A 138329-nucleotide genomic window follows, 5' to 3' on the forward strand; every position below is an offset into this window, starting at 1 on the left:
GTGTTTTATTGATGTTTTAAAGTGTTTTTAGTGCTTTTGTTTGCCGCCCTGGGCTTCTGCTGGGAGGAAGGGCAGGATATAAATCAAATAATAAATAAATAAATAAATAGTCTTCCCCAGGTGAACACTGGGACTCTAAGGCACAGGACATTACACATTCACCCATATTGGAAAGATCCTTTTGGAATTCCTTGGAATTCTTTTTGTTTTTACAATCCTGAACAATTGTGTGTAATCAGCAAACCTGACCACCTTAATGCTCACTTTAACCCTGTCACTTAAGAACAAGTTAACAACAACAACCCAATACAGATCCTTGGGGGAACTTCCTTTTACATCCCTCTTTCATGAGAACAATCCATTTATTTTTACTCTTTGCTTCCTGTTTTTTAACTAGTTACTGATCCATAAGAGGACCTGTCCTCTTACCAAGAACTGCTTAAGTTACACAGGAGACTTTGGAAAGAGATTTTATTGAAAGCTTTTTGAAAGTCCAAGTGCACAGTGTCAACTGGATCACTCCTATGCTTGTTGACCTCAAAAAACTCTAAAAGGTTAGTGAGACAGGATTTACCCCTGCAGAAGCCATGCTGGTATGCACAAAGCTCTCCTCCAGCACCACATTTCAAATGAGGTTATTTTTCTCTTATCCGTCTTTTTCACTGTCCAACTTTCACATCCATGTATAGAGATCGGGAATACCATGGTCTGAATGATCCTGCCTTTGGTGTTGAGTGATACATCTTTGCATTTGAGGAACTTTTCTAGTTCTCTCACAGCTGCCCTCCCCAGTCCTAGCCTTCTTCTGATTTCTTGACTGTTGTCTCCATTTTGGTTAATGACTATGCCAAGGTATTGATAATCCTTGACAAGTTCAGTGTCCTCGTTGTCAACTGTAAAGTTACATAAATCTTCTGTTGTCATTACTTTAGTCTTTTTGACGTTCAGCTGTAGTCCTGCTTTTGTGCTTTCCTCTTTAACTTTCATCAGCATTCATTTCAAATCATTACTGGTTTCTGCTAAGAGTATGGTATCGTCTGCATATCTTAAATTATTGATGTTTCTCCCTCCAGTTTTCACACCTCCTTCATCTTCGTCCAATCCTGCTTTCCGTATGATATGTTCTGTGTACAGATTAAACAAATAGGTAGATAAACTATACCCCTGTCTGACACCCTTTCTGATGGGGAACCAATCAGTTTCTCCATATTCTGTCCTTACAGTAGCCTCTTGTCCAGAGTACAGAGTATCAGGACAATCAGATGCTGTGGCAACCCCATTTCTTTTAAAGCATTCCATAGTTTTTCATGATCTACACAGTCAAAGGCTTTGCTGTAGTCTATAAAGCACAGGGTGATTTTCTTCTGAAATTCCTTGTTCCATTCCATTATCCACCATATGTTTGCAATATGATCTCTGGTGCCTCTTCCCTTTCTAAATCCAGCTTGGACGTCTGGCATTTCTCGGTCCATATAGCATTACTTTACTTGCAGGGAATATTAAGGCAATAGTTTGGTAATTACTGCATTCTCTGGGATCCCCTTTCTTTGGAAGTGGGATATATATTGAACGCTTCCAGTCTGTGGGCCATTGTTTAGTTTTCCATATTTCTTGACAAATTTTTGTCAAAATTTGGACAGATTCAGTCTCAGTAGCTTGTACCAACTCTATTGATATGCCGTCTATTTCTGGTGATTTGTTTCTTCCAAGAATTTTAAGAGCAGCTTTCACCTCACATTCTAAAATTTCTGGTTCTTCATCATATGGTTCCTCCGTGATTGAATCTGTCATCCTGTCATCTCTTTTATATAGTTCTTCAGTGTATTGCTTCCATCTTCCTTTTATTTCATTTCGGTCAGTCAGTGTGTTTCCCTGTTGATTATTCAACATCCCTACTCGTGGTTTAAATTTCCCTTTCATTTCTCTAATCTTTTGGAATAGGGCTCTTGTTCTTCCCTTTTTGTTGTCCTCTTCTATTTCTATACAATACGATTGTAATAGTTTTCTTTGTCCCTACATACTAGTTGTTGTATAGTTGCATTTAGGGTTCTGACCGTGTTTCTATCTCCTTTTGCTTTTGCTTTCCTTCTCTCTTTAACCATTTTAAGAGTCTCTTCAGTCATCCATTGAGGTCTTTCTCTCTTTTTAACAAGAGGTATTGTCTTTTTGCATTCTTCCCTGGTAATGTCCCTGACTTCAGTCCATAGTTCTTCTGGTTCTTTGTCAACTAAGTTTAAAGCCTCAAACCTGTTCCTTATTTGATCTTTATATTCTTCTGGGATGTTATTTAAATTGTATTTTGGCATTATTATTGCTTTGTTGTTCTTCTTTAGCTTTACTCTGATTTTCGATACGATCAGTTCATGATCTGTACCGCAGTCTGCTCCTCATCTTGTTTTGCAGAAAGTATGGAACTTCTCCATCTTCTGTTTCCAATTATATAATCAATTTGATTCCTATATTGACCATCTGGTGATGTCCACATGTACAGTCATCTTTTTGGTTGCTCAATAACTGTGTTGGCAGGAAACAAATCATTGGCTTCACAGAATTCAATAAGTCTTTCTCCTGCTTCATTTCTGTCACCTAAGCCCCATTTCCCCACAATTCCTAGTTCTTCTATGTTCCCTACTTTTGCATTCCAGTCCCCCATGATTATCATCATATCTTGTTTTGGTGTGTGATCAATTTCCTCCCGTACTTCTGCATAAAATCTCTCAAATTCTTCTTCTTCTGTGTTTGATGTTGGAGCGTAGACTTGGATGATGGTTATGTTAATAGGTTTCCCGTTTAATCTCATTGATATCACTTGCTCAGACCTTGTGTTGTAGCTCCTAATTGCTTTTGCTACATCACTTCTCACTATTAAAGCAACCCTGTTTCTTCCTGATTTCTCATTTCCTGCATAAAATATTTTGTAGTTGCCTAATTGAAAATGTCCCATTCCAGTCCATTTTAATTCACTCACGCCAAATATTGTAATGTTGATACGCTCCATTTCTTGCTTGACAATTTCTAACTTTCCCTGGTTCATGCTTCTCACATTCCATGTTCCTACTGTGTGCGTCGTACAACTCCGGACTCTCCTTTCGCATCTGTGTGCATCAGCCTCTGGGCTTCCTTTCAGCTTTGACCCAGCTGCGTCATTAGCCACAGCACTACTCGTACTTGTCCTTTGTTCTTCCCCAGTAGCTCGGTGAGTGCCTTCTGACCTGGGGGGTCTCATCTTCCAGCACTATCTCATATTGCATTTTGGATACTCTGTTCATAGGGTTTTCGTGGTAAGAGGTATTCAGAGGTGGTTTACCATTGCCTTCCTCTGAGTTTGGATGCATCTTAGTCTGGTGTCTCAGATTTGGCCATTCCGCCATGGGTGCCCCTGCTAGGAATCTAGCCTCTTGGTCTAGACTCCTGACGGCATTGCTCTCAGCTTCTTCAACACTCTCAACCCCCCCCCCCACCACGTTAAGGTGTGCATCCTAAAGGGGAAACCCTATGTACTAGTCACTGTATTATTGCATTTAGGGTTCTGATCATGTTTGTATCTAGGGCACAGTAATGTAAGGCATCTAGAAATTTGACCTCTTTGGAACATATACTTACCCAGCCTATATGAAGGTGTATAAAGGCTGACATTTTCTAGTTTACTAATGTAGTCCCATACTTAAGAGTTAGGTCTGGTTCAAAGCCGTCTCTTCGATTGGGTTGTCTCTAACATGTCACTATCTTTCAGCTTATCTGTTCCTTCAAATGAGAATTAAGGGTGGAATATAAACAGCATAAATAAATAATTAACAATGATCTACTTTATTAATTTGTTTGGAAGAGAAACATTTTTTAAAATTGCAAAGCATATTGTGAAGTTTAATAATGCTATATAATTTATTAATAGTTACCAGGATTGCTTCAAAATGAGTATTTTGGGATTACAGTCTGACACTGGCAAGGGGGAAATTATTTTCAGCATATACAATGCATTATCATATCCAAATAGGTAAGAACTACCAAGATGAGCAGATGTCCCCCTGTAAAGAACTCGCTGTTAGAGCTCCAGCCTAAGCTCTTTCATGGATCTCTAGGCATATTATTTGATGAAGGAAACAAGGCTCAGGACTGGTTCTTGGCTTATAGTTTCATACATGATGTGAGAATGGCCATACAAATGTCTTTCTCCACACATTTTCATACACGAGTATGGATCTCTATAATATGAGAAACCATCCTTAGTTGAAAGTGTGATTATCGGTACAGTTCTGTGTATATGCCTATTCAGAAATAAAACCCATTGAGTTCAGTGGAGCTGACTCCCTGTGAAGTGGGTATAGAATTGCAGTTTTAATTCTGTTGAGCCAATCTATTGCACAAATGAGAAAATGAAAAAAATATCAGATTCTAATGTATAATTTACTACCTAAACAACTGCAAGAGATTTGTTTTCAGAGGCCTCATTCTCATAATTCTCTTACAAAAAGATGATACATTCACACTGAAAATGAATAAATGTTGGCCTAACTTGATTTGCAAATATACCGTTTATTTATTTAATAATATTTTGAGATATTGTCTTGCCAAGCAGCTCAATCAAAAAATGATACAGACCTTGCTCTCAGGCTTTCAAACTAAAAACAAAAACAGAAGTGTGAGTGTGCATGCATCACACAGGAAAAGTGAAAATGTACAGGAGGGAGATCAGTTTTACACTGGCAGAAAGAAGCTGTAAACAGGCTATGATGTTCTTCCTGGGAAAGCGGTAAAAGCTTCCAATATGGCTTTTACCCTTGTTCCGTGGTCTCAAAACAGTCTATGTCATTTGCCTTGCTACTGCAGTCCCAGGCCAATATCACATATATAATAGCAGTTTTTGTTTTGTGTTACTTGTTTTATGTCTTTCATACTATCTAACAAGCATTGGAGAAAGGAGCAATGTCTAGTTCATGCAGTAAAAGATAGTGAACCTAAATGGGCTCTTCAATTCATCAGGATTTATGAATGAAGAAACATGTTTATGAGTCAAGCCTGTGTGAAAATCACATCTTTAGTTCATAATTACTAGAAGTTATGAGGAGTTAAAAGTGTGATTGTGAGGCTCTCAAACAAGAACAATTTAAAGCACGCAATTATATATTTTAATAGTGGTCATATTTGCATATTTATGTAGGGTTTGCTTGCCACGGGTATGAAGCTGAGTCGGTTCAAATCTTCTGTTAACCCTCACAAATCTGTATTTTCATGTTATAGATGGGGAAATAGAGGCTGAGAGAGAGCAGTTTTCTGAATTGAGCCTATAGGTAATACACCAATTCTAAAATAAGAGATACTAGGCAAACTCTTTCTTCCCAACTCCAGATGTATGAGGGCTGACTGGGGTTACTGTGGGAAACAAGACACTCAGCATATACTCAAAGATAGTCTTTCATGAGTGAAAGCCGGATGCTGGGGAACGCTGGCTCATCAGCTTTTCTGCCAGCGGCTGACATGGAATCCCACTTCAGCCACGCACACCCAAATTCCAAGCCCAGCTCTCTTATCCTGTTGTTTACACGGAAAGGCTATTTGTCTCCTCCAACTGTGGGAAACATTCATTTTGTCTCCCACCTGCTTTAATTAATAAGAGACCAAGAATCAGATGTTTTTCAGTTGGGCTATTAATTTATTGCAGCAAGAGCAAATAACAGAGATTTGTTTTCCCAAAGGAACAGTGCTGAGAAATAAATTTTACCAGCAATAGTAAAGCTGTCGTGAGAACGTTCGTCTACAGCTCGCACGCGTCCCCCGTGCGCAAAATAAAAGCTGAGCAGGCTGCCGTAGTCAAGAGACCTCCCACTTATGTGCATATTCACTGTTGTTTTGTTTTGTATCCAGACTGGCACCATTTAGGACTCCACCCCTAACTCTAGATCCTGGAGGAATGCAAGCCTCGAATCCGTCTAGCAGCTAAAATGCATCTGGAATTCCTCTGATGAAAAGGATCGGCGGGTAAAAAAGAAAAGGAGGGAGGCCTGCCCTCCCTCCCGCTCTCCCGCGCCCATGTCTTTTGCATGGAATTTTTTTGCAGCAATTCCATGCTAGAGGTCTCTACCGAGCTTCACAAATAGGAACTGGCTGCATGGGAAGGTTGCTCTTTCTTTTGTGCATCATTCAGCTAAGTCGGTACAAGTAAGAGCCGGTAGTCTACACGTTCTGATTTTCATCCATAACAAAGACTAATTTCTCCGCCCCATCCGGAAAGCAAGATTTTGGCGTGGAGAACAAGAAAGGCCGGGGGAATTCCTACGCCACATCTCTAGCCCTTCGGCTCTCTCCCTCGCCAATGGCAGATGGAGAGAAAGGGAAGGCGATACAAAGATAAGAGGGAGAGAGCTCGGAGCCTGGTACCACTGCAGCAGCACTGCTCACAATAGAACAGCTGCAAAGCCATTGTCCCAATCTCAGGTCTGCACAGGATCAGCCCCACTGGTCCATACTGGCCAGTCCCAACCTTGAAGTCTGGCGACTGGTTCCTGCCTTCATCAGCTCTGGTCTTTCGGAGGGCATCCCTTCTGCTCCCCTCCCCCATCGCCGTTCTTTTCTCACCCCTGATTCTATCTCCCTCTGCAGTATTCTCTTTGAGAGCTCAGCCTCTCTTTCCTTACTGCTGTGTTGGATGTTTCCGGTGTAGGAGATCTAATGCTGAGCGCGGACAGGATGGAAGAGTTTCAGAGTGAGGAAGAGGAACCGTGGTATGACCAACAGGACTTGGAACAAGGTAAGGAAACGTATAAAAAACACTAGCACCATAGCCATGACTATCTTAACTTAGAGGAAGGAATGACCTAGGAAAACTGGATAGAAACACAGACGCAAATTGGCTGCCCAGTGGGGTAAAAAAGATTTCTGATCCAACTTCTGAAACCCCATGCTCTCACTGCCTTAAATACCTGAGAGACTGCACCATCTCTCAGGGGATCTAAAATCACCAAATTGTATGTTTAATCATTCATCATACGTCATGGGGCACTTTCAAATTAAAATGCATCTGTAGACCCAGGGAAAGATACATGTATTTTGCCCCTGGTTATCCTAATGAGAAAAAGCTGTCATAATGTCGTTAGTGTTCATGGTGTTAGACTTCTGCAAAAAGTGTCATGACACTTGGCTGATTTGGGTACAACCATTTAACTGTTGATTCTTCAAATTTAGATTATGTTGTTACAGACAATTGTAAAACAGTCAGAAATGACTTGTGCAGAAATGGTAGAGACATCGTTTTGAGAGTGAAATAGGTTTTTAGTTGCAAACAACCCCAAAGTAAATGAACCATAAAAAATTTTAGAAGATAGAAGTTGTATATTACATTTTTAAAAATACACAGCCACAAATTTATGTTGCATGCTTTCAACATAAGCAATATTTGTTCTACAAACTGCAATGTATGCTGTTGTCTTTTTTAAATCAAAACATTATTTTGGTCAAAATCTTACTGACCACTAGGAATTCTCTCCTTTTCTCACATGACTTCTGCATACATGAATCTTTCTATGCTCAATAAGATAAATGAAGTGAAGATAAACATACAAATGCAATATTGAATTAAATGCAGACATAACAGCTGGTGAGAATCTTTTCAACTAATAGCCTCACATCAATGCCCGTAGCCTTAGGAGATTTAATGGAACATAAAAGTTTTTGCAACTTAAGGGACAGAAGAGTGAATGAGAAAAAACTAAACATTCCATTTACAACATTACGCACATAAATTGATGAAAAATATTAGAGCTGCAAAATATTGAGTCACAAATTAACTGTAGATGGAACTGAAGATCAATACCTTTATGTTGTGGAGAGAGAGCCATAGCTAAGCACTTTTAGGTCCCACTGAATTAAGCGTGTCCTTCCCTTTTCAGTTAAAACCAGTGGGGCTTAAATGTACTTTGGCAATATTGTGGCCTTGTGTGTTTGAGAGTTACAGCTTGCTCCATTCCATCCACAGGAAGTCAAGGTTCTAAGATGGAATGCAAAAGTGAGAATTGCATTTAGGGAATTTAGGTTAAGATGGAATTGACTTGATCCTCAACAGCATATAACTTGGCTCCATATGAGCCTCCTGGGGTCATGGAGGAAAAGCAATGTTTGGAAGCAGGGTCAGTGATCTTTTCTTCAAGTTAAATGCTGAAACAGCTGAAGGGAAAGTAATATGGGAACAATATTGTTCTTGATGACCCTGGTTTATAATGGATGTTTTACTGTGATTTTAAAAGTCATCAGAGGTGTTCTGTATGTAGGATTTATACATGCTGCCTGCTAAACAACCAACACTTTTAAGCAGGAATTCAGCAAAGTGTTGTGCTCACTAACCACTTGACTACTGTTTAATCATACCCACATCCTAAGCATATAATCTCTACCAGCTAATTTTCTCCAGCTGTTTAGATAGTCGTGTCTGCAGGCCAAGAAGTTATCTTTCATCGCCTGTAGGCTTCTATCTTGAGATAACTGATAAATATAGCAAGCAAATAAATAAATAAATAATGCAGTTTTGTTTTAATTAATTTTGTCTTTTATGTAAACTTACTTTTTGAAAGATACACCTTGGTCCTTCTGGCTTTCTGCTTGTAGCACAGGTGATTAGAATTCGACATGGTCAAAGTTAACTCTATGTAGCATTTTGTAATCTCAGCTTCTCTGTTTGTAATTTAGATGAAGAATATCTTTTAAAGTCTGGAAGTGGTTGGCATGGAGTTTCCAGTTGTGAGAGAGTACACATGACCTTGCTCTTCCCCTGCTGCTCCTCACCTTGACCTTAAATTTATTTATTTATTTATTACATTTATATCCCGCCCTTCCTCCCAGTAGGAGTCCAGGGTGGCAAATACATAGTGGTCAAGAATATTTCTCTCCAATGCACAGGGTTTTTATTTAACAAGTCCAGATCCTTCGAAGATTTTGAAACTGGAATAAATTAGGATAGTAGGTGCAAATTTGAGAAATACACACTGATTGCAGAGTTCATGTTATGTAAAATCTGGTAGTTTATAACAGAAACCAAGACCCTTTAATCTGGATGGTCATTTAGGCTGTAGGTTTATTAATTGCATATGCTATTGTGTGAGAAATACTAGATCCCAAGAAAGAGGGGTCAGACAAGATGACTTTCAGGCTTATTCCAGCTCTGTCCTTTTACAAGTTTTCCCCATACACAAACTACTCAGTACATTGGTTGATTTTAGATTTTAGATTTAGTATTATGACTGAGCCTTCTTCAGGTAAGATCAGCTTCTGTTTATAATTTCAGATTTAATTCAGCCATTGAGCTTGGAGAATATTGACAAATGAGTTTATTTAGTTTCCAGCAATAAGATTTGGTAGTTCTTTTTTCATTTTCTACATGTTTTTATTATTAACAAACAGCTGGTGATAGTACCGTAATAGTATACTTAAAACAATGCCACTAAATTGTGGCTTGTGTTAATGCTTTCAAATAACAGTTTAATGGAGCAAGCTTCTAAACTTGTATTTGCTTAATCAGAACCCCTTTCCCATTTGCTGATGCATTCTGTGGCCGTGTTCCTTTAAGGAAGGCCTACATTTTGAATGCACAAATGAAGGTAGAGCTATGGAGAGAAGTGGAAACAATGAGCCTTGTTTCTGGCAGCTGGAATGTGATGATGTGGCTATGCTGACATAATGCAGTAACTTCCCAAGGAATGTTTGCCATGAGACCTCAAGGGAGTGAATTAGGAAACCTAAGCTATAAAAAATCAGGGAAGTTTTTCTGCTGCTTCACATTATTTACTTCAGAATAAATACTTCAAAAGTGGATTGCAGTCAGATGCCAAATAGTCTATGTAGCTGCTGTGGCACAACTAAGCTTTATGGCTGAGTAGGGAATTTAATTACTTGCATTTATTTACATATGCATGCTTCCATCCTAGACCATTGGTGGTAAACAAGGATAAAGTATAAAGTTAAGAGCCACTAAACTATGGGGGCATTTGCACTTACTTTCAGAAATAACAATCATTTGCTCCAGCAGTAAAGTACTTCATATTTGTGTTGTTTTCACTGACATTTTAGCAGGGAGTAAGCTACTGTTGTTATGCTTCCCTTTTCCTACACTCTCTTCCCAAGTTGAGAAGAAACATGCGGTAGTTACTATATATAATATCTATGACTTTGTTCTGCCTTGCAATATGTGATATGTAAGTTAAGATGAAGGATTTTCTTTTTCAAAACAGCCATTTACCCAACTATTTCTCCCCCAACCTGGGAAGACAGAACTAGCTACACACTTCCCCCAAACTGTTCACACTATAGCCTTTCACCCCCATATGTTAGTTTGGGGACAAATGAACATATGGAGGGGTAGGTTGAAGATTGGATCATGCCTGCCAGCCCTGCTCCTAACCTCCACCCATTTAAGGGCCTGCTGTGTCTGTTTGTGTAGGCTGTTGTATTCATGACTGGGAAACCTCCATTTTCCGGATTCTGGATTACATATATGGGAGTCTATGCACTTTCAGGTATATTTCATAGGTTCCATTCATTTGGGACCCATGAATGCATGGAGGTCAAGGGAAGGGCCAGCAGGAATGACCCTGATTACCACTTCCTTGTGTTCACTGAACACCTCTATAATGCTCATCTCTTTCAAGTATCTAAAAAGAGACAGTAATAAATGATTGGTAGCCAAATATAAACAGTAGGAGTTTACGCAATGGTCATTCTCACAGTAAACCAGTCATAAGCTGCTAATGCAAATACATTTTATGTGAACACCAGTCAAGCACTCATATAATGAACATGGCCATGCTAGAGCACGGATCTAAGCCTTCTCAGTCAAACTCTCGCCTGTTTAGTAGCTTTTTGCAGTTCATAATTTATTTCTTTTGCATACATATAACTCACAAAATGATACCCTGTTGCTGTTCCTTTCACTGAATACTTGGGCATTCAATATGTTTTACCCTTGTTGTACCAAGATGTAATTGCTACACTTACCACAAGGTGACTATAAATCTTTCAGTCGAGAAGAGCAGAAGTAGCTTGCAAAAGTGTTTTAAAGTATTTATTTAAATCTACAAAGGGCTAATTGCAGTGTAATATGTTACCTGACCTATGACCATACTACTCTGAACACGCCCAATCTCATCTGATCTCGGAAGCTAAGCTGGGTCAGGCCTGGTTAGTACTTGAATGGGAGACCGCCTGGGAATACCAGGTGCTGTAGGCTTAGAGGAAGGCAGTGGTAAACTACTTTTGAATACCTCTTACCTTTAAAACCCTGAATATATTTGAAAAGATTCATTAATGTAAATCTACTGCCTTGAAGTTGATCCTGACTTATGGCGACCCTATGAATAGGGTTTTCATGGTAAGCAGTATTCAGAGGTGGTTTTACCATTGCCTTCCTCTGAGGCTGAGAGGCAGTGACTGGCCCAAGGTCACCCAGTGAGCTCCATGGCTGTGTGGGGATTCGAACCCTGGTCTCCCAGTTTGTAGTCCAACACTCTAACCACTATGCCACACTGGCTCTCTAAAGGATTCATAGGGTCGCCATAAGTCGTAATCGAGTTGAAGGGGTATAACAACATTACCTAATGGTAACATTTTTAGAGTATGCTACAAAAATGGAGAATGTGCACAGTCATCCTGTGTCTTTAGCACTGCTAGTGCTCCAGATGTTTTTATAGAATTTGACAGTTTTTATGGAAATGCCAGGCAAATATTCTTAGTATACCAAGCAGCAGATTTGCTACCTTGAGATAGGAAATTTCTTATCTGAAATGTGAATTTATTTTAAAATTTGAACATTTTTTTTTAAAAAACCCATTGCTAGATGAGGTTGATAAAAATGAGCCAGCTAGCAAGACAAAAATGTTGAATTAATTAAAATCATCCTAATGACAACTTTAGTTCACCAGATCATTCCAAGGTTTATCTCTCATTACCTTTGTTGCCCCAAGGCTTAGTCTACATTGTCCAAAAATGCCTTAGACAAATTGTTCAGTTAGAAATACAAAATTTAATTACATTTGCATGGTATCATTCCTTTTGCATTTTGGAACAATCAAGTAGGCCAGCCTTGTTGCTGAAGCTGGGATGTCTCTGTGTTTTGTTTACTTGATGGGGAGATTTGGGGTGTGGAATTGATAGGGGCCTAAAATGTTTTGCAGAGTCTGCCTTCACTCAGTAACAACTCTGAAATTCAAATCTGTACATTGCCATGAATTCAGAAATGCATGGGTTAGTTTATTTTCTACATTTTATCAATGCAAGTACAATAATTCTCACCTCTGACATGGCCAGAAGCACTTATTGTCCAGTTTATTCAAACATACCAGATTGAAACCTTGTAGTTAAAGCTGTTTAATCCGGGGGGGGGGAATCACTCCGTGGAGTGGCACAAAGCATGCCAAGTTGTGTCACAAATCTGACTGCACTGCTCTGAGGAAGTGTGATGCAGATCATCTGACACTGTAGGCTATACCGCTGTGATTGGCTGGATGTTGTTGACCCAAAATCTGCACAATCGGAAGGGTGCTGCTGGCTATCTCTGCAGTATCTGAGGCTCTTATTTATTTATGAGTTTGAAACTGCAGGTGTGCTCAGCTAATGGAAATGTTTTCACTGACTAATTGCTGAGCCACCATACTGTTAAACCAGTGGCCTGTGTAAGATATGGAGGAAGGGATTATAGTTAGTTCTTTATTTTAGAGCAGAGATAGGGAACCTTTTTCAGCCAAGGGCCACCTTCCCTTCTGGGCAACTGTCCAGGGCCACATGCCAGTGGTGAATGGGTTCATAGGCAAATGTGGGCAGAGCAACAAGTGTGAATTTTACCTTTGTACAGTAGGGTAGTTTCTATACACACACTCACACATACTTCTCTATCCTCCATCCAGGGAAGCAAGAAGCTTATCGGAGTTCAAGGACATATTCCAGCCAGGCAAAATCACTCAAGGAGGGTGCGAAGCAGAACTGGTGAGAGGTGTGGCTTAGGAGAGTGTATGGCCTGGAGAGAGTCCTGAGGGCCAGATAAAGAGTCCTGGAGGGCCACATGTGGTCCAAGGGGCTGAGGTTCCACTTCCTTGCCTTAGAGCCCCTTCAGGCAGTAAAAATTTGTAGGCACCAGGGTGCTTCATAAATAATTTCCACTATTAAATTGTATTATAGAAATATTATCGTATCTAATAAATCAGTCCCAAGTATGTTAAACAGCTCCACAAAAGCTTCTAGCTCCATGCCTCATCAGTAGATGTACGTACATCATGTCTATTCATGAGTAGATTATGGTCAGGATTCAAGCAATCATACAAAAATACTTTGGTTCACCCAAGGGAGCTTTGAATTTAACATTTCTGAAACAGCAGTCCTCCATAATGAATGGCAACCCTCTTTTGAAACTGGGAAGTGTTTCAAAAACCATTTGTGATAATGGCATGGTACCTGCCGTAGAAAGAAAGGAAAATAAATCTTACCAGATACAGGCAAGATCTTGCATTTAAATCACCTACAGTAGCACCTTGTGTCGTTTGTAATGGGAACAACTAGTAGCAGGATTCCCATGAATTAAAAATGTAATGTGGAAAACAATTCCTTCCATGGACTAGTGATTAGGACATGTTTGGGAGATTCTGAAATTGTTATTCTGAAAGGGGGGGAAATTCCCCAAATTTGATGGAGAAAGGGATTATATATACAACTCGCTTTATAACCACCTGTGAGAACCTCCTGTAGAAGATCTTTGTAGCACACACGGTTCCACATGCAAGAGAGACTAGAATTAGAAAGAAATTGCAGTTTGGAAAGTCAAGCTGGGGAGGGGGGAGCAGATGCATCTTCTAGACCTTGGAATGGCCACCTGGCTATAGACATTTTTCCTTGTCTAGCCTGTACATAGAAAAATTTGCCTCATGAATCCTAAATGTCATTCCAGCTCTAGCAATATATATCTGTGTTAATCATTTGTGGCAAGTCAGCAGCCCCAGAGAAAAAAGAACAATTTCTTTTCCAACTTATGAAAACTGCCACAAAGGTAACATAAGAAGGGGGTTCTATATTCCAGTAACCTGGAGTGTGTTCACAGTAGAAATTTATGCCCCTTGATTATTCGACCTTAGTGTATCCCAAGTAGGTAGCTGCAAACACAGGGTCTTCCTAATTCAATAGAAGTAAGCAATAATCCACAAGGTAGTAAACAAGTATCGGGACATATGATAACTACCCCAAGGCAAAAGTTATTTATCCTGGGCAAAATGCTGAAAAAATAAAATGCACTGCGGTAATACCATTTGAGACCTCTTAAATGCCATATATCATAAAAACAACAGTAAGCATTTATGGCTGCTGTTTTCATACTAATTAAATGCTTTATGTTAGATTACTCTCAAGAAAACCAGCCTAGAATATCATGGGGCAGTAAAAACATTTCAGAAACAACTCAGATGATGCCATCTGCACCTCTTGCAGAAGAGTTTTTCCCAGTGTGTATGGGCACATAAATTGGATTAAAGTACCATGGTGCTGACCTGTGGAAAGCAGAAGTGACTACTGGCAAAACAGACTGAGCCACTCTCAGTTTGGGTTCTTGTGCAACTAGTCTGATCTCCATTTCAAATTTTGTGCACCAGACCTTGAACAGAGTGTAGATCAACATGATTCACCTATGATTGCAATCTTACAACTATCAACTCTGTCCCCTTTCTGCCCTTCGGTTTTCTGTGTGCTTGATGAATTGCTGCCAGATGGAGCTTATTCTGATGTTTTGTTGTTGTAATGTGCCTTCAAGTCGATTACGACTTATGGCGACCCTACCTCCAGTAGCATCTGTCATGAACCACCCTATTCAGATCTTGTAAGTTCAGGTCTGTGGCTTCCTTTATGGAATCAATCCATCTCTTCTTTGGCCTTCCCCTTTTTCTACTCCCTTCTATTTTTTTACTGACCACGGATGGATGGAAGGCTGAGTGGACCTCGACCCCTTTTACCGGAGATTCGACTTTCTCCTTTCGTTGGAATCGAACTCCGACCATGAGCAGAGCTTCGGCTGCGTTACCGCCGCTTACCACTCTGTGCCATGGAGGATCTCCACTGAAACATACCTGTGCAAAATTATTTTACTTTATATTTTAATTTTTAGCCAACTTGACTTGAAGTTTATAGAGTTCAGCTTTCCAGACTTAGCTTTCTTTTTTTAATGAAATGTATATTGAAACACTTTGTACCTCTTTTTTACCTGGCTTTTTGAAATCCTAGAGAGCCAGTATGGTGAAGTGGTTAAGGTGTTGGACCACGCCCTTGGAGACCAGGGTTCGAATCCCCACACAGCCATGAAGCTCACTGGGTGACCTTGGGCCAGTCACTGCCTTTCAGCCTCAGAGGAAGGCAATGGTAAACCCCCTCTGAATACTGCTTACCATGAAAACCCTATTCATAGGGTCGCCATAAGTTGGAATCGACTTGAAGGCAGTGCATTTGAAGTACTATCTGCCTTCTAGATGGTCATTTGAATCCATAATTACAGTGACATCAGCTAGTTTTGCTCTAATCATGCCATTTCCTTTCCTTGACTCAGCCTCAGTGATTAACCTACTGCAAATTGCCCTTTGCTAATTGTGACTTCTGCTGTTATTACAAAAAGGTCCTTACCCCTGTGCTTTGTGATGTCATTCTGCAGCAAAGAACTTTTCTTACTAATAATGAAGTAGGTTTTGCTATCAGGTTTTGCATACTAGATGGACCAGCTTCTTGCATACATGGCTATATCTCTGCCAGCTGGGAAGAGAATCTTGTTTTGGTTTCTAACATGGTCTAGACAGTCAGTGTGTTTCTGCAACTGACATACTAAGCACTAATATATTAGCTAGAAAGATCTTTTCTGTCTCCTTTCAATCACTTGTGACTTATTCAGTCAGTTTAACCCTTAAAAGCAAAATATGTGCAACCAGCTGTTTTTAAACACACACACATATTCTGATGCTCTGAGTCAGCACCACCACCAATGCTCCAGCATGAATTGTGAAAAGGATTCATAGGGTTTATCTTTATCCTATGGAGGAGCACAGTGCTGAAAGCCTGTGGGGCTGATAGAAACAAGCAGGTTCTTAGGATACTAATGAGGCTGCTGATTGGACAGCATCTGCCTTTTCCTGCACGGAACTATTTTGCTATATGTGTTCTTTAAGTAGCCGCATTTGCTAGGGAGGAAATAAACAAAACTGGATTTTTAAAAAAAATGGAAAGCAAAGGGGAGATGAGTGATTTGGGGAAAAGTTGTTAGGTAATGAATTTGGGATAAATTAATTGAGGGGCAATATATCTGTAGACAAACTAAGTGATAAACTGACTGGTATGCCTTCTGTGAAATGGGTGTATGTTGCAGAAGAAAATTTGACGTCAAAAAATGTCTTGGTGTTTGGGGGATCAGGCTTTGAAGTCTGCCTAGCCTCATTGGTTTGCCTTCTGCAAAATGCACATTGTGTTACAGTAGCAAATGTTTGCTTAATGTTTGGGGGCTCTGGGAGAGAGAAAAGTTTGTGTATTATAACTTCTAAGGCTTCCATATCTACAAACGTTTTATAGAAAGCCTTCTTCCTCTTTAATTCCTTGATCATACCATGTGTGACTTCACGCAAGTCTGTAGCTTGGCTCATTTTTTTGAGGTATCTGCTGTGCATGTAGATTAGTTCCAGCTTACTCTTATAGTACAGTTGTAGACTGGATTGTGAATAGATTGATCTTTGATGGCCTGATATTGTATGGATAGTGTAGCCTGGTAGTAGTGTACTTGAAATCGCATACAATAGTATGCATCTTAGATAAGCATAGTATTTTTAGAGAGAGGGGCTCTGCCTTCTGATTCACCAAGCTCTGCCTCTTAACTCTTGACCTGCCAGGCTTCGTGGTTGTATTTGGAACAATCCCACTTTGGGGAGGCACCACTTGCTATTGCTTTCTGTATGCCTGAACTGGTGTTCTGTTTTCTAAAACAAATGTTAGGGCCGGTATAAATATTCAGCAGAATCGAGTGGTAAAACTTTCCCTTTATTGCCCCACTCTAGGCTCAGATGAGGGGAGGGAGCTCTATGTTTGAGTGTTCTTACAATACACAGCTTCCTTGCATGCAGAAAACAAAAATGTAAGGCAGAAGGATAAAAGCTAACCTTCGCCCTGAGGTGCTGTATGTTTTATGTACAAACAGTGTTTGGCGTGGAATATCATTCAAACTGGCAAAGCCCCATCTTCACCATTGAAATGACCATCAAGAACAAATTTCACTCCTTCATTTTGCTGAATGTATTAGCTGGCCTTTTTATTTAAAAAATCATTTGGCTTCTTTATTTGCCATTCAGTTGTTTAAAGCTCTTGCCAAATGCTTGAAAAATAATATTTTACACAGCAGTGGGCTAAATGGCAAGCTGGAATTTAAGTATACTAGATAGACCTTCATCATTTTACGCTGAGAGTTATATATTCCACAGTTTGTTCAGTTGTAAAAAAGAGTAGCAACTTCAACTCTGGTTAGTCTAGTCTGGAATTATGGGAACCATATGTAAATCGCCTTGGGTTTCAATCATGAACAGAAAGGCAGGGTATAAATGTAATAAATAAATGAATAAATAATAAATGAATGTTACATTTCTAGAGGGATAGCCTAGCTGAAAACGAGTCTTGTGGCACCTTTAATACTAGTGTGTTATCCACTTCAAGTTACCATCAGGAAAGATCAAGAGGTTCCTAAAAGCATGCCATGAAAAGCTTCCTAATGCTATGTATTTGAAAAAGCTTAAAAACTTTTGGAGGTTGAATTAGAGGATAAATCTCTAAAACTGCCTACTTTGGCTTGAAAGACCTGCAAACAGAGGGTGACCTTGGAGACCAGGATTTCCCTGAGACACCAAAAATGTCCAGAGTAAGAACTCTAATGTCAGAGCTGAAATCTGCAAGACTCCAGAGCTTCTATCACATCAGCTATTATCACCTTGTTAAGGACACTTAAGAAAGCTTGAAAAATGGAGATCTGAACATCAAAAGACTTGGAAATACTTACTAATCACATACTTGACTGAGATATAGGAGAGAACATAGACTCAAAAGGCTTAGAAACAGCACAACAAACATTAGTAGATAAGGTGGGTGATATTTAGCATGGAGGATGCAGGTACTGTCTTCACTTCGGAGGCTTCACAGGAGCTGAAAATAAAAATATAGAGGCTTTTCTTACCATCTGCATTAAAGGAGTGTTAGCAGTAGAACCAGAGAAGGGGAACAGAGCAGTCTCTATAAACTTCTTCTGAAATTTTCATGACAAGAAAACTATATCGACCGGGGGGACTTTCGGGGGCCCCAATCAACGTAGTGATGGGTAATGGGAGGTATGGTGTTGTGAGAAGAACATGCCAGATAAGGGGAACTCGTCCCAGACAAGTCGTGTCTGTACCTTGTTCCGGTCCTTCTCACATCCGCAGGACTGTTGGTTGTCCCATCAGCCAGCTCTCGGATCTCCAAGTGCTGCTTTTAAACGCCAGGTCGGTACATAATAAGATCTCCCTCGTCCACGACTTAATTGTTGATGAGGGTGCCAACCTGGCATGCATAACCGAGACCTGGGTGGGTGATCAGGGAGGAGTCTCTCTTTCCCAGCTTTGCCCACCTGGGTATACGGTTCAGCACTGTGGTAGATCCGAGGACCGGGGAGGTGGGGTGGCTGTGGCCTATAGGAGCTCTCTCTTGCTCATCAAGCACCCTGTCCAGGTGGCGACTGGCTTAGAATGCCTCCACCTTGTGCTGGGTCAAGGAGACAGATTGGAAATTCTGTTGGTGTACCGTCCACCCTGCTGCCCAACAGCTTCCCTAACTGAGCTGTCAGAGGTAGTCTCGGAGGTACTGTTGAAGTCCCCCAGACTATTAGTACTGGGAGACTTCAACATCCATGCCGAGGCTGCTTTATCTGGGGCGGCTCAGGACTTCATGGCCATGGCAACCATGGGGCTGTCTCAATTTGCCACTGGCCCAACGCATGTGTCGGGGCACACTCTTGATCTGATCTTTGCTACTGGACATGGAGATGGTGATCTGGAGGTGGGGAGTTTTTTATCGACCCCATTGTCATGGACAGATCACCGCTTGTTGAAGTTTAGGCTTACAGCCACCCTCTCCCTCCACAAGGGTGGAGGACCTATTAAGCTGGTCCGACCTCGGAGACTAATGGATCCTCTGGGTTTCCAAAGGGCTCTGGGGGATTTTCTGGCTGATAAGACAGGCGCTCCTGTCGAAGCCCTGGTCGAACTGTGGAATACGGAAATGACCCGGGCCGTGGACACGATCGCTCCTGCGCGCCCTATCCCTTGCAGAGCTCATGCAGCCCCGTGGTATACCCCGGAGCTGAGAGCGATGAAGCAAGAGAGGAGAAGGCTTGAGTGCAGATGGAGGCGTACTCCTGACGGATGCAGTTATGCCTTGGTAAGTGCCTCCACTAAGTTCTATACAGAAGCGGTGAGGGCAGCGAAAAAGCGATACTTCGCTGCCACCATTAAATCATATCTCAACCGCCCAGCTGAGCTCTTTAAAATTGTCCGAGGGCTTTTACATTCTAGTCCTCAGGATATTATAGAACCTTCAGAAACCCGCTGTAACGAGTTCGCTGGTCACTTCCAAGATAAAATCTCATGCATCCGCCGGGACTTAGACTCCAGTATTATGGCAGTTAAACCTAATGAGGTATCCGGAGCACGGTCTTGTCCTCATTTATTGGATGAGTTTCAGTTGGTACAGCTTGAGGACGTTGACAAGGTGCTTGGACTGGTGCGTGCAACCACCTCTGTACTGGATCCTTGCCCCTCTTGGCTAGTGAAAGCTGGCAGGGTTGGAACAGCCGGCTGGGCCAGGGAAGTGATAAATGCCTCCTTGAGAGATGGAGTGGTCCATAGTTGCTTAAAAGAGGCAGTAGTGAGACCACTCCTGAAGAAACCTTCCCTGGACCCAGATAATTTGAACAACTATAGACCGGTAGCGAATGTTCCATTCCTGGGCAAGGTCTTAGAACGGGTGCTCGCCAGCCAGCTCCAGGTGCTCTTGGATGAAACCGATTATCTAGATCCGTTTCAATCCGGTTTTAGGCCCGGTTTTGGCACTGAAACAGCCTTGGTCGCCCTGTACGATGACCTATGTCGGGAGAGGGACAGAGGGAGTGTTACTCTGTTGATTCTCCTTGATCTCTCAGCTGCTTTTGATACCATCGACCATGGTATCCTTCTGGGGAGACTCACGGAGTTGGGAGTTGGAGGTACTGCTTGGCAGTGGCTCCGCTCCTACTTGGTGGACCGTCCCCAGAGGGTAGGGCTTGGGGAGCATTGCTCGACACCCTGGACTCTCCATTGTGGAGTCCCGCAGGGATCGGTCCTGTCCCCTATGCTTTTTAACATCTACATGAAGCCGCTGGGTGCGGTCATCAGGAGCTTTGGAGTGCGTTGTCACCAGTATGCTGATGACATGCAACTCTATTTCTCCTTTTCATCTTCTTCAGGTGAGGCTGTTGATGTGCTGAACCGTTGCCTGGCCGCGATAATGGACTGGATGAGAGCTAATAAACTGAGGCTCAATCCTGACAAGACTGAGACGCTGTTGGTGAGCGCCTTCTCTGACCAGATGGTGGATGTTCAACCTGTTCTAGATGGGGTTACACTCCCCCTGAAAGAACAGGTTCGTAGCTTGGGGGTTCTTTTCGATCCATTCCTGTCTCTCGAGGTGCAAGTGGCCTCGGTGGCACGGAATGCGTTCTACCACCTTCGGTTGGTAGCCCAGCTACGTCCCTATCTGGAAAGCGACGACCTCGCTTCAGTTGTGCATGCTCTGGTAACCTCTAGATTGGATTACTGCAATGCGCTCTACGTGGGGCTGCCTTTGAAGACAGTTTGGAAACTACAGCTAGTGCAAAACGCAGCAGCTAGACTGTTGACGAGGACTAGGCGGTCCGCACATATAACACCTGTTCTGGCTCGTTTGCACTGGCTACCTATCTGTTTCCGGGCCAAATTCAAAGTGCTAGTTTTGACTTATAAAGCCTTACACGGCGCGGGACCACAATACCTAGCGGAACGCCTCTCCCGATATGAACCTACCCGTTCACTACGTTCAACATCTAAGGCCCTCCTCCGAGTTCCGACTCACAGAGAAGCTCGGAGGGTCGTAACAAGATCTAGGGCCTTTTCGGTGGTTGCCCCCGAATTATGGAACAGTCTCTCTGATGAGGTGCGCCTGGCGCCTACACTTCTATCTTTTCGGCGCCAGGTTAAAACCTTTTTATTCTCCCAGGCATTTTAAATTCTATCTTTTAGTTTTTAATGTATATCAGGTGGTTTAATTGTTTTATATGTATGCTTTTACTGTTTTTGTGATTTTATTGTATTTCATCTATGTTGTGCACCGCCCTGAGAGCCTTCGGGCTGTGGGCGGTATAGAAATCGAATAAAATAAGAAGAACAAGAAGAACAAGAAGAAGAAGAGCAATGACTGTTAAGAGCAGAGACTGATAAAGCATGAAGGACACTGTATTTCAATATTTCAAGATCTCTCTGTGGAAATGATGTATAAGTCCCACATTATGAACCTATAACAGGCATTGCAGTTGAAAGATTATAGTAACAAAGGGGACAGGAGGCTCTTTTAAGTGTGTAATACCTAAAGAGAATCAAATATCCCAGAGTATGAGAGAAGGCATTTCATAGAATGATGGAGGAACCGCAAAAGTCATCTAGTCCAATCCCTTGCCAATGCAGGAACCCTCTATTGCACCATTCCTGATAGCTGATCTGCTACCCAAACTGATATTTGATATTCATCAGTCTGAAGCTTTGTTATAAAAAACATAAGATAAGCCTGGTGGATCAGGCCTGTGGCCCATCTAGTCCAGCATCCTGTTCTCACAGTGGCCAACCAGGTGCCTTGGGGAAGCCCGCAAGCAGGACCCAAGTGCAAGAACACTCTCCCCTCCTGAGGCTTCCGGCAACTGGTTTTCAGAAGCATGCTGCCTCTGACTAGGGTGGTGGCAGAGCACAGCCATCACAGCTAGTAGCCATTGATAGCCCTGTCCTCCATGAATTTGTCTAATCTTCTTTTAAAGCCATCCAAGCTGGTGGCCATTACTGCATCTTGTGGGAGCAAATTCCATAGTTTAACTATGCGCTGAGTAAAGAAGTACTTCCTTTTGTCTGTCCTGAATCTTCCAACATTCAGCTTCTTTGAATGTCCACGAGTTCTAGCATTATGAGAGAGGGAGAAAACCTTTTCTCTATCCACTTTCTCAATGCCATGTGTAATTTTATACACTTCTATCATGTCACCTCTGACCCGCCTTTTCTCTCTAAACTAAAAAGCCCCAAATGCTGCAACCTTTCCTCATAGGGGAGTTGTTCATCCCCTTGATCATTTGGTTGCCCTTTTGTAAACCCTTTTTTGCTCTACAATATCCTTTTTGAGGTGAGGTGACCATAACTGTACACAGTATTTCCAAATGCGGCCACACGATAGATTTATATAATGGCATTATGATATTGGCATGGAATTTGCCTTTTCCACAGCTGCCACACATTGGGTTGACATCTTCATTGAGCTATCCACTATGACCCCAAGGTCACATTCCTGGTCAGTCACCACCAGTTCAGACCCTAATTAGTGTATATGTGAAATTAAGATATTTTGCTCCAATATGCATAAGTTTACGTTTGCCATTTTGCTGCCCATTCACTCAGTTTAGAAAAGTCCTTTGAGCCCTTCACAATCCCTTTTGTTTTAACAACCCTGAACAATTTAGTATCATCAGCAAACATGGCCACCTCACTTGACTGGAAATGCAGAAACATAACAATAAAGAAGAACGGGTACAGGAAGAATTGACAAAGAATGGCAGTTACCTGGTTTTAAAGAACAAAATGAAAAAAGAAAGGTAAAATGCAAACCACAAGGATTGGCTTTCAGATGTGAAGAAGATAATGACCCATCATCAGATCTTAAGATAGAGGCAGTAGATCTAGGAGAGTAACGTGAATATTTAGGCAACTAAATAAGCAATTTTAACAACCTAAATTATTGTACTTTTTCATAGTCAGGTGGTATACTGCTTATCAAAGTATTTTGAGAATCAGAATGAAAACAGCAGTGGATTATGCCGAATAAGGGGAAAGGAATGGAAAGAGTAGAGAAGATATATAAAGGAAAAGCCCTGCTGAATTGGACCACAGGTCCATTTAGAGTCCCACACAGTGACCAACCAGCTGTCTTTGAGAAGCCCACAAGCAGGGCATGAAGGTAATAGCCTTCTCTAATGGTTGCTCTCCCCCAGCAGCTGGTATTCCATGGCATACTGTCTCTGGGGTTCGAGGTTTCATATAGCTACCATGGCTAGTAGCCTTATCCTCCAAGAGGTCTAATCCCATTTTAAAGCCATCTAAGCTAGTGGCCATCACCACATTCCATAAATTGTGCATTAGGTGAAGAAGCCTGTTTTAACTATCCCAACTCTCCTGTTAAGAACATAAGAAGAGTCCTGCTGGATCAGGCCAGTGGCCCATCTAGTTCAGGGTCCTGCTCTCACGGTGGCCAATATGCCTGTTGGAAGCCCGACAGCAGGACTTGGGTGCAACAGCACTCTCCCCACTTGTGATTCCCAGCAACTGGCATTCAAAGGCATACAGTGAAGGTATTGGGGATCAATTTCATTAGATGACCCCAAATCCTAGTATTATATGAGAGAGAGAGAGAGAGAGAGAAGAATTATCTATATCAATTTCCATCATGCCAAGTATAGTTTTATAACCCTGTATCATACACCTACCCAGTTGCCTTTTTTTTTTCTAAACTAAAGAGTCCCAAACATTGTAGCTGTCCTGTCTAGTATTGACGTGGAGATCACAGGGCATGATATAGCAAGGCAGGGCAACAATTCCAGCACTAAGGATAGCTCTAGGTGAGCAACTTGCTCAAATAAAGGCTGGAAGTGAACTGAGGCCGTATGAGACCCTGAATCCAGCCCCAGTTCTATCCCTTTGTCTGAACTAGAAGGATTGTTGTTGTTGTTGTATTTATATAATTTATATATTGTATAAACCACTCTGTTCAGATCTTGTACGTTCAGGACTGTGGCTTCCTTTATGGAATCAATCCATCGCTTGTTTGGCCTTCCTCTGTTTCTACTCCCTTCTGTTTTTCCCAGCATTATTGTCTTTTCTAGTGAATCATGTCGTCTCATGATGTGTCCAAAGTATGATAACCTCAGTTTCATCATTTTAGCTTCTAGTGATAGTTCTGCTTTAATTTGTGCTAACACCCAATTATTTGTCTTTTTCACGGCCCATGGTATGCGCAACACCACATTTCAAATGAGTTCATTTTTCTCTTATCCACCTTTTTCATTGTTCAACTTTCACATACATGTCAACTTTAAAGTTACATATATCTTCTGTTGTCATTACTTTAGTCTTTTCGTTCAGCTGTAGTCCTGCTTTTGTGCGTTCCTCTTTAACTTTTAACAGCATTCATTGCAGATCGTTACTGGTTTCTGCTAGTAGTACGGTATTGTCTGCATATTTTAAATTATTGATGTGTCTCCCTCCAATTTTCACACCTCTTTCATCTTGGTCCAATCCCTCTTTCCATATGAAGTATTTATATACCACCTTTCATTTCAAGAAGAAATACCAGGTAAATTCCATTACCTGCATTCCTTTGTTGACATGGAGTCATGGATCTATTAGTACTTACATGGAGGCAACTATGTTTTATCTGTACAATTCTCCCTGAAAGCAATGGAACAATTAAGTCCCATCACTCCCAGGGGGACTTGCTCTATTATGTTAAAAACATGTGGTGGCAAGAAGCCTCATGCCCTAGCTGCTCCAGACTGTGGACAGCTAGATTAACCATTTTTACACGTTTAAAGGACAGAAGTATCTTCCAGAAGTACAGAGGTACCACTGCAGCCCTCAGATGGCATTGTAAAGGTATTCGCAGCACTGCAGATTCTGAAGCAGACCCATGATCCAATCCAGGTCATGATTTGCACAGATAAAATCAGGTGAGTCTGCTTTGGATTTGAGTTATGTGAATTCCTCCCTCATCCCTAATCACAATAGGAAAGCTCTGAATATAACTTGTTGTTTGAATATCTCCAGTCCTATGTGGAAAAAAACGAGAATTTGAAACAGGTAACCCCTAAACAGTGAAATGGAAAGACTTTCAGTATCACGAGGTACGAGACCTATTGAAAGATGATACTACCATCATTTAACATCTTAGTAATCTTCAAGAACTGATACTCAGTATATTTTAAAAAATGGAAATTCCTTCTGAAACAAGATATATGGACAATCCTACATTGTTTAGCATTAGTTCAAACGAGAACTGTTTCAAAGTTGTGGCCTTTTGCTACTTCACCTGAGCGGTTTAAACAGAGACAGTCTGTGTCTGTGTTGAAATTGCTTTTTAAAATGTTTTAAAAGTTTTTCTTTTTAAAAAAAGATGTTTTGAGTTGTTTTAATATGTTTTTAGAGATGTTTTGTTTTAATATATTTTAAAGTGTGTTTAAGATGTTTTAGAGTGTTTTTAGTGTTTTTATTTGCCTCCCTGGGCTCCCGCTGGGAGGAAGGATGGGATGTAAATTTAATAAATAATAATTTATAAAGATGGAGAAGGAAAATGTTGGGAATGCTCTGATTTTCTTGGTATTCATTTGCATATATGGTGGTCTTAGCTAGCAATTTGACAAGCTTTTCCAAGAGGATGAAGAAGTCTCTGCCTTAGGTGTTCATTTTGAATTGTTTTTAAATGGATCTTCAGTTGTTTTTGTACTTTTTTAAAAACCATTTCAGCTGATTTTATGGCATGTTTGTAAATCGCCTTGAGACACATGTAAAAGGTGATTCATAAATTAATAAATAATAACAATAATTATGAACATGCATACTTTAAAAAAAAGAACAGTGGTTGAAATTACAACCACTAGCCATGATGTTGGGTTACGTGTGGTGTAGTCAGGGCCAGTGCTATCATTAGGCCAACTAGGCAGCCCCCTAGGGCACAGACCTCAGAGGGGCGCAGTACTGACCTTTGAGGGGCACAGTTTTATACAGATTAGTTTTTTTAACCCTTGTAAAAATGCAACTGACAATTTATATTTTTTATTTTAAGATAAATACCACAGCAGTGCTATGGAATATAATTAATTATAAACTCTTATGAAAAATTTCTATATTCTGTTTTTTATTTATCCTTTTTATATTCGAGTAAGTAACAGCGTGTTTGTGCAATTTTAGGAATACTGACCATTTAGAAAACTATCAGACCTGGAGAGAACTTGAATTGCGCTTATCTAAAGGAAAAACAATTGATGATATTATCCAGCAGAAAATTAGGCAAGAAGAACAATATTGGCGACAAATCTTGGAACGCTTGATTGCTTTGGTCAGAGTTGTTGGCATACAAAACTTGGCATTCCGTGGTACAACTGAAAAGTTGTACAGTGCTAGCAATGGAATTTTTTTGAAGTTTGTAGTATATCTAGCCCTTTTTGATCCTATCATGAATGAACATTTGTGCAGAGTTAAAGATCAAGAAACAATGATTCACTGCCTAAGAAAAGATATCCAAAATGAGCTTATACAGCTTCTAGCAGGTGCTATAAAGCAGAAAATTTTAGCACATGCAAACTCAGCCAAATACTACTCAATTATTATGGACTGCACACCTGATGTTAGTCATATTGAACAAATGACAATGATTGTATGTTATGTTGATGTAATCAAACCATCAGTTAATGAGATGTCTGAGTCTGAGGTTATCATAAGAGAACATTTCTTGGGATTTGTTCCACTGAAGGAGACTACAGTAGGACCTCACTCATACGGCAGGTTCCGTTCCAGACCTCCGCCGTAAAACGAAATCCGCCGTAAAGCGGAACACATTGACTAACATTGTCTAAAATGGCTCCCGACACCCAAAAAATGCCGTAAAAATGGAACAAGTGCCGTAGGAGCAGGGCTTTTCTGCAATTGACAACCTCTGTATTGGTGGAACGCTGCAAAGCGGAGTGCCGCAAAGTAGAGCCCTACTATACAGGTGCCTTTATGATAAACTCTTCTTGGACAGTTTGAGCAAATGGGATTACCAATTGAGAATCTGCGTGGTCAAGGTTATGATAATGGGAGTAACATGAATGGCAAAGAAAATGGCGTACAAAAGAGAGTCCTGGACGTAAACCCACGTGCCTTTTTTGTGCCCTGCAATGCACACTCTTTAAACTTGGTAGTCAGTGATGCCTCCAAGTGTTGTCTGGAAGCAACTAGTTTCTTCAGTTTGGTTCAACAGATCTATGATTATTTCTCTGCATCGACTCGGCGTTGGCAAATTCTAGCTAGCCATGTATCAGACTTAGGCATAGCTGTTAAGCCATTGAGCGAAACAAGATGGGAGAGTTGGATCGATGCTTTGACACCACTGAGATATCATCTTGGTAGTATATATGGTGCTTTAATAGAGATCTTTGATGACACAAGCCTAAAAGGTTTATCTGGAAATACTTCCCGAATTGAAGCTAAGGCCCTTGCTGATGCAATTTGTAAGTTCAAGTTTGTGGTATCCCTTGTTACATGGTACAACATCCTTTTTGAAGTCAATTTTACAAGCAAGCGACTACAAAATAAGGAAGCTGATTTAATTCAGCTACAAGCCAATTGCAAGTGACCAAGAATTACCTTGTGGGCTGCAGGTGTGATGAGGGTTTTCAACATGTTTTGATAGATGCTACTGAGATTGCAAAGGAGCTAGAAATACCACTAAACTTTGAGACAGAACAGGTTAGAAAAAGGAGAAAAACTGCAGTTTGAGTATGAGGCCGAAGAAGAGGCACCGCAAGATCCAAAGCAAAAATTTAAAGTAGGTTTCTACTATGCTGTCTTAGACATGGCCATACAATCTGTTGAAGAGAGATTCCAACAGCTACAACAATATAATTCCCTGTTTGGCTTCCTGTATGAATATACGAGAGCCTGTGTGGTATAGTGGTTAAGGTGTTAGGCTACGACCTGGGAGACCAGGGTTCAAATCCCCACATAGCCATGAAGCTCACTGGGTGACCTTGGACCAGTCACTGCCTCTCAGCCGCAGAGGAAGGCAATGGTAAACCCCCTCTGAATACCACTTACCCTGAAAGTTGGAATCGACTTGAAGGCAGTCCATTTCCATTTTTCATGATATATACAGTATCAACAAAAAATCTACTGAAGATGTACTTAAGGCCTGCAAGAATTTGGAAAAATAATTGATGCACAATGGAAACAAAGATTTTGATGCTGAAGATCTGTGCTGTGAACTTATAGCAATAGTTCGAAGACTTCCAAAGTCTATGCCACCAAAAGGAGTACTTCTCTTCATACTACAACTAAAACTCCTGGATAGTGTGCCTAATGTTTCTGTTGCTCTAAGAATCCTTCTCACACTTCCAGTGTCAGTGGTGAACGCAGTTTCTCAAAGCTCAAACTTACAAACTTACATACACTCAACAATGTTGCAAAAGAGACTAGTTGGCTTGGCTACTATATCAATTGAACATGCTCAAGCATCAGCACTTGACCTGAAGGAATTGGTGACAAAATTTGCAAAGGAAAAGGCACGCAAAGTGATATTTTGATGTGCCTGAAATTGAAACTTTTAAGAGACTTAAATTTTAACATCACAATTCACAAGATTATTCAAAATGATTTGTGTGCTAAAACATTTTCTCTTGTATTTGAGAAAGATTGTTGTATTACTTATTCTTGCAATTTAAAATAAATTTAGCAGTTTCAAGTTTTGTGCTTTTCATTTTTTCTACAAGACATCTGTTTTTGAAAATTGAAGTCAGCAATTTTTTGGGGGGGTGCAGGTAGTTAGCCTTGCCTAGGGTGCAAAATAGCCTGGCACTGGCACTGGGTGTAGTGGTTAAGGTGTTGGACTATGACCTGGGAGACCAGGGTTCAAATCCCCAAATAGCCATGAAGCTCACTGGGTGACCTTGGGCCAGTCACTGCATCTCAGCCTCATGAAAACCCTATTCATAGGGTTGCCATAAGTTGGGATCGACTTGAAGGCAGTACATTTACATTTTTACCTGTATTTATAAAAATAAATAGCTACACAGATGGTCCCAGTTTAACAGTGAAAATCAACAAAGCAATTAAAAGAGATAGACTGAATTTGTAGATTATATGAGATGTTCTGAAGATGGACTAACTAAATCTGGGTGAAAAACATTTTTATGGCAAAACTATGGCCTATGATTACAAAAATGGAGAATGATTGAACCAACACTGATATATAACTAGTCCTGAGATATATAAATCCTGGTTCTAATATAAAAGGATGTATTTATATTGAAACTTACTTCACTATAGAGCTATAGATTAATAGATAATTAAACAAGAATCCAGTTAGCCTTAAACAGGGAAACCAGTATGGTGACAGAAGGAAGAGTATAGAAAGTAATATAATGGGACTGATTATTTCTCTTCTGTTGCACTTTTTGTGAACAATTAATATGTATTTTTAGTTGCCCTTGAGCTGATCTGAGTGTGATAAATGTGTTGGGTCACCCAGAGCAATCTCTGTAACCATGACAACATGGTTCCCAAGCTGTTGCCATTTCATTCCACTGTGACTTTCCTTCTTGCTTCTGACTTCATGTTTTCTTACTGTATAGCTATCTGCCCTCCTTCCTGTTCTTGACATAATTTGTCTAACTGCTCTGACAAAAGGCAGCTGCTAAAAATCCTTCTGCAAAACGTAATGAATAATAAATCATCTATTTATTCTGAAACTGCCATTATGATGTCTGCATGGAAGTGGTAATACTTTTGTTTTACAGAAAAGGTGCAGTGACTTTCCCAAGGTCATCCAGTCAGTTTGTGATTAGGGTGGCTTAGTATGTGGATTTAGGATTGCAGCCTCCTAAGTCCCATTGAACATAGTGGGACAGTGCATAGTATTGCACTGTTAATAAAGCACATTCCCTACTTGGTGGATGAAGTAGTGGCCCCCATGACTCATTCGCATGGCTCATAGGAACATCAGAAGCTGCCTTATACTGGGTCAGACCATTGGTCCGTCTAGCTCTATATTGTCAACACTGACTAGCAGCAGCTCTCCAGGGTTTCAGGCAGGAGTCTCTCCCAGCCTCACTTGGAGATGCCAGGGATTGAACATGGGACCTTCTACATGCAAAGCAGATGTGCTGCCACTGAGCTACAACCCTCCCCTCATATCCATCAGAAGCTGTGCATTCAGTATTGTAGGCTCCATTCCGTGGAATTCCCTTCCAACTGAGATCAGACAGGCCCCCTCCCTACTGACCTTCTGGCACTTAGTGAAGAGCTTTTATTTTTCAGCGGGCATTATAAGTACGTTTTCAGATTTTAGGGTTAGTTCTAACAAATGTTACCTTTATTGTATCTTTTTCACCTTTCTGTACATTGGTTAGAGACTAAGGTGTTAAGTGACATATAAATTGTTGACATAAAATAAAGAAAAACAATTCTTATGTAGAGCTGACTGGCCCAGTTTGGACAGCCAAGATGCATGCACACCAGGAAAAATGTTGTGAGAAATTAAAAGGGATTATATGCTTAAAGCAGGAGTATCTGGGGAGCTCCCGACTGTGGAGCTGCCCTCTGACACTGACATTGCTGTTGCTTACCTGGACAGGGCAGGGCTACTCCTGCTGGTGCACCCACCGACTCTGACCTGGTCACTGCCCTGCCCCCACACTGTCCAGGTAAGTGGCAGCAATGCCCATGTTGGGAGGGTTCCTCCAAGGCACTGCCCCAGCTATTCCTGCTTTAAAGTGTATAACACACTTTTAATTTCTCACAACACTTTTCCCGGTGTGTGCATATTCATATAGTGTTCCTAGTTGTATAAGAACAAATACAGTGGTTTAAACTAGCAGTGTTTTAAGAAGTTACTTTAAAATGAAAAACCTATTTGCCTTCCTATGCAGACTTAGTCACAAAAAAGAATAAGCTTTCCATGCATTTTCTTTATTTATACCTCTCCTAGCTCCTATACAATTACTACTGAAGGAGTTTTTAAACTCTAGCAAATTAAACTGGATGCCATATGGTGGGACCAGGCTGGTGTAATCCTCAGAGACACAGGGAGAGCTCTTCTCTTTGTGAGGCAGCATTAATGTTTCTAGGTTGATGCCTGCAATGTCAGCCAGATCATCAACTTGTGCAGGATAAAACGTATAGGGTCTATTGGCTGCAAAGAATGTATGGTGCAGAGGAAGAGAAGAGGCTATCAGTCACAACCAAAGTAGCTAACGAATATGAAGTTTCCCTTTTGACATAAGCTAGAGCATACCGTTTTCATCTTCTAGTACTAACCCCCTTTTGCCACACTTTCAGTCTTCTGGGGGCATCTTGAAAACTGGAGACAGCTCTATAAAAGTCTCTCTACCAGTAAATGCTCTTCTCTTAATCAGACCTATTCAGGGAGTGCAGCTGCCAGACAGGTGATTTTATATCATTATAATTATTAAAATTAAGAGCTTGTCAGTTCCCAGAGTCCACCCTAGGGTATAGTATTCAGAACTGGAGATCAGTTTTCTGAGGAATAATCAACATATAACAAGGAGTTTAGGAATAGATCCAGATCCCTTAGCCAGCCTCTGGATGTAATTTAGTGCCTCCCATATTCTTCCTGATAGGTTTTAAGCAGTAAAGGAAAATTAGGCAAAAGCAGCCAAATCTGATTACTAGTCAACAATTTTTGCCTACCATTGCAACTTTTCTCTGCAACATGCGAAATATTCACCTTGATAAATCATTTCCCACAATTCTAGCATACCTAAGCCATTTGTCAATAAGCTCTTGTACAAATAGAATAGCCATGTGTCCTACTTTACAGAGAATAGTCCTCTTTTTGAAGGGCTGTCCAGACCAGGTTTGGTGTCAAGATAAAGAACCATAAGAAGAGAGAGCAGCAGAGGCCTCAGAGTTGCCCATCAACAGTGAACACCTGTGCAGCAGGCACACAGGTCATCTGGTCACAGTCTTCTCCAATATGAGATGTGTTGTGTTCATTCTGAATTTGCATCTGTATGCAACTAATTAACATATGTAACTTTTGAGCATATCGGTTTAATCTTTTGTTTGTTTATTTATTTGGCTGATGCATTTCCTCTTTTGTTTTGCTGTATGTAAGTGGCCACCCTCTGTGCAACCGAGGTGCTTATCCAATTCCCCAAAGTGGAATAAGCCAAGGTGGTTATTCAATTCCAAAAAGTGCTAACTACAGAAAAGGCATTTGGATTACAAACCTGTCAATTCTGTTCTGAAGTGTGAGGTCTACAAGTGTGGGGAATGGGGAGGACAGAAGGAGAAGGTGGGGGGTAGGGGTTGTTCCTGGCCTCCTGCTTCTGCTATAGCAACCAATTCTGAACAATAGCAACCCAGAAGCATTGCTCATTAAAGTCCAGGGAAAACAGGACGAAAGGCAGGGATTCAATTAGCACCTCAGTGGCAGCATTGCCCCCTTTTGCTTCCCACCAGGGTGGGATAATTAGGACAATTTATCCTGCAGCTGTGCTGCCCCAGAGAGGTCTCCTACTTATAGGAGCAGGTGCAGTTGAATCTCCTTGACACACACAGAGGAGTGTATGGCAGCTTGGCCCTCAGGTAGCAGCCGCCAACACTCTACAGTCTTCTCACATGTTCATAGACAAATAGGTGATCAGACACACCGTGACAAAGACAGCTGCGAAGACTCTGGTGGGAAAAAGATGGCTTCATATCCCTAGGCTGAGGGGGACTCTGGTTGGGGGCAAGAGACAGATAAAATGCAAATGGTTAGTCAGTCCTTAAAAATTGCTATAAACCCAACCTCCCCTAGTACTTTGTAAGCTACCAGGGTGGTGTTCTAAGGCACTGAACATCATTCCTATTGACTAGACCTGGATAAATTTATTCAATATCAGCTTTGAAAAGCTGTGAAAGAATAGAATATTGTCAGTCTGAGAGAACCTAAGGAGAGCCCTGCTGGATCATACCAAAGGCCCGTCAATTGCACTAGCTGCCGGCAGAGCTTGGAAAAGTTACTTTTCTGAACTACAACTCCCATCAACCCCAGCCAGCATGGCCACTGGATTGGGCTGATGGGAGTTGTAGTTCAAAAAAGTAACTTTTCCAAGCTCTGGTATGCTCCCAGGCTGAATCAAAGGCACTAGTGCTTTTAAAGCCCTTTGCAGCCTGGGGTGCTCATACCTTCCAGACCACCTCTTTATATGCAGCAGTGGCATTCTGTGTATTCCCAAAGTGCCTTTATTTCGGAGAGTATGAACATCAGCTGCAAGTAGTGGGACCTATATTTCACTTGCGCAAAGGAATTGGAATGCCTATACTGATCAAGTATGAATGCTGCTCCCTCGTGGCCTTCTATAGAGGCTTTGCAACCAGAGGGATTATTTGTGCCTTGGTTGTTTGAATACTTCTGTTGAGGCTGTCTGCTGATTCTGCTGCTGTTGTCATCAGTAATAATAATAATAGAAACATAGAAGAGTAGAGTTGGAAGGAACCTATAAAGTCACCGAGTCCAATCCCCTGCTCAATGCAGAAATCCAGCTTAAAGCATACTTGACAGGTGGCTGTCCAGCTGCCTCTTGAATGCCTCCAGTGTTGGAGAGCCCACCACCTTCTTAGGTAATTGGTTCTATTGTCGTACCACTCTAACAGTTAGGATGCTTTTCCTGATGTTCATCTGAAATCTGGCTTCCTGTAACTTGAGCCTATTATTCTGTGTCCTGCACTCCGGGATGACTGAGAAGATATAATCCTTATTGTTATTGAATTTATATGCTACTCTTCAGCACAGGCTCTCAGAGCAACTAACAAATCATAAAATATAACATTAAAAATACAGTTACCACCTTAGCAGCAGCACTACCTCCTGCTTCCCAAGATGGGATAATTAGGACAACTTGCCCTACAGCAGAACTGCTAAAAAATGTTAGAGTCATAAATAAATAAATGCAGCAAAGCAATAAAATATTGTTGTTATGTGCCTTCAAGTCAATTTTGATTTATGGCAACCCTATGAACCAGCGACCTTCAGTAGCATCTGTTATAAACCACCCTGTTCAGATCTTGTAAGTTCAGGTCTATGGCTTCCTTTATGGAATCAATCCATCTCATGTTTGGCCTTCCTCTTTTTCCTCCCTTCTGTTTTTCCCAGCATTATTGTCTTTGCCAGTGAATCATGTCTTCTCGTTATGTTCCAAAGTATGATAACCTCAGTTTCATCATTTTAGCTTCTAAGGATAAAGGTAAAGGTGTCCCCGCACTTGTAATGCAAGTCGTTTCCGACTCTTAGGGTGACATCTTGCGATGTTTACTAGGCAGACCGTATATATGGGGTGGGATTGCCAGCTCCTTCCCCGGCCTTTCTTTACCCCCCAGCATATGCCGGGTACTCATTTTACCGACCACAAATGGATGGAAGGCTGAAAAGACCCCTTTTACCAGAGATTAGACTTTCTCCTTCCGTTGGAATCGAACTCCAGCCATGAGCAGAGCTCTGGCTGCGTTACCACCGCTTACCACTCTGCGCCACGGATAGTTCTGGTTTAATTTGTTCTAACACCCAATTATTTGTCTTGTTCATGGTCCATGGTATGCGCAAAGCTCTCCTCCAACACCACATTTCGAATGAGTTGATTTTTGGGCATCAGGAGGACTGGATCTTAATTAGAGGAGCCATCATCCAAGGGCTGGCATGGCCCACACCTCTATCATATCTCCCCATTACTTTCACCTTTTTTATATACTAAAAAGTCACAAATGCAACCTTTGCTCATAGGTGAGTTGCTCCAGTTCCTTGGATAATTTTGGTTGGCCTTTCTGAACCTTTTCCATCTCTACAATATCCTTGTTGAGGTGCAGCAACCAGAGCAGTACACAGTATTCCTAGATGGATTGCACCACAGATTTATATAATGGCAGTATGATAGTGGCAGTTTTATTTTCAGTCCTTTCCCTAATAATCCTTAACTTGGAATTCAGTTTTTTACAGCAGCTGCTCACAGTATTGACATCTTCATGGAGCTAGCCATATAGCCCTAAGGTCTTATTCCTGAGCTGTCTCCACCAGTTCAGACCCCTTTAGAGTACATGTGAAATTAGGATTTTTTGCCCCAATGTATGTCACTTTACATTTATTACATTGAATTTATTTGCCATTTTCCTGATCATTCACCCAACTTGGAGAAATCTTTTTGGAGCTCCTCACAATTCCTCTTTGTTCTTACCACCCTGAACAACTGGGTATCATTAGCAAACTTGGCCACCTCAGCTACTCACGCCTGACTCCAGATAATTTATGAACAAGTTTAGAAGTATAGGTCCCAAATCCCTGGAGACTTCACTTCTTACATTCATCCATTGGCAGAACTGACCAATTATTACTCTCTGTTTCCCATTCTTTAACCAGTTATTGACCCATAAGAGAACCTGTCTTCTTATCCTTTGACTTCTAAGCTTACTTTGGAGTCTTTAGTGGGGGATTTTTAGTTAGACAGCAATAACCTTTGCGGAAGCCATGCTGTTTCTTCTACAGCATGACTTGTTCTTATATATGCTAGGTAACTTTTAAACCATTAATGCTTACCACCAGTTTTCCCAGAGTACATGTGAAACTAACCAACCTGTAAGTTCCTGGACGCTGACACTCTGGCTCCATCTTTCCTCCCTCCTTTCCAAAGCATCGGGAATGAGGAAAGTGTGGCTTTTACAATCAGATACTACAACAAAAATCTGTGTAGTTAAAAGATATAATTCACCACAGCTGAGCTGTTATAATAGCTTCTGTTGTATTATTAATTTTGAATGTTTACAGATTTATTTGTTGAATTATGTGTGCTGTTGTTTTTGTGAACTGTCTTGAGCGTTGGGAAGATGGGTTAAAAATATTTTAAAAGAATGCATTAGGCCTGCCAATTCACACACAGTGTCCCAAAGAGCTTGGAGAAATGACCCTCGGTGCATTCTGTTTCTTTTATTCTTCAGACTTGCACTTAGCAGCTGAACTAGGGAAGACCTTGTTGGAGCGCAACAAAGAACTGGAGGATTCTCTGCAACAGATGTACGCAACCAATGAGGAGCAAGTACAAGAGATAGAGGTACTGATGGCAAACTGATGAAGCACAGCCATAATCTAAATAACCCTATTTTATGCTCGAGGGACAGCATAGCTGTGAAAAAGTGTATGGTTGTTTATTTGGTATTTTTACTGCCTCAGTGTAGTCAGTACGGGCTGTAGCCGCAGAGATGTGTGATGAGGGGTGGGGTGACAAGCACATACAGGCATACCCCGCTTAACGTCGCTTCACTTAACGTCGCCTCGCTATAACGTACATGCTCCATACGCCACCATACCCCGCTTAACGTACGCGTGCTTCGCAATAACGGACACTTAATGGCATGACGCCGCTGCCATCTAGTGGCGATTGCAGTGCAGTACATGCATAGATAATTGCTCCACTTTAAGTACATTTTCACTTTACATACACGCTCCGGTCCCATTGCGTATGTTAAAGCGGGGTATGCCTGTATAGAAGGGGCTGGAATAGAAGTAGATTAAGTCCTGCAGCTCAACAAGGCAGTGTTGGACATTCCTGGGATACCCTCCCAACCCTTACCCATATGTTTACATTCTGAGCAGCAGCTTTAGTAAGGGCCACTTTGAGTTTTGTTAAGCCCCCAGCTTAGTTTCAGACAAAGCCCCTGAAATGAGGTTAACAGTGCAACCCTAACCCTGTCTACTCAGACGTCAAATTGAATTAAATGGGGCTTACTTACTCCCAAGTAAGTGGGGTTAGCATTTCAGCCTAAATTGCTCTGTGCCCTCTTGACATAAATGCATCTCTTTCTACCCTAAAGTTTGCCTTGTCTTTAAAATAGTAAAGGGCGGAAAAGAGGGGAGAAAAGAAAAGGGGATTTTAAAAGGTCTGCTATTTCTAGGCTTTTTAGAAAAAGGCAGAGGCAGAAATGTTTGGTCGGGGGTGTGTGTGTATGCAGATAGATTGTTCTGTACTTGAAATGTTTTAGTAAACAAACAGGAAATGAGTAAATAAATGAAAAGGGTTCTTTTTTCCTCCATCCCAAAGTCCTATTTCTGGAGTTTTTAAAACTGGATTAGCAATTCCAGAAGCAAATGCTTCACTTTCAGGTCCCTATGTCTTCCCTCACAACTTACATAATCAGTATCACTACTGTGATACTGTGAAAGATATGACAGGAGAGGCTACCTGAAAACATATTAGTTCTAATGGCATGCTAGGAAGGTACACTCGTGTTGGAGATGACACTATAGCCATGTCTGCATGCCATGGTAAGCCACAGGTCAAGGATAGGGAACCTATGGCCCTCCAGATGTTGCTAGACTAGGAACATGGGAAGGTGCCTTATACCAAGTCACACCATTGGTCCATCTAGCTCAATAATGTTGACACTGACTGGCAGTGACTATCCAGGGGTTCAGGCAGGAATCTCTCCCAGCTCTACCGGAAGATGCTGGGGATTGAACTTGGAACCTTCTGCCTGTAAGGCAGAAGCTCTACCACTGAGCTACAGCCCTTCTCCTGTAGGTCCATGCCAGCTGGGGATGATGGGATTTGGATCCAACATTTCTGGAGGGCCACAGGATTACCATGATGTGCAAACTTCACCATAGTATCATCTTTAATATAAGAGTACCTTCCCAGCAACCCACAATTTGTTTAAGTAAACCACAACCCCTTATTCGAACCTAACATTAAACGAGAGGTTGTGGTTTGTTTTCCCCTGTACTATCATGGAGGAGCAAAACTGTCCAGACAAATGTGTTCATTGTAAGTGTAGTAAACCAATAACTAAGCAGCTGTGGTCTGTGATTTATATAATTTCTTACATAATTTACTGCTTTTCGAAAAAATGGAGTGACATCCAATGGCCTCCCAACTCTCCAGAGCAGATTTTAAGTAGTGCCTGGATGGAGAAGAGTGCTGTTGCTCAAGCAGAAATTTGGTTACATGACTTCGGGCGTCACCCATGTTGCCCAATTAATGAGAGGCAGCTTTTTACTCCATAAAAAGTGATTCATCTAATCAATCATTCAACTAACCATTGTAGCCGTAATTAATACATTATTCATGGTGTTATGTTCCTAATGTTTTTGTGGGCTTATTATCCTCTTGCTTTCCAGTATTTGACAAAACAGCTGGAAATGTTACGGCATATGAATGAACAGCATGCTAAGGTCTATGAGCAGCTGGATGTGACAGCACGTGACTTGGAACTGGCCAATCAGAAGCTTGTGCTGGAGAGTAAGACATCCCAGCAGAAGATACAATGGTAATGCTTTGTCTGGTGGATCCTTTAGATGGAGTCTCACAACCATGATTGCCACTTTGAGAGGACATTGTACTACCATCTCAGAATGGATCTGTGCATGGATGATAATGTAAAGGAAAGTGAAAAGGAAACATATGTGACTACACTCTGAGTTAGCAATATAGGTTGCAATCATAGATCATAGATTCCAAAGCCAAAGGTACAAGAGGTTATTAGAATGTGTTTCCACATTCCTTTCTTGAGCCCAAAGTATACATGACAGCTGTAGACCTGTATCTTCAAACACAGGCCTACCCCAATAATGTCAAAAGTGGGAGAGGCAGATGTTGCATCTCTGAAATTTGCCTGACAATTAAAACAAAGCAGTATTAATCCAAAAGTGAGGATTGTAAGAACACAGCCATGATGTCATTTTGTGGGAAGCCTTGTTGGTCCCAGAGAACAACTGAGATGGCAGTTCTGTATTCATAATATCTAGTGGCTATCACGTATGGAACGTGAATGGAATGAAGGTTCTGTCCCCAAGTAGGGAAACCTTTCCATTTCCTCTTTGTTGGGAAAACAAGTTTAAGGCGATGGCAGGCAGGCAGGTGGGCAGCTTAAACAGACACTTAAGCGAATGTGAGAATTTCCCATCCTACACTTTGCACTGGGCTTCTTCAAAGTTCTCCTTAGCTTAGAATATGGGGTGGGGAGTGTCGGAGGTTGTCCACTGCAGCATAGCTCGGCTCAGAAAGCAGCATGGCTGTACTGTCTGTTTCATAACAGATTTCCAGGATAGGATTTGCAGTGGAGAGAGCTAGCTTTTGACTGTATCTATGTGATCATTTAATACCAATGCATGGTACTGCCATTTATGGATCAGAAGCATCCAAATATGGTTCAGTTTAAGGATGTATATAAGCATTCTCCTGGCTAGGAGTTCCAGATGGTTACATCTTAGGGGAAAGGGAAGCCAGGTGTGTAGTTTGCCAAGTTCCCTACTTAACTACCATAATAAGTTGATCTGTACCTCAGTCTAAAAACAACCAAGCATTCTCTCTTTTCTTTCTCATCAACTCGGGGCTTACTTAACAGCCTGACAGAAACCATTGAGGGGCTGCAGAACCAAGTAGATGACCTACAAAAGCAAGTGGAAGAGCTACAGAGCCTAGATCAGCTGCGTATCCGTCGGGAGAAGAGAGAGAGGCGCCGAACCATCCATACATTCCCTTGCCTCAAGGAGCTGTGCTCCAGTCCCAGGTACTCTGCAACTGGGGAGGAGTGTGTGAACAGGCAGGGCACAACAGAGTTAAGACAGCAATTCCTTTCTGTGAAATACTTCAGACTGGTCCATCAGTTAATTTATACAGGTCTTTGATGCTAATAATTGACATTAGTTTTTTTTTCTGAATTTGGCCTTCTGCATCCTCCTTTGTTTCCCTTAAGAGCTGTACCTGTTATAATGTGTGCTAAGAGCAGATCCCAGTTTTGTAATAATTGACAGCATTATCAAATTCCATTCATTGCAAAGGAAATCAAGAGCACTTAGGACTGTGCTGTGTCAAGGCTTGGAAGCATCTACATCATTCAGAGAGCTCTAGCTTGGAGAAAGGACCTAAGTTTCCAAGTCTGGGGTGATATTTTTTCATTCAGAGACCATGGGCATTGCTAGTGGCAGAAAACAGATGGAAGAAAGTTTTATTGTAGCCTGTGCCAATATTTTGTAGAGTAGACTGGTTGGGGTGGAAGGAGGGGAAGAATGTATATTTACAAAGTGGTGTAAAAAAAAATATAGAACTTTTTTCACCAGTTAGGGGGTTATCATTACATTCCATACTGCCTGAGACAACTGATCTTCTCTTTCCAATCCACTAATCTGATTCTGGCATACAGTCCAGTCCCATTTCCCTCTCCCCTGTCCAATACACAGCATGAGCAAGGACATACATATAACGGCATTTCAAATTCCAGGCTGGAAAAACAAAGATTCTAGAAAAAGAGGGGACTTTTCAGTAATGTCCAAGACCTCTGTTTTTGGATTGAAAGAAAATAAAAACGATTAAAAAAACCTAACAGTGCAATTCTAACCAAATCCTACTGAATTCAATGGGGCTTACTCTCAAGTAAGTGGGATTAGGATTGCAGTGTCACTTAGCATCTGAAGTGAATGCAAGTACTTCTGTCAAGGATTGCACTTCTGGAGAAAAAAGTCAGCTTCTTTTTTAGATATTTCTGTATGTCTTTTTTAGATATGTCTGTATGTCTTTAGTGAGATCTTATTCCCAACACCTTGCTAACTAGTAAATCCAAACAAGATGGAATGCTTTCAAGTGACTGCTTCACCCGGCGCTTAGAGTATCAAATATCTGTGGGTGGGGGCAGGTATTTTGGGCAGATATACCTTCCAGCATGAGGGTTTGTTTCAGCCCATTGTTTCTTGAACCACCTGTGCTGATTCTGCTAATCTCTTTGGCCCACCAGCATGGAGATCAGCACAATCTCCATGTGGGTTGCATGTAGCAGGGGCATTCTCTCAGCTTCTCTCACACCTGGAAATTCCTTCATCTGGAACTCCACCCCTGCACGAGAACAAGAATCCCCAATATAGTCTCCTTTCTAAGAGAAATCTGATGGGCTGAGAACTCATGCAATTCATGCAGCTTTGGTTTCCTTGATGCTTATTCCAGCAGAAACAGTCTAAACAATCAACTAGCCACATACAAACACAATCCACTAAAATCCAGCAAACAGAATTTATGCTGCTGTAATGAAAGGAATTAGGCCATAAGCTAACCCTGGGCAAAATCTGTTCAGTACCTATGTGGATATTTTCCCACAATACTTCCTTGGCACTTTACCCAGAGTGCAGTAAGACTGTGTATGTTGTTTCACAAAATCTGCATTTGGATTTTTGTAGGTCACATTGACTTTGAGCAGCTGCTGATTTTCCCTCCTGAATCCACCTGTATAGAACAGCTACTTAGACCAAACACCCATTTAGATGCACTTTAATATAGAAAAGGGACAGGCATTAGCAGCAGCATCTCTGTGTGTGAAAAAGTTACACATAGTTTCACCCTCTGAATATGAGATTCATGATAAGCAGAATCCAGACTGCAGGTAGGAGAATCACATGTTTGCACACTCCCATGGAAAAAGCCCTGCTTATAGAAAAATAGCACATCAGGGTAGGGGGTCAGGTGTATGTTCCCACTGGGGTGTGAGGGTGCATACATAGGACCCAACAAACCCTGTTCTGTTGTTACATGGAGATAGTTCTTCCATTGACCTCACTGTATTTATAGTATACCACCCATCCTAGGAATCTATCATTATTAATTTGCTGTTATTTTTTGGATATCAGATATGAAGATGCATTCCAGATTCACAGCTCTTCAATGTTCAGTCATTTGCCCTTGGAACGAGAGAATGAGCGATTGCAAGCAATGGTAAATTCCTTGAGGTCTCAAGTCAACCAAGAGAAACAGCGGAAGGAGAGGGTAGAGAGAGAGTACACATCTGTCATCCAGGAGTACTCAGACCTTGAACAACGGGTGTGTGAGATGGAGAGCTGCAAGCTGCGCATTAAAGAGCTGGAAGGAGAGTTACTGGAACTCCAGCAGATGAAACAAGTCAAGAAGTATCTCCTCAGTAGAGAGGACAACCTATCAGAAGCACTTCTAGAACCATTAAACAATGCCCCAGAAGCCGACTACATTGACTTATCTGAGGAAGATGGAAGTAAAAACCATGAATCATCCATGACGGCTTCCCCAAACCACCCTGTACGGAAAAGCTGTAGTGACACAGCCCTGAATGCCATTGTGACCAAGGATGCTGTGAGCCGCCATGAAGGCAATTATACACTCCATGCCAATAATGTACGCAAAAGGGGAATGTCAATCCTGAGGGAGGTGGATGAGCAATACCATGCCCTGCTGGAAAAGTATGAGGAGCTCCTCAGCAAGTGCCGACAGCACAAGGACAGCGTGCGCCATGCCGGTGTCCAAACCTCCCGCCCCATCTCTCGCGACAGCTCCTTTAGAGACTTCCGGGGAGAGGGTTATGAGCTAGACGAGCTCAAGACAATGGAAAAGAGCCTTAGCAAACATGTGAATGCTGTAGACAAGCGGCTAGAGCAGAGTCAGCCAGAGTACAAAGCCCTGTTTAAGGAGATCTTCTCCCGAATCCAGAAGACAAAAGCAGACATCAATGCCACCAAGGTGAAAAAGAAGACCAGCAAGTGAATCCTACCACTTTTACATCACTTCATCTGCCACAAACAAATTCAGCACCGAGTTCTCTTCTTCGGCCCCAGGAAGCATTATTGGCCTCCTGCCTCCATCCTGGGAGCATCCCACGTTGATGTCTTGCACAGAAAGGGAACCTCTTGGAGTGTTTCAAGAGTCAGAAGAGCCCACCTCATATTCTTTAAAGTCAATGCTCCAAGCTGCCTGGGTCCCTGAATGTGCTGCAAAAGCTCTATGTTATAGTTGTAGTTGGTATCCAATATTTCATATGGAATCCCTTCACATCACTACGGCAGCCAGAGATTACAGACCGGAAATTTGACCAACTAGCCACAGTCTCACCTTCTCCCACAACCACAGTTTGATCTGTTTCCTTCAGACAACATAGGATCAAGCTTGGATTTCTCATAATGCCCTGGAATGTCCAAAACATAATAGGTTTAAAAAAAAAATCAATATCCCGAGGCAACTTCAGTACATGCATATTTCTTTTCTGTTTCCACCCACACCCCTTTCTTCCCATGAAGAAGCCACAGGTGCATCAAGAAGACTTTTTACTGGACTTCTCTCTTTCGTGAAAGGGAGTTTGTTCTTCCTGTTTAAGCCATCCTCTTATTGGCCAGGTTTTTCAATACTTACAATGCAAGCTCATTGCAACTGGAAAAACTTGAAGAGATTGCTGTCATGTCTTCATCAAGCATACCTAATTGTTCCACTCATATAATGTACAACAGAGTGAGCATAGGTTTTACACTTCCTCCAGTATTTTTATTTTAGCAACTTAGTTATCACTTCACTTATTTAACCTGGGCTTTCCGAGAAGCCAAACAAGAAGTGCTATTATTGGCTTGGAGAGACACTCTCGTCTTCGTTTGGGTGTTGGTTTTCCATGCCTTGCTGATCAAGTGGTTTTCCTTATTGTCTTTTGTGGCTGGCTCCTAAGACATGATTTGCATGGTCTTGCAAAACTGATTACTCATGTAAGTAGGAGTAAAATCAGCAAAACACCAAGTTCAGTTGTCATCACAAATAATGTTGTCTATCACACTATTCCACACATTCACTTGTTAGTTACACTTCAATTTCCAAGCCACCTTTTCCAAAGGCTCTTTTACTCCATGTATACATTCAGCTTGCATACCACATATTTACACAGAAAAGGCCTTTCCAGTCTCAGGAATCGTCAGTATCCATTTCACAGAAATGCAAATTTTGGCTTTTTTAGACATTAACTAGTAAGTGATATTTAGTTAGGTTCACCTGCATATATGAAGATAAGCAGTATTATATTTCACTAAGCTTACAGTACACATACCAGAGTTCTCACCTGTGGGGGAACAATAGTAGCAATGATTATTAACTTACCAAGCAGTATTATACTTGAAGAAATTTTTGACCAGTTTCTTGTTTTGCTGTATCTGAATAAAACCCAAAGTCTGTGATGTTTCTTTGAAATGTAAATGAGATTTCAGTCTGCCTTCTGATTATTTTCCACATATTCCTTCATGTTCTCTTATTTTCAGAAATTGTTCCTTCTCTGTGATCCTTAATCGACTGTGATTCTCAAATCACTTTCTTTGCAGTAATCATTATCACCAATCCTGATAAAGTGGCTTGAGGACCATGGCTCCTTGCAAATGGCTGCCACCGTTTCTGCCTCTTGCCAAGCTTTTTACATTTCATGTTGGTATACCTGGCTTTCACCTGAAGGCAATTTTGTGAACTCAGTAAATACAGGGTAAGAAGCCAATTGTGTGGAAAGTCAATGGATAAGTCAAATGGAATGAGCATTTCCAGTTCTCTAACACTAGATTGTCATCTCATTATGTGTTTGCTAGATTTGTGCCATGGGAAACGCACAATTGAAGTCACTTTTGTAATGTGTGAAAGTATTTTCAAGTTAGCCTTTCCAAGGGCTCTTGTTTCTGGAAAGGTTCTTCCTCTACTATTTAATGCCAAAACTTCTTTTGTACACTTGATGTGGCCCAAACTTTGAAGTATTAGGAGCCATAGACATGATTATGGCTACCATTCTGGTAACCATAATGACAAACCTTCATGCCTTACAGTGAAAAATCAAGTTATCTGGAAAAAAATAACAAAGGAAGTTGGTTTTCTCAGAGCATTATTTTGCTCTATGTTGCTGCCATGATGGCTACTGATGTTTTGATTAACTTTCCTTTATTACCTTTTTACTAAGGGACTTTTGAACGGATATTTGTTCTCAAGTCATCTGTTTGTTGCATCAGTATTTGGGATAGGAGGGGGCCATTGCAATCATTTTTGGTTTTGAACACTGTTAATGTGCAAGCCAGCATCCCAGTTTAAGTGTAGTATACTTAAAATTAATATATTTAAAAATATTTTATTCTGTTCATAAATAAAAAAGAAACACCTGTATTCTGAACCCTGAAATATCTTGTGTTTATTTCTTTGCGTTCCAGAAATTGGCTTGCTGCTTTGAATTCTCAACTTCATTAGGTCAGGAAAATGCTTTAGGCATGACAGAAAGTGGAGGAAACCCACCAGAATTGATGTACTGTTTCTGTTACTTATTACGTAACAGATACTTCCTGTATCTGTGGGACAAAGTGTCACTCTGTTATTAAAAAGCAATCTTTTACACACGTGAACATTATGAATGCTCCAGTAATCAAACATTTTCTTACATCCTTGCAAATGTCAGTTTTGATTTTTTTTTAACATGCTCCAAAGCAACTACTCATGCAAATGACAAGATAATAACACTTGCCTTAACAAAGGAACAGCTGCAACATATTGTCAGTTCAGCAAAATGCTGAGAGTATCATTTCTTCAACCAGAAATAATACTGGCTTTATTATATACAAAATCTAGGGAACTAGTCATTCCACTAAAAAATAAAATACACTTCCTGCTTCTGTAGTGTATATCCATCTTAAGGCTTCTTGACATATTACTCATCAGCTTGATCATCAACATCAGAAGTGGGGAAGCTTTTTCTGCCTGGGGGCCACATATCTTTGGTGGGTGGAGCAACGGATGGGACTCAACTTCATACAATAAGCTACATTCCAGCCATGACTTAAATCTATACATACCTCCATCCGGGCAAGCAAGGGGCATGATTACTGTCCTTTAACTGTTTCCAGTCAGGTAAAAGCATTTGAGGAGGGTACAGAGCAGGTGGTGAGGGGCAGACTGGGAGAGTGGGTGTGGCTTCAGAACAGTCTTGAGAGGCCTAGCGAGCTGCATTCAGTCCCTGGGCTTAGAAGTTCCCTACCCCTGCTCAACATAAAATGAAAACTTGACATCAGTTGAACTTAAGAGATGAACAAACTTGTTAGAATTAATTTGCACTTGCTGAGTGATTAAGCTGCTTGTTTGCTTCATATCTAGATTGTTATTAAAGAACCCAGTTTCTTCCAGAGTTACCCAGCTTCTAACCATGCTGCCTGGTGCCTGCTTGGCCCATTAGGTGGCCCAGATCCCCACCATTCATTTTTTAAAAAGCAAGTCTCTAGCCCTTGTGGATCCAGAGATACAAGGCAAAACATGGAGGCAGTTTTCTCCCCATTTTGTGAGAAATCAGCCTACTCCTTCCATTGTTCTTAGCCAATGAGGGACACCACAGCTGTCCTGAGAAAATCAAGAATTTTTGTTTACTGCATATGCAGAATCTAAGCAGTTTAGAAAATTGGACATGCTTACTTGATCAACATGTGCAGCTCTGCCCCGTCAGCAAGGAGAAGCAGCCTTCATTTCAATTGCCTCTGTGGCTCGGGGTATGTGTCTTAAGTGGTGAATGAGCCTGCCATTGTGGAGGATGGAATAAAGGGGCTTTAATACACCAAACACTTCCTCCCCTAAACAAATACAAGATATAAAAGCAAACCTCGGTAGAAAAGGCTGAGGTATTAGTATTTGCATTTTTGCCCTACCCTTACCCTGTTAACTGGTTCTTACTCCCAAGTAATGTTGCATTGGAATGCAGCCTCACTCACTTTGCTGTCCAGCAGAGCCTGTTCAGCAGTTCAAAAAAGGCTAAAAAGTATTTTTAATACGTACCCTTCTTCAAAATGAATGGCAGGCATCTCCCCACCAAAGATCACCCTCCATTTCCTCCCCAGGGATGGATGGATATATGGATTGTGTGTGTGTGTGTGTACACCCATGTATATATATATACACATGCACAGAGAGAATATATATATTCAGTGCAGTGGGAGGGTGTACTCTTCCCCCCCCCTTAAGACCAAAGGAATGGCTTCCACCCCTCTGTTAAGACCAATAGGAATGGAACAGCTGCCCTGTCTAATGCCAGCACAGCTTGACAAGTCTCTAGAATTCACAGCATTAAAAAAAAAAAGATACACCAGCACTCAAGTATCCACCAAGGCTATGTTTCCCCTTTCCCTGATCTGGTATGTGAGAATCAATGTACTAAAGACATGCTCAGACACCACTCTCTTTAGACAAGATCACTGAACTGATAATACTGAATCTTGATTTTTATCTGAATTACATTTTGTAGTGGTGTGTTCATTTCACATTTTCTAATTGTTGGTACAGGCAATCTCAGTGTCACAATATTGCTTTTAAGGGATGCTTTGCTGGCTTTTGTTTATGCTGGATTTTGATACAGCTGCATTGACTTGTTTTATGTTTGTTTTTTATGTTTTTACATTGATTGTATATTTTTATTGTTTTTATTGTGTTTATAAGCTGCCCTGAGCATTGTCTTTAACAGTGGAAGGACAGGATATACATTCTCATAATAAATATTCTATAGAGTCTAGGCATTTAAGGCTGAAAATGTAAGGTGTTTTTTTTAATTGCTCACATCCTCCTGCAGTTTTGGTGGTAATTTCTAGGCACAAAAACAAAACTGGACAATGCAACCTTTAATATTATTAATTTGCGTAATTAGAAAATAATTTGCATCGTATGCAGACTAGCCTGCCCAGATACGTGGAACTGGAATATGGCAACATTACCTGTATGTGTCATCAGTTATATAACCTGCAAGCGTTTACAGATCCTTCCCTTGCACTACAAGCATGGCCCTTCCTGCTCTTAGAGCACAAGCAGTAAAATTACCACAAAACTGGGAAAGCACCACTCACAGGAAAATAGAGAGGAAGAAACTCCAGATGCATGAAGAAATATTTATTTCTGGCCAAATGTATGTGTATGCACTTGATGTGAATTGCTATTCAAAACTTGCCCCAAAGGTGAGTTATTCCAAAATGTGTTGGGCCTGAAATAAATCACCCAGAGTTCCTTCCTCTCTCCCCCCCCCACTCTTCCCCCAAGTGACACAGAAGCCCCAATCAGGCTATGGGAAGAAGTCTTTTGGCCCTGGCACATGTCTCAGTTATTGCAGGGGGGGGGAGCCCCCAATTCAGGACTCTGCTCTGTACCCCAAAGACCTCACCAATTTTGGTGGCAGTTACAAAAAGAAAAAGCAGCTGGGGTGTGCTCTTTATCTCTCTTCCTTTAAGAGCCAGCTGCTTTCAAGAATTCAGTTTGTTATATTGATGAGAAACCAGCTTGTTATTTGTTCAGGATTGCCCTTGACAAAGGGTTGTGCCAACACCCAAACCACTGCAATAAAATTTTCTCACATTCTCTACTCTCTGCTGTTTGCTGGTTTGCCACCTTGAGGGTCTTCCTCTTCTTGGCTGGGCTAAAAATACCCCTCGCCGGCAAACTTCAATATGCCACATTGTTTGCATCTTTGCTGCCAAAATCCTTTCACCTGAATTGTCATGTCCCCCATGCTGTATCTTAGTGACTCACCATTATCATCTGTTTCATTTACCAGTAACCACCGCTATCTATATCTGTTCTGGGCTCAGTTGAGAATTGTACAATATTGACTCCCGACCAAGCGGCAGATTGCGGAGAGGGATCTCCCAGCCCTCTCTAAAGACCGTGTGGGCCCGCAGCACCCGCCTGCTCCACCTACCTCTCCTCCCTTTCTGTGAATGCCCTGTGTGCTGTGCACGCAGCTGCCATCAACCAAGATGGTAGCGGAGACTTCTGGGTTGATGGCAGGCATGTGTGTGCAGACAGTGTAGGGCACCGCACAGGGCATTCAGAAAAAGAAAAGGTAGGTGGAGTGGGAGAGGGCCGCAGGCCTGTACAGTCAGGGGGGAACTGCAGGCCTGGGGCAGGCTGGCACCCAAGGGCCTAAATATGCCTGGTGTCAGCCATGGCTAAGAGAGACTCCTGCTTTAAACCCTGGAAAACCCTGCTAGTCAGCATAGACAATACTGAGCATGATGGACCAATGGCCTAAGGCAGTTTCCAATGTTCCTAGTGTCCTTTCCCTGAATGTGTTAATTTACATTGTGTGTGACAGGAGGCCCGCAAGCATTAATGTGGACCCCAGATGGCTTGCTAAAATTCCTGGGTCGTATGACAGTCCTGCTCCTATAAATTAGTGGCTGACAAACCGCAGCAATTTTGCAGAGTACCCACTTGAAGGCTATTGGGACCATTTACCCAGTTATGCATAAATATGTGTATCTGTAGCTGATGTGTGCACCTGGAAGCCCTGAACTCAAAAAAGCACACAGAGAACAGTAAAACAACACTGTAGGGGTTACTTCTGCATAAACATACATTGGCTTGCACTGCTAGCTGTCTAAAGGTGAGAACAATCATCTTTCAAGTGTTCTACCTGAGCATCCTCTCAAAACTTAGTCTGTAAATGAATCTACAGATGCATGGCCTGTTTCTGGCTTTAAAGAACTCGTTCTTTTACATCGGCACATTGGGTTTGGTTTAGGCTATTACTGAAAAATGCTGCAGTAACGTTACGGGATCACTATGCAACTTTGAGCTAATCATCTACAGGAAAATTAATGCACAGCAACATAATCCAGTATTATGCTGCAACAGCATCACCCCATCACCTGCAAATATTGCTAGATCAACATTTCAAAGCCACAAGAGAATTTTGAAAAACTTGTGGCCTTTTCTCCAAACTACAACAAAGGTGGAATATTGTCAAAGCCAAGATCCTTAACAATGTTAATTGGATCTAGCAAATATTGTGTATAAGGGAAGTGCTGTAAAATAATGAATATACATCTAGCAACTTTGACACCATTAATGATCCTTTCCACTTATGTCCTGGACCCTGAATATTTACTGCAAGGGAAAAACTTCCAAGTTTCAAAAATAAAATTTGATTATTTTGCTCCCCTCCAAAATGATTAGTTAAAATGTATCAGTATTCTGATTTGCAACCTGATACCAGAATTTTCTTCTGATGAAGCATTTCCTCCTACCTAGGAACTAGATTTTAAAAAAACATTAAATTTTATGTGAGATGTTTTACCAAAATTTTAAGGTGTAATAGACTTTGAAACAAAGTTCTTGAATACAAACGTATTAGTTTAGAGTTGAACATGAACATTTGCTCTGTTTATGAATTAATAGTATTCTTTCTGTGTGCAATGAGGCTCACTCCCTCGTGCATTTAGGACTGCAAACTTCACCCCTCTGGCATCTGAAACCAACAGACATGCAGATTCCGTCTGTTACTGTTGTTTTCAGTCCAAATCCTGTTTACTCAGAAGTAAATCCCAGTGAGTTTAATTAGGCTTACTCCTAAATAAGGTGTACTGCTACTGGGAGTAAACTCCACCTAACATAGTGGGACTTCCTTCTGAGCAAATACATTGGCGACTGGGCTGCACGCCTCCAACTTTGAAAATTGCACAGGAATGCTTTGAAACGTTACTCTGACCCTTGCAAGTAACACTCAAAAACAAAATATAAATATATATTCAGATTGTCCTAATACTTTTAATTCTTAGGACAATGTTATGATTTTGAGCAGAATTCAGAGGGATTTTTTAAAATTAAAAATCAATTTGTGTGTATACATAAAACTATAATATTCATTTATATAGCCACCTCAAAACAAGAGTTTCTCTGGAAGGCTGACAAACCAAATATAAAATAAAATAAAACAAAACTTTAATATAAAACAATAAAAACTCTAGCACGTCAATTTAAAAAACTGAAATACAATTTAAAACTGAGAACCTCAGACTGTGAAACACAAGGTGCTTTAAAGCAGATATCCTATCAACAACTGTGTACAATCCAGTTCCTCTGTAGATTTCTGAATCATATTGCGTAGGCTCCAGCCCACCAACAAACACGATTCTGAAAGAGACCAAAGGGATGAATAAAGAGAAGAACCGCGTTTCTCCGGAACGGCGCTGATCGGATGCCTTTTGTAGCCGGAGTTTTTAGATGAGCACAGAGCACACCCCAAGATGGCGGCATACTTGCTACACTGCCTCTGGCGATTGCCGGTGCGGAACCTCCTCTCTTCAGAAGCCCTTCGGAACTCGCCGCGTCCAACCATCCCCTGTGCTAGCACTGTCTCCGGTTGTGAATTCCGGAGTGAATACAGCTTGGACAAGTTCTATCCGTCGCAACAAAAAGAAGCCGACATAACAAAGGTTAGAAATTGGATAGGAGTTTCTTGTTATGGTAGGAGCACAAAGAGATATAAATGTAGACTAGTACCTTCCTTGAATTTTCATTTCAATCGTTTTTCCCTTTCTTCCAGGCTGAAGTTGCGCTGCCCCTATTAATTAATATGGTTAGAATGTTGGAGAAGGATTAGGAGAGACCCAAGTTCAAATCCTCACTCAGCCAAGAATCTCACTGGGTGACCTTGGGGCAGTCACTGCCTTTTAGCCTAGCCTACCTTGCAGAGTTACTGGAAGGATAAAATTGTGGGGCAACTATGTATGTTGTCTTGAGCTCATAGGATATGTGATAAATATGGATGTAATAAATTTCTATCTATCTATCTATGTAACCCATTGAATCCAAGGGAATTCCAGCGCGCAGCTCACGGGATTAGCCCCCCTTCACACTGCCCCTGCTGCCCTATTCTGCATTCTGATAGCTGGTGATCACGCTAGGGCAATAGATAGGCTTATGGCCTTCTCCGACTCCCTGCATAAACTTCTCCCAGAACAACGGAACAGGCAAGGGCCATGAATCCTAGTGTTCTTAGTTATCAGGGAGTTATGAGACCCGACCACAGGCATGAGCCCTTCTGTCCAAAAGTCGCCTTCCAACCCCGGAAAAGAGTTAATGAAAGGTAACATTCATAGTTAAAACCCCTTCCCGAATCCAGGCTTGCCACCTCAGGAAAGAGAACCACACGGCCAGGTCGGTGCATAAGGAGTAAGAGGAGAGGTCCTCTTGTGGATAAGGAATTGGTTAAGAAGCAGAAAGCAGAGAGTAGGAATAAACGGACCGTTCTCCCAATGGAGGGCTGTAGAAAGTGGAGTCCCTCAAGGATTGGTATTGGGACCTGTACTTTGCAACTTGTCCATTAATGACCTAGAATTAGGAGTGAGCAGTGAAGTGGCCAAGTTTGCTGATGACACTAAATTGTTCAGGGTTGTTAAAACAAAAAGGGATTGCGAAGAGCTCCAAAAAGACTTCTCCAAACTGAGTGAATGGGCAGAAAAATGGCAAATGCAATTCAATATAAACAAGTGTAAAATTATGCATATTGGAGCAAAAAATCTTAATTTCACATATACGCTCATGGGGTCTGAACTGGCGGTGACCGACCAGGAGAGAGACCTCGGGGTTGTAGTGGACAGCACGATGAAAATGTCGACCCAGTGTGCGGCAGCTGTGAAAAAGGCAAATTCCATGCTAGCGATAATTAGGAAAGGTATTGAAAATAAAACAGCCGATATCATAATGCCGTTGTATAAATCTATGGTGCGGCCGCATTTGGAATACTGTGTACAGTTCTGGTCGCCTCATCTCAAAAAGGATATGATAGAGTTGGAAAAGGTTCAGAAGAGGGCAACCAGAATGATCAAGGGCATGGAGCGACTCCCTTACAAGGAAAGGTTGCAGCATTTGGGGCTTTTTAGTTTAGAGAAAAGGCGGGTCAGAGGAGACATGATAGAAGTGTATAAAATTATGCATGGCATTGAGAAAGTGGATAGAGAAAAGTTCTTCTCCCTCTCTCATAATACAAGAACTCGTGGACATTCAAAGAAGCTGAATGTTGGAAGATTCAGGACAGACAAAAGGAAGTACTTCTTTACTCAGCGCATAGTTAAACTATGGAATTTGCTCCCACAAGATGCAGTAATGGCCACCAGCTTGGATGGCTTTAAAAGAAGATTAGACAAATTCATGGAGGACAGGGCTATCAATGGCTACTAGCTGTGATGGCTGTGCTCTGCCACCCTAGTCAGAGGCAGCATGCTTCTGAAAACCAGTTGCTGGAAGCCTCAGGAGGGGAGAGTGTTCTTGCACTCGGGTCCTGCTTGCGGACTTCCCCCAGGCACCTGGTTGGCCACTGTGAGAACAGGATGCTGGACTAGATGGGCCACTGGCCTGATCCAGCAGGCTCTTCTTATGTTCTTAAGGCAGCCATAACCCTGAATTCACAGTATGGGTGTTCAAGCCCCACCATAGCATAATAACCTCCTTAAAAGACCCCTAACATCATCTGGGACGGTTCAAGCTTGCCCCTGTGGAGCTTTCAGCCCTAGGCAAGAGTCAATCTTGTTACAGAAATGTGAACACAGGGGCAGGATCCTTCATACTATAAGCTGAAACCTCAGGTGCTAACATGCCTCCCAAAAGCTGCCATAGCTATGAACAGCCACTCAGACAGATAGTGCCCCACTGCTTAGGAGCCCACTTGTCTCCTGACTGCCCCCTCACGGAAGGCTCTGAAGCACTCCATGCGAGAAGTATAGCATTCTGTAGGTAATGTTCTGCCACTTCCAATGCATAAGGCATATGTGCGCACTATGATGATGAAGTGCAGCTCACTGATCCTAGACAACTAGTGTGAACCCCTCACTGCCTGCCCCTTTAAATAAGACTGGTGTGAGTCAGGCGTAATTTGCCCCCTACATCTTAGGGCCCTACACTGCCTGGGGCATCCAGGCAGGGACCAAGAAACCTGACCAAGTGTACTTCTGTGCATTCTGACCACAGCCGTTATTGCTATGACTAAACGGGGTGAAGACTGTAGGCCATGAGGGCCGGCCGTGAGTTGGAGGCCATGAAGGCCAGCCGGGAGTTGGGGTATGAGATTGGGAAACCAAAGGCAAACACCACAACGTAACAAACCTCCCCTTAAACCAGGTAGCCTGCAAACAAAGTTCTTAGTACCCAGAGTCTAACTGGGGAAGGGACACCTGTCCCTAAGCAGCTGGTGGCTCCTTCTTACCCTTTTGAAGGCCTCTTGCCTCCTATCTCCCTGTTGCACATATCCGTCTGCAAAAAGGAAGGAAATCATTTATGAGTAAGTACACTTTGCCAACTATTAGTTCATTGCAGCTCACCCAGTTCTGCTAAATCGTGGAGACTAAGGATAGCCCTGTATCCCAGCATTGGTCCCCACTGCCGCAGCTTTCTCTTAGTGGGTGTCAAACGCCAATCAAATATAAGTATCCATGTAAGGGTTCCATGTTATGCATGACATCAAGTAATTGTGGTGAGAAATCCCACAAAGAAAGGTTTTGTTATTGTGAAATCCTCAGGAAGGGGTGAAGAGTCTGCCTGGATCTTAAAATGCAGCCTCCGAATCAAACAGCATCTAAGATTCTGTCAAGGTAACATGTTTCAGAAAGTCTAAGATCCTGGAAATGATAAGAATCCGATAAGTATTCTGTCTTTCCTCTGTATTCCTGTCTATTGCTCCAGCCATATTATCGTCTGTTAGACCTTCAAATCCCTGCAGAAATTTGCATGTCCTTCCTTAAATATAATTAATGCCATAAGCTTTGCTGTTGATATGAGCCCAAGTTCTTGGGACAAATTCAAATAAATGCCAGTTCTGCCACAGAGTTAACAAGGAATGTGTAACTGACACTTGAAAAGGATCACTGTCATTTAAGCCACCATGTAATAAAATTAATAGCACAAAGTACCTTGAACCTAATATAAGCCTAACCAAATAGAACTCACATCCAAAGGCTTGTGCCGCCTTCTCTCTCGTAATTTATTCCGAGCCTACAGCTGTCAGTGGGGAGAAGAACCCCGGTCTCCCAGGTCGCAGTCCGAACACCCAACCACTACACCAAAACCTATTCCAGGCGTATGGGGGGATGGTTCAAAATTGCCCAAAGGCCCGCACTTTATGAGGGGACCTTTGACCCCCCCCTTTTCCTGTCTTGGTGGCATTGCTGCTTTAAATCCACCCTTGACTTATAATTATAACATTATTATTATTAATTTTATACCCAATGACTGTATGTGACTCCCTCATTGCCAGTCCTTGGCTCCCAATTATAACTATGAATACCATTATGATAGTATTATTATTAATAATAGTAATAACATAAGCCATCGACTGTCCTGACCATAGAATGGATACAATTACAATCATTAGTCATAAGTATTATAAACAGTGCATATAAAGTAGGATTTCTCTAATTAAAAAACCCCCAGCTCCTGTTATCCAATCCTTAGTTCAAAACCACATGTACATTATTATTATTATTAGCCACAGAAAAGACAAGCACAACCTAATACTATAAACTACCACTGTAATAAGTCACTGCCTGCAAAGTATGATTAATATTGCAGCTCTTTCGCTTAAAATTATTTTGATTACTTATACTACTGTAGGTGTGTGTAATCTTGCTTAACCAACTGGCTAAATTATAGTTATAATATAATTACCTATGTGAGGAACAATATTAAGTTAATTACTGTAAAAGTATGAGTCACTGCCCCTAAAGGTGTGATCTTGCTTAAACTAGCTGTTACAAGCAGCCATGAAGGCAGAAGCCTCAAGCCAGCCGTTGGGGGGATTGTTATGATCTTGCTTAAACCGGCTGCTAAAAGCAGCCGTGAAACAGAAACCTCAAGCCAGCAGGGGGCGAGTGAGTTCCATCCCCGTCAAGCCTTGTAGGCCTCTTTCACGAGGCCTGCTCCAGCTGCAGCCGCTCCTTCTCCAGCACCCCCAAGCCGGAACTGGCTCCGCCCCCCCCATGGGGAAGCAAAGCAGCTGAAATCGGCCCCTAATGAGGCCTGTGTGCCGCAGAAACCAAGCGCCTAAAATGGCACCGACTGTGCGGCCTTAACAGAATAGCCGCTGCCGTTTCACCGCGCTGCGTTCCACTCTGATCCTCGTCGTCCACATCCAGCAGCAGAAGAGGAAGGTAGGAGGGGCGGCTGGACTTAAATAGCCCCTTACGCTGCACGTCGTGCTGACGTCACGGGCGCGACGCACGACATTGCCCCATTAACAGATGGGGGCAGTGTCTTCACCCCCACCTGCAATCATGCCCGGCTCGTCAGCTGCACGGCGAGCGGAGCTTCGTAAACAATAAAAACTAGCACGTCAATTTAAAAAACTGAAATATAATTTAAAACTGAGAACCTCAGACTGTGAAACACAAGGTGCTTTAAAGCAGATATCCTATCAACAACTGTGTACAATCCAGTTCCTCTGTAGATTTCTGAATCATATTGCGTAGGCTCCAGCCCACCAACAAACACGATTCTGAAAGAGACCAAAGGGATAAATAAAGAGAAGGACCGCGTTTCTCCGGAACGGCGCTGATCGGATGCCTTTTGTAGCCGGAGTTTTTAGATGAGCACAGAGCACACCCCAAGATGGCGGCATACTTGCTACGCTGCCTCTGGCGATCGCCGGTGCGGAACCTCCTCTCTTCAGAAGCCCTTCGGAACTCGCCGCGTCCAACCATCCCCTGTGCTAGCACTGTCTCCGGTTGTGAATTCCGGAGTGAATACAGCTTGGACAAGTTCTATCCGTCGCAACAGAAAGAACCCGACATAACAAAGGTTAGAAACCGGATGGGAGTTTCTTGTTATGGTAGGAGCACAAAGAGAGATAAATGTAGACTAGTACCTTCCTTGAATTTTCATTTCAATCGTTTTTCCCTTTCTTCCAGGCTGAAGTTGCGCTGCCCCTATTAATTAATATGGTTAGAATGTTGGAGAAGGATTAGGAGAGACCCGAGTTCAAATCCTCACTCAGCCATGAATCTCACTGGGTGACCTTGGGGCAGTCACTGCCTTTTAGCCTAGCCTACATTGCAGAGTTATTGGAAGGATAAAATTGTGGGGCAACTATGTTTGTTGTCTTGAGCTCATAGGATATGTGATAAATATGGATGTAATAAATTTCTGTCTATCTATCTATCTATCTATCTATCTATCTAGGTATTGCAGGATTGTTGTAAATTATTCTTGGCAATAGTCAGAGTGAATTACATTGTAAAGCTGTCATGTGACTCTCTTCCAGTCACAGCCCCTTTTCAATCTCCAGTATTTGTATAATAGATTGCATTTGCATCAGCAGGACTATTTTTTAAATGTTGAAAAGCCAAAAAACAAAACAAAACATGTTTCATACAAAGTAAGGCGTCCGTGAAAAAAAGCATGACCTCCTGTCTTTGCTGTTACCATTGGTTAAGGAGCAGACATGCTAGTATCAAATCACAGTTACATTAAAATTGTGAATTTGTCCATTAATTTCTATTTGTAGCTCTCATTTCCACCCTGGGAGATATACAAAAAGTTTTCTTAATGGGAATCAGAAAACAGCATATCTAGACAGTGTGGTGGACCTGAATGTTTATATCTCTGTGGAGGTATGAGAAGAGTTGTAAAGAATGAAAGGATACTGTTCATGTCAAAGAAGTGGAGTAGGATAGAAGGATTATTGCATATAATTGGGTGGAATATCATAGAGTTGGAAGGGATCTTAACAGTTACCTAGTCCAACTCCCTGCTGATGCAGGAAATCCCACTACTGCCCTATCCCTGATATGTAGTTATCTGGTATGTTGTGTTGAGGTGTTGAGACAGAATTCAAGGGTTGTGATAAGTTCTTTATAAGACTGAACTGAATATTAACAGAACCTGCCTATGGCCTTACAATTTTAAAAATCTCCTGTGGTTACCTATTTTGTGATTTTCTGATTATAGACTAAATGTTTTACAATTTTTTTAATAGAAGTATTAAGTTGCAGTTGCTCAGCAGTATGCATCTCTGTGTTAACAGGATTTGGAAAACCAGACTACTCCTGATATTCCTGTAGGTAAGTCCAAAACATTAGAAAAGTGCCATCTTTCTCACAAGTGATTTCCCAGGCATTTCGTCCATTTTATTTGCCTGTAACTGTGTAGTCCTATGCATGGATCCTTGGAAGTACTATGGGATTTACTTCTGATTTAAATAGGCATAGACTTGTGCTGTGTAAATCAGTTAAACTATTGTTTAGTAGAGGACTGGATACAGGCACAGAAACTGCAAAGAACAAATGGGCAAATAACTAACAAAGCAATGGCTTATAGTGCCTGCCTTGCCAGGGAGAGCCATGTACCAGTGGTGGATGAGGCCAGAGGCATAAGTGGGCAGAACAATGCATCTAAAATTTACCTTTGTACAGTTAGCTTATTTCTACACACATTCACACTTGTTGTTATGTGCGTTCAAGTCGATTACAACTTATGGTGACCCTATGAATCGGTGACCTCCAAGAGCATCTGCCATGAACCACCCTGTTCAGATCTTGTAAGTTCAGGTCTGTGGCTTCCTTGATGGAATCAGTCCCTCTCTTGGTTGGCCTTCCTCTTTTTCTACTCCCTGCTGTTTTTCCAAGCATTATTGTCTTTTCTAGTGAATCATGCCTTCTCATTATGTGTCCAAAGTATGATAACCTCAGTTTCATCATTTTAGCTTTTAGTGATAGTTCTGGTTTAATTTGTTCTAACACCCAATTATTTGTCTTTTTCGCAGTCCATGGTGTGCGCAAAGCTCTTGTCCAACACTACATTTCAAATGAGTGGATTTTTCTCTTATCCGCTTTTTTCACTGTCTAACTTTCACATCCATACATAGAGATCGGAAATACCATGGTCTGAATGATCCTGACCTTAGTGTTCAATGATACATTTTGCATTTGAGGACCTTTTCTAGTTCTCTCATAGCTGCCCTCCCCAGTCCTAGCCTTCTGATTTCTTGACTATTGTCTCCATTTTGGTTAATGACTGTGCCAAGGGATTGATAATCCTTGACAAGTTCAATGTCCTCACTGTCAACTTTAAAGTGACATAAATCTTCTGTTGTCATTACTTTAGTCTTTTTGATGTTCAGCTGTAGTCCTGCTTTTGTGCTTTCCTTTTTAACTTTCATCAGCATTCTTTTCAAATCATTACTGGTTTCTGCTGGTAGTATGGTATCATCTGCATATCTTAAATTATTGATATTTCTCCCTCCAATTTTCACACCTCCTGCATCTTGGTCTAATCCTGCTTTCCATGTGATATGTTCTGTGTACAGATTAAACAAATAGGGTGATAAAATACACCCATCTACCCTTTCCGATGGGGAACCAGTCGGTTTCTCCATATTCTGTCCTTGCAGTAGCCTCTTGTCCAGAGTATAGGTTGCACATCAGGACAATCAGATGCTGTGGCACCCCCATTAAAGCATTCCATAGTTTTTCATGATCTACACAGTCAAAGGCTATAAAGCACAGGGTGATTTTCTTCTGAAATTCCATTATCCAACATATGTTTGCGATATGATCTCTGGTGCCTCTTCCCTTTCTAAATCCAGCTTGGACGTCTGGCATTTCTCGCTCCATATATGGTAAGAGACTTTGTTGTAGAATCTTGAGCATTACTTTACTTGGATGGGATATTAACGCAATAGTTCGATAATTTCTGCATTCCCAGGGATCCCCTTTCTTTGGAATTGGGATATTTTGAATGCTTCCAGTCTGTGGGCCATTGTTTAGTTTTCCATATTTCCTGACAATTTTTTGTCAAAATTTGGACAGATTCAGTCTCAGTAGCTTGTACCAACTCTATTGGTATGCCATCTGTTCCTGGTGATTTGTTTCTTCCAAGTATTTTAAGAGCAGCTTTTACCTCACATTCTAAGATTTCTGGTTCTTCATCATAAGGTTCCTATGTGAATGAATCTCTCATCTTTGCATCTCTTTTACAGAGTTCTTCAGTGTATTGCTTCCATCTTCCTTTTATTTCATCTCAATGTGTTTTCCCTTGATGATTATTCAACATTCCTACTCATGGTTTAAATTTCCCTTTCATTTCTCTTATCTTTTGGAATAGGGCTCTTGTTCTTCCCTTTTTGTTATCCTCTTCTATTTCTATACAATAACTATTGTAATAGTTCTCTTTGTCCCTACATACTATTTGCTGTATTATTGCATTTAGGGTTCTGACCGTGTTTCTATCTCCTTTTGCTTTTGCTTTCCTTCTCTCTTTAACCATTTTAAGTTTCTTCAGTCATCCATTGAGGTCTTTCTCTCTTTTTAACTAGAGGTATTGTCTTTTTGCATTCTTCCCTGACGATGTCTCTGACTTCATTCCATAGTTCTTCTGGTTCTCTGTCAACTAAGTTTAAAGCCTCAAATCTGTTTCTTATTTGATCTTTATATTCTTCTGGGATGTTATTTAAATTGTATTTTGGCATTATTATTGCTTTGTTCTTCTTTAGCTTTACTCTGATTTTCGATACTACCAGTTCATGATCTGTACCGCAGTCTGCTCCTGGTCTTGTTTTTGCAGAAAGTATGGAACTTCTCCATCTTCTGTTACCAACTATATAATCAATTTGATTCCTATATTGACCATTTGGTGATGTCCACATGTACAGTCGTCTTTTTGGTTGCTCAAAAAATGTGTTTGCAAGAAACCAATTATTGGCTTCACAGAATTCAATAAGTCTTTCTCCTTCATTTCTGTCTCCTAAGCCCCATTTCCCCACAGTTCTTCTCTGTTCCCTACTTTTGCATTCCAGTCCCCCATGATTATCAGAACATCTTGTTTTGGCATGTGATCAATTTCCTCCTGTACTTCTGCATAAAATCTCTCCAATTCTTCTGCTATTGCCGTTGACTTGGATGATGGTTATGTTAATAGGTTTCCCATTTAATCTCATTGATATCACTCGCTCAGACCTTGCAATGTAGCTCCTAATTGCTTTTGTTACATCACTTCTCACTATTAAAGCAACCCCATTTCTTCTTAATTTTTCATTTCCTGCATAAAATATTTTGTAGTTGCCTGACTGAAATTGTCCCATTCCCTTCCATTTTAATTCACTCATGCCAAGTATTGTAATGTTGATACGTTCCATTTCTTGCTTGACAATTTCTAACTTTCCTTGATTCATGCTTCTCACATTCCATGTTCCTATTGTGTACGTCATACAACTCCGGACTCTCCTTTCACATCTGTGCGCATCAGCCTCCGGGCTTCCTTTCGGCTTTGACCCGGCTGCGTCATTAGTCACAGCATTACTTGTCCTTGTCCTTTGTTCTTCCCCAGTCAAGGGGGCACATTCACACACCCCTCCCTATACTCCATCCAGTCATGCATGAGGCATTATCAAATTCCAAAGACATATTCCAGCCAGGCAAAAACACCTGAGGAGAGTGTGAAGCAGAGCCAGGGAAGGACATGGCCAGGGGAGAGTCTCCGGGGCCAGATAGAGAGTCCTGTAGGGGCACATTTGACCCACAGGCTTGAGGTTCTTCACCCCTACCCTAAGCCAATACTTAGAGGAGTCAAATGGCCATTGCAAGTTTTCACTGTGTATCAGCATGCTTGCTTATTAAAGCTAAGCTTTGGTTTGGAAGAGTGAGCCAGGACACTCGTCTAACAAACTTTAATTATTTTTTATATTGTTTGTGTGCTGGCTTAAAAAATACTCAAGCATTGTATTTATATATTTATTGAAAAAAATGGGAAGGGCTATTCCCTAAAAATAATGGCCATGTTCCATGCCCTCTTAGTTGGGAGTAAATTCCTTTGAACTCAGTGAAAAATGCTTTTGGTGAGGCTGCTAATAAAAAAAATACATTTCCTGAATATTCCAACAAATGAAGGATAGCTGCTGCAAGACAGTTGGAATGGCCCTAGGAATGTCTTTATGGGAGTTACCATTATACTTGAGGAAATCATCTTCTGTTCCAAGTGTGACCTGCCAGATATGCATATCCCTTCTTATAAAATGTCACCCTTTTTTCTTCTCCCCTATGCATACACAAAACTATTGTGTGTGTGTATATTTGTGTCACGCTTGCCATGGGGCAGCTATTGAAATGTTCATGGCAGGCGAGGCAGGCAGCTGCAGCGAGCGAACTACAGCATGAACGCTTCAGCTGCCTATCTTGGTGGTGGCGGCAGCAGACAAAGAAGGACCGGAGGCGAGCTGCAGCTGCACTGGGCTCGAGGCTTGGGACAGGGGAGGAAGGAAGCAAGGCCAAACTATGCTGGGCTCAAGACCAGGGGTGACTGGCAAGCAGCTCATGTGGCAACGGCACTCTCAGTGGGAGGCTGGTAAGAGGTCTGGGCAGGGCAGCGGCTTTGCTCCAGGTCAGAGAGGGCGGAAGGCTGGTAAGCAACCAAAGAGGGGCAGCGGTGGTGGTGCCAGCAGCCTGGGCAGATGGGAGGCCTGTAAGGTTTGTGAGCGCCTGGCAGAGGTTTGTGAGTGCCTGTGTGTTTGTGTCCCTTTGTGTGTGTTTGGAGGGGCCTGGGCTTCGTGTCTCCCTGTGTGCGTGAGAGAGACAGAGAGTCCTTGTGCATATGTGTGTGTGTGTGTGTTTGGGCATAGAGGGTTGGCAAGCGAAGCAAGCAGGGGGGCTGTGCCCCCCCATGAATATATATATTTTCAGTCATTCCATTTGCTCTTATGCTAATGTCACATTCTTTTTCCAGACCGTTTGTCTATATCCTATTGCCGAAGTAGTGGCCCAGGAGGCCAGAATGTTAATAAAGGTACGAAAAGTATCAAAGCAGATTTAAATAGACTTCAGTTCTATGCCTGTATGTTTGGAAGTAAGCTCCAATGAACTCAGTGGGACTTACTTCTGGGGAAGCGTGCATAACATGAAGCTGTGGATTTTTTTGTTAACTTCAGTGGTGCTGTTTGATGTGTAAAGCTAACATTTGTCTATCTAAAATTGAGGACTAATTAGCCAATATTCAACATAATGATCCCTTATGACTTTGCCAAGTACTAAAAGGTCAGTGGTTTTTTTTCTAACATTGACTGGTTTCTCTTTACTTCATTTGGTTATATTTATGGTCAAAGTTAATACTGAAGTCTGTGACAGGAATTCCCCTTCCTTCCTCTCATCTCCTCCACAGTCCTCTGCATCCTCCCAGTCTGTTCTAGAGGGTTCCTCAACTCTGTGGAGCAGATTTGGGAGACATAAATTTTCAAGGCAAAACTCGTGACTTTAACACAGGTGCTTGTGAGCTGATTACAAGGAAACATAAAAGCCCCTGAGGAAGCCCTTTTTTTGGCCAAAATGCATTGGGCATTAATAAAAAGCATTAGTTTTCAGTATCTTTGAGACTGATTGTCCTCCTTTGTGATACCTCTTGGAATGCCAAGAACACTTCTGAAAATGCAGGGTATTTCAAAGTTAGATAGCAAAAATCCATCGGGAGCGAGGTCAGCTAGTGGTGGGTAGTGGTGACATTAGTGAATTGGATCTCAACCTGCAGCTTTGGGGTAGGACTTGCAATTCTTCATGGGTCTCTGGAAGTAGTAATTTATATCTTTGTTTCACATCCAGTGAATACCAAGGCAGAAGTCCGATTCCATTTGGCATCGGCAGACTGGATCTCGGAAGATGCACGGCAGAAAATGGCAGTGATGGTAATTCTTAGCATTTATTGTTCCTTTCCTAGATACTTCACAATCCATTAAGCCCAGCAGGTTAGTATGGTTTTAGTGTACTAGTTTCTTGCAGCAGCACACAAAGAAATTAGGTGGCCCTGAGAATCCATGTAGGCCATGAAGTACAAATAGTAAATAAATAAATAAACTCAATTCAAAATTGTGTTCAGTATCTCTTTCAGAGCACAGTCCTATACTGGGGATCCACTGGATGAGGGGCTTTAGGATTTGTCTTCTCTGTTTGTATGCTTTTCCTCTCTTCCTGTGCTGAACCATTTGGCCTGCAAAGCAGCAGCATTTCTGGTCCTGGTATAATCAAAATATGCTGCTTTGCCTGACACCTTATCTAGTGTCTTGTAAACCATGCAGATCAAATTTCTGCAATGAGGAAAGCCATTGCTAAGCATTAGCCAAGCTTATGACTAGAATATTTTATTTCTATAGCATTTTAACATTCAGAGTGCTCTATCATCCTTACCTCACTTTTTACTCTGCAGTGTGATTGCTCAATACAAATGCACAGAGTCCTGAGGGTTTTATTAGTATTTGTAACTCTTAGTTGTAGAAATTGCCTTACCCCATTCTGGAATTTGGATCCCTTTTTGGGGCCAGCACGATGTAATAGAAGCCCTGGAGTAGTGGGAGCCTGGAAAATACCTGATGCCATATCCCAACTAGTGATATATGCCAGGTCCTGGTTTGCTATTCTTTATATTTTGCCAGAGAATTGCTACATTCTGCAAAAGTTTCCACAGTTGCAGAATTGTAATGCCTGTTCTCGGGTTCCCCTTCCCAGTAAAACAGGTACCCACTTAGTACCAAGCAGCATGGATGCAATGTGGGAATAAGCAGGATTCTAATCCACCTTATTAAGATATATAACAATATTTTTATTCTATTTATAAACTGCTTAACAGCCAGAAGTTATTGAGGTTGTATACAGTAAAATAAAAAGTAGATAAAATACAAAATATTAAATTCTAAAAGTTATAAAGCCATTTCTACAATTATACAATTAAAATGCTATAAGCTGGCTAGGTTACACTTCAGGAAAATCCTCTTTAAAGAAAACATCTTCAGTAGACACCTAAACATCAAAACGCTAGAGGCCTATCTAAATTCAGCTGGTAACTGATTGCAGAGGGCTGGAGCTGCAACACTAAAGACCAGTTTCTAGTACAAACTAAACACCCCTCTGAGGCTTGCTTCTCTAAGCAGTGCCCCATCTGAGGAGCACAGTTGCTGGGCAAGGATATATGAAGCAAGGTGGTCCTTGGGTAATGTGGTCCCAAATAAATCTAAATCTTTCATTAAGTTGCAGTCCTATGCATACTTTCCTGGATTGCACTGTAAGAGAGTAACTTTCAGAGGAGTGCACTGTAAGAGAATCTTTCAGAAATTACCTACCATAGCAATCGTCTGCTTTTCCTGACTCTTATTTTAAAAATGTATGTACACATATATTTTTAGGCAGGTAAAGTAATGCAAATGGAATGAATGTTTTCTTTCCCAGCACAAAAATAGGATCACTAAATCTGGGGAGCTTATAGTCACCTCTGAAGTAAGTCGCTACCAGATGAGGAATTTGGCAAACTGCTTGCAAAAAATCAGAGACCTGATTGCAGAAGCCACTGAGACACCTCAAGTTCAATCCAAAGAGGACGCAGAGATGATCAGAAACAGGTATGAGTCCACCACTTGATTAGCACTTCATCCAATCGGCATGAAGTTTGGTGTTACACCTGACAGCTGATGCATGCCAGAATGTCACCCTATGATTCTCACTTAGAGCGGGTTGAAACCACCTGTAGCTGTAGCTGTCATTAGCCAAGCAGAAGAGCTACTTGTCTTCAACTCTTCAGGGTGTATCACAAAACCATATTGGGTAGTTAAGGCAAGGATCCAGGAGGCCCTCAACTAACCCTGGTTTTAACATAAAACAAAGAAGACATCCCTATTCTTCATTTTCTCTTAATTCCAGTTGGAGAAGCTCAGACACTTTTTGTTTCTTGACTTGGGGCGGAACATTTTTAAGATACTGATGAGTCTAGGTGGAATTTGCCAGCTAAAATGAGAGATTTCTCTAGATTGTTGCCACCAGAAGCAGCATGTTCCACACTACACTATCTATTACATTTATGCCCCACCTTTCCTCCACGGTGGCATACGTGATTCTCTTCCTCCCCATTTTTATCCTTGCAGCAACCCTGTGAGGTAGGATGGGCTGATAGACTGTGACTGGCCCAAGATTATCCAGTGAGCTTGATGGCTATGCAGTGATTTGAACCCTGGTCTCTCAGGTCCTACCCCTGGTTTGCTGCTGTGAGAATAGGATGATGGACTACATGGGCCTTTGGCCTGATGCAGCAGGGCTCTTCTTAGATTCTTATAATGCCAAGGTGCGTTTCACACCAAATCTAGTTTGGCCTGAAGAGTGTAAGTAGTAACGTAGGATGTCCCTGGTTCAAATGTTCCTTCACTCATGAACTCACTTGGTGGCCTCAGGCAAGCCACTATTTGTGACCCCTCATCTGCAGAACAGGCCTACCATACAGGGTAATTGTAAGGATTACTATGTAATATGTGAAGTTCTATTAACACTTCACATTGCTGTATTAATGCCAAGTATTGCCTTAGTCAGGTGACCTGTACCTAGAGTTCTCCCACCTGCCATAGCTTCTCTATTCATTTTGATAGAAGGAGCTGATTTATAAGCAAATTCCTTTGTGCGGGCAGATCAGCTCCTTCCAATGGAATTAGTGGATACCCCTTTGTGCTCTGGATTTCTTGCATGTATTAAAGTGTAAGTGGACCTATGGATTTGAAACATATGTACCTCAGTTAGAGTTATTGTATTTCACTTATTTAAAAAGGTCATCACTTTCATAATGCTGCACTTGAATAAAACATAGTGTATACCTCTTAGTCAGGAAAATATCGACTACTATGGGTTTTTTAGAAGAGACATACCTTGGCTGTGTAGCATTTTGCTGCTTCTTTGAAATGTTGGTTTTGTGTCACGAGCCGCTGGTATAAATAATATACAATAATAGTCCAGAGTCACATCACAGAATTAAATATATCATTCTCTACCTCTCTTGTTTGGTTGTAGGGTGGAGAAAATGAACCGTGAACGCCTCCGCCAAAAAAACATTCGCTCGTCTATAAAGCAAAGTAGGCATGTGGATTTTGACTGAACACACCAGAGAAAAAGAGCATTCGGGAATACATTCCTTGGACTCTTTCTGTTATTTGGATTTGAAAAAGAGTAAAAAACATAAACCATAAAATCTGGGTTTTCTGCAGTTAATGAAATGGGGATGGATGTTTTCGCTAAAACTTCTGAGGTTACAAATGAAGATGCAGTCCTGTGCCCACTGCCATAACATCTTTTTACCAAAGTAATGAACCCAACTCCTCTTGACTGCAGTGGTTAGTCTTCACATGATTAGCTGTCATCAGCATGAGTTTTGTCCATTTTTAGCCTCATTTTCCACCACAGTTTTAGTGTACCATGTGTGCTGACCCTGATCTCTTGTGTAATTGGTTCTCACCCATCTTGCACTTGTTCAGCATTTCTATGTGTACAGCATGGATTCTAACACAAAATTTAGGATGTGAAAAGTTGCTGCTTCGATATTTTTTTTTTAAAAAAAATCCTCATAGTGTTGGGGAAATGTATAACGTCTGCTTAAGGCTATGTTTACACAACTTTTTTGGCATAGCTGTTCCAGTGTGAACCAGTTACTCCTGTTGGACTTGTTACGCTACAACCCTGTGATCTTACCACACCACACTGCTTTCCTCCACAACTGACCCTGATATCTTTTCCACATAGAATATGGACGAGAGGGATAATACATCAGTTTCCCAATGCATTTACTTAGAGGGAAATAATTATTATTTACAATATTTATACCCCACTTTTCCATCTGACAAGAGGCATCCAAGGCAGCTCAAAATTGATTTTTAAAAAATCAGTGCCTTTATGAACGCTTTGGGGGAGGGGGTGGCACATGTCCAGTCCTCTGGCCTGTTACTGCTACTGAGGCAGCTTCAGTTGCTGTTGTGTGAAGGTTCTGTGGTGGCCGTATGAAAGAATAGCCTCTGCCTCTCCCTGCCCCCGTGTTACCTAGCAGCTGGGGGCCACATAGCTCCAGATTGTTTAGCCTTGGGGAATGGGGCATCTCCTTTCCCACATGGCTGGACAGTCTATGAATTATGATACAGCCATTTTGAATTCTTCAGCCTGTATTAATTATGATGCAGCCATTTTGACATTAAATTGGATATGCTTTTCAGCTGAGGAACTAGTTATGTTGGAAGAGTGAAGAGGCAGTGGCAAGGCCTCATACCTGTACTGAACTCGCTGTGTCCCTCTCAGGCTGCTGCTGCTTCTCCATTTGCACCATCTCCTGCTAGGAATGGGAAAGAAGAAGAGAGTGTAGATGAGCTACAGTGGGGTACTCTTCTGCTTTTAGAACAGGGATGGGGAATTGCAATCTACCTGAAGATGTTGGACACCAGCTCCCATCAGCCCCAGCTGACATGGCCTATGGTTAGGAATGAAGGGAGCTGTAGTCCAGCAACATCTGGAGGGCCACAGATTAGCCACCCCTGTTCTAAAAAAGTGGAGATAGAGGTAACAGAAAGCATGGAAGGAAATACAATTAGGAGTGGGAAGAATATTATCTCCTTTTCCTGTTTGTGGCTCTGATCTGGTATCTTGGGGACCAGAGCTGCTTTCCACCACCAGACTGCAGGTTGTCAATTTATATGTTAGTTTTTTCACAGGTGGTTTATTCTACAATCAAGCAAAAGCAAGAGAGCGAAGAGGCAGTTCCTTGACATTTTATCTTTAATTGATTTTTGAAACTGTTTCTTTTGTGAGGCAAACATTATTTCTAAGGCAGCAATCTGCTCCATGATAAACTGATATCTAAAGATGCATTTTTCTTGAGCCACCATTGTTATAAATAACAGAGAATGCCATTCCTCCTTAGTGCATTTTCTGGACAAATCTATAGTTTTCTGTGGCAACCATGCTAGAAAAAGTGCATGTTCCTCCACTTATTGTTGAATAGCATCTGATTGCCACAATATAGATTTAAGGAAAAGCTTGCTTGTCACATTTTTTTGCATGAGAAAGACTTATTTAGCAAATGAGGGCTAAAGGAACATTATTTTGAGCACTGGGCAACATTCACATTATCAGCTGGTTTAAAAATGCAGATTTTTTAAATGGTGACATGATAGTAATTCTATTTTACATTTGTCATTTGACATAAACTGGAATATACAATTAGTGTCTTAACTGGGATATGTACTGTACTACATATAACAACTTAGGTACAAGCCTAACGCCTCTTACTAGGTGTAAGCTCCAATGAATTTGATAGGCCCATGGGCATTGGTTGGCTGCTATGAGAGCGGGATGCTGGATGAGAAATGCCAATGGCCTGATCCAGCAGGCTCTTATGTTCTTATGACTTACTACTGAGTAGGCATAGTTAGGAATGCACTACAAGATACGCTGCAATTCTACACACAGGTGGGCATGTAAATCCCACTGAACTCAGAGGCCCTTCTGAGTAGACATGCACATGATTGCGCTGTTAGAGACAAGGCTGGCATGCAAGAGAAGACGCACTGAAATCAAACAGTTAATTGTGACTAGCCTAAGTCCATTGATCATTGATTCAAACGGGTCTACTCTGATCTATGGGGTGCCACACAAAGATATTACGTTTCATAGGGGCTAACTAATTTGGATATTTTGCAACACTTTACAACACCCTCTCAGAAATCAAAGCTTCCAAAACATCTAAGTAACTGACTAAATTCTAACTATGTTGGATATCATGTGTATTGCATGTGGGAACCATACAGCAGTGGTTCAGGCACCCTGATCTGTCCAAAGTCTAATTTTAGGTAGTCTATAACCTTGTCTATAACTAATGGAGGGCTGTAGAAAGTGGAGTCCCACAAGGATTGGTATTAGGACCTGTACTTTTCAACTTGTTCATTAATGACCTAGAATTAGGAGTGAGCAGTGAAGTGGCCAAGTTTGCTGATGATACTAAATTGTTCAGGGTTGTTAAAACAAAAAGGGATTGCGAGGAGCTCCAGAAAGACCTCTCCAAACTGAGTGAATAGGTGGAAAAATGGCATTACCATGCTATGGTAACCTCTAGATTGGACTACTGTAATGCACTCTACGTGGGGCTACCTGTGAAGACGGTTCGGAAACTTCAGCTAGTGCAAAATGCTGCGGCCAGAGTTCTCACTGGGACAAAGAAATTTGACCATATAACACCTGTCCTGGCGCAGCTGCACTGGCTACCGATATGTTTCCGGGCCAGATTCAAAGTGTTGGTTCTTACCTATAAAGCCCTAAACGGCATCGGACCGCAATACCTGGTGGAACGCCTCTCTCGCTATGTACCTACCCGTTCACTACGCTCGACGTCGAAGGCCCTTCTCCGGGTCCCAACTCATAAAGAGGCCCGGAGATCAACAACTAGATCTAGGGCCTTCTCGGTGGTGGCCCCCGAACTATGGAATGCCCTCCCAGACGAGATACGCCTGGCGCCTTCTTTGTTATCTTTTCGGCGCCAGGTAAAAACCTACCTTTTCGCCCAGGCTTTTTAAACATTTTAAATTTAATTTTAAACCTAATATGGATTTTAATTTATAAACTCAATGGCAATTCTATTTCGGATTTTTATCATGTTATATTTTTCACACTTGCTCATATTTTAATTGTGATTTTATTTGTTGTACACCGCCCTGAGAGCTTTCTGCTATAGGGCGGTCTAGAAATGTAATTAAATAAATAAATAAATAAATGCAATTCAGTATAAACAAGTGTAAAATTATGCATATTGGAGCAAAAAATCTGAATTTCACATATACGCTCATGGGGTCTGAACTGGCGGTGACCGACCAGGAGAGAGACCTCGGGGTTGTAGTGGACAGCATGATGAAAATGTCGACCCAGTGTGCGGCAGCTGTGAAAAAGGCAAATTCCATGCTAGGGATAATTGGGAAAGGTATTGAAAATAAAACAGCCGATACCATAATGCCGTTGTATAAATCTATGGTGCGGCCGCATTTGGAATACTGTGTACAGTTCTGGTCACCTCATCTCAAAAAGGATATTATAGAGTTGGAAAAGGTTCAGAAGAGGGCAACCAGAATGATCAAGGGGATGGAGCGACTCCCTTACAAGGAAAGGTTGCAGCATTTGGGGCTTTTTAGTTTAGAGAAAAGGCGGGTCAGAGGAGACATGACAGAAGTGTATAAAATTATGCATGGCATTGAGAAAGTGGATAGAGAAAAGGTTTTCTCCCTCTCTCATAATACTAGAACTGGTGGACATTCAAAGAAGCTGAATGTTGGAAGATTCAGGACAGACAAAAGTATTTCTTTACTCAGCTCATAGTTAAACCACGGAATTTGCTCCCACAAGACACAGTAATGGCCACCAGCTTGGATGGCTTTAAAAGAAGATTAGACAAATTCATGGAGGACAGGGCTATCAATGGCTACTAGCCGTAATGGCTGTGCTCCGCCACCACCCTAGTCAGAGGCAGCTTGCTTCTGAAAACCGGTTGCCGGAAGCCTCAGGAGGGGAGAGTGTTCTTGCACTCGGGTCCTGCTTTTGGGCTTCCCCCAGGCACCTGGTTGGCCACTGTGAGAACAGGATGCTGGACTAGATGGGCCACTGGCCTGATCCAGCAGGCTCTTCTTATGTTCTTGTTTCCGGATGCCTTGTTTTCTTTTTCAGCACAATCGTGCAATGATGATGGCCTGAAAAGGGCTACTAACACAGTAACGCCAATCCACGAATGACATACAGTCTTATACCTTTATGTTAACAACGAAATAAATATTTAAATGTTAAAATATAGTCTGGATTAAAGGTAGAGGGGAAACGAGATAATTAAGAACCGCCTAATCCCAACAATGTGGATTCGCGAGAGAGAAAAAAAAAGTTTTCACCCCAGATGGGACTCGAACCCACAATCCCTGGCTTAGGAGGCCAGTGCCTTATCCATTAGGCCACTGGGGCTCGATAGGAAAAAATACTCTACGTTCTTACTTAACTCTGTAATAGCCGAGTTAATTTCATCATGTATCTGTTGGTGTTCAGAGGCTGATTTTTTCCATCTTGTAATGTACAGAATGGAACCCGCTCCCGTTTCGGCGCTTAACGAAGGGCACAGTAGAGTGTGGCAAATGCTGCAGCCAGTTAATAGATCGCCCCGTTGTTTGAAATTAACTAATACAGACTTTCAAAATCCTAAGCGTTTGAAAACAAGACGTACTAGGGGCCAAGGCTGAAACTTATAAAATGTTCAAGTCCCGCAGACTAAATGTGCATTCTGCACATGCTCAGGGACACGCTCATTTTGACATTGTAACACTGAGCTTGCATACAACAAACTGAAAATTCATCTGGAAAATCATTTAACTAAGACGTCGATTAATTTATAACAAGAGATCTTGGATCTGTCTAGAATGCAACATCTTCAGACTTCCACCGTCTTCCACCTCCTACTAAGAATTTTTTTTCTCTAAACACGATGAGGGTACTTTCTATTCGTATTCCTTTACGCACATTATTACAGCCTGGCTCAAATGTCAAGCAGCTAGCTAGCTAAACAAAAAAAAACGTGCTTGCCTTGAAATGAAATACAAATATTCCTGGTTCATTCATTAAAGCTGCAGCAAAAAGCTCGTGTGAACTCAGAGTTTCACTAGCAATGTGAAAACAAAAAGAACAACATTCAATTCAAACAGCAGAAGGCGGTACGAAAATTAAAGCAACGGGTTGTTGCTTGTTGTTGTTGTTGTTATGTTCCTCCAAGTCGATTACGACTTATGGCGTCCCTATGAATCAGCGACCTCCAAGAGCATCTGTCATGAACCACCCTGTTCAGATCTTGTAAGTTCAGGTCTGTGGCTTCCTTGATGGAATCAATCCATCTCTTGTTTGGCCTTCCTCTTTTTCTACTCCCTTCTGTTTTTCCCAGCATGATTGTCTTTTCTATTGAATCATGTCTTCTCATGATGTGTCCAAAGTATGATAACCTCAGTTTCATCATTTTAGCTTTTAGTGATAGTTCTGGTTTAATTTGTTCTAACACCCAATTATTTGTCTTTTTCGCAGTCCGTGGTATGCGTAAAGCTGTCCTCCAGCACCACATTTCAAATGAGTGGATTTTTCTCTTATCCGCTTTTTTCACTGTCCAACTTTCACATCCATACATAGAAATCGGGAATACCACGGTCTGAAAGATCCTGACTTTAGTGTTCAGTGATACATCTTTGCATTTGAGGACCTTTTCTAGTTCTCTCATAGCTGCCCTCCCCAGTCCTAGCCTTCTTCTGATTTCTGGACTATTGTCAAAGCCATTATGCGCTTGCACCCTATACCTTCTGTTTACCAATAGAACAGAAGCTGTAAGAGCGACCGCGTGGCCTAATGGATAAGGCGTCTGACTTCGGATCAGAAGATTGAGGGTTCGAGTCCCTTCGTGGTCGATACGTTTTAGCGGTTCAATAATAATCCTGATATAACCAAAAAATATCAGACAAAATATCTAATTGGTTTAACTGTGACCCAAGAATTCAATTCAAGAGAAACCACTCATACAGTTAAACACACAAAGAGGGTTCTTCTACAAACTTGGTGTGTGTCCTTAGACTTATCCTCCAATTCGTTTTTGCAGAAAAACAGAAGGATGCGCGCGCGCGGAGCGGCTATAGCAATCACAAAGCACGAGAAATACTTTCGATACAATGGATAAGCATCTGTCTATAATATAATACGTAGATCATTATTTTTAAAAGCTTTTCCCGTAGATCTGTTGGCACAAATATTCTTCCTTTCTTGCAGACTGAAATTAACGCAAAGCATCTGCATATGGCAACAGCTATGGAAACGAATGTTGCTTATTATCACCTGAGCAAGCAGAAGTATAAATCATTAGGCCGTTGTTCTGTAAGATAAAGGATATAATGAAAACTGATTTAACACTGAGCCCCTGTGGCCTAATGGATAAGGCACTAGCCTCCTAAGCCAGGGATTGTGGGTTCGAGTCCCATCTGGGGTGAAAAAAGTTATTTTGTCCATCTAAAAAAAAACATCAGTGATCTTATTCTGGTTTCCTCTTGTTTCACTTTACATGAAAATGCTCGGTTTAATGTAAAAGCCTTCCCATTGAGCATCTATATGTCACAATAAAAGAAGTGACCACACATTTGCAAATGTTTTATTTTTAAACTAATGAACAGTTCCTATGATTCTATGTGTTATATTTGTCATATATACACTAAGGGGATCCTTTTCAAAGAAATCATGTCAGGCTCCTCTTCTTCTCCCAGAAGCTGGCTATCTTCATACTCAATACCTACCCCACACTTTTCAGTATACCCACTATCGATTGGAAGCAGTTGTTGTTTTAAAGATACATCATACATGACAAGTCAGTTTATTGCAATTGTGCAAATTGTGAGTGAAAAGTGTACAACTGTACTGAGAAAGGATGCAGTCCTCTTCTGCATGGGACAAAACATGCATTTTTGTCATCAACTAAACCCAGATAGACCAAGGACAGTGATAATGTCAAACTCATGTCACAGTGCAACCAAAAGAAATGTTTGGCTGGATGCCAGTGGTGGTTGTCATTTTGTACAGGTACACTTAATTGCCAGAAGATGATCTGACAAGAAGAGCACTTTAATTTACACTAGTCATTTTGAATGCACTGCCATCCAAAAATGGCTTTCCCCCATCACTTCTCCATTATAATGATTTCTTCTGACTATGATCCCTGCTCCCCCCACCCCAAAAAAAGTGTTGGAAGGAGGGGAAGAATATGTTGAAAGCTGTGGAGTCTCCTGCCCACAGAGGTTTCTCTGGCAACTTTACGATACAGTTTTCAGCAAATGCTGAAGATGCATCTCTTAACCTTGCCCTTTTAACCCCTGAGATTTATATTTTAGGACCCACCCTATTTTTGTAATTTTTGTTATTGTAAGTTGTTTTAAATTGTTTTTAAAGATGTATTTTAAATTGTTGTAACTGGTCCTGGGTGAAGGGTGCATAATACATTAAAATCATAATAATGTAGAAGCTCACCATTAAAAAAAACTGTACCAGGGAAAATCTGTACCAGGGTGGGGGAAAAGGTCACCTCCCTCATCCAAAAGTAATAATGTATCTTCATATGGTCTTGATAGACATTTCGTAGACTGAAGTAATGGGACAGAAGTGGCAATAGAAAAACACAAAGTTATTTATCTGGTGATGATGGGGAGAGATATCAGCAAGTGAGAAGTGAACATAAGAACATAAGAAGAGCCTGCTGGATCAGGCCAGTGGCCCTTCTAGTCCAGCATCCTGTTCTCACAGTGGCCAACCAGGTGCCTGGGGGAAGCCAGCAAGCAGGACCCGAGTGCAAGAACACTCTCCCCTCCTGAGGCTTCTGGCAACTGGTTTTGTGCTTCAGCACAACTGTGGCAACAAGGCAAGTGTTCTTAGCAGGTAAGGAAGAAAAAAAGAGGGTTGAGCGGAGATGTCCCTTGGTTTAAAGCATCATAGCGAATATGACAGGCAAGGCAGTCACTAGCCACCTGACCCAAGGAATGATGAGGTCATGAGCCCAGATATCAGGATTCAGCTCCTTTTTCGAGCCTGGAGCAGTAGGACAGAAAAGCAGTCATTCTTCTCCAGATAAACTAGAGATAGAGAAACTGTGGCCCTCCAGATATTATGGGACTCCAATTCCCATCAGTCCAAGCCAGCATGGCCAATGGTTAGGGATGATGGGACATATAGTCCAGCAACATCTGGAGGGCCACAGGGTACCCCATCATTGCTATAAACTATAATTATGTAAGGGATGCCAGAGATCTATCACAGAATTTGTAGCTTCTATGCCATACTACAATTCCTAGGATTTGTTGATGACACTAATGATAATTAAACTGGGATAAAACTGATATATATAGGGTAGGGTAGACACACCCACAGATCCTACTGCATATTTTACCAGGCCAATTGTACTGCATTTAAAAGATTCAGGAGTGTGGTACCTGATATCTAATTACAATGTATGTCTTAACAACGTTTGCAAAGAGTGTGCCTTAAATGGACAACTCACAGTAGTCTAGAAAGCAGTATCAGGACTGCAAAGAGGAGTAAGTAATGCACACTAATTTGCAGCCAGCTCTTTAATTAACCACAAGGTCAAGAGGAAGAGAAAGCAAATGTTTTTTAAGAGAGTGATCTCCACATCAGACCAACAGGCAGAAATGGAAGGATGCAAATATAGAGCCAAAAAAGTTATGAGCGAATTCAGGGAAATGGCATTCGCAACCAGAGATATGAAATGCATTATCCGACAGCCAAGAGAGGCTTCCACTTCATGCGGAGATGTTGCTGTTCGTCGCCTAAGTAAACTGAGCAGCCTAGCAATTCCTTGGTTCTGCTCTTAAAAGTGCTTGGCTCTACTCTCAAAGAAGAATGTGGAGAGCTGTTATTATTAGCTTTCTTTTCTCTTCGGTACCAGGTAAGGCCATTTATTTTCCTCTCATGCCCACCTACAACTCTAATAGCTGACAAATTGACTACAAGACATGACGGAAGGATTGATGCTGGAAGGAAGGACAACAATTTCTCCAATTTACAGGCTTTCAAAATAATGGTAGACAACAAAGCAATATACTGTGTGACTCTGCCTAGAACAAGGACTTTTGAATCTTGTCCTACTAACCCATTCATCTTCTCATTTTGTCCCTACCAGAAGCCACCATGAAACAGACTTGTGGGTACTATGATGTGGCTGAGTACCTGAACATATCTTCTAATAAGGATTTATTCTCCTACACCATACCGAAGAGGAATTGGGAAGAGACGTTAGAAGTTAGCCTAGACTTTACCTTGGTGTCCATCCTTTCAGTGGTAAGCGAGATGTATCATGATATCAGGTCTGTTCTCCAGTGGCAGGACTAAAAGCAAATATTGAGAAGGGGGCAATGAATGGGCACGGAAGTCTGGGGAGGGGGGTACAAGTGCTCTCTGAGAAATGCAAGTTGTTGGTGGAGAATTGCAGAACATTTCCTTGCTTGTTTGGTGGCTGCAATTCCAGCGGTGAGTTCCTGGCAGTGACACTAGCAGATCTGCTCGCCGGGGGTGGTGGATGTAGTAATTTTCAAACAGGGTCATCCATCTCTCCTCCCTTCCCCCCCCCCCGTAGCACCACATGTATCTGTGTCTCAATTCTCTAGGGTAGGAGGAAGCGGGTATACTAATATTCTGCCTTTTGCTTCTTTGCAGCAAGAAAAATTGCAGGTGGTCACATTCTATTTCTGGCTAAATGTGGTAAGGTACTCTTTCTCCTCCCCTGCAAATAGCAAACAGTTCCATCCTCTCAGGAGAACTCAGATTAAATTTAAAAAAAACTATTTTTTTTGGTTTTCCCCTCCACTAGATCTGGAAAAATGATTTTATCTCATGGGATCCCTTGAGTTTCTGTAACATTACTAATATCACTGTTCCTGTGAACGTTCTTTGGACCCCAGACATCTACATAGATGAACGGTAAAGCTGCTTTTATTCTATGTTGAATGAGTTTGCAAATTGTATTTGGGAGCAAATTCACAGGATTACTTTGCCTGCCTGCATCCATATCCTGAATCTGAATTACCATCTCCATATGCAGGCACTGAGAATGCTGCCCTGTGATTATAGTCCTAGGTTTAGGAGCCCTGGGCTGTGAGATTAGCACAAATATATGTAGCCTTAATAGCGGGTCTATATTAAGGTCCTGTGAATTTTGCATGGTTTGAAAGAATTTAGGTTACCTTGAGTTTCCTTGGACAGAATTTGGTTGAATTCAAATAAAATATTTCTCCCCCAAGCTTATCTGTCATGCAAAATAGCCATAATCCTATCAATGAAATAGCAGATTGTTTGAAATATTTGGTTTTACTAGATTCTTAAATTGTTACATTGTTCAGAAGGGGCATTTTTAAATGACTGGACTATTAAAGAACATTCTGCATGTTCATTATTAACATTATAACAACTGTTTTAAAGTAAATCTAAGCATCAGCATTAAAATATATTTTCATTTTCCCGTTTTTCTGTCTAAACTTCTTTACCAAAAAAAAGCATTCTCTACCAGTTATATTGTACTCAAATACATACACACACACACACACAATGTAGTGTCACCACTTTTAACCCATGGAAAAATTGTGTCCTACAAAACGCATGACCATGAGACTAAATATAACTTTCTAACAACGTATGGGTGACTCAGAACAAATTTGTTCATCCTCCTATTTTTGTGGCCTTGCTAGCCAGGGAAGGGAAAGTCAAACACCTGGCTGAATTTGGGCTTGGTAGGTCACCATTTTTTTACGCCTTGGTTAGAGTGCTGGATTGCAGCTAGGTTGAAATGTGTGCTTATCCAGGGACTCATTGAATGGCTTTTGCACAAATTGCTATTTCATCCTCAGATTGTTCCCCACCTGTGACACAGGAATAAATTAAAAAACTAAACAGAAAAAGATTTTCCCCACTACCAAAATTCTGGTTTTACCACTACAGTTTGAATTTCACAAAATGGTGAGACTTTTAATGGAAAACTAATTTTGGTCAAGTTTCACTTTTGCATTAGAATAAGCCTCCTTATTCTTAATATTCAGTATTTGTACCGGAGAGAGTTAATGAAGAGTTAAAGTAAGCCTCAATACCCTTAATACCCCTGGCAAAGTTGCCAAGCACCTCTCTTCTAAAGGAATCCACAAGTGATCTATTGTCTTGGGAAATAATTGTTAAGAAGATCTTCCTTAAGTTTTCTGAATGACTAGGAAATACCTAAAAGTCATATTGCCTTTCTTCCCCCACCCCTAAGGATGATGTAATCTAGGTGTTTGTGACAAGAATAGACAGTGTCTGAATGATAGGGGCAAGGGGAGGATGCTGAGGATACAGAGAAAGAGAGAGTGGGGTTTGGGTTCTGTAAACCAACAGCATTTTGGAAGTGCTGATTGCCTCTCTCTAGAGATCTGATGTGGGAGCCATGGACTTCAGCTATCTGCTGTTCCTGCACTTATGCTCAATCTGTATATTCGTAAAGATACTCAGGGTGGGTATTCCTCTAAATCCTTGCACTTGCACAACAGGATTTCCACCATCTCCTCCATACACACACATGCATGAGCCCTGTGCCATCCCAAAATATTTTCCAGAGCACTGGAAAACTAGAACAATATTAGGGTGTGTGCAGGGGGAGGAGAGGAAGAAAGGAGGAGAGCTTTCCATTGTGCAAGGATAAGTCTTTGCACTGTTGGAATTTAAACGTTAGTACTGTTGAATATAACCCTCAGATATTACAAAATGCCATAAGCCTCCAGTGACTTCCCTCAGAAGGAAAATAAACCCAGGTAAGGACTGCACGCTTGGAACTTCTCACAGGTCAGAGAGGTAGGGTGAGCATTGTTTGATTTAAATGAAATAAAAACAGTTTAGTAGCTCTGTCTCTTAGCTGAGCATATGTTCTGCAAAGCGGAATGAGAATTAACCAGCCCACCTTCCCCTCATACAGACTAGCTGAATAAAAGCAATAGAGACAGTAAAGGACATTAAGAATGTTTACTCAGAACCTTTCATACGTTCAGGAAACATAGGCTCTAGCTTGGAGAGAAAAGACAGAAGTAGGTAGTAGATTTTAGTCCATGACTGGGATTGTCTGGGAGAGAAACCTGTGGAGGCTTCTCTGTCCTGTGGCTTAATGGAGAATATGCAAAAAAAAGAACAATTTTCTTAGTAAAGAAAGAGGAAGAGAATACAAAACCCACCTGGTCAATAGGAAGTTACATCACAGTAAACAAGCATAGAAGTATCCCCAAATTCTGGCTAGAAGGAACATCTCCCTACTAAAAGCATGCAAGCTTGCTTATCCCAACACTCCTCCTCAATCTGGCATGTAAGAACCCCAGAGCCCAATCTTGACTCAAAGGTTCTGGAATCTCTTGGCAATGGTTTTGTCAAGATGCCTGCTGTCATCTCTGTACTTGGACAGTAGTTCATTTTGATGAATCCTTTTTGTCAGCTCATGCACTATGTGGTATTTAATTCCTATGTGCTTAGTGTGTGGTATGATTCTCTCAGTCTGAGAAAGTCTAATATAACTCTGGTTATCTTCCATCATCTGAATTAGCCCTTGTACTCTTATTCCAAAGCCTTTTAGCAATCAGTTAAGCCAAATGGCTTCTTTGCATGCTTCTGCAGCAGCTATGTTTTCAGATTCTGTGGAAGAAAATGCTATTATATCTTGCTTGTGGCTGGCCCAGGAGATAGGTCCATCTTCATATGTAAACAAGAAACTACTGGTGGATTTGGAGTCTGAACTGACTCCAGCCCAATCTGCATCAATGTAACATGCAAGTTTTGGATCACTATTAGCTGGCAATCTCAGTTTAAAGTCCATTGTCCCTTTCAAGTATCTACCCACCCTTTTGACAGCAATCCAGTCCTTTTGTATGGGTGTGCTAGTTTTCCTACTTAAAATCCCTGCACCACTTGTTATATCAGGTCTGGTGACGGTGGTTAAGTACAGAAGTTTCCCTATTGCTGTTCTGTACTGGTCATTTGGTAAAGGTTCACTGACATTATTGTCCTTAAGAAAGTCTGTCATGATAGGCATTGCTACAGGGTAAGCATCTTTGAGTTCTAGAGTCTTTAAAAGTTCAACAAACGTTTGCATATGGTTGAGGAGGTAGGAGCCATCTGCTCCCCTTTCAGTTTGGATGCCTAGGTAGTATGCTGCAGTGCCTAATTCTTTGATTTCAACTTCTTTGTTTAAATGATGTACAATTTCTATGTAGTCTCACTGAGTTGCTACAATCAGATGATCAGCATAAGTCAGGATAAAAGTCAAATGTCCATCTTTGCTTGTGGTGTACAGGCATTGGTCTACCTCAACTTGCTTGAAGCCTTGCTCCTTGAGCGTTTTATCCAGTTTCTCATTCCAGCCCTTTGCCGCTTGTTTGAGACCATACAAGCCCTTTTAAAGTTTACAAACAAGATGTGTTTATTTCTGGTCCACAAAGCCTGGGGGTTCTGCATATATTTTTCCATGAAGAAAGGCAGTCTTCACATTGAGGTGTCTGATTTGCATCTGTTTGGAGGCTGCCACGCTTAGTAGCATTCTTACTTACAGGAGCAAATGTTGCATCATATTCTTCTCCATATTTCTGCAGGAAACCTTTGGCAACTAGTCTTTCCTTGTAGAGTTCAGTTTTTCCTCCTGCATCTTGCTTCACCTTCAACACCCATCTGCACCCTATGGCTTTCTTGGCTGGTGGAAGCTCTGTCAGGGTCCACATCCTGTTCTTGTGCTGTACATCTATCTCCTCCTGAGCAGCTTTTCTCCATTGAGCAGCATCAGCTACTGGAATCTGCTTAATCTCCTCCCAAGTTGATAGTTCGCTGGGTAGTGCCAACTTTGCAAGGTGGAACAGACATAGAGGTGGTACACCTTTGTTGTTTTACAATGAGCATCTGGGAGCCTGTTCTGGGATCTGTTCTGGTTCTCCAGCATCTTCCACCCCAGTCATCTTAACATCCTCATCTGATTCTGTACTGTCCTCAGCCTCTGATTTGTCTTCTGCAGTCTCTGCCTCTTCCTTCTGCTCAGGGCTTGGGTCAGGTTGTGCAAATGTCTGTAGTGTCACTGGTGTCCCATATGTGGGCACTGGCATATCTATGAAGGATTGGACATGGTGTCTTTGCTCTTCTGAGAAATCTAGCACAGTCCCTCTTTTGTCAGCTCTGAGTTGCTCATCAAAGTAGACAATGTGTCTTATGCTGACTTCACCAGTTTTCAAGTTCATTACTCTGTAGCCTTTGCTACTAGGAGCATAGCCAATCAAAATAGTATGTTCTGTCCTGGCATCTAGCTTCTGCCTCGTTTGTTTTGCTATGTAAGCAAAAGCAATGCTCCCAAAAACTTAAATATGTCCGAGGTTTGGAATTCTACCATGCCATAGCTGGAATGGTACATGTGTGGTGCCCTGGGTTGGTAATCTGGGTTGACTTATCTGGAGATAAGTTGTAGTGATAACTGCATCACCCCAGAGTCTGCTGGGTAAATCAGCATCAGCCAACAAGCATTTAGTCATTTCCAGAAGAGATCTGAGTTTCCTTTCAGAAATTCCATTCTGCTCAGGGGTACGGCTGACAATCCTCCTGTCCAAAATGCCATGCTAATCCAGGAAGCTCTGTGTATGGTGCAAGATAAAGGCACCACCATTGTCTGTCTGTAAAGCTTTTGGTTTTCTCTCAAACTTCACGCTGACCATCGAAATGTATTTCTTTTGCATCTCATGCGTTTTGCTCTTCTCCTTTAGCAGGTAGGTGACACAATACCTTGAAAAAATTATCCACAAAAATTAGAACATATCTATTCTTCTCAAGTGAGGGTGCATGAAATGGTCCATAGTGGTCACTGTGTGTAAGATCTAGCACCTTAGTGCTTCTTCTCTCAGTCCTTGGTGGAAATGAGGGCCTGACTCCCTTTTCTTCAGTACAGTTTACACACCTGCTTATGCTATCACTGTACTTTGGGTGTACCTTGATACCTTTTGCAAGGTTCTGGTTCTGTAGTTGCAGAATCACCTTTGGATCGCGATGTCCCAAAAGCCAGTGTGCGCACAGCATGGGCAGCATTCACCATGGGAAAGGTAGGTAGGTGGAGCATGCATGTGTCTATGTGTGTGCTGGGGCCTGGGACAGGCTGGTGCCGGCCCTGGCCATCAGACCCTTTTTCATTAAAAGCTAATTGCTCTCTTTGGGTCCTGCTTTCTGAGGTCTCTTGTTATGATCAGGTAACACATGCTGTCTTTGTTCTCTCTGTTTGAAACCTGGAGAGCTACCATTGGTTGAGGAGCTCTTGGGTAAGGGGCATTGCTTAGCCAGGTGGCCTCTCCCACCACAGGTAAAACAGCATTGTGATTGGCTCTTGGATGGGGCTTTCCTCCTATCCTTCCCACTGGCCAGGGAATTTGAGCCACTTGCTGTAGGTGACTGAGGGCATTTCTGCTAAATATATTCCTCTCCAAGTCTAGCAAATGCCTGTTCAAATTTAATTTTATGTTTGTGGTATAAAAGAGAAATAAGTGGTTCAAATTTATGTCACAATGTGCCCATAAGGAAACCCATTGTCAGCTCTACACTGTGTCAGCAGTGCCGGTGGGGGCTGGAAATTCCTGGGTGGTTGGCAGGGAAGCAAAGTCCTTAGCCGGCAGTCTGGCCATAAATCTGCCAGGTCTAGGAGGAGGGGAGCTGATAAGGGCCAGGCTTGTCCAAAGCGTACTTGCCGAGTCAGGAGTCTAGAAGCGAGGTCAGTAGAGGTCCGGGATCAAGTGCCAAGGGGTCAGTCCAAAAGAGGTTGCACGGAAACTAGGAACACACAAGCCACGCCTGACGTTGCAGTCAGCAACAAGCTGCAGCCAAGGTGTGCCTTATAAAGAGCAGGGTTGACAGCAAGTGTGAGCCCTCAGCGTTTGGGCCTTAAGGAGACAGGCCTGCCTCTCTTCTGCCTGACCTTCTGCTGTCTACGTTCTGCAGGTGAGGGGGGAGTATCCTGTGCACTGTCTGTGTCTGGCTGCAGGGCCTCTGCTGTATCTGGGGTGCTCTGCAGCTGAGGGGAAGAAGGAGCTGGATTCTCAGGAGGCTCCTCCGTGTCTCCTTCTGAGTCTGCTGCTCCTGGGTCTGCTGCTGTTACTCCTGAGTCGTCCTCATCTGAGGAGTCCTCTGACGGGGCCATGACACCCATCTTCTGTTGGTCATTAAATTCAAGTCCAGTTAACTTCAATTTGTCAAATATAGTAGTAAAAGAAGTTGTTATTATTATTATTATTATTATTATTATCCACAATTTATTAGACGCCTATCTGGCAGGTAAAATCCTGTCACTCTAGGCGACGTACAATAAAAGAATAATACATAACCAAAAACAAATACAAAACAGTCAAATAAATTAAATAGAGGATCAAAATAAACCATAAACCGAATTCACAGCATTAACTACACAGCTAAACAAATTTCTCCTCCTGCCTACTCGAAAAGCCAGGTCTTCAGCTGCTTCCGAAAGCACAAGAGTGAAGGTGCTAGGCGGATGGCTACTGGCAGGGAGTTCCATAACAATGGAGCCGCAATAGAGAAGGCTTTGGACCTAGTGCCAGCTAATTTAGCCACTCTAATTGAAGGAACCACAAGAGATCTAATGGCTGAGGATCTAGTACGACCACCTTCTCCAAGAAGAGAAAGTCTGTTCTTCAAATAAATTGGGCCAGCATCAGAAAAAGACTTATAGGTTATAACCAGTATTTTGAACTTCACCCTTGACACTATCGGGAGCCAATGAAGTTCCCGTAGGATTGGAGTGATGTGTTCTCTCCGGTTACAACCCTTAATAAGTCGTGCCGCCGCGTTCTGAACAAGTTGAAGTTTACGCATGGTTCTCATAGGTAAACCTATATACAAGGCATTACAGAAGTCCAGACGGGAAAGAACCAGGGCACTTACTACAGTCGGTAGAAGATGCTTAGGGAGAAATGGACAGATTTTGTGGATAAGGGACGGGTGATAAAGTGTGGTTCGGCTTACAGCCGCAACCTGGGCCTCCATTGTCAATTGAGAGTCCAAGATGATGCCTAGACTACGAACTTGATCACTCAAGGGAACGGAGACTTGATTAAAGGTCACTTGAGTTATCCCTAATTTAGTTCGATCGCCTACCAGGAGGATTTCAGTTCTCTCAGGATTTAGCCGCAATTTATTCCTGGACATCCATTCCCCTATTAGTTCTAGCCCATTGGTTAGTTGTGTTACAGCTACCTGAGGGGAAGATTTAAAGGACAGGTAAATCTGAGTGTCATCTGCATATTGATGGAATTGTAGGCCCACGCTCCGAATAAGATCACCCAGCGGTCTTATGTAAACATTAAAGAGCATTCGGGCAAGAATCGAGCCCTGTGGCACTCCACACTCCAACGGCCAAGGCTCAGAAACCTCTTCCCCCAATGCTACTCTTTGAGTTCTCCCGCTAAGGTAGGAGCGAAACCAACGCAAGACACTTCCTTGAACACCCATGGTCATTAATCGATCTAAAAGGATGGTATGATCAACCATATCAAAGGCTGCCGACAGATCGAGAAGGGCGAAGAAAGTGTATTCTCCTCTATCTAAGGCTCTTCTTAAGTCATCAACCAATGCAGTTAAAACAGATTCAACCCCGTGTTTTGGCCTAAAGCCAGATTGCAAGGTATCTAGATAGCTGCCTTCATTCAGATGACTTTGCAGTTGAATTGCCACTGCACGCTCGATCACCTTCCCCAAAAAGGGAAGGTTCGAGATAGGTCGATAATTATTCAAGACCAGAGGGTCCAGGGCCGGTTTTTTTAGAATAGGAGAGACCACAGCTACTTTAAGTGCCAAAGGCAACAAGCCCCTCTTCCAAAGAAGCATTGACTATATCCTTAATCCTATCTCCCAATTCATCTTTTGCATCCATCACCAGCCAAGATGGACAAGGATCTATTAAACAGGAAGAAGGGTTAAGAGATCCAAGAACATTATAAATTTCAGCAAGGGTTATATGCTTTTCACAATTTTCCTTTGATTCCAGTCTAAGCTTCACCATCTGTCTCATCCATACTGTTTGAGATTTGAAGCTTGTAAAGCTGAATGAGGCTTGAAGGCCATCCAACATTTATTTAGCTGTACTACAGTCCATTACATGAATCAGCTGCTCACCTTCCAGAGAATCAAAAATAGTAGTTTTGCAATGGCATTTTTCTTTCCCCATTCTCTTAGCCCTTGGCCATCTCCCTCTGGCGTTGGGTTTTTAGTACAAGAATAAACTTTATTTGCTTCTAGTGCAATTTTTATTCTATCTTTCCATTGTTGATAATTATGAGCACTTAGCTTTGGCATTTGTCTGGTAAAAGCTCTATTGGCTTGCAAATACATTTTTTATTGCTGGTCTGAGAAGAGCTTGGTTGCAAACAACTCAGAAAAACAGCACCAAAACAAGTTTCTTTCAGCTACTGTGTGATATGCGTGGGGGGGTGGAATGCTAAAAAGACACAAAATAAAATCCTGAAAAATCTGGTTTAATTCTCAGGTTATCTGGTGCCCAAAACCTGTTTGGCTTAAATGAAATAGAAATATTTTAGTAGTTCTATCTCTCATCAGAGTTTATTTTGCAAAGCGGAATGAGAATTAACCAGCCCACCTTCGCCTCATACAGACTAGCTGAATAAAAGCAACAGAGACAGTAAAAGGCATTAAGAATGTTTACTCACAATCTTTCATATGTTCAGGAAACATAGGATCTAGCTTGGAGAGAAAAGTAGGTAGTAGATTTTAGTCCATGATTGGGATTATCTGGGAAACAAACCTGTGGAGGCTTCTCTCTCCTGTGGCTTAATGGAGAATATGAAAAAAAGAGAACAACAACTGTCTTAACAAAGAATGAGGAACAGAATAAAAAATCCACCTGGTTAATAGGAAGTTACATCACAGTAAACAAGCATAGAGGTGTCACCAAATTCTGCCTAGAAGGGACATCACCCTATTAAAAGCATGCAAGCTTGCTTATCCCAACAAGCATAATATTATCAAAGTTATTCAGACCTCCAGACCTTTTCTTTAATAGCAGCTGAAATAATGAGTACTGCAAAAATGGTTGGAAATTAAAAATTACAGAATCCATATATAAGCTTTCCTATGAGTATGTGAAAGTTTTGATTTATTTTTTATTATAATTATTTTTATATCACCCTTCAGATATATTTTATAGTATTATATAACCCATGAGGCCAATGTCTGCATGTTCACCCTTGCATGGTTATTACATTAATAAAGACGTTTTCCATGTAGGAGCCAGACCTATAGGTTGTGCAAATATGTGCAAAATGCAAACCTTTCCTATTATCATATCTTTAGGGCAGATGAAGACAAGTTCACATCCAGCCCTGCTGCTTTGTTATCATATAATGGTGAGCTGCTTACTTTTCAAGCATATCGACTCACGTCATCCTGCAGTCTGGATGTCCATGCATTTCCTTTCGATGAGCAAAAATGCAACTTAACCATAACAACTTCACTTCATTCAGGTAATCCTGCTGAGCACAGATGTATTTCTCTGAACTGTCATAATTGTTGGCTTTCCTCTCTCTCTCATTTCTTTTTCAGTGCACACCCCAAATTTGTACCCCATGTATTCATGCTGATCTCCAAACCTTCACAAATTACTCCTTTTCCACCTATGTTTGCAATTAGTAGTAGTAGTACTGGGTTCTATCTAACTAAGTTCTACTCAGAGTAGATCCATTGGAATTAATGTCATGTCCATTAATTTCAGTGAATCTACTTTGAGTCGGGCTAGCATTGGATACAACCTGTGAATAGGAGTAGTAGATTTCTTCCTTGCCCCTTCACCATGAGGTCCCTGCTGTATACTCGGTTTGTATCTTTCCAAATGTATCCATCTTTCTCTGTTTTGCATATTTTTCTTCATTGTCCACATTATTGCTCTTTTCTGCACTTAATTAATTCCAAAATTAATTCAGAGTTGCTCCTTTGGGGGGCTGACCATGGTCAGTCATTTGTGCTGATGATACATCACTACAAATTTGAGTATGATGTCCCATTGGGACTTAATTCACACAATGAGCAAGCTGTGGGACAAGACAGAACAGTTATGACACAACCCCACAAGGAAGTCCTAAGGGGGCAGGGGCAGGAAATAAACATCAAACCCAACATAGTACAGATTCCTAATGGGTTCATCAGCTATGTTTCAGTTTGTATATGTATTTAACTCAGGCCAGGACTGTGGGTTTTTTATACTGCCCTGAAGTAGCAATCTTCTATAACATTTGGTTTCTGCTGACTCTAGATCAGGAAATATTACTGAAGAGCTTGAAAACTTCCAAGAAAGCAAGCCAAGATAGTCGCCATCATTACTTAACCAATGGGGAATGGAAGTTTCAGGACCTGAAGATCATACAACATAAGCTGACATACGGTGTGGTGAACTTTAGTGCAGTCACTTACCAGGTAGACAGTTACTAATACATTTAGGAAATGTGGGAACAAGAAAATACCTCCCTATATATCTAGTGTTCATTTAATGCTTATAGGTTTTTCTCTGCATTTATAAAGGCCAGGTTTTTTTAGACATGCTGCTTGGATTTGAGGGTGTTAATTTGTAAAGAGGAAGTAAATTTACAAGGGGTAGTATTGTACTGACTACTTTTCTAAAGATAATAAATTAGTGCTTTACAATATATTGATGATGCACTTTGAGATTAAGTAATTGTTTAAGCAGAAGTTATGCAAATAGAACAGCATCTTGAGTTTGCAATCCTTACCTGTAGTAAGAGCCATTGAGCACACTGGGATCTACTTCCAAGCAAGCATGCATTGCGTTAGTATATGTGTCACTGAAGCAAGCACAACTTAGCCACTTCCAGATGACCTGTTTATTGAGCATTCTTCCTAATTTGTTTGGAGAGAGGCGGGATGAGACTGTGTCAAAGCAAGTGTCATCCCACACTTTAACTGCATTTTTATGTCACTTTGCTTATCACAGAAAGTCCAATCTTTTAGGGAAGCAGGTTTGTTGCACCAGCCTTCCCAGTCAACTATAACTGCACAACCTGAATTTGCTGGTATGTGATTGAAACCCACCCTGTCCATGAAAATGTTCTTTTCCCCTTGCAACTAGGATCACTATTTTATTTTATTTTATTTTATTACCTGCTGGTCAAATGCAAAGATGCATCACTGAACACTAAAGTCAGGATCATTCAGACCATGGTATTTCTGATCTCTATGTATGGATGTGAAAGTTGGGCAGTGAAAAAAGCGGATAAGAGAAAATCAACTCGTTTGAAATTTCGTGGAGGAGAGCTTTGCGCATACCATGGATTGCGAAAAAGACAAATAATTGGGTGTTAGAACAAATTAAACCAGAAGTATCATTAGAAGCTAAAATGATGAAACTGAGGTTATCATACTTTGGACACATCATGAGAAGACATGATTCATTAGAAAAGATAATAATGCTGGGAAAAACAGAAGGGAGTAGAAAAAGAGGAAGGCCAAACAAGAGATGGATTGATTCCATAAAGGAAGCCACAGACCTGAACTTACAAGATCTGAACAGGGTGGTTCATGACAGATGCTCTTGGAGGTCGCTGATTCATAGGGTTGCCATAAGTCGTAGTCGACTTGGAGGCACATAACAACAATTACCTGCTGGGGCTCAAGTGCCTTAAAATGTAAAACATGCATCTTTTTCTGACCTAAAGATGCAGGGATGGGTGTTATAAAATAAATAAATAAATTTATAGAAAATAAATAAAAAGGTATAGTATAGGGAAAATTCTGATTATAGAATGTTTCCCTGCCAGGCTCTCAAAGGCAGAGGAACCATAAATCCATAAATCTCTGGCACGGAATTGCACTGCTGCTGGGAGGGGGACCCATTTCAGGGCCTCTCCACTTGCTCTTTGGATTCCACCCCAGAGCCTGCCAGTGTTTCCCAGAATCTGAGTCATATTAAGAATATGCATCGCTTTAGGAAGAGAGAAGACTGTGGTCTCATCCACCCTCAAGAATCAGAACCATTGATGGATTTATATTATCACTGGGAATGAAAATATAGTTTCATTCTTTGCTGTAATATTTATATTTATTTGTGTGTGTGTGTGTGTTTTATTGTTTGGACAGATTCGTATGAAGAGGCGATCCATTTTGTATGTGTTAGTTCTGATCCTGCCAACTTCTACTCTCTTTTTGCTGGATATGGCTATTTCTTATGCATTTGCTTCTCCTGGAGAAAAGATTGCCTTCAAAGTGACACTGATCCTGCAAGTCTCATTTTTGTCTATGATTCTTAATGATAAACTACCAGCAACATCAGATAATCCGCCAGTAATAGGTAACCATCTTTTGTTGTGAGGATTATTCAGCACTACCAGCCTTTGAACTGTTGGGGGCACTCAAACAGTTTTGGCTGGTTTCATTGGACCAATTCACACTGTGCTCCGCCAAGCAGGTCTTTGGGTCAGTAACTGATTTTTAGTTGGAGATATATTTAAGAATCATCATCAGGCATTGTACAAAAATAGAAAAACAATACTCCTTAGCATTTTGCATTAAAGTGTTCAAAACACATCAAATACATTACAGTAGGGCCCTGCTTACCGGCGCTTCGCATTCCGGCGTTCCGCTAATGCGGCGCAGCGGGAAATTCATAGAATCATAGAGTTGGAAGGGGCCTTGTAGGCCATCGAGTCCAACCCCCTGCTCACAGCAGGAAATCCACAGCTAGAGCATCTCCCGCAGATAGCTGTCCAGCCTCTGCTTGAAGACATCCAGCGAAGGGGATCCCACCACCTCCCTAGGCAGTCAGTTCCATTGCCGAACCGCCCTTACTGTCAAGAAGTTCCTTCTAATATCCAATCTGAATCTACGCTCCTGCAACTTAAAACCATTAGACCTAGTCTTACCCTCTGGGGCAGCAGAGAACAAATCTGTACCCTCCTCTATGTGACAGCCCTTCAGGTACTTAAAGAGTGCAATCATATCACCCCTCAGCCTTCTCTTCACCAGACTGAACATGCCAAGTTCCTTCAACCTTTCCTCATAAGACTTGTTCTCCATACCGGCTATCATCCTCGTTGCCCTCTTCTGAACCCGCTCTAACTTGTCTATATCTTTCTTAAAATGAGGCGCCCAGAACTGAACACAGTATTCCAGATGAGGCCTGACTAATGCAGAATATAGTGGGACTATTACTTCCCTCGACCTGGAAACTATAGCTCTGTTTATGCATCCCAAAACTGTGTTTGCCTTTTTTGCCGCAGCATCACGCTGCTGGGTCATGTTCAACTTGCGATCCACTGCAATTCCAAGGTCCTTCTGACATGCACTATTCCCCCTTTTAAAGCTGATTTTGTGACATTTTGCGACATTTTCACACGACGGCCCCATTATAGTCTATGGGTTCCGCTTTACGGCTGGGGCTTGGTCCCTAACCTGCCGTATAAGCGGGGCTCTACTGTATCTTCCAATTCTTACAACAACCCGATATACCGATACAGTATATCAGTGTTATTATCCCTGTCTTACAGTTATCGGGCAGTTCTGCTCACATAAGGCAGAGGGGCACCCAGTGCTCACTAATTCACTGCAGCCTTTTGTGCCCCCCTCCAAAGAAGCTGCTCCTGAGGTTTGGGGGATCTTATGGGACAGTGTGGGATATGGTGCACACGGCTGCAGGAGGTGGGGAGCATTGGTGAAAACTGGCAGACAGGAACCCACTGAACCGGATGCCACCACAGCACCAAAGTCCATAGAACCAGAGATGGGACCCACGCATGGGCCTGAGGAACCTCAGTACTTTGCCAGTCCCACAGCACAGGAATCATACCAAGCAGGAGGCTATGGAACACAGGAAATGTGTCTGTCTTCAGGCCAGAAGGTGGACCTTTTAAGAGACTCGAGGGGCGGGCTCCATCTGCACTGTACATTTAAAGCAGTATCATGCCTCTTAAAAAAGTCATGGTTTCTCCCACGGAGTCCTAGGAACTGTAGTTTATTAAAGGTGCTGTGAGTTGTTACAGTGTTCTTCAACTTTGCGTCCCCAGATGTTCTTGGATACAACTCCCATGACCACTGGCTAAGCTGGCTGGGGATGATGGAAGTTGTAGTCTGAGAACATCTGGGGACCCAAGGTTGAAGAACAGTGTGTTATGAGAGCGCTATTCCCCTCACAGAACTATAATTCCTAGAGTTCCCTGGGAAGAGGGATTGATTGTTAAACCACCCTGGGAATTGTAGCTTTGTAAGGGGAATAGAGGTTTCCTAACAACTCTCAGCACCCTTAACAAACTATAGTTCCCAGGATTCTTTGGGAGAAGCCATGGCTGTTTAAAGTGGTATAAGGGTGATTTAAATGTATAAAGCCTCATTCTTTAAAACGGGGTGAATCATATAAGAGTAGTGGACTGAAGGCAGAGCCCTCAGTTCAACACCAACCCTTTTTTGAGCAAGTTGCTCCATAGGAATTCTTAGTGCTGCAACAAGTGACCTGTCTTGCCCCATGGGCTCCTCTGCACTACCATAAGAACATAAGAAGAGCCTGCTGGATCAGGCCAGTGGCCCATCTAGTCCAGCATCCTGTTCTCACAGTGGCCAACCAGGTGCCTGGGGGAAGCCCGCAAGCAGGACCCAAGTGCAAGAACGCTCTCCTCTCCTGAGGCTTCTGGCAACTGGTTTTCAGAAGCATGCTGCCTCTGACTAGGGTGGCAGAGCACAGCCATCATGGCTAGTAGCCATTGATAGCCCTGTCCTCCATGAATTTGTCTAGTCTTCTTTTAAAGCCATCCAGTACAGAACAGATACATTATTTTAATGTCTGATCTATTTGACTGGCTATGGAAATCTCTATTTTTTAAGTCTCATATAGCTGAGAAAGAAGGATTCCATGCTAGGCACTGAATTACTCAGTTTTGTGTTTCAGTGCTTTGAGTGAATTATATTGTCTTTAATCTGTACCTTAATTCAATACTTTACAAAAAGGGTGTGGGTTTTTTATGCATTTAATTATCATAAAAGGCAACTAGAACTTCTACAGGTTTCTGCAAGCAATCCTGCAAATTTGCCACTGTCACCATCCCGGTGACACTCCCATCACTACACAGCATTCTTTTAGCATTAGACCTAATTCGAACTCATCTTACTGCAAGCACACACAAAAGCAACCATCATCTTTACCATGCCACTATCTCCCCACATACCAAGCATCTGCCCACAAAGGAGTGCCAAACTCACATGTCACTTGTATGGTCCTTACCACATCTCTTTGAGATGCTGTGCCACACCCAGTATTAACTCTGTTTTCTGCCAGAGCCCCGCTCCCCCAATGAACAACTCCAAGGTCAAGGCCCTTGCCTCTTCCAATAACTGTCTCCAACCAGCCCTCCCTCCAATTCCTCATGATATATACGCCCATTGGTTAGGCAGCATAACTCTGTGTCTGTGGTCATGCTTTAAAGCAGAGGTAGAGAACCTTCTTCACAGTTCATGGGCAACCTTCCAAGGGCCATATGCCAGTGGTGGGCTGGACTAAAGACAAAAGTGGGTGTGGCCAGAGTAAAAATATGGGCGGAGCAATGCATGAGATTCTCACCTTCTTACTGTAGGCTGTATTACAGCCATGCAAAAGTCAGAGGTTTCTACATGCACACCTCTATCCAGGTAAGGAAGAGGCATATAATAGTTCAGGATACATTCTAGCCTAGCTGGCACTCAAGAAGGGTGCAGAGCAGGGCCATTGAAGGATGTGGCCTATTGAGAGGGTGAGGGGGTGGCTTAGTGAGAGTCCTGAATGCTGGATAGAGAGACCGAAAGAAAAGCCCTCTGAGGGGGCAGCTTTTCACCCCTCCTGTTTCTTCTTCGATACAGCAATGTTTTTCACTGGCATGTTCACCTTTATGGTCCTTGGTATCTTGGAGAACGCCGTGGTACTCTATCTCAAGGAGAAGAAATCAAAGTTCCCATCCTTCAAGGGAAATAAATTTATTAATCGAATCCTGAGGAAGAAGAATAAGGAGCCTGATCTCCCTGGGACAAGTTTAGGTAAGCATTTTCCAAAATGTAAACATTTTACAGAAAAGGGGGGGATAATCTATAAAGCGGGAGAAGAGGGTAAATGTTAAGCAGTGTCATCCACTGTTAAAGAAATTTATCATAATGCACATTTTTAGGGACACACACAGGGTTTAAGTGTACTCTTAAAAAGTCATATGGACTCACTGGAGAACTGGGACTGGTTCTAGCTCCCTCCTGAGTGTACAGTTGGAACAAACCCGAGTTTGTTGCTGTGTAATGTGTGAAATGGACCTACAGGCATCAGGTGGCTGCCATAACTCGGCTGATGAAAGAGGTAAGAAGAACATGTGGATGAGTCTATGGACAGAGAAATGAGCTACTGTAAACCCGCAGGATGACCCTCAGGATTTCTTAGGTTGATTCCACAGAATAGCCAGCCTTTTAGTGTTGTTGAGGCATAATCAGCTGAAAGTAGAATTACAATGGTGAGTTCACACAGCACTTAATATTGTACTTATATTCTCTCTGTGAATCTCACAAAGCCTGTTTTCATAAGCAAGATCCTAATATATGCTTATTCACAAGTAAGTCCTGTTATTTTCTCCTACTTCTTGCTCTTGAGTTAAAGGTTTCTTCTTTGTCCCTTTCTTCTAAAGTGGCTTCTGTTTCTCAGCTAATGCCCCTTTAATGAGTTGCTTCTTGTTTACTCATGGCCCTGAAATTCCAGGGTTGGCTCCTTAATTAGTCTGTTTTTGCTCTCACAGTGCAATTAAAGTGGCTTTAATTACTGTTTTTTGTCTTCAGCCAGAGCAGTTGCTTATACAGGGTTTTTATTTTATATGTGTGACATTGTAATAATTAAAAATAAAATAACAATAATGTATGAGCAATTGCTTTGTCTAAAACAGAATAACAATGTAATCCTATACATGTCTACTCATAGTCATAGAACTGTAGAGTTGGAAGAGGCCTGTAAGGCCATCAAGTCCAGCCCCCTGTTCAATGCAGGAATCCAAATTAAAGCATCAAAATTCAATGAGGCTTACTTCCAGGTAAGTGGGTATGGGATTGTAACCAAAACCAGAAATTAAGGGCTCTCTTCCCCCAGGCAACAGAATCTGAGCTAAAAATGGGGGGGGATATGCCAGGGCTACTGTGGGTGAACAAGAAGAAACTAATTAAAATGCCAACAGCTGATAAAGGTGTCTCACTTTCAAAGACAGGGGCAAGGAAGAAACCAGCGTTAATGGCCAAGAGGAAGGAGAAACACTTTGCCAGTCCACGTTGCATTTTAAGTTTTGCTTTGTTTTTTTAAACACAATTTGATCTGAAAGGACACTAGAACACAATGGCTTGAATTCTTTATACAACTGTGTGAATGTTCATCCTAGAGAAAACAGGTTTGTATAGAAGCCGCCTTATTTTAGTCTAGGTAAGGGCAATTTCACTCATTCTTTTTAGTCTCAAATGTGTTAATGCAATAGTAGAAAGAGTAATGCAATGTAGAAAATGGAAGTAAGGTATTACTGAAATCTTGAAATCAAATACAAGCTCTTATTCATCCATTACATGCAGGAATTAAAAAAATACATTAAAATTGATTCTAGAGCCACTTTACATAAATACCATAAGGCCATGAATCTGTACACACTTACCTGGGAGTAAATTCATTAAACTTAGTGGTGAGACTTAGCTCTGAGTAGAATTGCATAAAATGCATAGAATTGCACTGTAAGAGTCTTCCTGACTGTCCCTTGTCTGCCAGAGGATGTACAGATCTTCCCCAGGATTTTGAGTCCTGCAAGGAAAACATTACTAAGGCCCTGTCTAGAATCCAATAACTGGCATTGGTTTTAATGAAGATGGAAGTGTGCTCCTTTCAAGTGGAAATGTCCCAATGCTCCCTGATGTGTTACAACTGATTGCATTCATGTGAATCAAATTTAGAATCAAAACAATCAGCATTTCTTTAATCCTGTATTTCTTTATTCTCAAACATGGTTTCCTTGACATATTAATATATATATTTCTCATTTTCTTCCATACAGGAGAATCCAAAGAGAACAAACAGGCAGTTGAACTTCCCTTGCCAGGAAAAGCCGATGAAGATAGCTTGATGTTTCTGAAAGAACTGAATGCAGAACTGCAACAGATCAAGAAACATCTCGCTCTAGAAGAATGCCAGGACGACCCTGAATCAGTCCTGTGGAACAAAAATATGCTCCTTGTGGAGAAAGGGCTTTATTATACCCGCCTGACATTATCAGTCATCTTTTTAATCTTTACTATTGTACAGTGGTCACGCTAAATTATAGGTTATTGGCCTGGGCACAGCATTTTTGCAGGCTAGATCATATCAATATACATGGCACAATTAGTTCATGTTAGTTATATGAAGCCAGTAAATGGAATGTGACAGCATGTTTAACAAAATTGGGTTTTGTTGTGGAAGTTTAGTTCCCAAAGTCAAAGCAAATCATTCTTGGAAATATGTAAAAACAGGGCAACATTTGCCACTCATTTGAGCGGTGCAAAACCAATTAGTCAGAAGTGCTGGTTTTTCAAGGCTTCACTGAGTGACATGTTTTCTGGCTTGATGTCAGTGCATGGCATCCTTGCGCAATTGCTCCAGGGTCCCAGTGGGATTCACTGCTGATACCAGGCTCATGCATTCCTCTGAAAAAAGTGTCTGGCTCCAGGAGCTGCCATTTAAATTTCCCACAATGCCCCAGAACAACACTACATTGGAGACATTGTGGGAAATTTACATGGTGGTTCCTGGAGCCAGTTGGCTAGTGCTGCCACCAGGTAAACTAGAGAAAACCAATTGAGATAAGGGTGGCCCCACTAGTAGACATTTGGACCAGAGCCCCTTCAAACCAGGAGCCAGCTCTGTATCTTTTGTCCTGTTTCTACATAATCCCTAGAATAATTTTCTTTAGCCCAAAAGCTTCTATTAAATTAAACATTCAACTGATAAGCTGTTTTGCCAGAGTTCTTTTACATTTACTTTCAAATGTGCATTGCTGATGATTTGTAAGTTTTTGTATTGGATTTATATCATTTTGGGCTGATATGTGTTTCAATATTTGTGATTTTATTAAGTATTTTGAGTTTTGTGATTATACTGTATTTTTTTTACCTTGTAAGGTGACTTGTAACCTACCCTTAAAGGCAGCCTAACAATATTTAAAATTAGATTGAAAATACAATCGTTTAATGTTCATATGGAAATTATGAGGTATGTTGTATCCTCTTCCCATCCACGTTTGACAAATGAACCTTCTTTATTAATGATGAACAGTTCTATGTGACTATAATTTTAAACCATGCAGATAACTGCTTGATATCACAAAACGTTTTGCATGAAAAACCATTTCAAAGCAATCTTACATTTTTGGAGAGCCAATAGGCACAAATAGATTTGTCAGATTAAAGAACGTGCTCTGCGTTGGGTTGCCTTTGAAGATGACTCAGAAATCTTTAACTAGTACTGTAGAGAATACAGCTGCTCATCTAATCATGGATACTGGGAGATGTGTTCATATTCAATAAACCTCTGCACCCACTTCAAGCTGCTGTTTTTGACCTTTAAAGACCTTCATTTACAGGACCTGAGGAAGGGCCATAGCTCAGTGGTAGAGCTTCTGATCTGCATGCAGAAAGTCCTGGTTCAATTGCTGGCATCTCCAGGTAGAACTGGGAGAGATCCCTTTCTGAAATCTTGGAGAGACACTGCCAGTCAGTGTAGATAATACTGAGCTGGATGGATCAATGGCCTGACTCAGTATAAGGCAGCTTCCTACATTCATCACTGCACATCGTAAAAGCCGCCTTTCCCTATGTGAGCTCCCATGCCAAAATGTGTTTCTTAAATCAAGCCCTGCTTTGTGACTGAACATCACAGAAAGTGTGCACTGTCACTGCTGGAAGCAATTGCCTTGAGGTTGTGAGATGATCTCTCCAGTCCCTTGAAGCTGAAAGTGCCTCTCATTTACAAGTTTATGGGAGGGGATGCAAGGCGTGTCTCTTTGGTAGGACTTTTGGACTGGCTGCTGAGATACAATGTGATTGTTACGTGATTAATGAATGCTACTTCTTAGAATGCTGGAAAACAAAACCTGCCCTTTAATCACCCTTCTGGTCCAGGAGCAAGAGCACAGGCAGCCAACCTGGTGCCCTCCAGATGTTGTTGGAGTCCAACTCCCATCATCCTTGATCATTGGCCATGCTGACTGGGAGTGATGGGAGCTGGAGCCCAACAGTATCTGCAGGGCAGCAGGAAGGCTTTCCCTGAGCTAGTTGTTTTGGGAGCTTGGAATTCAAGTCCCACTTCAGTCATGGCCTTGTTGTGTGACCTTGGGGGGAATGTTGATCTGTAATTTTTGGTGGTTCACTCCATGTTTTCCTAGAAACTGGAGCAGTTCCAACCCAGGTTTCATTTGTTTGGTATTTTAAAAATATAAAATGAAATAGGAACTAAGTTTCGTGGTCCTATTTCTTAGCAGATATATGAAATTGCAAGCAGCAGAGTGAGATAAAACCAGTCCACACCTTCCCTATGCACAAATAACAACAGACACAATCTTCTTAGGTAAAAGATAAAGAATATTTACTCACGACCTTTCGTATGTTCAGAAACATAAGCTTTAGCTTAGATGAAAGAAAAAGTAGAAGTCTTAGTCCATCTTAGTCTTTGGTAGTGATGCTATCAGAGGAGAGCATCTGCCATGCGACCTCTCCCAGAAGTAAAAAAATCAGCAATGGAGATTATTCAGAAATCTCCAGGACAAAGGAGGAGGAAGCCAGGTAACTAATCCCACCCATTAGGAAGTTACATCATGTTAAACAGGTACACGGGATATTTCCCCAAATGTCCCTTAAAGTGAACATGCAAGTTTGTTTATTCTAACATCTTTTAGGACTCAAATCTCTCCCCCCCCCCCATTTCTTTCTTCTATTTACAAACTAGACTTGGTCAGGCAGCCCTGAAAGATTCTGGAAGGCCTCAGTTCAAGTACTTGTTCACACTAAAATTGTAATAAAACCATACTTTGCTTCAAGCACTTCTGTGCATTTTCCTGGCTCCCTGGATAGTTTTATGTGGTCTACCTGACATGGTTGTTGTGAGGACAAGATAGGGACTATATGGCACCAAGTAAATGGGCATCAGAGTACCTGGTGTATATAGAGGACAGACAATGACAGCTCAAAACATTTTGCTGGCTGAAGTGGTGCCCAAATGCCCCCCCTCCTTCAGCCAATACTTTTAAAATTCTTGCTTCGCTATTCAGACACCAGTTTCTGTCTTTGTCTATTCCCCACTCATGGAGTTGTCTGAAGCAGTTCACTTCACCCTGAGGCTAGGCTGGCCAACCCTGAAGACATGGTCTACCTAGGCTGTTGAACTCCATACCCTGGGCGTTTGTTTTGAGCCCACTCTGTAGATGTTTCAATATCTAGTTCAAGCCATTTCATTTTGGAATGCTTTTGACGCACAGGTGAGTTGGAGGCATTCCCTTTTCACTGTTATGTATGCTTTAGTCAATTTTGGTGGGACTGCTGTCGCTCACAGTTCTTGTTTATTTGCTATTTTAATTTCCAGAGAGGAGTGGCTGTGTTAGTCTGTTGCAGTAAAAGCAACAAAGAGCCTTGTGGCGAGAGTAAGGACCCCTCCAGGCAACTTATTTATTGAGCATTTTTCCTGATTTGCCCGCTTATGTGGAGGTTAGAATATATTCAGTCTTAACTGAGCATTTGTTCTGATTAATTTGTAGGGGAGATCATATGTCAATGAGCATTCATTTTTATTTGCTTGCTGCGTGTTTCTAAGTCTTCCTGATAATTCATCCCAGGCTTTTCAGTGTATTTCCCTGTCACTTTCCTAACTGCAAAAAAATTGTGGGCTGTTCTTTTTTAAAAAAATGGATTTGTTATGCTAGAGTAGCAGAGCACTTTAACCCACTTGAATTGCACAAGCCTAAATTTCTAGTATGAGCTTGAATACCCCCTGCAAAATAGTGACAATCTGGAGGCACCCTCACAAATGTATTTTCACATATGCTTTGGTTGATTAGAATGCTTGAATCAGATGAAATGGACTCTACTCCATGAAAGCTTGTGCTATCATAACATTGGTCAAGTCCTGAGGGTAGCACAAGACTTTTCTTCTTGTTTATTTGCTATATTTTAAGTTGCTGTTGTTTCGTTACTGTATTTTAAATTATTGTCACCAGCTCCTATGGGGGTCAGAATGTAAATATTTTAAAAAATAAAAATGGGAAAGGGATGTATTTAAGCAGCTCTGCAAATTATTCCTGTTATATGCAAGCCCGTGGTAAGATGAGGAGGCAAAACAAGATTATAAAGCATATAATTCTTAAGGAAGGAATCTGGACAGGAGGCAAAGCTGTACAAGTGCTGGCTGGTTGCTCCATGTCAGTGGAGCAGTGGAATCCATTCTGGGTTTTAGTCTGAACTTTCAAGGAAAGCACCTTGGACAGCTCCTTGAATGTTTGGACTAAAACCCAGCGCGAATTCCAAGGCCCCACTGACATGGAGCCACCAGCTGGCACTGAGCTACAATTAGACCAAGGTCTACTCCAACTGGGGTATGATGACCCTAGAATGCCCTGGGAAAAGAAAAGAAAGAAGGAGCGTTCAAAATTCCCATAGCTGATGAGGAAGTGGCCATGCAAAGAAAATTAAAACTGAGGCCATGGCTTTGAGATAATTATCCTTTTAAGTAGCCTTCTGTCTCAACATTTATCTGATAGAGCATTTTGGCAACATGCCTTGTTCTCCATTATCTATCACCCAGAAAGCCTCAGGCACTGAAAGGGCAATCCATTTTCAATGTGTGTATGAAATGTGCCGTTGCACTTCAATAATTGCAGCATCAGAAGCAGTGAGAGTCAAATCTGGGATGGAACTTCCACTTTCCATTAAAGAGATGGGCCCCTGCCAGTGTCTGCCACATCTCCAGTTGTTGCCTTTTTCTGAATCGTTCTCCCCCACGGTTTAGTTTTATTGGAAAACAAGCCAATCAGACAAATAGATGGAGTAGAATGGATTGAAGCTGCTCACCTTGCGGATTGCTTTTATTTCTTTGCAATGAAACTGCGGGACGAGGATGAGGAGGAAAAGTGAAGTGCCCTTCCAGACTGCTGCTATTTTCGGGTGGGGTTCAATCACGTCACCAGACATGTTATGATTGTTGCTGTATTGCTTGAAGGTTCCCACTGTCCTAGTGTTTTGCAAGAGCAGACATAACAGAAATACTTCTATAAATAAATAAACAAATTGCCAGCAAACTCAGGCACAATTAGAGTTTATTTGGAGCTCTTGCAAATGAACTTGTATGTCCACTGAAGTTCATTGGGCTGTTTTTGTGTGCTTTTTGGTGGGGGGGTCCCTCTCCTTAGGGTTTTTTCCCCCTAAAAGATTTTGTACTTCTGCAAAAATTGTGGTTTTCCCCAAGCCTGCCAATGCCTTCCTGTTGTAGAGGGATGTTGCCATTTTGGCTATCTAAGCAATGACATTCGGAAACAGAGATTGCCGTTTGCGTATTATGCTAATACAGCAGTAGAAGTGCCTCCTTCCTACCACGATGTGACAAAAGTGATTGGAACTCTCTTCCTGCTTGCATTTACAAGGAAAGCTTAATATTTTCAAACTTACTCCCAACCCAAGACAGCTTTCGTGCCTGACATTGACCAAAGTATACAGTGATTTCATCAGGGCAATGCTTAAAACTCACTGACCTTCCTCATCATTTAGCTCCTCTCACAGCCTGCTCAGTCTTGCCATTTCTCAAGTGTAGGAGAAGAATATGGAAGCCTTTGGTCTGTTGTGTCCTTTTTGCTTTATTCCCAGGTAAGGCCCGCAATGGGTTTTGCCTAAGCAAATATGGCATTCAACTGAATGCATTTCTTTGCAACAGCCAGGTCAGTTTCCCACGACGATGGTCCAAGGGATGGGTTAGTGGTGGTGAGAGCAGTGGTTTTGAATTCACAAACTGCCATCAATAATGGTCAGACAGTAGACCATAGAAAAGGCTGATTCTGGCTGGAGGGATGGTTATGAATAATACAGCCTTCTTTTCATTTTATTCTCCACAGGGGCTGTCTTCAAATGGGACTGTTCCCATCAAAGTGTGGGTGAGTATTTGAATATTTCCAATTAAGACAAACTCCTTTTATATACCAGACCCAAGAAGCGTTGGTGAGAACTTTTGGATGTCAACTTGGATTTTACTCTTTGTCTCTGTCCTGGCAGTAGTAAGAGGTCAAAATCCCTGATTAGCTGTACAAATCCCTGATTAGCTGTACAAATCCCTGATTAGCTGTACACTTCTGACAAGCAAGGAGGAAGGAAATGAATACTTTGGGCATGATCCAGGCAAAGCTAAGCATTTTTATGTTCCATTGGTTTCGGTTAGAGAGCTAAGCACATTCAACTGACCTGCCCTTAACTATGGCTGGATGGTGCTCCTCCTGCTTTTGTTTCTTTACAGGTAGAGAAGTTGCAAGTGATTACAACTTATTTTTCTGGCTTTATAAGGAGGCTTGAAGGGAGAGGCTGGTGGAGTGCTAGGGGCAGGCCATGTCAGGTAAGAGGAACTAGGGAGAGATGCGTAATATCTGTCCCCTGTTCCAGGCCTGTCCAGAGCCGAAAGATAACTGGGGGATGCTTGACTCCATACTCTGGAGTTCGATTGCTGCTGTGCAATGCTAGATCTGTTGCCCAAAAAACATCTCTCATCCACGATATGATATCTGGAGTGTATTACGGAAACCTGGCTGGATGAGGCCACTGCTCCTATCCTTGCGGCCATGTGTCCGGCTGGGTTCCTGTATGCACAGCAACCAAGGGCCAGTAGTCGGGAGTGGGAGTGGCGGTTATTTACCGAAGGTCCCTGGTTCTCACCAGGCCTCCTCTCCGTGAGACCAAGGTTGCTGACTGCTTGTACTGGAGGTTGGGCCCACAGGGCAATCTACGGATTCTGCTCGTGTACCGTCCACCCAGCTGCACAACAGACTCCCTAGCCAAGGTGCTGGAGGTGGTATCGGATGTCCGTGTTCAGTCCCCAAACTTGTTGGTATTGGGGGACTTCAACGTACATTCGGAGGCCATCCTCACAGGGGCACCTCGGGACTTCATGGATACCATGGCTTCCTGGGAGCTGCACCCTATTCCAACAGGGCCCATCCATGTAGCTGGTCATGCTCTTGACCTTGTGTTTGTCTCAGGAGAGGAGGGAAGTGATCTGAAAATTGGGGGTACATCCATCTCGCCCCAGGCGTCTGATGGATACAGATGGATTCCAGATCACTACTTGGTGAGGGTGGACTTTTTGGTGCCACAAACCCTCCGTGGGGGTAGAGGACCCATTAGGATGGTCCGCCCCAGGTGTCTGATGGATCCAGATGGATTCCTGAATGCACTTGGGGATTTTCTGGAACAGGCACACAGGCACTCGGTTGAGACCCTGGTGGAGGGGTGGAATGCTGCAATCACTGGGGCATTAGACCGGGTGGCTCTGAAACGCCCTCTCCCCCTGAATAGAGCTCAGACAGCACCATGGTATACTCCTCGGTTGCGAACTCTCAGCCGGGAGGTGAGACGGTTAGAGTGCCGGTGGCGGAAATCTCGCTCTGATGACGATTGGACATGGGTTAGAGTGGCTGCAGCAGCCTACCATGTGGTGATAAGGGCAGCAAAAAAAGATTTTTATGCTGCCTCTATTGCATCCGCAGAGTGTTGTCCCAGGAGGCTGTTCCAAGTGGTCCGGAGCCTGGTCAGTCCAGTTGCCCTGGAACCGATGGAACATGTTAAAGCCTCCTGTGATGAGTTTGCAAAGCACTTTACTGATAAAAACGATCGTATTAAGAGTGCTATTCCGTGCACTGTGGGCACAGTGAGCGAGCCAGAGGCGGCCAGCAGTGCTCTGATGGTGTGGGATTGGTTTCAGCTTCTTCCTTCTGATGAAGTGGACAAGGTGCTTTCAACCTTAAAGCCAACCACTTGCTTACTTGATCCTTGCTCGTTGTGACTCATTACGAGCTGCAAGGATAGACTGGGCAAGGGGATGAAGGTGGTGATAAATAAGTCCCTGGAAGAGGGAGTAATACCATCAGCCCTCAAGGAGGCAGTAATAAAACTGATTCTAAAGAAGCCCTCCTTGGATCGCCAAGATCTGAACAACTTTCGCCTAGTCTCAAATCTGCCATTCTTGGGCAAGGCGGTTGAGCAGGTGGTGGCGCAGCAGTTGCAAGTGCACTTGGAAGAAGCGGATTATCTGGATCCATTTCGATCAGGCTTCAGGCCTGGACATGGGACTGAAACAGCCTTGGTCACCTTGGTGGATGATATGAGGAGGGCGCTGGATAGGGGCGAATGCACCTTCCTTGTCCTCCTTGATTTCTCAGCGGCTTTTGATACCATTGACCACGGCATCCTTCTGGACCGTCTGGAGAGGTTAGGTATAAGGGGCACTGTATTGCAGTGGTTCCGTTCCTTCCTCTCTGGTAGGTACCAGAGAGTGGCATTGCGGGATGAGGTTTCAGATCCTTGGCCTCTCACTTGTGGGGTGCCACAGGGCTCTATCCTCTCCCCAATGCTGTTCAACATCTATATAAAGCCGCTGGGGGCTATCATCAGAGGATTTGGGCTGCAGTGTCACCAGTATGCGGATGACACGCAGCTGTATCTCTCATTCAAGTCCTCACCGAAGTTGGCTGTAGAAACCCTATCCAAGTGCCTGGAGTTGGTGAGTGGCTGGATGGGAAGGAATAAGCTGAGGCTGAACCCTGACAAAACCGAGGTACTGTTCATGAGAGACAAGGGAGGGTTGGGGGATGTTGACCTGGTGCTCAATGGGGTACAATTGCCCCTGAAATACCAGGTCCGCAGCCTGAGGGTCATTCTTGACTCCCAGCTGTCCATGGAGTCTCAGGTTTCAGCTGTGAGCCAGGCGGCGCTGTTTCAACTCCATCTGATACGGAGGCTGCGCCCCTACCTTCCCAACCATCTGGTCCCATCGGTGGTACATGCCTTCATTTCCTCTCACCTAGACTACTGTAATGCTGTCTACATGGGGTTACCCTTGAAAACAGTCCGAAAGCTGCAACTGGTACAGAATGCGGTGGCTTGCCTGATCAAAGGCAGCTGCCAGCGAGATCACATCACTCCAGTGCTGAAGGAGTTACACTGGTTGCCGGTTGTTTTCCGGGCCCAATTCAAGGTGTTGTTTTTGACCTTTAAAACCCTACACGGTCTCAGACCAGTCTATCTGAAAGAGTGCCTCCAGCTTCATCAGGGATACCACACAACAAGATCAGCCTCAAAAGGCTTTCTCTCTATCCCACCAGTTAAAACAGCTAGACTGGTGAGAACTAGGGAGAGGGCTTTTTCAATTGTGGCTCGCACTCTGTGGAATTCCCTCCCAAACAATCTCCGCCATGCTCCCGGTATGATGAGCTTCCGCCAGGCCTTGAAGACCTGGCTCTTTAGACAGGTTTTGGGGGTGGGTTAGGTTTTATTACTACTGTTTGAGATTTCAATGTTTAAATGTATTTGTATGTTCTTATTCTGTACGTCGCCCAGAGTGGCTGGACAACCAGCCAGATGGGTGACTAATAAATCTAATAAATAAAAAAATAAATTTGTGGTAAGGGCAATTTTTAACCCTATTCTATTATCTCTGGTTTGTTCACCTGAGCTTGAATCCTGGTAAGGCAGAGACACTGGGAGTGAGTGGTTCCTGTGTCCAAAAAAGTTGCATTCCCTGGATGGGGTTGTACTCCTTCTGAAGGAGCAAATATGCACTCTGGGGGTTCTCCCGGGTTCAGTTTTGTCACTGGATGCCCAGATGACGTCTGATACCAGGAGCACCTTCTACCAACTTCAGCTGGCACGGCAGCTGCAGCCAGTCCTGGATCAGAACAACTTGACCGCAGTAGTCCAGACACTGGTAATTTCAAGATTGGATTACTGCAATGCAAGGTGGGGCTTCTTTTGTGGTTGGTCTGGAAATTGCAGTTAGTGAAGACTGCTGCAGCATGATTGCTGACAGGAGTGAAATCCTGTTGCCATATTATACCTTTGCTTAAATATCTCTACTGGCTGGCGATTTGCTGGTGGGCCACATTCAAGATTTTACTATTTGTACATAAAGCCATGAATGCTTAGAGACAGTTCACTTAAGGGATCATCTTGGCCCATACATACCTATCTGCAGAACATGCACTTTTACAAGTGCCATGCAATGTTTATTTCACATTTGCATAGAGTCGAAGTTTCAGTGTGGCTGCAGCACTGTGTTTAGGGATTCTTGCCTATTAGCATTTGGCAGGCAACTACATCACACTAATTTAAATGCCTGCTAAAAATGTTATTATTTCAGAAAGTCTATCTAGGCACATTGTTTAGTTATGTCTACGTGTTTTAAAACTGTGCTCATTTTATCTATATATGGTACTGTTCTGTGTATGCTGCTTAGCGATTGTACACATTTTCCTAAATAAATCAACTGAGATGCTTTACACTCATCTTTTTGTTCACCCAACCCCATCCCCACAAACTAGAAATGGAGAAATGTATTTGTGTCTTGGAATTCCTCTGACTTTTGTGACATTATCCATCTTACCCTCCCAGCAGATAAATTCTGGGTGCCTGAAATCTCTATAGAAGAACAGTAGGGATGATTTATTCCACTGGCAACGTCTTTGAAGCCATGCTTTTTGTTTGTTTGTTTCCAAAGCTGTAGCCAGCTCGTACCTTCTAAATACTTGAAAAGTGTAACCTATAGATGAAATAATTCTTTAAGCTTTGGAAACACCCACAAATGGTTTGGTGAAATTAGTAGAAAAATTAAAGAATACATGCTAGAGATGTTAAAAAATTGTTAGATGGGAGGGGGAAGACACTGCCACCTAACTGTTTGGATTATTTGTGGTTTTTAGTCAATTTTGATCCCCGAGCAGTTTGCCTGCTTGGTTACTTTGGCAGTTTGTGTATACAGACAGTACATTATCAGCTTAAAACACAACTAGATAATTATTTTTTCTCAATTTGGATGGTTTGGGGGGAAACACATCAAAACACAGTATTTCATAAAAAACGACAGGATAGATATGGATTGTTGTTAATGTCATGTGTGTACCGCTTCCCAAACCAGTGGTGGAAGCACACTGAATGCAGAGTAAATTGGAGTATCAACACACACTTTGATTGAATATGATTTAGTCAAACGTAAGCACTTCCATTAATTTCAGCAGGAGAGAGGTAAGCATGATCTTAATTCTCCTGCTGAAATCATCCATGAGATATAAAAGTGCCCTGCTCTGCCATGGCTTCTAGATCTTGAGAAGGAACTGGAACAGGTTCAGAGGAGGGCAATGGGGATGATCAGGGGACTGGAAACAAAGCCCTATGAGGAGAGACTGAAAGAACTGGGCATGTTTAGCCTGGAAGAGAGAAGACTGAGGGGAGATATGATAGCACTCTTCAAGTACATGAAAGGTTATCACATAGAGGAGGGCTGGGATCTCTTCTCAGTCGTCCCAGAGTGCAGGACATGGAATAATTGCAGGAAGCCAGAAAGTTGGAAAGTTGCAGGAAGCCAGATTTCGACAGGACATCAGGAAAAACTTCCTAACTGTTAGAGCCATACAACAATGGAATCAATTACTTAGAGAGGTAGTGGGCTCTGACACCGGAGGCATTCAAGAGGCAGCTGGACAGCCATCTGTCGGGAATGCTTTGATTTGGATTCCTGCATTAAACAGGGGGTTGGACTTGATCGCCTTATAGGCCCCTTCCAACTCTACTATTCTATGATTCTATGAAGGCTTGGGTGCTTTTAAGAGTTACCAAGAAGAGAAGATTCTGTGTGATCATATGTGGTTTTTCCCACCCCTTCACATTCATATCAATAGTTCTTATGTGGGTCAGATCTGTAGCTTGTGTAGCATTTGATCTGTGAGCGGGCAACGGGCACTCTTTTTATTCTTCTGCTCTCTGTCCTGAGCCACCTCCACAGGTGACTTAAGCTTGCTGTCTCCTTTTTCAACTCCATAAGGGATAACAGTGTTCATCTGTTGCAGGTTAACCCATAAGGGAGAAGGGGGCAGGGGCCGTCAGGAGGATTGTGACTGGCAAGGAGGGACGTCATCCCTACTTCTTGTCCTGTGCCCCTAACAAAAGCTGCTGTTTGCATCAGGCATTAATGGGAACTAACCTCCCAAGGCAAATAGCGGTTTGAGGTTGGGATGGGAAGAGAGATTTTGTGGGAAGTGCAGTAGAGGAAGAGTTAAACTCTCCTCCTTGCTCACTAGGTCCCAATTCTGATAAGCCCCCCACTCACTGCCATGGTAGCCATTTTTGTTTCAAAACTCAGTTTCATTAAATGAAATCACCCATATACTGTAATTAGGGTTGCCAGGCTCAGGGCCTGATCCTGTATCTTTAGGAGAAGAGAAAGTCAGCCAAGTGCAGGTGTTCTTGCAACACTGTAATGGGAAAAACCACAAGGTAGAATTTCCCCCCCTGCACAACTTTTAAAGATACAGAAGACTGCTTGGAGGCCGGGCCTGGCAACCAAAAGGTCTTCTGTATCTTTAAAAGTTGTGCAAGGGAAAGAGAGAATTCCATCGTGTGGTTTTTCTCATTACAGGGTTGCAAGAACACCTGCACTTGGCTGACTTCCTCTTCTCCTAAAGATACAGGATCAGTCTCAGGCCCTGAAGCTGGCAACCCTAGTTGGAAGAGAGCAGCTGATATTGCCCTTTTTGTGCAACACATTTGTGATAATTGAAAATCACATGAGTTACATGGCAGATAAAGTACACATGTTCAGTTGAATGGCAGCTCAAAGCCTTTGGATGGAGAACTATACTCCCAGAAGGCTCTGTCAGTGGCTCTGTCTGTCTGTCTGTCTCTTTTTGTCTCATACAGAAAGACATAGGGAGGTTATAACTGTATGCATGTGGGCTCTGTACAGGTGATCACTTGCTTGTACAGTATGTAGGTTGAGGGTGGACTCCACTGCTTTGATCCTGTTCCTCTCCCATGCAGGTTCACTCACCATAAGTGCGAAGGGAACACAGAGATATGTGCACCAGCTCTGCCCTCAACATCCCCATCGGCTCTACCCAACCTTCCTGTGTTGATTGTGCAGGGTTCCAGTAGAATGTGTCTAAATGTGTTCAGCTGAACATGAAAATCATCCCCTTTCATCAGGTTTAAGCTGCAGCACATGACAGGTAGCAGTCTAGTGGCAAATTCAGAAGGGCAGGGTCCCTCCATGATAATCTCAGCCATGCCCCCTCATAGCCACACCCCCTTTCTCACTTTCCTTTGTCTCTTGTGCTCTGCCTGCTTCCCCACTCCACTACAGCTGACATCCCTAAGAGCCAAACATCATGTGTTAGCCACTGAGGCTAACCCACCTCCTTTCACTCTGATCCGCTCCAGTCAGTACAAAAGGGCAAGGACTCTTCTCAGTGGCTAACACACTCCGCTTTCATGATGATTGGCTTGTACATAGAGACCTTGCTGGGATCCTGCTCCCAAAAAAGAGGGCTATCCCTGATAGGGTGGTGCTAGCAGGAGTGGAAATATGGGGGAGAGGGGGGAGGGGGACTGGCATAAATAGCTTCTCACCCCCTCCAGACTTGTGTTGTGTAAAAAGGGTTACATATTATTAAACTGGAAGATTCTACTAAGACTAGCAGATAGGATAGAGAAAAATGTAGCATATTCTAAATAAGCCACAGTATTTTTTTTTCTGAAGTTCCTATCTTAACTTCAGATTTTCAAGTATGTCATTAGTACTGTTTGCATTATGATCGCCTTATAAATTAGACCTGTTTATTGAGCAATACATCCGGATCTGTTTGCAGGGAGGCTAGATTACTTTGGCTTTTTAATGAGCATTCATTCTGATTTTATTTATTTATTATTTATTATTAAATTTATTAGTCGCCCATCTGGCTGGTTGTCCAGCCACTCTGAGCGACGTACAGATAAAACAGTAACTAAAACAATTAAAAATTTAAAAACAGTACAAACTTAACCCGTCCCAAAAGCCTGCCTGAAAAGCCAGGTCTTCAGGGTCTGGCGGAAGCTCATTATAGACGGGGCATGGCGTAGATCATTTGGGAGAGAGTTCCACAGGGTGGGGGCCACTATTGAGAAGGCCCTCTCTCTAGTCCTCACCAGTCTAGCTGTTTTGACCGGTGGGATCCAGAGAAGGTCTTCTGAGGCTGATCTTGTTGAGCGGCATCCCTGTCGATGCTGGAGGTGCTCCTTCAGATAAGCTGGGCCACAACCGTATAGGGTTTTAAAGGTTAAGACCAACACCTTGAATTGGGCTCGGTACACAACCGGTAACCAATGCAGCTCCTTCAACACAGGAGTGATGTGATCTCGCCGGCGGCTGCCTGCGATCAGATGCGCCGCTGCATTCTGTACCAGCTATAACTTCTGAACCGTTTTCAAGGGTAACCCCACGTAGAGCGCATTACAATAGTCTAGGCGAGTGGTGATCAGGGCATGTACCACCGGTGGGAGCAGATGATTGGGAAGGTAGGGGCGTAGCCTCCATATCAGATGGAGTTGATACAGAGCTGCCCGGCTCACAGCCGAAACATGAGCCTCCATGGACAGCTGGGAGTCAAGAATGACCCCCAGGCTACGGACCTGGTCTTTCAGGGGCAAACGTACCCCGTTAAGCACCAGGTCTATATCTCCCAGCCTACCCTTGTTTCCCACAAACAGCACCTCGGTTTTGTTAGGATTCAGCTTCAGCTTATTCCTTCCCATCCAGCCACTCACCGACTCCAGACACTTGGACAGGGTTTCCACAGCCAACCTTGGTGAAGATTTAAATGAGAGATAGAGCTGCGTGTCATCTGCATACTGTTGACACTGCAGCCCAAATCTCCTGATGATTGCTCCCAGCGGCTTTATATAGATATTAAAAAGCATTGGAGAGAGGATGGAACCCTGTGGCACCCCACAAGTGAGAGGCCAGGGATCCGAAACCTCCTCCTCCAGTGCTACTCTTTGGTATCTCCCAGAGAGGAAGGAATGGAACCACTGCAATACAGTGCCCCCCACTCCTAACCTCTGCAGGTGGTCCAAGAGGATAGTGTGGTCAATGGTATCAAAAGCCGCTGAGAAATCGAGGAGGACAAGGAAGGCACATTTGCCTCTATCCCACGCCCTTCTCATATCATCTACCAAGGCGACCAAGGCTGTTTCAGTCCCATGCCCCGGTCTGAAGCCCGACTGAAATGGATCCAGATAATCCGCTTCTTCCAAGTGTGCTTGCAACTGCTTAGCCACCACCCGCTCAACTGCCTTGCCTAAGAATGGCACATTTGAGACTGGGCGAAAGTTGTTCAGATCTTGAGGGTCCAAGGAGGGCTTTTTTAAGATTGGTTTTATTATTGCCTCCTTGAGCACTGATGGCATTATTCCCTCTTCAAGTGATGCTTTTACCACCAGCTTGATCCTCTCCCCCAGTCTATCTTTGCAGCTCATAATGAGCCACGAAGGGCAAGGTTCAAGCAGACAGGTGGTCGGCTTTAGAGTTGAAACCACCTTGTCCACTTCATCAGAGGGAAGAAGCTGAAACCAATCCCACGCCACCGGAGCAACACTGATCACCTCTGGCTCACTCCCTGTATCCACAGTGTATGGAATATCGCTTTTAATACGATCGATTTTATCCGCAAAGTGTTTAGCAAACTCGTCACATGAGACCTTGTCATGTTCCACCAATTCCGGAGCAACCGGACCGACCAGGCTCCGGACCACTTGGAATAGTCTCCTGGGACAACACTCTGCAGATGCAATAGAGGCAGCATAGAAATCCTTTTTTGCTGCCCTTATTGCCACATGATAGGCTGCAGCAGCAGCTCTAACATGTGTTTGATCGTCCTCAGAGCGAGACTTTCGCCACCGGCGCTCTAGCCATCTCACCTCCCGCCTCAGAGTTCGCAACCGTGGGGTAAACCACGGTGCCGTCTGAGTTCTATTCAGGGGGAGAGGGCATTTTGGAGCCACTCAGTTTAGTGCCCCGGTGATTGCGGCATTCCAGCCCTCCTATTTGCAAGGAGGTTAGACAACATTGCCACCCCAAGACTATAATAAGCACAAATCATCATGAATGCCCAATTAAAAAAGAAATCTAGAGGGGCCCAGAGCAAACTTCAGCAGTTGAAACGGGTGCCTTAACTGGAGCAAGTGATTGCAAGTTTGTTGCTTACTCTCTGTTTTATCTTGGATTTTAATGGCAATATTTTAGGGCCAATGAAGAGAAGTCCAGAGCCAGCTCATTCCTTCACATTTCTTCCAGTTGAGATATGATGCAGTTCCAGGCTCTTCACCTGACTTCATCTTGCAGCCTACACATCTTCACATTTCCCTTTGAAAGCAGTCTTGCAACATCACAGTGCTCTCCCTCATGCTTTCAGGTAGCTGTAAATGGCACAATTTCTCTTGAGTCTGTTTGCCATTTGACGTCATGTGGTGCACCCTGGGCTGCACCACTTTTTTCTGGGCATTGGGGGTGTGTGTACACACCAAGCATTAATGCGCACATGGGTTGCACAGATCTGATTTTTCTGTATGCGTTTTTTACACATTCATGCACACACGAGCATTTTCAATGAAATGTAACCCACTTATATTCTGCAACTTACTGTATATTCAGAGGAATGCTGCCTCTGATCCCACAAGTAGTATATAGCCAATGTGACCCTTCCTTTCCTCATTCCATTTCCATTATGCAACCCACATGATCCCAAGCCACTGAGGAGAGCATACAGGCTCTTGGTTTTTTAAAAAAAACATCTGCCCTCAAAAAGCAAAATATAGGCAGTAATTTACCAGGTATCAGAAAACAGGAACTGTCCCTAATAAATATGAAGTTGGAGAAATTAGTGAACATTGTCTAATTTTTGCTCTGTAGTACAAAACACTTTAGAGTTTAAATCTTCTCTGTTTGGGTGGTGGAGGGGTCATAGGTTAAAACATTGGTTTTAAGCTCCTGTGCCTCCTGTAAGCCTGATGGAAAATGCAAGATCTGTTGGACTGCTGATGCCTTGAACCCCTCCATCCTAAACTCAGGTTGGAATGTGTGTAAATAAACAAACCATATTTCATAAAGACACCACAGCCTCCACTGACCTTCTTTCCAAGGAAACCAAACCCCTGGGTGAGCACAGGGACCCCTGGAAATCTCTCACTGCTCAGAGATTGGGGTGGCGCACAACAATATACTTAACCAATGGGGAGTGGAAGTTCAACAACACCAGTTTTTCCCACCAAATGATGACTAGTGTGCAGATGAACTATAGTGCATACTTAGCAGGTATAAGACCAATAAGTTGCCCATCAGGGCTTTTTGCTGCATTGTTTAATAGCAGAAATTCTATAGGTTGTATTGTTTATGCCTAAAAGGGGATTCTGTCACCACTGTCAAGGATTCTTCTTCATGAAATACTGTTAACTCACTAGTGGTCAAAATGTGCTGCCGAAGAACCTAGCAATAAACAGCTAGTTGCCTTTGGGACTCACTACCTCTTATTTTTCATTGCCCACTTTGTTGTAGATCCTGACCACCTGGGAAGGAGTCAGATTGTTTAGTAAAATATCCTTCAGGTTCCTGGACCACAATCTGGAGAACAGAATGGTCTCTTTTTTCAGACTTTATTCTGAGAAAGCGTGGGATTTCTTGAGTGCTTATCATCTGGGGTTCTTTAGTGAAAAGATCAGTAATGGGAGATAATACCCAAAAGACAGCTTACCTGTCAGTGTTGACCTTCAGTTGCAATGTGCAGCAATGGGAGGTGTTCTATGTGTTCTTCATGCACAGGTATTCAAGTAGGCCAGCCTTTCCCACACCTTGGTCCCCAGATGTTACTGAACTATAGTTCCCATCATTCCTGACCATTGGCCATGTTGGGGACCCAAAGGTTGGGAAAGGCTGAAGTAGGCAAAGGCGAGGCCCAAGAGAATCAACCAATTCCTTTCATGAACTGAGTATGCAACCTAAAACATGACTTGGAATCCTCTGCAATGCATGGAGGATCCCTGAGAGAAAGTCAATGTGAAAAGGAATATCTGAAGAATAAAGTTTGAGAGTCCCTAGATGACCAACTGGAACATCTGTTTCAGTTCAATGAAAAATAATCCCACTTGTCAAGGTTCAGAAAATTAGGGAGAGCTTTTTGCTGCAATCAAATCTCACTTTTGTTCTTGTTGTTGTCTTCGGGTGGTTTGTTTTGCTTGTTTTTAATCTCTCAACATTTTTTTATGCAGAGGCACCCAATTTTATATGTGCTCAATCTGATCATTCCAACATGTGTTCTTTCTGGATATGACTGTTTAAGAACATAAGAACATAAGAAGAGCCTGCTGGATCAGGCCAGTGGCCCATCTAGTCCAGCATCCTGTTCTCACAGTGGCCTACCAGGTGCCTGGGGGAAGCCCGCAAGCAGGACCCGAGTGCAAGAACACTCTCCCCTCCTGAGGCTTCCGGCGACTGGTTTTCAGAAGCATGCTGCCTCTGACTAGGGTGGCAGAGCACAGCCATCATGGCTAGTAGCCATTGATAGCCCTGTCCTCCATGAATTTGTCTAATCTTCTTTTAAAGCCGTCCAAGCTGGTGGCCATTACTGCATCTTGTGGGAGCAAATTCCATAGTTTAACTATGCGCTGAGTAAAGCAGTACTTCCTTTTGTCTGTCCTGAATCTTCCAACATTCAGCTTCTTTGAATGTCCACGAGTTCTAGTATTATGAGAGAGGGAGAAGAACTTTTCTCTATCCACTTTCTCAATGCCATGCATAATTTTATACACTTCTATCATGTCTCCTCTGACCCGCCTTTTCTCTAAACTAAAAAGCCCCAAATGCTGCAACCTTTCCTCGTAAGGGAGTCGCTCCATCCCCTTGATCATTCTGGTTGCCCTCTTCTGAACCTTTTCCAACTCTATAATATCCTTTCTGAGATGAGGCGACCAGAACTGTACACAGTATTCCAAATGCGGCCGCACCATAGATTTATACAATGGCATTATGATATCGGCTGTTTTATTTTCAATACCTTTCCTAATTATTGCTAGCATGGAATTTGCCTTTTTCACAGCTGCCGCACACTGGGTCGACATTTTCATCGTGCTGTCCACCACAACCCCGAGGTCTCTCTCCTGGTCAGTCACCGCCAGTTCAGACCCCATGAGCGTATATGTGAAATTCAGATTTTTTGCTCCAATATGCATAATTTTACACTTGTTTATATTGAATTGCATTTGCCATTTTTCCGCCCATTCACTCAGTTTGGAGAGATCTTTTTGGAGCTCTTCGCAATCCCTTTTTGTTTTAACAACCCTGAACAATTTAGTGTCGTCAGCAAACTTGGCCACTTCACTGCTCACTCCTAATTCTAGGTCATTAATGAACAAGTTGAAAAGTACAGGTCCCAATACCGATCCTTGAGGGACTCCACTTTCTACAGCCCTCCATTGGGAGAACTGTCCGTTGATTCCTACTCTCTGCTTTCTGCTTCTTAACCAATTCCTTATCCACAAGAGGACCTCTCCTCTTATTCCATGACTGCTAAGCTTCCTCAGAAGCCTTTGGTGAGGTACCTTGTCAAACGCTTTTTGAAAGTCTAAGTACACTATGTCCACTGGATCACCTCTATCTATATGCTTGTTGACACTCTCAAAGAATTCTAATAGGTTACTGAGACAGGACTTTCCCTTGCCGAAGCCATGCTGGCTCTGCTTCAGCAAGGCTTCTTCTTCTATGTGCTTAGTTAATCTAGCTTTAATAATACTTTCTACCAGTTTTCCAGGGACAGAAGTTAAGCTAACTGGCCTGTAATTTCCGGGATCCCCTCTGGATCCCTTTTTGAAGATTGGCGTTACATTTGCCACTTTCCAGTCCTCAGGCACGGAGGAGGACCCGAGGGACAAGTTACATATTTTAGTTAGCAGATCAGCAATTTCACCTTTGAGTTCTTTGAGAACTCTCGGGTGGATGCCATCCGGGCCCGGTGATTTGTCAGTTTTTATATTCTCCATTAAGCTTAGAACTTCCTCTCTCGTTACCACTATTTGTCTTAGTTCCTCAGAATCCCTTCCTGCAAATGTTAGTTCAGGTTCAGGGATCTGCCCTATATCTTCCACTGTGAAGACAGATGCAAAGAATTCATTTAGCTTCTCTGCAATCTCCTTATCGTTCTTTAGTACACCTTTGACTCCCTTATCATCCAAGGGTCCAATTGTCTCCCTAGATGGTCTCCTGCTTTGAATGTATTTATATAATTTTTTGTTGTTGGTTTTTATGTTCTTAGCAATGTGCTCCTTAAATTCTTTTTTAGCATCCCTTATTGTCTTCTTGCATTTCTTTTGCCAGAGTTTGTGTTCTTTTTTATTTTCTTCATTTGGACAAGACTTCCATTTTCTGAAGGAAGACTTTTTGCCTCTTTTTCCTTCACTTCTGCCAGTTCTTCTGAAAAGATCAACATCAAGATCACATTGATCCTAGAAATCTCTTTTTTGTCATTGATTCTGCATAATATTCTGCCTGCCTCTTCAGATGACCCCCCTGTAATAGGTGGCAATCATGATTTCAAATGGGGCTACATTGTCAGGAAATAATGTATTATGTAAGAGCTATATAAGAGAATACACCCGAGGAATTTTTGCAGTACAATCCTATGCATGTTTGCTCAGAAGTAAGCACTATTGAGTTCAATGGGCCTGAAAAAAAAATGGACTGCCTTCAAGTCAATCCCGACTTATGGAGACCCTATGAATAGGGTTTTCATGGTAAGCGGTATTCAGAGGGGGTTTACCATTGCCATCCTCTGAGGCTGAGAGGCAGTGACTGGCCCAAAGTCACCCAGTGAGCTTCATGGCTATGTGGGGATTTGAACCCTAGTCCAACACCTTAACCACTACACCACACTGGCTCTCAATGGGCCTACTCCCAGTTAAGTATGTATAGGATTACAACCTCAGGCATCCTTCTGGAAAAATTTACACAAGGCAAATCTAACTAGGAGACATGGGATTATTTCTGCAATCAGGTAATCTCATTGGATGAACTGTGTAAATTAAAAACAAGGTTTTATTCGCCTAAAAGAGCTTACTCTTGATTAGGAGTTTCCTACATAAATTGACTTCCTGCTTCTTAATGCTTCTTTTGGTTGTATCCAACTAAATCACTGTGCATGTGAAACAGCAGAACTTCTCTCCCCCCCCCATCTTCTCTAGCGGTTTCCCCCAACCATCTAGAGCAGATATGGGGGTGGAAGAGAGCAAGGAGAATTTCCATTGTGTGCATGGAAGTCGTACCACATGTCTACTCAGAAGTAAGCTCCATTGAGTTTAATGAAACTTACTCCCAGGTAAGTGAGTACTGAATTGCAGCCTTAGTTGGAAACAACCCTATGTTCTGAGAGGGCATATGCCTTTCTCTATTTTGAAAACATAGGACAAACAAAGGACCTTTTTTCCTGAAACCAAGTGAGCTTAGGAACCTCTTTATCAAAAAACATCAGGGGCCATGTAAATTCTAGAAAAATTCCACTGTTATACAAGTGCCTTTTTGCCATATTCCTTTTTTAATTTTTAATGCCATGTTCATTTCTTTATATAAATTGCCAGTTCACTTGTTAATTACAGGTCTGTGCCATGTGGGTTTTCCCCCCTGTGCATACCCTAGTCAAAAGCTGTGCCCATCCTTCTAGGATTTTGCTCCCCAGAAATGATTTGGGTTATTGTATAAAGGGATGGTGCATGAGGTAACCTAAATAACTAGAAAAAAAACTAGTTGGTGGAAGTGAAGTTTTTTTTAAAGGGTTTAGGGTCCTTTAAACCCCATAACCACCCCATGAGTCACCCTCCTGTGTATTTCACACTTGGAAAATGGACATGGACTGCCTTCAAGTCGATTCTGACTTATGGCGACCCTATGAATAGGGTTTTCATGGTAAGCTGTTTCCAGAGGTGGTTTACCATTGTCTTCCTCTGAGGCTGAGAGGCAGTGACTGGCTCAAGGTCACCCAGTGAGATTCATGGCTGTGTGGGTATTTGAACCCTGGTCTCCCATGTCGTCGTCCAACACACTAACCACTTTTGCCCTGATTCAAGGGAAGTGGAATCATGCCCACTGTTCAGATGCATTCCAATGACTGCCTATATAGAACTTATGCACCTACAAATGTACACACGCATAGGGTTCTCCCCCCATTATTATTATTATTTATTATAGTAATATCCAGCCATTCCTCCCAAAGGAGCCCAGGGCAGCGCTATTTGGAACGGCTTTCCCAGGTTCTGAATGATGGGGAGAGAGCTGTGTACTCATACACCTGCATGTGTCTATGTTATGTGCAGAATCCCTATGCAGACATTCAGTGTTTGTACATTGAACGCACGTCAGGGGACTAGTATCATGGTGACAGGCTCTATTCCCAACCTAGGCTTTTTTACCAGTTCCCATTTGTGCTTGCAGAGCCTGCACCTGTACAATTTACACAGCCTGTGCAGGCAGTTCTGAACATACATCAGTCAAAAGCAGGGACAGTGTGCCAGGTCCTTCTCCCCACCATCCACACGTTCAGCATAATGTGTGAGGGGGAAAGTTTAAAGTGTTACTCAAAATCTTCCAAACAAAGGAAGTTAAAACAAAACTGTCACTCTGGTGGAAGAACTAATTTCAAAAGACAATGTTACACGTGTGTTTATTTATTTAAACAATGTATAGACTGCTTTTCAGGGCAATAATCAGTAATCAGGTAATGTCACTTTGAGATGAAGGCATGAAGGTCATATTGAAGTTGATCTAGTCACTGGCATGTCCCAGCTGGGAACTTAAGGTTATAAAATGCTTATGTTAAGCCACCATCTCTCCTTGACTACTTCCACACTAGGCATTTCATGTGGAATTGCAAACCTTTGTTCCCTCACTTTTTACAGGACATCCATATCACACTGTCAACCACTCATAATCACCCTGTATTTTTCCTGTGGTCCCTCCATCTTTTCTCCAGTGTCCCCATCCCCACAGCTAGATCACACCTTGTGATGTGAACAGAACATAGCAGGAGGTACACATAGAAAAAATGCAATGCTTTCAGCTTACAATGGAAGACCAATGCTAGGAACGCCTATCTAAAACCAGCCTTTGCCATCTCACTTTCTTTCATTTTGCAGCCAAAATTTTCATGGGTATTTTCCTGTAGATGGTTGCCAGCCTCCTTGAGAATTACGTGACAAGGTCTCTGAAGGAGATGAAACCTCCCTGTTGGTTTCTCAAATGCGAGAGGCTTATTTCCTCTAGAAAAAAGAAGAAAACTTCTGAAACTGTTCCTCATCCCGGTCAGTATTCACACAAAAAAATCAATATTTTTGTTGTACAGCCAATAACCCATACATTCCTGCACTGTGCTTTAATGTTTCAACCCTAACCTTTGAATAGTTTGTTTTCTTTGTCCATGAACACAGAAGACTGATAGCATATTTGAAATTCATACATCCACATCCACACACACCTGCGTAATTTACAAGTGTACATGTTGGGAGATAATATTAGCAAAGAGCAGCCAGCATATTTGAATATATATATACTTTGAATATATATTCAAAGTATATATATATATTCAAATATGCTGACTGCATATTTGAATATATATACACTTTGTCCACGAACACAAAAGACTGATAGCATATTTGAAATTCATACATCCACATCCACACACACCTGTGTAATTTACAAATGTACATGTTGGGAGAGAATATTAGCAAAGAGCAGCCAGCATATTTGAATACACACACACATATATACATATACTTATTTTCAAATGTATATGTTGAGAAAGAATATTAGCAAATTGCAGCCAGCACAAAGAAAAGGAAGGAAGGTGTAAATAATATATGCTAAAAGATATTGAAGTGGGTCCAGAGTTCTTAGTTAGGTCTAAAAGAGGATTCAAGATCTAAAAAGACCAAAGACCACTGTACTGTTGCGCACACCCCAGTCTCTGAGCAGTGTGAGACTTCCAGGGGTTCCAGCACTTATCCAGGGTTTGGATTCCTTGGAATTAAGATCAGTGGAGACTGTGGTGTCTTTAGGATATATGGTTTTATTTAAACATATATGCAACCTGAGCATAAGATGGAGGGGCTCATAGCATTAACAGTCCAAGAGATCTTGCTTCCCCATTAGGCTTGTAGGGGAATCTTCCCAGCCATAGCTTGGGGTTCAGCACAGACAGCAGAGCAAGCTTCTTTGCGTCTTTCTATTTCCCCAACTTCTCCTAGACTCTCTCACACACAAACTACTTGAGGTGGGTGTAGGGGAATTTTTGGCCTGCCAGAGCTTCTATAGCATCCTTTGACATTCAGATCAGCTCATTAACAGGCCCACTGATTCGCAGAGTGGCCTGGCTGAACGATTAGTTTATGGAAAGAACTAGTCTGAGCAGTTCAGCCGATCTCTCCAACACAAAATGTATCTTTTACAGACATAGGATTATAGGCTGGGAGGGGACTCGAAAACAATCCATCTCAACCCCCCAATCCTATAACAACAAGGATGGGCCTGCTATGATACTGAGTAAACACAAGTCTAGAAGCCTGGCAGGGTGATGGTATGAAAACAGTCGGAGGAAGCTGCAGGAGAAAAGCAATTGGCAGAGGGAGGTTTACATGCTCTGTTCCCTCTTGGACCTTCTTTGATGCACATGGCCTCCTTCCGAAGGTACTTTGCAAGGGAAAGGGCTCATTAGAACTTGATGATATGCAGATTCAATGCAGTGTGCAATTTACCCCAGATCAGTCCAAGCTGAGGTGCTCACACTGGAGAGAGAGAAGTACAGAGTCTGCAAAGAGCTTTTAAACCTTCCAAAAAAAGAATGACAGCAGACCAGGACATTGTTGCAGGGCCAGCTAATATCATTGCCATTCAGGCCTCATTAATGCAACTGATAAACAAACCAAGTTTGAGTACTGTGGAGATGCCATAGGTGTCCACAACAGAAGGGCATCCACTGGGAGATATCCCACAGTGAATCTGCCACATATCACCTGTGCAGTGTTTGTGCCTAAAAGAGTATAGAAATGCCTTATGAAAGAAGAAGTTGCCATCTGTTGCTGAGGCACAATATCAATACCTCTGGATCAAGACTTCCAACTACAAGCATTTGCTATGCTTGCTTCTCTGAGAGCAGGAAGAGCCCAGGGATCATACCCTGGCAGGCAAAGGAGATGCAAATAAAGAGCCTTACGTCTTTCTCAGAAGCATCTATTTGAAGGTGAAACAGATGAGGAAACAGTTGTCTGCCAAGAGAAGCCCAGTTCTGACTAATGCGAAATGGAACAGGATTGTGCTCATTATTGAGGAACTGTTTTGCTATGTTCGACTACTTCTTTCAATATTGTTTGTAGCCTACATTATTCTGAAATTGAGAAGTGAAATGTGACTGCGTGGCCCCTGTAAGGGGAAAAAATTGTTAGCTCTTACATAACAATAAAAGGAATTATTACACTTCTGACTCATCTTTTCCTCCTGGAAGCTCAAGGTGGCATATATGGATCTTGCCTCTCCTGTTTGATCCAGGTCAGGCTGAGAGACACCATACATTTAAAGTACATTGAAAGCACATTTTTTTTCCTGCAAAGAATCCAGGGAACTGTAGTGTACCGCTCACAGAGTAATTCTCAGAACACTTAAACTACATTTCCCAGGATTCTTCAGGGGAGATAATGTGCTTTAAAAGTATGGTGTGTGTGTACACAGTCACAGTAACTGGCTCCAAATGGCTCACGGCCCCTCCAGATTGATGGTTTTTTTGATGGTGTATTCTGCAACTCATTTTTAACACAATAACATTTCATTAGTGGTGCATTTCTTCTGCTTTATTCGTTGTTCTGCAATGCTTCCCCCAATGCAACCATATTATTGCTGTCTGGAAGGATTATAGCTCAACAAAAGCAAGACAAAAATAAACCAGAACATTTGTGTTGTAAGAAGTTACAGGATTCCAGCAGGAAGTTACAGGATATACACTGTTTGAAGCAGTGAGACCACCCCAAAACGTTTGCAGGCACAAACAAGTATTAGAATTAGGATCACGTATGACCGCCCTGACAGCATTATGAGCATGTTCCTTTGTGCATATACACAGTGCACACACTTTTATTGTCACCTCTGGTCAAATACATTTTGCAGGGTTCTGAAACAGTACAAAACCCTACAAAATCTGTTTACCGGGTGTAAAACTGGGTGCCTATACATACCACAAGCAGAAATTCCTCAAGCAGAAATTGCGTTTCAAGGATTACCTGCTGAACATCTTTAAAGAAGGGAAACAAACAGAAGAACGACGGCCATCTGAGTTCGATCCTGATTTCCAGCATTCCTTGCTGCCCGGAGAGGTAGCTCAGTCTTCAAATGTCCAACCCACTTACCGTTTCTTAACAGCTTTTCTTAACACCGAGCATTCTTTAGGGACTTCATTACTTATTCCTACCTCCCCCAGCCCAGATGAAACGGGCTTCCTGAAACACCCACCTCCACAGGATCTGTCTGATCTCCCCAACCCATTATCTATTTTTTCCAATCCAGAGCTACCTCATTGACAACATAAAGTATGTTCTCCCAATTTTACTTGCCCATGCCCCCTACCCCAATCCTTACACCCTAAACAGGTCAAACCAAATGCCACACTTAATTTCCTCTCCTGGAACATAGCTGGCTGGTCGTCTAAATCCAAACTCCCTGATTTGATATCTTATCTCTCCCATTTCGATTTGATTTTCCTCCAAGAAACCTGGGCAGTCGACTCAATTATTCTCAAAGATTTCTCCACCTTCGATCTTCCCGCAGCCATACCCAAGGGCAAAGGCAGGCCCAAGGCAGGGCTTGCCATCTTATATGCAACATCCTTGGCTGCTACCATTGTTAAACTCCCCCCCTGTGAATCCATGGCCATGGCTGCTATACTAAAACTTAATGATCTTTCACTATTATTAATCAACATTTATATTCCACCTTTCTCAACCAAGAGAGATATTTCTGAAGCCTGGGAGTCCCTAGAGGCCTACATCCTGGATATTGAATTGCGTTATCCACATACTCCTCTCATTTTAATGTTGGCTTGTGTGCGTTGTTGTGTGAAACAGCATACATTATGTTGGAGTTAAGTTGAGCAAGAAACTTCTTCAGAGCATGTTAAGAGTCTTTATTGAAAGACATTAAGGCCAGAGGCTTAAGAGTAAATACATGTAGAGATTCTTCAGTCACCCCCCTTCTGGGACATCTCTCTCCATAGATAAAACACAAAAGATAGCCTCTCAGCTCAGAGGCATAATTCAGAAGAACAACAACTCATAGACTCTGTTAGAACTTTCCCAGTCGCTATCAGATGGCTACCATAGCAACGACCCTGGCAGTCCGTTCCCAGACAGAGCATAGACATAACTCCCCCTTAACCACAGTTACGTCTTCACACTTGCAGGCTTCATGGAAAACTACTAGAGACAGTAATGCCTACTGGTCACCAGCCCAACAGCTTCCCTTTTTTCCATTAAGACTGCAAAATACACATGAAATACATCTCAATAATACATAGTCATACAGTCATACATTTCTACAATACCTCTTGCAATACATTTCAGTACATTGCATTTTCAGTTCAGTACAGTTCAAAAGTATATCTCAGTACATAGCAGTACATTTCAGAACTTTATTCACTCAAACTTTGGTTCATTCCAAGCCTTGTCACCAGTTTGCCAAATTTCTCCTCACACAAAGGCTTGGTCATTATGTCAGCCACCATGTTGTTAGTGTCACAAAACTTTAGGTTAACAAACCCCTGCTGCACACAATCCCTTACGTGAAAGTATCTGACACTAATATGTTTTGTTCTCTTGGTATGAGCTTCTGATGTGGCTATCTTAATGCAGGTCTGATTGTCTTCATATACAGTAATCGGAAATTGCATATCAATGCCTATCTCCTGCATGAGCATTGCGAACCATTGTAGCTCATTACAGGCCTGTGATAGGGCCACATACTCGGCTTCTGCACTTGATGTTGCAACCACATTTTGTTTCTTGCTGCTCCAGTCAATGCATGACCCGTGCCACATCACAACTATGCCAGAGGTTGACTTACGACTGCTCAGCTCCCCTGCATGATCTGCATCCACAAAACATTCAAGACCTCCTGTCTTTGCTCCTGACAAAACCAGACTCTTTGTCTTCGTGCCTTTCAGATAACGCACTATCCTTTTAATCCCTTGCCAGTCAGCCTCTGAAGGATGCTCTACCTTCCGGCTTAAAATACTGACTGCATTACATATGTCTGGGCGAGACACCTTCACCAAATATTGCAATTTCCCTATTATGCGCCTGTACTTCTCAGGATCTGTACAAGGCGTCTCCTGCACATTCTGTTGGAAAGCCACAACCATTGGAGTCTTCACAACATTGCATTCTGTCATGTTGCATTCTTCTATGATCTGATTTATTTTACTTTCCTGACTCAATGTTATGCTTCCGTCTTCTGCACGCACAATATCCGTGCCTAAATAGTGTGTGACAGGCCCCAAATTCTTTGTGTCCACCTGCCTGCTCAGTTGCTCCCTTTGATTCCAAGGTTTTTCTGCAACTTTAATGCTTCTACTCAGAATTAACTGCTGTGTTTCTGGACTAGGTGCCAGTTTGCCACTTCTCTTTCCCTGTGGCTTGCGAACCCCGTTACGTTGCACTTTCACAGGCATTAGCCTGACTACATTACATGAATACTGTGGCTGTGTGCTTTTAACAGCTGTCTCTTTACAGCTCTGACCGTCATTCTCTTTCCGCCCCATTAAACTCAAGGCATTAGCACACTTCACACCCACGGTCATTTTAAACTGCCCTTGTGTCATGAAACCCTGACAGACAACATTTTCTCCTCTTTGCACCCAACATTTTCCTTTATCAAACCAGACTGAAAATTGACAACTCACCAGTTTTCTCACAGATAAAATATTATGAGCCAATCCTGGAATAAACAAACATTCTGACATTAGTCCAAGTTTGTCAAACTTAACCAGACCACGTGCTTTTACGGATTTCCGTGATCCATCAGCAAGTAAAACAAAGTCCTGCTCATCTGTAGACGTGTAAAACAGACTCCTGTCTTTGATTAATATATGGCTTGCTCCGCTGTCGACAATAAAGTTAACTTGTTCCAAGTCTTTAGACTTCTGTTTACAAACAAAGTTCACACTTCCCTGCTTCAAGCCTCCGTCCCTGGAGTTTCGCTTGATTGCACAATCTTTACGGAGATGCCCACGGGCCCCACAGGCAAAACAAGACTTCAGCCGCTGCTGCTCCCGCTTGTTTTCCTGTCTGCTTTCGGCAGCCTGCTCCAGTTCGGCACATTTTTCCTCCTTGCTTCTGACAGCTTCCACCGGCTGGGCTCTCTGCGCCTCCTGCCTCCGCTGCCATTCCTGGGACAAATCCTGCAACGCGTCCCACGTCTGTTTAGCCGACGGCTCATCTCTCACACACATCAGTTGAGAATCTGATAGAGCCAAGATTATAAACGCCTGCGCCCTCTGGTCTCGACGCTTCCAGGCCGCGGTTGGTACCGCCGGGGTTTTTTCCTCAATCACGTCCCATAAATCCTCTGTTATCAGCAAAGCCCTCATCCTCGGCTTCCAGCTGCCAAAATTCTTTTCATTAAGTCGTTCCATCGGCAAGCCTCCCCCAGACAGGTTTACAGCCATGTTGCTCACCTCCATCTGGTTCAACCAATCAAGCTGCCTTCTCTGGAACTCCGTCTGCCGTTCAGACCAGCAACTTACTCCCGGGTAATGAGCTGTGGAGCGTAACCATCCTCTGCTACCACTGTTGGCTTGTGTGCGTTGTTGTGTGAAACAGCATACATTACGTTGGAGTTAAGTTGAGCAAGAAACTTCTTCAGAGCATGTTAAGAGTCTTTATTGAAAGACATTAAGGCCAGAGGCTTAAGAGTAAATACATGTAGAGATTCTTCAGTCACCCCCCTTCTGGGACATCTCTCTCCATAGATAAAACACAAAAGACAGCCTCTCAGCTCAGAGGCATAATTCAGAAGAACAACAACTCATAGACTCTGTTAGAACTTTCCCAGTCGCTATCAGATGGCTACCATAGCAACGACCCTGGCAGTCCGTTCCCAGACAGAGCATAGACATAACTCCCCCTTAACCACAGTTACGTCTTCACACTTGCAGGCTTCATGGAAAATTACTAGAGACAGTAATGCCTACTGGTCACCAGCCCAACAATTTTAACGCCAGGATAGGACCAAACAATTCCACCCTGTTTTCCTCTCATCTCTGGGAAGCCACAGAACTCATCGATATATGGTCCTCCTATGAATGGTCTTCCAAAGATCAAAAGGCAAACCACGGAGGCACCCACCTGCTTCTCATGGCGGGCTGCTTTAACCTCTCAATTCTGAACGTCCATAGCCAGCACGATGGCTGTGCTGAATTTACTTATATTTCGGGCCGGGGCAGTAGTCTGGTCGACTATGCCTTGGTCTCCTCCTCTATATCTAAAGATATTGCCCACTTCTCAGTGGGCTCCAGACTGGAGAGTGACCACCTCCCATTGTTGCTGTCACTCTCAACAACTGAGCCAGTTCATCTAAAACCCATTCCCTCATACAATAATAATTCAATCCATACTAGAAACAGAACAGCTAAATGGTCTCAGGCCACATCAGATAGATTAGCTGCCTTCCTGGTATCCTCCCCTGCTCAGGAGCTCAAAGAACGCATAATGAGGTCTACTGACCCACAATCCAAACTTGCCGCTTACTCTGATCTGACCCTTGCCTTGGACCCTTTCTTAAAATGTAACTTCCCTCCCCCTAGGTCCCACGGCTCATATCGCACGAGTAGTTGGTTTGACAACGAATGTGTTGAAGCTAAGAAAAATCTGAGGGGGATCTACTACTTATATAGAATAAGTAATTTAAACCATCTCCCGCCAGAATATTATGTCACTAAGCATGATTACAAATCTCTCTTGCGCCTTAAAAAGAGACAAGCTATACATGCAGGGTGGAAGTCATTAATAAATGCTGCTAAACTAAAAGACTCTAAGATGTTTTGGGCCATGGTCTCGGACTCCCTCTCTTCCCCCAACCCAATTGCTTGCCATATCCCCCCACATGCATGGGAAAAACACTTCTCAGACATGTTCAAGGATTCCACAGTAACACCCTCATACATGATTAACTGCCCGGCTCCTTCAGACCATTCCCTTTGGTTTCCCGTCACACAGGATGAGATTATCTCACTTATCAATAGATTGAAGTCCGGTAAAGCTCCTGGCCCCGATTCTATTCCCCCAGATCTATTGAAGGCACAATCTTCATGGTGGGCCCCTCTTCTCTCCAATCTGTTTACTTGGATAAATACTTCTGGCCTTATTCCATCTTCATGGCTTGAAGCCACTGTAATCCCCATCTATAAAAAGGGGCCCAAGGATAATCCCAAGAATTACAGACCCATCAGTTTACTATCCACGGTTGGGAAACTGTATGCCAGATATCTTAACGATAAACTGACTACATGGATAGAGGAGAAATCCATTCTTGGCCCCGAACAGGCAGGCTTTCGAAAAGCTAGATCTACCATCGACCATTGCATTCTCCTAAGACACCTTGCCGAAAAATACACTAGCCCCCTAGGTAATGGTCTCTACGTGGCCTTTATTGACCTTCAAACGGCCTTTGACTCAATACCCAGAGACAGGCTTTGGACAAAACTTCTGAAAACATCTATCGACAAAAGACTTTTATTTCTCATTTACCAACTTTACCAGCCTTCTACCTTTAGGTCCGGTGTAGATCTGATGGAACCATGACTAATTCCATTCTAGTCAATAGGGGGGTAAGACAAGGTTGCATACTGGCCCCCCCACTTTTTAATCTCTATTTGAATGATCTCAGTTCCTACTGCCAATCCACCAATTTTCATCTTCCCAAAATTGCAGACCAGGCCTGTCCCCTATTACTATACGCCGATGATACGGCCTTACTATCCCTATCCAAAATAGGCCTCAGAAGGCTCTTCCGCACCTATATGGCTTATTGTGCCTCCAACCGCCTGACCATCAACTTCTCTAAAACGAAAATTCTGATCTTCTCCCCGCGGCTAGCTACATCGGTCTGGAGAATTAATGGACAGAGCATTTCCCAGGTGCGAGAATATAAATACCTGGGGATCACATTCCATTCTTCTTTATCCTGGTCCCCCCACATACGTTCCTCTGTTGCCGTGGCCAGGGCCACAGCTAAAGCACTATTACGCTTTTACTTTTCCAAAGGCGGCCAATTTGTCCCTGCAGCCACCAGGGTCTTCGCCGCTAAGATTATTTCCCAACTTCTGTACGGAAGTCCAGTATGGTTCCTTAATCCCTGTCCCAAAATAGAGGCGATCCAATCCAATTTCCTCCGTTCCATCCTAGGGGTCCCTCGCTGCGTGTCCAACGCAGTTTTGAGACTTGAGACCGGGATGCCCTCCCTAGAATCTCTTGCTTGGTCCCGAACATTGTGTTTTGGGGCCAAGCTGGCCAACTCCAATCTTGCGCAGGGATATTTCTCATTTATCCAGTTAGACTCCTTCAAAACCTCCTGGGCTAAACTGATCCTACATAAATTTTCTTCTCTTGGCCTCCCCTGGGAGTCATTAATGCCCCTGGATTCAATCTCAATTAAAGCTGCCATCAATAGGAGACTAAGAGTTATAGATCTACAGCAGGATACAGCTAACGCCACCAAGATATGTTCCCCTTTATATTCTGGGTTGAGGTTTTTTACTCCCCTCCCTGCTCCATACTTTGAATTTATTGACCTTCCGTGTTATAGATTAGCCTTCACTAGGGCCAGGCTAAATTGCCTAACGTCAGCCATTCTTGAAGGCCGCTATCGGGGCATTCCCCGTGCTCAACACCTCTGCTCTTGCCCCTTTAACGAAATTGAATCCCTTTCACACGTCCTTTTTACCTGCCCCTTATATTCTATCCCAGGTGACAAGCTTTTAAAACCTCTGATTGCAAATCTCCCACAATACAGAACAATTCCCGACAAATTACAATTTCTCCTAGCTGGTACTGATAAACTCATTTCGCTTAGGGTTGCCAAGTTTCTACATCTGGCTCAATCCATACATGGTGTAAATGTCACAAACCCCTAGCGATGTCAGATCTCACGCTTTCACACCTTCTTATTGCAATTTTATATGTCTGTAACTTTAATTTTAATTTTTACTATGCAATTTTATGTATTGATTGATTGATAAAATATTTAATAATTATTAATATGTATGAAGGCAGAATAATGAGTGTGTTAACTGGTACAAGAGGTATGTCTAAGAACTTCATATTTTGTAATTTTCTTTTCTTTTTGTGTTCTTATATTTGTTTTTGAAATAAATAAAATACAATAATTCCAAATACAGCAAATTATTATAAAATTAAATCTTTATGAAATGTTAAAGCATGGGCAAGAATTTCCTCTCTGTTTCAGCTCTTACCAATATTAGCAATTCATCAACAGTATAAGGAATTCAAGCACTGTGTCCATTTTAGTTTTCTTGCATTAAGCAAGTAATGGAAGCTTCACAGTCAGGCAGAGTATCCTAAAATTTCCTCTGTTGGATTTTTTTTTAAATTGGCAAATATGAGAGGGCTATGGACAGAAGGGGCTCTGCGGGAAAGATGATAGAGAGAATGGCACACACAGGACTGGTTTGCACAAAACGTTAAGCCATGCTTTATTAAACTACAGTTCAGCATTATGTGAAAGCCTGTTCAGCAACTAAACTCGGGTTTATTTTATATTATTATATTTATATTCCACCTTTCCTCCAAGGATTTCAAGGTAGCACACATAGTTCTTCCCCTCCCTATCTTATCCTCACAACAACCCTCTGGCTATGACCAGTAGCGTAGTGGCAAATTCAGAAGTGCAGGGTCCTTACATGTTAATCACAGCCATGCTCCCGCCCTGTTTTTTGTTTGTTTATTTTTGCTTTTTTGCTGGGGGGTTGAGAATGAGATCCTTGTTAATGCCTAGGAACCAATAAGCATGAAAGTGGAATATGCTAGCCACTGAGAAGAGTCTTCTAACATGCTTCCTTGTCCTTTCCTGCTGACTGGAGCCAATCAGAGTGAAAGGAGGTGAGTCAAACACCAAGAAGACTCTTCTCAGTGCTAACACTCTCCTCTTTCATGCTTGGCTTGTAGGATGCTAGAGACAAAGGGACCCTGCTCCCAAAAAAGTAAAGGGTCTAAGATCCCACCGAGACCCCACATGACTACACCCCTTGCTATGACTGCCCCAAGGTCACCTGGCAAACGTTATGGCTGAGTGGGGATTTGAACCCTAGTCTCCCAGGTCCTAGTCCAACACTTTATTACAACAAAGTAAGCAAACAAAACAAGACAAGAGAGCTCTCAGTAGCATACTAACCACTTTGTGCTCTTGTTGTTCTACAGATCATGAGAAAGGTAAATACTTATAAAGCAATCCTATTCATGTGCACTTAGAAATAGTTCATTGGCTGATTTCAGCTGACTAATTTCAGTGAAAGTTACTCTCTAGGAACTGGGTTAAGGATTGTATGCATTCCATACAAACAATCAAACCGAGTTAACAGATAATTACTTCCCAGCCCTACTAGGAAGGTTGCTCTCTTTTGCAGGTTCTCACCTTGGTTACAATGAATAGAAAATAATTCATGGTCAGGGAGCCACCTCCATAGAAATTTAAAGATGGTTCAATAATACATTGATTTAATTCATGATGACTGCAGTAACAAGTGCTGAATGACTTGACTTTGTGAGTGAGCTATCACAAATCCAACACCACTGTCATCAGATGATGTGAATACATATGGGCCAATACTGAAAATGTTCAGGCGCCTCTTAGTCTTGCTATTATGTAGTATATTTAGCCAAGATGTTGGCAGGTACAAATTAGCAAGAGCTAGTAGATATAAGTAGATAATTATAACACTCAAAAGCATTTTGATTTTTCAAAAGTAGTGTTCAGTGTAAGGAAGTAACTGCCTTTGATTGGTGTGATCCAGCATTTTTTTCCTGGGGCTAACATCATGGCAAGATCCTCCATGGCGCAGAGTGGTAAGCAGCCATAACGCAGCTGAAAGCTCTGCTCACGGCCGGAGTTTGATTCCAAAGGAAGGAGGAAGTCAAATCTCCAGTAAAAGGGGTCGAGGTCCACTCAGCCTTCCATCCATCCGTGGTCAGTAAAATGAGTACCCGGCACACGCTGGGGAGTAAAGAAAGACCGGGGAAGGAACTGGCAATCCCACCCCATATATACGGTATGCCTAGTAAACGTCACAAGACATCACCCTAAGAGTCGGAAACGACTCGCACTACAAGTGCGGGGAAACCTTTTTTTAACATCATTATTTATTTATTCGACTTATTAGTCGCTTATCTGGCTGAATTGTCAGCCACTCTAAGCGACGTACAAAGCAGAACATGCAAACATCAAAACATTAAGAGACTAACAATAAAAACTAACAATAACGGAAAAGCTAAAAAAAACAGGAAACAGCAAACCAAAAACATTCATCTTCCTGGTAAAGGACAGTCCCCAAACAAATGTCACTAAGAGCAGGGGTGGGGGGCAAGGCAGGTGGAAATGCTTGCCCCTTGATGGTCCCAGCACAGTCTCATCCCTGCAGCAGCACGACTCAGCCTGCAGCTCCTCCTGATAAGGCCCAGGCAGAGGGGTGGGGCAAGGCAGGTGGAAATGCTTGCTCCTTGATGGTCCCAGCACAGTCTCATCCCTGCAGCAGCACGACTCAGCCTGCAGCTCCTCCTGATAAGGCCCATGGTAATACAGGGGAAAAAAGTCACAGGCAAGTAGCTTAGTAAGAAAATAACACTGTATATAATAATTGTTACAGCAATACTACTACAATGTCTTACCTCAATGGCCTAATGGATAAGGTCATGGCCTCTTAACCTAGGGACTGTGACTTCAAGTCCCATCTGAGATGTATAGTGGAATTACTTTTATATTTAAATCAATGATTATTTTAAAAAATCTTGTTCATTTATTTAATCAGGTTCACAAAATCAAGTCCTGTCTGATGACATTGGGTCTTAGATCTGCTTAGTAGTCTTCTTGTGGGCTCATTGATTCCTGCTAAGAATAAAGATCTGTTGATCCAGATGATGTCAAGATTAATCACGAGATTTCATTCTTCAGGTATGTGCTAAATGTTTCTCTGATGTCATATTGTGGAGAATATTGGGGGGGGCAATACTATTTTCTCAATAGTTTTATAAATGTTTGTTATCAAGATCCACTCTAGAAGTCCAGAGGCAAAGTGGTGCTTAAATCACTTTATCTGTAACATCCTCTGTCCAATTATTTTGTGCTAGTTTGTTAGCCTTTGAGGAAAGCTGCTATTATAGCAAAGTAGATAGGGATGTTACTGTACTGATTCTATACTTTATAGCAGGAAAGGGCAGATTTAATGCTTACAGAATCTACTTGTGTGAACCTAGAAAGCAACACAGCATGTTAAACTGAAGGTTTTTTCATTGATTGTCAAGAGAAAATGGATAATTCATCCACAAAAGAAAGTCAAGGAATGAATGAATCTTTATTTTTACCCCGCCTTTTTTCCAAAGCTGGAATTCAGGGCGGCTTACAGATAAAAACTACATATGGTTAAAAGCATACAAAAATATACAATTAAAATACAATTAAACTATTCACGACATTAAAACCATGAAGCATACACCTAAAATACAAAAAAACAATTTAAAATAATACAGGTAAAACCATGGGACAATACAACCGACCTTATAGAGTCCTATCTTAAATACCTTCTATACTAAAAGCCTGACGGAATAAAAAAGTATTTGTCTGCCGACGAAAGGATAGCAAGGAAGGGGCCATTCGTACCTCAGATAACACATATTAGTATAATAACATGAAATAATAATGACTAATGAAAGTGCTCCAAATTGCCAGTTACTGCTATAACATTTTATTTATTTAGCTATACATTTTATTTATTTAGTCATCCAATCATTTATAAAATATGTGTATTACATGTCTCTGGTTGAATAAAACAGATGATGATGATAATACAACACCTGACAAAACAAACATAAATAAAATCCAGTAATCAAAGAAAAAAACCCAGGAATCTGCTAAAACAGGCACAATTGTCTTAACAAAAAAGCCAATTACAAAAAAAAGGTCTGTGGTATAGGATCCCAGGCCATGTAAAGCTGTAAAGGTTAAAAACAAATTAATGTAGTTTAAGAATTACTGGAATTGCTGGGCTTCTCTGTATATTCTATATCTACTCAAACTCTGTCAGCAATTTCCTTCTAATTTTTTCCATTGAGAAAAAAATATCAGACACTATATTGACAGATAACAGAACACCAACCACAAAGGGACTCGAACCCTCAATTTTCTGATCTGAAGTCAGACGCACTATCCATTAGGCAACGTAGTCATCTATAAGGAGTGTGCCCAAGAAATATTATTTACCTGTGCTTTTACTAACTCAGGCACATACTTAGACCCTGCTGCTATCGCCACACTCTCCAAGGCTTACTTTTACCTAGCGATCGAACTCCTGCAAGGTTTTTTTTATTTGTTGCTAAATCCAAGCACCCTATGCAATGCTCCTATGCTCAAGACAGCCACGCAGCGAAATATTATCTTCTAAAATAAACGTTTAAAAAAGGGGGAGGGCGGAGAGATCCCGGAAAAGAAATAACCTTCTGGCTGGGTTCGCCCCCCCCCTTTCAAAGACTTATCATTATTCAGATAAGGACGTACGAAACCAAAGCTGAGCTACCCTCTCCGGGCCGACAGCCGCGTTGTCTGGGTTGGTGGGCGGAGCCAAATCGAAACCTGTTCCTTCTTTCTCCTCTTCATTCATTCATCCACCCTCTCTCTCTCTTCACTGTCACTCGTACACGTACTAAACACACATGTACCACTCCCTTTCTTATTCTAAAAAAACGGCATTTTTATTAACAAACAGTACACTAGAAAAAAAAAACCCAAAAAGCAGACATCATCCATTTTTTCTCTTCCCTTCACTTTCTCTCTCTCTCCAAACTCTTGCATTGTGGCACTCAGGCCGCTGGGGGCTCACTAGTCATGGGTAGATAAACCGATGGGGCAAACATGATGCTGTTAGGAGTGCTGTCTCCCGGCTTCTTACCACTGCTATGTCCTTATCATTGGCTATAGCATTTTCTGAGTACTTAATAATACCCACACAGGACTGATAGAATCCTGGGAAGTATAGTTTCTGAAGGGTGCTGAAAGTTGTTAGGAGACTCCTATTCCCCTGACAGAACTCCAGTGGCCATATGCGCAGAGACACATTACCAAATTCTTCCAAGCTACACAGGAAGTGGATTGGACTGTGAAACACCAACCCAAATTGTTTGCATTTTGACAAATTTGTAGGGCAGTACTATATTGGGCAGTTTTAAATTGTTTTACATTTTAAATTTGTGTTTTTAATTGTTTTTAAAAGATGTGTTTTTAAATTTGTATATTTGTTTTAATGTTTTTAATTACTGTAAACTGCCCAGACAGCTTTGGCTATGGGGCAGTATATAAGCACAATAAATAAATAATATCTCAGAGAGGAGGTCACGTCTCCTGCTTCCCTGGTGCATTCACTGTAGCTGCCCAATTTCCCTGCTTGTTTAAAGTTTGATAGAAATATCTGTGGGCTATAGGTACGTTCTTAAACCACAAGGGTGTTTTTTTTTTGCCTATTAGTGAGTTATAATTCTATATTCAATCAAATGACTGTTTATAATTGTCCTGTATAGCTGGCAGAGTGCTTAGGCCCTAGCTACCAAAGTATTTCTGGTATGCAACATTTATATAGCAACTGCAGAATAAAGAAAAATCAAAACTAACAATTGAAACAATGTTGGTTTTTATCCAACAGCAAAGAAATGACGTAGTAATAAACAAATATATTGGGTTTTATCCAACATTGCACTACGTCAATATTCTGCCAGTGCAATGATTTCTCCTTGCATAATGGAATATTCTCCCCCTCTCCTCCCCTCAAATCTGTTATAGGGCTTCCCCCAATCCTCTGGAGCAGACTTGGGGAGGGTGCCGGACATGCACAGGGGAGAGAGGAAAGAGGGGAAAGTCCTGCTGCAGAACCATAAATCCTTGCTCTGAGGGGGATGCATTCATTCAGTGTTCTTCAACCTTGGGTCTCCGGATGCTGTTGGACTACAGCACCTATCATCCTCTGCCAGCTTAGCCAATGGTCAGGGTTGATGAGAGTGGTAGTTCAGCAACATCTGGGGACCCACGGTTGAAGAACAGTGCATTAGCTGAATACTGCCCACTGAATCTTACCACCTCCATTACCAAATAGGAAGTGTCTTTCTTTTCAACGCTGACGGCCAAAAGTTCAGTTTAGCTAGCTCTTACTGGCAGAGGCTCCAAACCTTTCAAAGCTACTGCAGTGGTGGCTTGCCAGTTAAACAGAGCATAAAGCCTGCCACTCCTACTAGCAACAAAACTCTGGATGCTTCCCTCTATTTTTGCAATGCAAAATGACTGCAAAAGACAAATTCAAAGACATGTTCAGACCTATTAGGCATTACTACATTAATAAATAAGCACCCCCAGGTAAAAATATTTGAAAGAACTATCAGAAAATTAAGTTGATCGAGAAGTTTTTTTTATTTTAAAAAAACTCACTTTGTACCAAGCCGGGGGGGGGGGAATTGGGGAGATTGGCTTGGGCGGAGCTCCCCATTCTTTGGCATATGTCAGTGTGCAAAGTGTTCCTTGAATGTACAATGTTGGAAAAGCACCGTGATATAAAGTACTGTATGAGGACAGTGAAATGAAATTCTACTAAGACATAATTGTTGAAGGCCAGTGGTCCAACTGATGGTGGAGTTGGTGTTCAGTCTGTTCTGGAAGGGGTTATGCTCCCCCTTAAGAATCAAGCTATTAGCTGCAGTTCTGTTCCTGAATGATTTGGAAGGGCCTTTTATTAGTATTGGTTGGTGTACTAGCTGCGCCCTCTCATGGAGAAGAAAGCTCGTACCACTGTCATCCGTACCGTGGCAATTTCTAGGGTAGGCTATAATACACTTGGGGGGGGGGGCATCTCACACATTCAGAAACTGCAGCTGATCCAGAACACAAGAGCCAGGTTATTCATTTGGACTTGCCACAAACAAATTTACTTAAAAGAACTTCTTTGTTTTCCTGGCACAATTCAAAATGCTGGTGTTGACCTTCAAAGGCATCGGTGGTTAGTGAGTAGGGTACCTAAAGAACTGCCTGCTCCACGGTGGTGAGCCTCAGGTCGGGGGGACAAATGCAGACCTTCAAGGCTCTTTCTTTTATTTATTTATTATTTGATTTATATCCCACTCTTCCTCCCAGCAGCAGCTCTTTGGGCCTCAGGACTCTCCCCAGACCAGATCTCCTCAGGCCACCACCCTATGCCTTCCTTAAGTGCATTTGCTTAGCTGGAATGTGTCCTTGAGCTGTGATAACACCTCTTGCTGTTTGCTGGAATGTAGCCTACTGTACAAAGGTAAGAATTACAGCTGTTGCTCTGCCCACTTTTGCCTCTGGCTCTGCCTACCCCTGAAGGTTGCTGACAAAGGTTCCCCACCCCATGTCTACTCCCACAGAAGCCTGCGTATGAGCCAAAAACTTTATTGGAGATTCTGTTTCAAGTGGTTCCACCATCAGCAGTGAAGTAGATGGAGTCTAGACAGTGTAGTGGCATCTAGACTATGCAACACCCACCCCAGAGGTCCATCTGGCCCCCTCTCTTTTAGACAATTTTGTTTAAAAGTGGTTTTGCAGGAGGAAGGAATACATGGCTTTAGAAGTCTGTTTGCTGCTCTGTATCTTTTGCATTCTAGCTTTTAAAAACAGGATAGTATTATTGAACAGACTATTTTGTAATCCTAATAGAATAGCAAGAGATATGAATCAATGCTAGTAATATTGCATATCAGCTACCAATACTGTCAGTTAAATAACTTGCTTGCCAGTCAGCAAATACTGCAAATATCAACCATTAACCGTCATTACTGAATTCAAATATCACTCAGGCATCAGAGACAGACATAAAATATTCAGAGAACTGGCACATGAGAACAGAATAATTGGACAATGTGCAACAGCAACATTCATAAAATTTTGAGGAGCAAATTCATCTCACTTATGAAGAAAATAAACTAAATTATCAAGGCAAGTTTACTGCCAATAACAACTATGGGATATAACTTGATTACTAATAAAGTCTTGTATGTGTTGATTGAGTAGGTGGATTATGCATCAAAATCAATCTCAACATTTTGATATTAATAACAGTAAGCAATATTATCCAATACAAAGGCACTTTAAAGTGAAATTGAGCAACTAAAGAAAACCACTTTAAAAAAGGCCAGTTTCCTACTACCTTAATCTACCCCTACACCTCCAATGGAAAGGATATTTATTGTAGGATACTTTCTTCTGAAAAACAAACCTGCTTGGACTTGGGCAAGAAGGTATTCCATTACTGGAAGAGAACTGCTGTTTTGCCAGATCTTTGGGTCTTGCACCTCCTTTCCTACGGTTGGAGTGAATGCCTTTTAGTAAAGCTACTGCTTATGCCCGTAAGCTACACAACTAATGCACATTTGAACAGCACATGTGCATTACATAGAAATGCAGTAGTTTGTCATACTCTTGGTTCTAAAGCAGCATGTACCAGTAGCAGCATTATTTCGAATTGGGTCACAGACTGGCAGGCATCAACTGAGTTTTGCTCTCACATGCCCTGTCTGGTCCCACTAATGTCTATTTACATGTGCTTGCTTTCTGAATACAGGTGCAGATACAATTTATCTTACAATCCCATGGTGGAACATAGAAGAGGCAATCTGTTAACTGTATCTGCTTCAAATCCTTTAGACTTTATAGTTCAAGGCTAGCATGTTGGGTGTAGCATAGAAAAAAAAAGATCAGGTCAGAATAGAGGCCAGAGCAGACACAGCCTGGTCCCAGTGTTCTGTCCCCCCATTATGAGTACCTTTTGCATTTGCCAAAGTTTCTGCACAGTCCCCCTGGGGAAAAAAATCCATGTAGATTTTTTATAGCAGTCTAGCTTATAAGGCAAAAAGGTCTGGTGACCAAAAGAAAACTGCTCCAGGAAACTAATAAAATTTGATGTTCTAGAGTGACATAGCAACAAATCAAGGAATGCTCCGAGGCTATGGGCCCAAGTAACCATGAATGGTGACAAATATAACATCAAGTAATAGATGTACTCAAACAGCCATGTTTCACACATCAGCTATGATAACAGATGTGTCACTGAGGGAAATATCCCTCCCCCCCCCAATGTGTAAACTAGACTATACTCAGCTTGCAAAACACAATATTCCCAATGAAATCACAACAGATCACCTGTAGCACAAATATCAAATGTGACATTAGCATAAAAATGACTATAGAAGAGCTTAATAAATGTTTGCTACATACTGAGATATGGCACTGAAGATGCTGGGTAGGCTTAAGTTCTTCCTACCTTGTTTGTATCTTTGAATCATATGCATGTTTACTAGGAAGCAAAACTCAGAGTTAAATGACTTACTCCCAAATAAGCATGCACAGGACCAGAGCTTTCAAATGTGATCCAGGGGATCCAACACTTCAAATCAGATGAGAACTGCAATTATCTCAATAGGATACTTTCTGTTCTAAATGGCAAACCAACTGTGAATGAACAGAAAAAACATAATAAATTTTAAAACGCTGTTTTGTACCTTTGGAGGGGTACATTTCTTCCCATTACCAGTTTCATGCTACAGAGCAAAACTGGGTTTTGGGAAAAGCTGTCATCTGGTCAAGCTTAATTTGTCGTCCAAAATAAATCTGCAAATACACACCATATTTTGCTCTTTGTTGAGATCAGACATTGTCCAAAAGGAGATTATTTTTCTCATGCTCTTCTTTGCAAAGAGATGGTCCATGTTGTCAAATTTAATTTCATCCAGTCTATAGGTGCTCTCTGTTTGTTGGATATAAACATTTGGTTCAGCTCCAGAAGGGATGAAACTTCATTCCAGTTGTCATTCATAAATGGCATGCAAATATAAGCTGGATTCTTAATCGTTGGTATTATTTGATGACA

At 42.2% G+C, this 138329-nt stretch overlaps 5 protein-coding genes, 1 long non-coding RNA gene, 3 other non-coding genes and 1 pseudogene across 14 annotated transcripts; 8 read left to right on the forward strand and 2 right to left on the reverse strand.

Moving 5' to 3' along the window:
- The first annotated feature begins 5847 nt into the window (after positions 1 to 5847).
- CDR2L (cerebellar degeneration related protein 2 like) lies at positions 5848 to 45047 on the forward strand. Of its 3 annotated transcripts, XM_061616115.1 has the most exons (6): positions 5848 to 6432; positions 6659 to 6745; positions 36063 to 36175; positions 38239 to 38387; positions 39465 to 39629; positions 41734 to 45047. In XM_061616115.1, exons 2-6 carry the CDS (start codon positions 6667 to 6669, stop codon positions 42614 to 42616), a joined length of 1389 nt encoding a protein of 462 aa, XP_061472099.1. In that variant the 5' UTR covers positions 5848 to 6432; positions 6659 to 6666; the 3' UTR covers positions 42617 to 45047. The 3 variants fall into 3 exon arrangements, with proteins under 3 accessions (XP_061472099.1, XP_061472098.1, XP_061472100.1); XM_061616114.1 differs by having other exon boundaries at positions 5848 to 6745; XM_061616116.1 differs by lacking the exons at positions 5848 to 6432; positions 6659 to 6745 and adding an exon at positions 9176 to 9242.
- LOC133382641 (5S ribosomal RNA) lies at positions 11091 to 11209 on the forward strand (annotated as a pseudogene).
- Positions 24909 to 28681, forward strand: LOC133382144 (uncharacterized). Its single transcript, XM_061621812.1, has 2 exons — positions 24909 to 25048; positions 26286 to 28681. Exons 1-2 carry the CDS (start codon positions 25026 to 25028, stop codon positions 26902 to 26904), a joined length of 642 nt encoding a protein of 213 aa, XP_061477796.1. The 5' UTR covers positions 24909 to 25025; the 3' UTR covers positions 26905 to 28681.
- On the reverse strand, positions 41362 to 55785 carry LOC133379924 (uncharacterized). 3 transcript variants are annotated; one of them, XR_009761308.1, is made up of 5 exons: positions 55313 to 55785; positions 53856 to 53902; positions 51155 to 51215; positions 50911 to 51050; positions 41362 to 50785 (listed from the first exon to the last, which is right to left on the reverse strand). It is a non-coding gene; the product is annotated as an uncharacterized LOC133379924 (long non-coding RNA). The 3 variants fall into 3 exon arrangements; XR_009761307.1 differs by having other exon boundaries at positions 41362 to 45883; positions 46310 to 51050; XR_009761306.1 differs by having other exon boundaries at positions 41362 to 51050.
- On the forward strand, positions 50884 to 66616 carry MRPL58 (mitochondrial ribosomal protein L58). 2 transcript variants are annotated; one of them, XM_061616118.1, is made up of 6 exons: positions 50884 to 51087; positions 57666 to 57702; positions 62357 to 62416; positions 63223 to 63305; positions 64840 to 65009; positions 66439 to 66616. In XM_061616118.1, exons 1-6 carry the CDS (start codon positions 50899 to 50901, stop codon positions 66521 to 66523), a joined length of 624 nt encoding a protein of 207 aa, XP_061472102.1. In that variant the 5' UTR covers positions 50884 to 50898; the 3' UTR covers positions 66524 to 66616. The 2 variants fall into 2 exon arrangements, with proteins under 2 accessions (XP_061472102.1, XP_061472101.1); XM_061616117.1 differs by lacking the exon at positions 50884 to 51087 and adding an exon at positions 55651 to 56440.
- A 4711-nt stretch (positions 66617 to 71327) lies between these two features.
- TRNAR-CCU (transfer RNA arginine (anticodon CCU)) lies at positions 71328 to 71400 on the reverse strand. Its single transcript has one exon. It is a non-coding gene; the product is annotated as a tRNA-Arg (tRNA).
- Positions 71401 to 72802: 1402 nt separating this feature from the next.
- Positions 72803 to 72875, forward strand: TRNAR-UCG (transfer RNA arginine (anticodon UCG)). Its single transcript has one exon. It is a non-coding gene; the product is annotated as a tRNA-Arg (tRNA).
- Positions 72876 to 73374: 499 nt separating this feature from the next.
- On the forward strand, positions 73375 to 73447 carry TRNAR-CCU (transfer RNA arginine (anticodon CCU)). Its single transcript has one exon. It is a non-coding gene; the product is annotated as a tRNA-Arg (tRNA).
- Positions 73448 to 76149: 2702 nt separating this feature from the next.
- Positions 76150 to 96594, forward strand: LOC133378748 (5-hydroxytryptamine receptor 3A-like). Its single transcript, XM_061613374.1, has 7 exons — positions 76150 to 76299; positions 76829 to 76938; positions 86362 to 86531; positions 87317 to 87477; positions 89155 to 89365; positions 92896 to 93063; positions 95091 to 96594. The coding sequence occupies exons 1-7, from the start codon at positions 76150 to 76152 to the stop codon at positions 95348 to 95350; spliced, it is 1230 nt and encodes a 409-aa protein (XP_061469358.1). The 3' UTR covers positions 95351 to 96594.
- Positions 96595 to 104914: 8320 nt separating this feature from the next.
- Positions 104915 to 120516, forward strand: LOC133378749 (acetylcholine receptor subunit alpha-type des-2-like). The gene is given in 8 exon segments (XM_061613375.1): positions 104915 to 105048; positions 112311 to 112415; positions 113352 to 113419; positions 115532 to 115678; positions 118285 to 118449; positions 119595 to 119605; positions 120300 to 120461; positions 120463 to 120516. Coding segments are annotated over 8 exon segments (846 nt in total).
- The last annotated feature ends 17813 nt before the right edge of the window (positions 120517 to 138329 follow it).

The sequence above is a fragment of the Rhineura floridana genome, chromosome 3 (assembly GCF_030035675.1).
Source record: "Rhineura floridana isolate rRhiFlo1 chromosome 3, rRhiFlo1.hap2, whole genome shotgun sequence".
In the NCBI taxonomy this organism is placed as follows: Eukaryota; Metazoa; Chordata; class Lepidosauria; order Squamata; family Rhineuridae; genus Rhineura; species Rhineura floridana.

Bases quoted from the DNA above. Each gene is read 5' to 3' on its own strand.
- LOC133382144 (XM_061621812.1), top strand. From the start codon at position 25,026: ATGATTTGCACAGATAAAATCAG. The intron at 25,049-26,285 runs GTGAGTCTGCTT...GTGCAATTTTAG, and splicing joins ATTTGCACAGATAAAATCAG to GAATACTGACCATTTAGAAA.
- CDR2L (XM_061616114.1), top strand. From the start codon at position 6,667: ATGCTGAGCGCGGACAGGATGGAAGAGTTTCAGAGTGAGGAAGAGGAA. The intron at 6,746-36,062 runs GTAAGGAAACGT...TTTATTCTTCAG, and splicing joins CCAACAGGACTTGGAACAAG to ACTTGCACTTAGCAGCTGAA. The intron at 39,630-41,733 runs GTACTCTGCAAC...TTTGGATATCAG, and splicing joins GAGCTGTGCTCCAGTCCCAG to ATATGAAGATGCATTCCAGA.
- MRPL58 (XM_061616118.1), top strand. From the start codon at position 50,899: ATGGCGGCATACTTGCTACACTGCCTCTGGCGATTGCCGGTGCGGAAC. The intron at 63,306-64,839 runs GTAATTCTTAGC...TTTCTTTCCCAG, and splicing joins GGCAGAAAATGGCAGTGATG to CACAAAAATAGGATCACTAA. The intron at 65,010-66,438 runs GTATGAGTCCAC...GTTTGGTTGTAG, and splicing joins GCAGAGATGATCAGAAACAG to GGTGGAGAAAATGAACCGTG.
- LOC133378748 (XM_061613374.1), top strand. From the start codon at position 76,150: ATGAAACAGACTTGTGGGTACTATGATGTGGCTGAGTACCTGAACATA. The intron at 76,939-86,361 runs GTAAAGCTGCTT...TCATATCTTTAG, and splicing joins GACATCTACATAGATGAACG to GGCAGATGAAGACAAGTTCA. The intron at 93,064-95,090 runs GTTTAGGTAAGC...TCTTCCATACAG, and splicing joins GCCTGATCTCCCTGGGACAA to GAGAATCCAAAGAGAACAAA.